Source organism: Cinclus cinclus, chromosome Z, assembly GCF_963662255.1.
Source record: "Cinclus cinclus chromosome Z, bCinCin1.1, whole genome shotgun sequence".
NCBI lineage: Eukaryota > Metazoa > Chordata > Aves > Passeriformes > Cinclidae > Cinclus > Cinclus cinclus.
This window is the reverse complement of record NC_085084.1, coordinates 29515093-29652287: the sequence shown is the minus strand read 5'-3', so window position 1 is coordinate 29652287 and position 137195 is coordinate 29515093. Positions and strand designations below refer to the sequence as shown.

At 38.4% G+C, this 137195-nt stretch overlaps 2 protein-coding genes across 2 annotated transcripts; one reads left to right on the top strand and one right to left on the bottom strand.

Moving 5' to 3' along the window:
* The first annotated feature begins 33824 nt into the window (after positions 1-33824).
* On the top strand, positions 33825-41854 carry PPIC (peptidylprolyl isomerase C). The gene is made up of 5 exons (XM_062512891.1): positions 33825-33923; positions 37737-37850; positions 38231-38324; positions 39941-40125; positions 41370-41854. The coding sequence occupies exons 1-5, from the start codon at positions 33825-33827 to the stop codon at positions 41496-41498; spliced, it is 621 nt and encodes a 206-aa protein (XP_062368875.1). The 3' UTR covers positions 41499-41854.
* A 2303-nt stretch (positions 41855-44157) lies between these two features.
* On the bottom strand, positions 44158-131794 carry SNX24 (sorting nexin 24). The gene is made up of 7 exons (XM_062513603.1): positions 131735-131794; positions 87001-87084; positions 80187-80291; positions 51035-51129; positions 49855-49887; positions 48913-48977; positions 44158-44311 (listed from the first exon to the last, which is right to left on the bottom strand). Exons 1-7 carry the CDS (start codon positions 131792-131794, stop codon positions 44241-44243), a joined length of 513 nt encoding a protein of 170 aa, XP_062369587.1. The 3' UTR covers positions 44158-44240.
* Positions 131795-137195: the final 5401 nt, after the last annotated feature.

Here is a 137195-nt window from a genome sequence, read left to right as displayed (position 1 = left end):
CTCACGTATGAGTGAGTATTTAACAGGTTTGGGGCTTTTTTTTCCAGTTTCTTTCCTACACCATATGAAAAACCAGACGAGAACTATAATCTCTTAGGTATATAGCGCGTACATAGTATATCTTGCATTTAAGGACAAAATGTACAAATTATGAATCTTACCAAAACATCTCTGGCGTCAGAAGAGCCTTAGTAGACAGGTGTTACGCTGACACTGAATGCACAATTGCTTACAAACATAACATGTGAGCGTGTAAAATGTTTTCACCATTCTCCCCATCCGGTTTCGAGATTGTTTCTTTCCCACCCTTCATTCTCGCAGAGTCTGGGAAAGCTGCTGCTGTTTAGACTTTGTCTGTGTCTAAAGCAGGACATTTTAACACAAATTTGAACAGGACTGGGGCAAATAATGTTTTGACTGGAGTCATTTTGACAAGGTCATCCGTCATCTGGTGTATAGATTGATAACACCTAAATTAAAGGCAAACACGAGTAGGAACACCCCCACCACCCATTTTTAGGGGTTATAAAGTAAGATATAAACACCTTCATTAAGTCTTTGATCAATTCCATTATGCAATATGTAATATTTTTCATTCCTTTCGCCCTATTAATCCTCTTTCAGAAGTTCTACAGCGCTACAGCTCAGCTGGGGGACAGAAGTACGGGCTGGAAGTCTGTTCGCACTGTAGCTGGCATGATGAGCCCACTGACAGTGGGCGCACTTGGTTTTGTTTTCACTGCATTAATACAACGTCTCGTCCCTACCCAGCTCCTTCCTGGTCACAATTTCATTCCGCCCCACCCGAGTCTTTCAAATTTTTTTTTAATTTTTAAAATTTTTATTAACAAGCACATCTGTGCAAAGGTTGTTTTCCTTATTGGACTTCTTTCGAAAATACTGATTTGCTTTTTGTGGTAGCAATCTCAAAAATTCGTTTTGCACTAGAAAAAAATGTGATGAAGTAGAGGAAAGATCCTAACTAATGGACTTAAGTACATCGTCAATACCTTCATCTGCTCCGAGTTGTTAACAGAAGTATTCCATGAGGGTTCAGATTCAGGAGTACTTCAATCTGTTGCTTTTGGCATTTTTTAAACAGACAGAAAAGCAGGGCTTTGAGAGATCAAGGTGGCAGAATAAAATTTATAGACTCCCTTGACACTCCGGGACCCTGCCGAACCGGAGGAGAGGAAGAAGGAAGGCTCGCGGTCTTTGCCGGTCCTCAGGCTGTGCGGACGGCAGGGAGGGAGCCGGTCCCCTCCGCAGCCGGGCCCGCTCCCCCGGCTCTGCCCGCTGGTCCGGTCGGTCGCTCGGGCGGGGCGGCGGGGGCCGGAGGGCACACTGCGCTGGTCGTTTGTCTTTTGCCCTTAGAGACGAGAAGCCCCGCTGCGCCGGGTTCACTGTCCCCAGGGTGGGAATGGAGGAGAGCACCAGGGGGAAGGAAAGTCGGTGAGCTGCGGGCCAGCGCCGGTGCCGAGCGGCGGGCGGGGAGAGCGGCGCTCCCTGCGCCGGGCCGGAGGGAAGGGCAGCGGCGTGCCTCGCCAGGGCAGAGCACGGCTCCCCGACCAGCCTCCCCAAAACATCGCCGCTCCCGGCCCCTTCCCTCCCTTGGGAAGAGCAGAGCAGGCACATCCGATAGCAGGGCTCCCAGCCCTGAACCTGCACCTCCCCGAGGTGGTTTTAGCTAACCCTGACCTCTGGTCTCGCTTCTCCAAGCAGAGCGGTTTTGTGCGCGTCCCTTCTCTCCCGAGTTGGTCTATTTGTTATTGTTTCTTGGGTTTGCATTTCCTGTGAGGTTAATTTTTAAAAAGATTTTTTTAAAAATTTCTTTGCTCCTGGATGTACAGATGAGAGGGGAAAAAAGAAAGGAGGCTTAAACTACTGCCATCTCCTTCCTCTTCTCAGGCTTTTTCATTATTTAGAGGACGAGTGCTGAAACAAATCACATTGACCGTTTAGAAGGCGATCAAACCTTTATAAAAATCCATCGCCTACGAATCGATTGGTGAATATTTGCTAGGAATTTGTTCAAAAGAAATAAATAAGGAGGGTAAGTGTATTAAATGCAAAGGGGGAACACGGTGGTGTTTTTCTTCATTGATTAATGACCTCTAAAATAAAACAAGCGGGAAGAGGAGCCAAGATCGATAAATTAACTACCCAAATTCATCATTTTCCCTGCGATTCTTTTCCTTTTAGGGTGTTTGGTTGAGTTTTGTGGGGTTTTCTGACTTCTTCTTTTTTATTATTCTATTTTTTTTTTGTTGTTGGTTGGTTGGGTTTTGTATTGTAAACAACACTTGCGAAGGATGCATTTCTCTTTGGAAATTCGAAGCTTTTATTTTAGGCTTGGGTAAGAAAAGGGAGCTAAACCCCTCTTAGCAAGGGATTGAAACGGGGACACCCTATCTGATTTCGTTTGACACACAATTAAAAAGTTTGCCTTTCATATTAATTAATTCTTCTGATCTGGGAAAGACAAATGGTCGGTTACCTCTGACAGGAGTCCGATAAAGGATTCAGCAGCTTTCCTTCTTGCCCTAGGCGTCTCCTCATTCCAGTTTTAAGGTCACGAGCGCCCGAGTTAATAATTCATTAATATAGACATTTATTCAGATGGGATTCACGGGGAATCGCGCTCTCCTGCATCTCACCACTTCGGATTCCAGTTCCCCTCGAAGAGAAGAGGGGGAGGAAAAGGGATAGAGGAAGGCTCTGCACAATGGCATTACACGGACCTATCTCTACACCCGTGTTTAAAACATGGTGATCCCAACGCGAGCCCAGCCGGGGCAGCCGACCCCCCTCCGGTGGGAGCCGCTCCCCAGGCCCAAGCGGCGGCCGAGGGCAGGGCGGCCTGGCGGCACCTCCCGAGCCCTCGCCGAGCCGGAGCCGGGCACTGCCCTCCCCCTTCTGCTTCCCCGGAATCAGCCAACAGCCGAAGCCGGCAGGAGTCGGTGAAATTGCCGGAAAAAGCCGCTGGCAGCAAGCCCCGGGGCTGGGCACGGCGTGGGGGCAGAGGGGGCTGCGCCGAGCCGGGGGTGGATGCGGGGGTCTCTGCGAAGGGGTCAGCGGGGTCTCAGCCGGGGGTGGATGCCGGGTTCGCTGCCGGGGGTTGTGCCCTGAGGGTCCGCGGGCGGTGCAGAGGCCGGGAGGAGCCCCCGGGGGCTCGCCTGGGCCCGGCGGGGCGGGGCGGGGCAGGGCAGGGCAGGGTGGGGCGGGCGGAGATCGCTGCCACCGCTGGGGGCCCCCGCGGGCCCGGGGGAGTCCATCGGAACGGGTCGGGACGGGCGGCGGCGCCGCCGTGTGACACTGGATGTGTGACACGGGATGTGTGACATGGGATGTGTGACATGGGATGTGTGACATGGGCTGTGTGACACGGGATGTGTGACACGGGATGTGTGACATGGGATGTGTGACATGGGCTGTGTGACACGGGATGTGTGACACGGGATGTGTGACATGGGATGTGTGACATGGGCTGTGTGACACGGGATGTGTGACACGGGATGTGTGACATGGGCTGTGTGACACGGGATGTGTGACACGGGATGTGTGACATGGGATGTGTGACATGGGCTGTGTGACACGGGATGTGTGACACGGGATGTGTGACATGGGCTGTGTGACATGGGCTGTGTGACACGGGATGTGTGACACGGGATGTGTGACATGGGCTGTGTGACATGGGCTGTGTGACACGGGATGTGTGACATGGGCTGTGTGACATGGGCTGTGTGACACGAGATGTGTGACACGGGATGTGTGACATGGGCTGTGTGACACGGGATGTGTGACACGGGATGTGTGACACGGGATGTGTGACATGGGCTGTGTGACATGGGCTGTGTGACACGGGATGTGTGACACGGGATGTGTGACATGGGCTGTGTGACATGGGCTGTGTGACACGGGATGTGTGACACGGGATGTGTGACATGGGCCATGTGACACGGGATGTGTGACATGGGATGTGTGACACGGGATATGTGACACAGGCTGTGTGACATGGCCTGTGTGACACGGGATGTGTGACACGGGATGTGTGACACCAGATATATGACATGGGCTTTGTGACACGGGATGTGTGGCACGGGTTATGTGACATGGGATATGTGACATGAGATGTGTGACATGGGCTGTGTGACATGGGCTGTGTGACATGGGCTTTCTGACATGGGCCGTGTGACACGGGATGTGTGACACGGGATGTGTGACATGGGATGTGTGACATGGGATGTGTGATACGGGCTTTGTCACACGGGATGTGTGACACGGGATATGTGACATGGGATATGTGACACGGGTCGTGAGACACGGGCTGTGTGACATGGGATGTGTGACACAGGCCGTGAGACATGGGATGTGTGACACCAGATATGTCCCATGGGATGTGTGACATGGGATGTGTGATAAGGGCTTTGTCACACGGGATGTGTGACAGAGGCCGTGTGACAACAGATATGTGACATGGGCTGTGTAAGATGGGATGTGTGACATGGGATGCGTGACATGGGGTGTGTGTGATACAGGCTTTGTGACACGGGATGTGTGACACAGGCCATGTGACATGGGATGTGTGATATGGGATGTGTGACATGGGATGTGAGACATGGGATGTGAGACATGGGCTGTGTGACATGGGATGTGTGACACGGGCTGTGTGACACCACCCTGCTGCCCTCCCCGTGGCAAGTGGAGCTGCCATCCCTGGGGGCTGAAGGGGGTCCTCAACAAAGGGAACTACTTCCCTTCCTTGGGAGCAGACAGCAAGAGGCTGTCCAAGGGTGTGTGCTGCAGGGAAGAAAGGAAAACACCTGGCCACGTGGAACTGGACAGCAATTGTTAAATGATTTGGCAGTGGCCACGAGGCAGATGCCAGCCAGATCCATAATGACTTTCTGCCACTACTGACCTGATATGGATGTGAACTAGTGACCCTTGTGGCAAAATGTGCTGTTGTCTATTACCAATTCTCCCAGTCACCAAATCCTCCTCACAGACAGATTCAAATATTTATGCCCGTCAACAAAAACAAACTCTCCTCCAAGGAAGGCACACTGCAGATAGGATGAGAAAAGGAATTCTCAGTTGTAAAGACCAACTAAAAATAAATCAATGGCATGAAGAAAGTTGCCATGACAAATTTGGGTTAATTTCATTTCACACAGAACCCATCTGAAAGTACTCTTAATTATTAGAGAATTATAGTTGTGGTGGGGGTTTTTTGTTTGTTTTGTTTTGTTTTGTTGGGTTTTGCTTTTTGTTGTTTTTGTGGGGTTTTGTTGCTGTTGTTGTTTGTTTTGTTGTTTTTTTTCCTTTTTAAACCCAAAGACAGTGTTTGGTCTACATTGCAGTACTTCAAGATGTCTTTCCAGATAGAATTCTTGAACTTAATATCCATTCTCTGGGTAATAACAAGATTAATAGGTAGAATACTTTAATCACCTGTGACACTTTTAAGGTCAGCTTCTGTGGTTTTTTTGATGTTTGCAGTCTGAATGCACACTCTTACATGTACTTCATTTAACAATTTAAAAAAAGAAGCGTAAGGGAGCAGTCTGAAAGGCAGACCTCCTTTAAAATCCCTGATGCCAAGCCTTCCAAAACCAAGTGACTCAACATTTTGAATGCAACTCTGGGTGGCTACCTCAAGCAGAAAAACAGTCTAGAGAGTTTTCCTTTGCTTTATCTAAAAATAGCTCTCAGAAATACAGAATATATTAAATATGATTGTTTGCATATGAAGTAAGAATGATAAGGTCTGGACAAAACTGCCATAATATTTGCAGAAATAAATGGAGATTGTAGGGTTTCTTTTTGGTGCAGGATTGTAATCGTGACTCAATGTTTTGGACAGAAAAAACTCACATTCTCTGTTTTCCATTTAAGTACTTTTTTAAAACTTTAATTTTTCTAACAGATTTTTCCAGGCCTGAAATCTAGTAGTTTGTTTTCTTCAGGGATTTATTAGGAGGGAGAGGGGTTGGGTTTTTGTTTGGTTTGGTTTTTCTTGTTTTATTTTTCATGTTTCTTTCCTTTATAAATCACCTTTATGAATCTATTGATGGGCAAAAGAAAAGACTGACAATCCCAGGGAACAAGAGTTCAAAGCAGGGATTGTATCTTTCTTTGCTTTGTGTATCATATGGCAAAGGGCTGCAAGTACAATTCTGAAATATCTGCCCTGCCAATGTTCACTGTTTCTTACTGGTCTATGTCTGGTAGACGATCTTTTGCTTAAAATAAGACCATACGTCAAACTAACTGCAGCAAGTCAGAGTCTTGAATGTAATTGTTCATTCCGACACCATTATTCAGGAATAGCCATCTTAGTTTTTATGGTTTAAACCCAGCCAGCAGCCACTCGCTCCTCCTCTACCAGTGGGATCAAGGAGCAAATGGGAAGGGTTAAAGCCAGAAAACTCACATTTTGAAATAAAGGCAGATTAGTAGGGAAAGCAAAAGCTATGCACACAAACAAAGCAAAACAAGGAATTAATTCACCGATTCCCATGGGCAGCCAGCTCCAGGAGAGCAGGACACATAAAGCAGACTTGGGAAGACAAACACCATCACTGCAAGAATGCATCCTTTCTGCCTTCTTCCCTCCCCCACCTTTATGTACTGAGCACGGTGTCACACGGTCTGAAATATCCCTTTGGTGGGATGGAGTCACCTGTCCCAGCTGTGTCTCCTCCCAGCCTCTCATGCACCCCCAACTTCCTCACCAGTGCGGCAGCACAAACAGCAGCAAAGGCCTTGGTTCTGGGTGAGCCCTGCTCAGCAATCACAAAAACATCTCTGTATTACCAGCCCTGTGTTCAGCACAAATCCAAACCAGACCCCCTACCAGCCACTGTGAAGAAAATTACCCCAGCCAAAACCAGAACACAGGTAAAATTTTGTGTGTAGAGAAGGAACTGGGGAGAGGGTAATAGTCCTGGAAGAGCTGCTAATGAATACCATGATGTGTACCATAAATGCTGTGAAATATGATCACAGCTTTAGTGCCAAGTAGAAAATTTTAGCTGCTACAATATTATTGCTAGATAGCACCTCATGAACAATGGAGTTTTCTAGGTAGATGAATAAAACTGAACATTATATGAAGATGAATTCTCAAGGAATATCTAAATCAAGAACTGAAATACCTAAGTAAGTACAGTAGTGTACTTGCCTTTCCACTACATTTGCTTTGGAACCGTTTCCAGTGCTTTATCAGACAAATGTTTGTTTCAGTTCTTCATGAGGTTAAATATTTTCCATAAAGTTATCTAGAACTATAGAAGTCCAAAACTGAATCTAGAAACGCAGATATCAAAAAATAAATGACGTAGACAAAACACCTGGCTTTTCAATAGAGAGCAAGCCTACTGAAGCTGGCAATTTTCTGCAGCAAGGTTTATGTGCTGACATTCTCTAGTGTGAATTGTTAAAGGCAGGGAGCCCAAACCAAAACAGCTGATGTATGAAAATATATAGAATGACTACACACTTCAGGTGCTGCCTAAGTACCTAACTGTAAAATCCTGCACTCTTCCCTTCTGACTAAGGACAATCCATTTTTCTAGATTCCTGTTTGGCTTCCGACAACCAGACAGGCCTTGTTATTTCATCTTGTGCACCTGAGCTAAATCTATACAGGGAGCTAACCCCTTGATTGAGAAAAACAAGCAGGCTTTCTGTAGCCTGTCACAGGTGTTTAGCCTCCATCCTGCTGAACTGATATTAAAAAAATAGACAATCCTAAAAGGCAAAGCTCTAGACACACATGATTTTGTGAACTATTCCATATTTTGGCTGGAACAGGTTAGGTATTCTGTTACACTGGCAGTGCAAGTATGTATTTTGGGTTTAGAAAAGAAGAGAAAGCACAGACTGAGAAGAAACACTTTGGCTGCTGAGTTCAGTACATTGACATTGCAGTGAACTGTGGAATAGCTGTTAAGTCAAAAAAAGTTTAAAAATAAATAATTTTTTCTCCTGTATGCTGTAAGAGGTCTAACCTCTCCTTTTCCCCCTGAAAATACCCAATAACAATCTCAGGGCTTTCAGTAGAAAAGACAGGGGGAAAAAAAACAGCATAAAACTTCAGAATACAATGCACCATAGATAAAGAAATGGAAAGACAATTGATGTTATGGACCTCTGCACTGAGACAAGAGTTGGTTAGGTGGAAATGCTCAAAGGGCCTTAGAAAGTGAATACCCCACAGAGAACAGAACCATAAACTCTCCAAGAGATTAAGCATATCAGTGCACTTTTATCAATTCCTGATATTTGAAAGAAAGACAAACACAAATAATTTATCAGAACATGATTTTGTATCAAGAAAAGATAGAAAATGCAAAGCACCCCATAGTGGTATATAGAGAACAAATGAAACAAAAAAAAAGGAGGTGAGAGTCAGCCTGTAGCAGCTGGGATCAGGCAACACCTGTCCTGGCATTTTGGGGTAACCACTGAGGAAAAAGAAGGGCTAAGAGTCCAACAACAAGCAATAGAACTCCATCTAACTTCTGGACAGCAAATGATGCAAGAAAGCATCACAGACTCAGACAGCAGTTATCAGCACCCCTGATAGGCACACGGTCTACAGAACAGCTAGAGGCCAGAAGGGCAGGAGGAACTTGATCAGAATGTTCAGAGGACTCAGGTGGTATGCTGCTGTATGTGGAGCCTGGGTGAAGCAGCATGGACGAAAGTTTCAGCTTGCCTGACAACCACTGTAGGCAAATCTCAGTTATTAGAGCCACTGGCTAAACTCTGTTCCTTTGCAAGAACATTACACATCTTTCACAGCCACTGCTGTGGTCACAAGATCTCAGTTCCACCCCAAAGCCAAGTGCTGTTCCTCCCACACTCTATTTCTGGCACGCAAATTGTTCCTCTAGGAACATGTATGGGATATCTCCTTCCACTTAATCCCAGAAAGATCACCACTGCTTTTTTTTGTTCCAGTGAAAGAAACTCATTGCAGATACATTGTCCTGATCTTCACGACAGCAGAGCCTGGAGGTTCTTGGAGTTCACAAACTATGAAGTTTGTTTTCCTGGCACTCTTCTTGTTGATTATTTAATTTAAAGTATGAGAAAGTGCAATTTAAGGCAGTGTCCTGGTTTGAAAGACAGGTGTTTGCTAAGGAAAGCAGAAGCTTCCCTTTGGACTGAAAAATGTGATCTTTCCTTCCTACAGATTATTATGATTTTGAAATTAAGGGAGCTCTCAGGCAAAGATATGGGGATAGGAATAACAATTCTTTACTAGTATATCTAATAAGACAAACAAGAACAACAACAACTATGAAATTACCCACAAACAGAACAGTAACTCAGTCCCAGTCCCTTTCTGGCTGCAGGCACCTTTTCCCTGAGCTGCAGTTCCCAGTGCTGGGGGCGGGCAGGTCCCGCAGAGCTGCAGGAGGGCTGGGGGTGATGGCAGCGCTGTCCCAGGGAGAGAGAGAGAGAGATGGAGAGAGAGCTCTCCGCTCACGGTGTGGGTCCCAGTGCTCAGCAGAGTGCTGGATGGTGGCAGGTTACAGTGAGAAGGCAGCAGGGCAGGGTCTGACAGCAGTGAGGATGGCTCCCAGCGCTGGGATGGCAGGAATGGGGCTGAGGCGGCGATCGTCCTTCTCGTCCGAACTCCGCGGGGGGAAAAGCGGGCGAGCCAGAGCCTTCCATCTGCTCTTCTGGATGTTTGGATATCAAGGGGTTTTCCTCTTTTCTCCTCTCCTCCTTGCCCCCAGGCCCCAGTCAACAGGTATCTTAGCATGACAATGGGGAAAATTCCACAGAAGGAAAAGGGAAAGAACCAACCCCCAACAGGCAGGTTCAACAGTTATTGCAGGAAACTTACAGGACAACACCTGAGTAGTAAGGTACAGCTGTTTCATATGGTGGTAACTTAACCAAAATATTATACTTTCACTTTGAAATTTATTCTTAGACCAAAAGAGGCTATTGCCCTGAAAAAACTTTATCAAATTTCTTCTGGAGCTTGAAATCTGCAGACAGCATTATGAAAAGGAATCACATTCTTATTCAGTCCATGCCAGCCAGACTAATGCAAAATACCCTCACAGGCAGGTTAATGTAAGTCTTGCTCTGAATGAAAGGGACCTCCCACATTGTTTGTTCTGCTGGTTGAACATGTTGTAATTTTTAGCTCTCAGGTGAAAAAAATAAACTATAAAAAGTTGGTAAATTCTTCTCAGCTGTGTGGAAAAGAAAGTCTCTGTGTATGGTCTTTATATGACACTGAAGGCCATGAGAATTTGCAAAATTACCTCTACTGCTGTGCAGAAAGGCATTTGGGATCCATTTAAGATTTTCTTGTCTACCAAATGCTCTACTAAAGAGAATGTGCTTAGTGCTAAATTTGAAAATTTGTTTACTGTTACCATCTCTTAAGTTAGTCATATTAACTTTTTATTGTCAAGTTCCTATTAGGACTATTGTTTCTACTAGAGCCTTTACAAATTTCAAATTTCCCTAAAGTTAATAATTTCAACCTGTTAAATTTATATTTCCTGGGAATGTAAGATAATTGAAGTCATGCTGTTGATTTAATCTATGATAAGGAACTTCAGGGACAAACAGCACATGCAGCTCAGTGGAATTCTCACACAAGTCATTACTTGTGTTGCCTTTTTTTAGACATACAAACTCAAATCACACTTCTTATATATAAGCGGATTACTGAGCTATATATGTGAAATAGATTTATAAAATTCTGGAATGTTCTCCTTCTTTTCATATGAAACAACCCATTTCTCTTGTGAAACAGACTTATATTGTATGCCAGGCAAATTAATTGACTTAGTGTCCTCCAACATTCAAAAACTTCTATATTTCAGAATAATTTCCTGTCTGTTCTGCACATGCCTGGATTATTGCAACATGCCACACAAATCAATACAATGGCACTACCTAGGATAAAATGCCCTAAAACCCAAAGATAACATAAAAATATTAAGCTTTAGCTAATAGTATTTGTACTATATTATATTTACACTAATACATACAGGTGATCTTCATTATAGAGAAGAAACAAATGCAGTCACCACACAAATCTAAACCATTAAATGTCCTAGACATCTAAACTAAACCTGCAGTACTTTAAAAGCTCAGAGTCTAGCAAGAAAGTAATTTTACATTTTCTGTTGACAGATTGCTGTCCTTCCTGTTCCTGAACAGCAGATTCTAGTTACAACTCCAGGTGAGTACACTCCTGATCTTACTCTTCTGCTCTGTTAAACTTCACATTCCTTGAGCAACCCTGGTATGTACTTTTTCAAACATATTCTTCCTGCCATTTTCATTGTTAATCTGGTTGTCCAACATGCAATCTTACTTTCCATGAAACTTCCAGAGTCCTTCAGATTTGCAAAACTTTTAGAGAAGAGCAGAGGCAGGAAAGTTGAGCAGCTAGCAGGAGTGCCAGAGACACTACTTTCAGAAATTAGCATCAGGAAATGTAGAGAAACAGAAGTAGTGGCCAGAAAAACAATTAGAAAAAAATACAGATGATGCTTTTCCTGAGTACCTCCTAGTTCTTTCAGGCCACAAAGCCTTATAAGAAAGGCATGACACATTTAATATAGGACTGCAATATTAGACTCCCTTTAGTGAATGCAGAACTATGTAAGAAGACCATAACAAAATATTATGTAAACTCATTCCTTTCCTGATTATATTTATAATTCCAAAACAAAAAATTACAGGGTGGAAGAGAGGAAAGCAAAGACAAAGCATACATTTTGAGAAGCTCTCTTATATACTAGATATGATTCTTTCTTTTCTATATAAATTTTTGGTAATCAAGAGTAAAGAGTAATAAGACTGGGCAAATTTTGATGACATCAGTGTATCCCAAGTCTCACTGATTTCAGCAGGACAAGTGCTATAATAAACACTACTAGGCACTCAGAGGTCAAAGCTTGCATTTTAAAATCAAGCACTCATTTTCCATCTTATTCCTAGAAAAGACTGAAGAATTGCAAGATGTGTCTTTGATCACATGTTTTAGACCAAAGAAATAAAAATAATTTTAATATAGATTTATGTCATAACTAAAGGCTGCAGTAATTCTCTTGAGTCAGTTGGAGGGAAAATGATTCCTCAGTTAAAACCACATGACCTGAAGAAATTACAGAATCATTATTACTTCTTTTGAAATTTGCCTAATCATGTACAAAGGGAGACAACATCCACAGACTAATTCAGAATAGCCTAAGAACCTCTTTCAAGTTCAGCATGAGAAGTGGGCCTTTCATTAAAGTTGATTTAGTCTTCGAGGAAGAAAACTTTAAAAGACAGATTTTTTAGAGTATATCTTCCATCTAAGGGGTATTTTCTGCAATAATTTTTATAAAATAGACTTTTCTAGAATAGTGAATGGTATGCCAATGTGTGTGCAGGCAATATAGTGCGCCCTGAGTACAATTTGAGCTTGAGTCCCAGCACATTTATCTCCATTCATTTCTGTTAAAATCTGCACATCCAGACAGATACAGAATTCTGGAAATTAATCTGACAGCTATGCATTATGTTACCTTTGTATACTAAGAAGCAGATTGCAAATCAATAGGGGTTCAGTCAGAAGGAATAGACACTGCATAAAACATAGTATGATACTGTATTTATTAGGTCTGGTTTAGTATTCAGTAGATTATTGGAACTCATTTTCACTTGCCAAATGACCAAAGTATATACTTATACCAAGATACATATATAGACACACACACACACACACACACACACACACACACAGTAAAAATGTATAAGGTATATTATGGATTACTAGTTTTTTTATACATATTCATCCCCTAGCTTGAGTAGACCTGTGGAAGTTCCCATTTGAAAGAAAATTATTACTGTTAAGTGTACTTAATTCAGCTTATTTGATGGGAACTTGACACTGTGCTGAAAGCTGTCCCTAAGCCTTTTACACTAAGACTGGTACAACTGTATCTGTTTAAAACCAAAAAACGTGACTGTGGTCAGGAAAGTGACTATCTTCCAACAGCCTTACTCCTGGTCCCCACTGAGTCATAGCTGCTTCTCCTTCTTCTGTTTTTCTGTGATTAAAATATATTTTCCCACCACTTTTAATTGTGTAGAATCACCAAGCAGGATTAAGTAGATAGTTTTCCATTTGTAGAAGATAAGCAGATTTATTAGTTAACCTCTGATTCTTTAATCTTTTTTATCTGTGATATGGTGTGATCAGAAAAAAAGAAAAGCAGCTTCCATTTCAGGTTTTATTTTCAGGAATAGATGCATTAATACAATTTTGAATTTCTCAAAGTAATAAATGCAGTGTAGAAAATCTAAGAGACAATGTAAAACATAATCTTCAATACTGTATAGTTACAGTCCCTTAAAAATCCATACTTTAAGCATTTTCCTATATAAAGTCTGTTATAAAAAACCACCAATATTGGAAACCTGGGGTGTTCTATTATTGGACTCATCTAAAATAGATTTTTTATTAAATATATCCATAATATTTCATACAGTCTTATAAATAATGGAAATAATGACCCAAGAAGGATAGAATTAAGTTTTCCTTTTTCTAAATTTTTAAGGCTCTTTTTTTTTTTTTTTGACTTGAAGAAAGTCAGATCACTGACTAAATGTCCCAGATACTTTCAAAACCATCTGGACAATAGATGGGAGGACTTGGTTATATAAAACATTTAAAATAATATAATCTCTAAAGAGAAATGGATCATATTTTGGTAGCCTTTTTGAGAAACATGATATGTTGAGTGTGTTGCACACAAGAAATACCAAGTCAAACTTAAATGGAAAGGGTTGAGAATAATATTAGTTATAACTAATAATTATTACTTTTCTATAAGATAAGAGCTGGTAAAATAGGGCATTTGATTTATAAAGCTGGAATACCTGAAGGATCAATACAGAATGCAATCGAGCCAACTATGTGCAAGTACTTTCTGGAGCCAAAAACTGGTGATTTTACTTCTCACGTCTTTGTTTTACATCTCCAGAAAAACTGAGAAAAAGACCAGTGCTAATCGACACTGTGTTGCAAAAAGAAGGGATCTAACACCTGAAGACCTAAGCAGACCTTCCAGACTGTATAGAATTAAATTATATCTGAGCAGATAGATGCCCAGTTGACAGTGCTGTACACATAAAATGGCATGGAAACTAACAAAATGACACACAAGATTTGCACTGGGAAACAGAAAATGAAAAAAAACAGGACCTAAACCTGTTTATATCCTGAATAGTGTGCACAAAACTGTGTCAAATAAATAGTTTCAGACAGGATGGCTGAAAAACCATGAGAGTTCTGTAATGATCCTCCTTTCTTCATGATCCCATATCCCTGTTTTCTGTACCCAGCTAACTACTTTCCCCAACAATGTAATAGGCAAACCTTCCTGTCTGCAACAATATCTCTACAGAGAAACTAGCTATTACTGACCTGCAAAAAGCTTTGATATCTTCTGGTGAAAAATGGTGTACGTGCTAGGTTATAATCTAGTAATAGAATGGCAGTGAATGAAGCCACACATTGGCCAGGAGAGCTGGTTATTAACCACCAAACCACCTTTTCTTGCCTTTTTTTGCTATGATATGTGTAAAATATCCAGAGTGTGTGTGCGCCTGTGAATACATGCCTGAGAGAGAGGGACAGGAAGAGAAAGGCAAAACCACTCTGTAAATAAGAGATCTCAATGAAAACTAGAACAAAATCAATCTGAGCTGCCAAGAGACCAAATATTCTATTATGATCAAAATAACGTCAAAGTAAATCGAGAGGTCAAGCAGCAGCAGCAAAAATTCATCACCAGTCAGGGTACAGAGACCAAAAATTAACTCTTCAGAATACTGCTTCTCAGTGCAGAGGACAGGGTCCAGCTTGAGATGAAACCAAGAAGTATTCTTTGAAAGATATTTCCACATTTCCAGTGTACTGCAATCACACGCAGAAAAAAACAGATTTAATATTAAATAGTGAATGTAAGATCTTCTACTGGTATATTTTCTTTCAAAAACTGGACTGATAATTGTTTTACTTTTTGTCATTATTAAGATGTTCCCCACCATCAAAGAAAGATTAACAATGTGAGAATCCAGAGGGATTAGAGAATGAAGAAAAACTGTAACTGCTTAGACCAAAGATTTTGCTAAACATAATAGTGCCCTGAGGTGTTGGAACATAAAATGCCAAAAGTATTTCTAGCTTGAAAATTTTGACAGGCTTAATATTTGGAATTAGAGAATTGTTAGTGTTGGCAGCTTTGTTAGGGGGCAAGTAACTCACAATGATTTTAATTTTGTTCTCAAAGTGGGATGTGAACAGTTCACAAAGTTCTGTTGATGGAGGAAGAGCCAGATTAGTCAGCTTCCCTGCAATAAAAAGTTACAAGAAAGTAGGGCAGTCTGCCCATTCAGCAATTAAGTTGGAATAATAAGCAGATCTGGCTTGTTTCAAAACATCTCTGTACACATTTATATAGCACAAACTTGTAATGTACATGCAGACAAGAAGTCCTCAAACAGCATTTAACTTACAGCCCAGAACCTTCACTTTTGGGTACATCTTCCAAGAAGAAATGTACAGAATTGGTATGCCCATTAGGACATTATGAGGATGGTTGAGCTATTATATATTTAAGAGAAAATCTGAAAAATCCTGAAGCAATCAGTAGTATAAAAGGAAGCTGCTTTGGTCTAGCAGACAACCACATTCAGTTAAAAATGACTGGACAGCTAGAATATCACAAACCTAATTTAGGTTTTACTCAGGTTTTACTTCATTAAGTGGTTGAGATGAGTGGGTGTTATTTATTTTGGCGTTGCTTTTTCTTGTGCATGGGTTTTGGTTTTTTGTGTGTGTGGGCTTTTTATTTGGCTAAGAATATATGGTAATAATTAGTATAAAAGAAATAGTGTCAATTAGCACCTCCATCAGAATTTTTATCTATAAAGCCTCTTATCAGTATCACTAACTGCAGATGGCTATCCTCCAGATGAAGACACCAAGTCAGTGAAAATAATAGGTCTTGATTCTACACGGATTAAGTCCATACTTAATCCATACTTTAGACTTCTCACACAAAAGATATATCCTTTGAAACCAATGGAATAAGTGTCATGTGAACAGCTAAACATTCAGAGGAAAGTGGTCCAGAAGTAAGCATATTTCCTTTGCCTCTGTGCTTAAATTTGATGAATACAGCCTTTGATAAAGCTACTGAAAGTACTATTCATAGCAGATAAATCACAGTTGATGGATCACAATGTTGCTCTTGGAACTAACAGGACATGTAAGATTTGGGGTTTCACTATATAATCCAAAATCTTTCCTAAACTGCCTTCACATTCATATAGGTTTTGTCTTGTTTCTCTTATGTTTTTTCCATATTAATTACTAACAGAGAATTCTTCAGTTATTTCTGCATAAAGAAGAAAAGGATAACATGGTGCCATTTGCTCTATTTTAGGACACTGAGACATTTGTTTCACACTTGATGCCTTCAGTGTTTATTTTGGTAAGATTAAAGACAGAGTGCATATGACAGTAATTCTGGTATTCCTTCTTGTGGATGAATCATAGAGAACATCAAACACATTCAGAAACCATGTTACCACGTAATTTATTATCAGAAAAGGTCGTAAGCAGTAAGTAACTGAAATTCAAACTCCCAGTAAAAGCAGGAGATTATATGGCATTGTGGAACATATATGATGGGGATCATCAGATGCAACCCCCTGCTCAAGCAGGGACACCTACAGCCAGTAGCCCAGGACTGTAGCCCATCAGGTTTTTCACATCTCCAAGAATGGCAACTCCCATCTGGGTTACCCTGTGCCTGTGTTCAGTCACCCTCACAGTAACAAAGTGTTTCTGGGTGTTTAGATGAAACCTCCTGTATTTCAGTATGTGCCCACTGCCCCCAGTTCTGGGCATCACTGAAAAGAACCTGTCTCTTTCTGCATGCTAAATGAAAGTACTACTGCAGCTTCTGAGGTTTTATAAGTAGTTGAGTCTGGGTCAGAGATGGATGTGATAGTGTGCAAAGCCTTTCTCCTGCTTCTTACATGGTTTATTATGATTTCTGCTGCTCCAGGACTGGCTGCTGCCAACAAACAGCTAAGGTCTGGTGCTCCTTAAAGCTTGTAGACATAATGTTAGCAATAAAACAGCAAATAATTCATGATCTGTAGCTATCCATGATCATTTCTCCTGAGAAGGCATATGTAACTATTTCCTGTAAGAGACATCTTCTTCCCTACCCAAGGCAATTTTGAAAAACACTTCCTTGGGAAACCCAGATTTCTATTAACAAACCAGGAGCAACACATACTCTTAGGGGGAATTGACAAATTAATGGTGTAACTTTAAGGGATGTGACAGAGAAGAGTTTTGTGGAAAAAAGCAAGAGCAGCAAGAAAGCTGTTGTAAAGGATTGTATGTGTGAACATAGCTGCATGCCTTAGCTCAACTACCTGAATGTTCTGATTAAACCAAACCAAAGAACGTCATTTACCATGTATATAACTTAAGCTTTTGTAAGAATCTTGGTGCTAACTTGTGTGAGAAAGCAGAATTAAAGGCAACTGCAGACAGTCCCATTCTGCAGGTCTAACAAGTGGCCAGAAGTGGTACAGAAACATACAAAAGGAAAATGGCAACAGCCAGTAGGCAAATCAACACCAGAATCAACAACAAATCCTGAGAGGAACTGTGTTGTGGAATTAGACAGTTGTTTTTGAAATACTTTGGAAGGAAAACTACAAAAGCATTTGTGTATCTGTTGAGTGGAAAGAAAATGGGTACAGAAAGGTCCAATAGACTATGAGATCCTAGAACTGAGTCTGTCTTGCTATATTTTGGGATACGCATATATGTTGTGTATAATCTTACATAATAAATCACTTTTCTGCTCTCTTCCTTTCACCAATGTAAAACGGATCTATTAATAATGAGGCTTTCAAGTGAGGTGTTCTGATTCACTGATCCATCAAATAACTGATCTACAAAGAAGAAAGGTATATTCTTGATCAGATCAGCAGGTTTACATGACCTGTTACATAGCCGTATTAATAGTATTTCATATGACATAAAGAAACAGATAGAGTATGTCACTTGTGAAGCAGAGGAAGAGAGAAGGAACGGGATCACTATTGGCAATAGCCCACAACTGAGTCAGATTAGGTACAACACAAAAGGACATCTTAAAAATAGATGTATAATCAATGTGGTTTCTGATTCCGACTTATCCTGTTGAACCCATAAGCATTCAGAATGTGGCTTTATTATACCACATCACAGACCCTGCATCCTCCAGGGAGACTTATCACTTACATCTCCATGTTATGGACTATGTGTTAGTTCCTGCACCACCTTGTATTTTTACACATGTATTAGTTCCCCTTTTCAACGACCCGGGAAAATGCCTTGGAGAAAAAACAGGTTAAGGAGAGAAGACTATGAAACTACTAAAAATAATGTGTGGCTGCAGTTGTATAGAAAAAGGATAATCTCACCAATGTTATCATTTGCCTATCCCTCAATAACATACAGCAACATGCAGAGACACAATGGGAGGCTAGTATTATCATTAATGAGTGAGTTACTCAGACTTGTTACCTTTTCCTCTCCAATCTAAACTAGAGAAAAATCATCTTTTGAAAAATTCTGAGGAATTAGGAGTAAATACAAAAAGTCTTGGTTTTGCAGTGCCCCTTTCCCTTCCTCTGAAACTCAGTAGGAAACACATCTTAGATGACCTTAGGATATAATGTTATAATGATAGCTTCATAGCCTTGCAGCTATGCTAAAGTTACCTGCTGGGCTGGTGAAGCCAGGAAAACTTTTAGGAACTCTCCTCTTGGTGAATAATCATGGTTCTTAGCCACTAGACCTTACACTAAAGACGGAAAAAAGGGGTCAGTAAAAGCAGCTGAAATCTATCTACAATGCTCATCTCTCAGGCTCTTGTTTTGCCACGTTGAAAGAAGAGGAAGATAGCTCTGTCATCTCCGGTTTTAGGCGTCTCTTGACTGGCAACTTTTGAGACATCTACTTCAGTCCTTCTGCAGAAAAACATCCTCTACTAACAAAAGTGTTCCACTCTAATCTAAGTGACTTCTCCATTATCTCCAGTAACTCTTCATTTTTCTCCAGTTACACTACTCCTGTTTCTCACCTGGTTGAACCAAAGTAGGAAAATGGAATAAATAAAACTTAACATAATGCAATTAAGCAATCTATAATAACATTCCCCAAAAAAGGTTATGCTTCCATCATTCATACCAGCAATTCTTGAGTATATTAATCTATGAAACAGTATGAACCTGCTTTTCCTAAAACAAAGGACCCCAGATGTATTCTATTAACTAGAATTTTACTAAAGTCTGCATTTTATATCATCCCTTTCATCCCTTCTAATCCTTACTCCTTTCAGAGTCAGTGGTAGTAGCCACTAGGGATATGCGTAGTCAATAGGAAACTTTAAAAACACTTTTTCATGCAAGTGAAAATGGAAATAGAAGACAGGGATGAAAATATGTATTCCTTTGTGAACTTTCGTCTTGTTCTTATTACTTCTGTCTGTCTTTCTTTTTGTACTGTTGGCATTTCTTATACAAAATAAACATGGACTACTTGTCTTTCCACTGAGTCTTCTCTTCACATTTATGCCTTATTTCCAGGATAAACAAGACTAAGTCTGTTGTCCAAGTCCTGCTGAATTTACTGTACTGGTCATGATATGGGGATAAAAGTGTTGTTAGGGATCTAAGCACCCAAGATTTGATCTATACTGGTTTAGTGGTGAAACTAGTCTGAACTAGGTCACAATGCAGTTATTGATACCAGACTTTTATTCCTGAGTTGAGGCCTTCTGGAACCAGCATCGTATGATGGCAGATTTGATGACACCTGAAGTGAAGCCAGGAATTCTGTTAGCTCACTCACTCTACTCCCATGGGCATCTCCTGGCCACATTTTTTATACAACTTCTTTCAGAATTTCTTGCAACATTTTCTAGGCTGATATATAAAATTTGGAGTCTGTTTTGAAAGGCAAATCCTCAAAATACAAAACTATTTTTTCAACTGCCATTTTTTTATTTTTAATGAAAGTAATAGAACTGCCACTGCAGCTTCTGAGGTTTTATAAGTAGTTGAGTCTGAGTCAGAGATGGATGTGACAGTGTGCAAAGCCTTTCTCCTGCTTCTCAGTTGAAGAGTCCTCTTACATGGATTATTATGATTTCTGCTGCTCCAGGACTGGCAGATGCCAACAAACAACTAAGGTCTGGTGCTCCTTAAAGTTTGTAGACATAATGTTAGTAATAAAACAGCAAATAATTCATGATCTGTAGCTATCTAATGATAATTTCTCTTGAGAAGAGATCTGCAGCTGATTCTGTAAGAGACATCTTCTTCCTTACCCAAGGCAATTTTGAAAAACACTTCCTTGGGGAACCCAGAGTTCTATTAACAAACTATTTTATTAATCTGAAGTACAATGCCTTCCCAACACATCTGCTCTTCAGAAAAAAACAAAAAAGCGCAGACAATTTACAACTGATCAGTGGACTACAATTTTAGAATCAAGGAAGTAATTTCACTGAATACAACTGTTTGCCCAGAATACTGAGCATGTGTTTAGTCTTATAACCATTCCCTGCATAATACTAGTGACAGCAAGTGGTATTACTCATAGCACCCAGGATTGCTCGTGCCAAAAAACTTGGTTTATTTTGTTGCTTCCCCCTGCTTTCTCTCACAAGGCATCACTTGAGCTTCTGCAACTCTGAATACCTGTGAAGACCCTTTGAAAAGATATTTTCTATGAAATTTACTTGTCTTGCTGACATTACTGCAAGGTAGACACATAAATGTAACATTAGCAGATGATAGAGGCAGGAATTTAGGGAAGGAGAACTGCTTTCTACCTCATTCCACTCAGATGATACATGAGTTTGAAGATGATTCTGCTGAAAAAGTAGATGGAAAACTGAATAGCAGCTCAGTGACTGATGGTTTCCTCAAAGCCTCAGGCAGTCAGCTTCAACTGAAGCAGCTGAGATTGTTCAAGATCTCAGCAAAATACATTGCTTGCTTTATCAGGTACCTTGTCCAACAGGGAGAGACACAGTTTCCAGGCAAGATAAATGTTAAATAAAGCAGTCATAGATACTGACATTATCTGATTATCCAATTTCAGACAGGATGCCAAGGTCCCACTGAGTGACACAGAGCTCTGTATACTATTGTAAACAGCATCTCAGGCGGGTAGTCAAAGCATCATCTCAGAGCACAGTTTTGCCCTTACTGTGATTCAGAATGAGCTAATTGCACAGCAACTTTCTTGCCAGCATCCTTATGTCCTAACAGAGGAGCCAATAGCATCCACTGGAAGATGGAGACACAGTTGTCATTGTGCTACTGGAAGCTGCTTCAGAGGGGACTCACCATTTTCTCTCCCAGCTTTTGAAAAATACAGATGGAGTCTGCAACTGAGCCAGTGATATGTATGTAGAATGAGGTAGACAGATGAGCTTTTTTGTAAATCTCTGAAAATGTCAGTGGGAAAAGAAGAGAAAGAAGGAAAGGGAATATGAAGTCCTAACTTTGTGTTTATCCTGTTTTTCCACAGTGTGAACTTGTGCCTGTCTTCTTAGCTGCTCTTCACAGATGGTCTGCTCCTGTTCCAGCATTCACAGAGGAATTCTTTTTAATTATTTGTTCTGAAATCCATGGTCATCTTATTTTCCTCCAGAAATCAGGTTTGGGACACCTTACAATTTTTCTTATTCAGTTCATGGCTAAAATACAGCTTGTGATAGTATCTGTAGTCACACAGTCCTATTCTAGGTCTGAAGGGAGAAGCATGAATCACACCTCTATCTTTGAACTGGTAAGACAGACACAACTATGGATAAGCTTCATTTAATCAGATCATAGCTGTGTAATGTCTTTTCTACCACTCATATCTTCTGGCAGAAAAGACCACATGTGGACACTCTTTGCCTCACTAGAAAAACATCTTTAGCCAAGCTGATCCTTAAAGGCTGCCAAATATATAAATCTTACACCAACAAATGTAAAAATCCTACTCAGACAGAAAATGCAATTAATGGGGAAGCATCACAGACAGAAGACAGAGGGAAGAGAAGGTCAGCCAACAAGGACGCTCCTGCTGGAATTCTTCACCAGCGCACTGTTCCTGTGCTCTGGAATATCCTGCTCTGACAGAGGCATACACAACTTTGTTAGAACTGAGTTTACACTGATGCTAAAGACTCAAGTTCTAATTTACATTTCACTCACTTTCCCATTGAACTTATTTTGCTTTCATAAATAGTTTGAATTTAATTTTTTAATGACATTTTAATTTATGAACCACGTCATTAAAAGACAACACTTTAGCTGAGGATGACATTGTTTATACTTTAGGGGAACATTTGCTGCATTAGCCATAATATACATAGCCAAAGTGTTTATGAAACGAGTACCAACTTAGTCTTCATGTTCAGGAAAGATTTACTGGTTCAAATTTACAGATTGGTGTCCTAAGTGTGAAAACAGTAGTTTGCACGTCCCATGATATATCCATCTGCTTTTACAGCAGTGTATCAGCACAACAGTTGTGAATATACTCTGGGTTTACAACACTACTGAGGCTTCTACAAAGAGATACATATAAAGCTGTCACTTCCCTGACTATGTTGTCTGAAGTTAGAGAATTTCGATGCAGAACATTGCTGAGTCTAATAAATCCTGGCTTTCCTGTCAATGGGGAGGGAGACAGAGCCCTGGACAGGAAAAAGCTTTCCTAGAAACAAATTTTAAGTATTCATTGTAATCCTGTGTCTTCAGCAGCATCTACAACTAGCCGACTTAGGGCTGACTTTTTTTGCGCTTGTCAGATTGATGGAAGGAAAGATGTGAAGGAAGAGATCTGTAAAAAAGTGAGTTTCCTAGAAGGCTGCAATGCCAATGAAATCATAAGAATGCTAATGTTTAAAGAAGCCTGAACATTTTGGAACAAAACAGTACATGGACTTTATCAATCTGATGTTTTAATGAGAACAAAAATGCCACTACTAGTTTGCCAAGCCAAAATGTCTCTATTTCTAAGAATACCATTGATATATCCTTAGATACAATCAGAGAAACATCTGCTTTGTTTCTACTCTGAGGCTGCTTCTGCTAGAAACCAGGACTGTATTTTAAGATATTTACAAACTGACATAAAAATAAGTCAGCTTCCAGGTAGTTTTTGTGGGATTACATTTAAATCCACCAAGGTCTATTTTGAACTGGAAACCAATAGTCAATGCTAGTCTTTGGGGTCTCTAATGAAGATTATCTAGAACTTAATGGACTAAACAAGGGGGACTCCCCAATCTGTTTCACCATCCAAATCATTAGTTTGTCAACAAAAACTGTGGGATATGGCATCCAAAGCATTATATTAGCATATGCTTCCAGAAACAGAGAAAATATGGCATCCAGCAAAGTATAAGGCATCTATAAACAGAAGGAAAAGTAATGCTTTCACTGGTGGTAGCAATTACACTAAGTATTTTGGTACATAAAATACAATGTGAAGCTACATTTCTGAGAGCATTTCCCAGTGGGGTGCTATAAATACATGTGATCTTTGAGCTCTTTAACTCAGGTTCCTTTGTTTGCAGTCACAAATTTGATCATTTTCATAGAAACACAGAATAGTTTGGGTTGAAAGAGGCCTTCAAAGGTCAACTAGACCAAATGCCTGCCATGAGCAGAAACAACTTAGACTAGACCAGGCTGCTCAGAGACCTGCTCTGTTTGCTCAGACCAATTAAAATTTCCCAGACTGTTCCTACTTTTTTCTTACAGTTCTTCATATCAATGGATGACAAAACCAAAAATAGGTAAAATGTTCAATGATACTAAGAAAAATTCCGACATTTAAGGCTTAGCAGTGTTGCTTCATAGGAAATACAAAGGACACAAATGGCAAGTGGTAAACTTGCCATCAGCATCAGTTTCTGACAAATTAAATATTGAGAAGTGATAGGTGTATGAGCAAATTTTCATTCCAGACAATTGCATTTCCATATATTATGCACATTCTATGTATTTTACAAGAAATTCTTGTTTTAAAATGCTTTGTGCAGTCTTTAGGGCTTGGAGAGGTGATGATACTTTTAAAAAATCATTAAAACACTAGTCTTTTTCACTAGCTTAACTGTAAAATCTAAAAGCAACACTGAAAAGTTCCACCATGGCTGAAAACTCCTTTCCAAAAAGCAAACAAGGTGTTTTAAATCCCCAACATTTTGTGTGAGACCTGAACAGCCCCAGCACAGCACCAGCACTGTCTCACCAACATTCTGCCTCCACCCTCACCAGCAATTTCGGAGAAGTGGCTGAATATCACCTACAGATGGGAAGTAGACAAAAAAATCTTTTGCTTTCCTTTGCTTCCATGCACAACCTTTGCTTTTGTTGGTATTAAACTTCCTTTTTCTCAACTCACTGCTGTTTTTTCCATCTTATTTTCTTCCACCTCATCCTGCTGAGGAGAGTGATAGGGCAACTTGGTGGGCATCTTGTATGCAGCCAAGGCCATCCCACCACAGAGAGGTCCTGCTGCCATCAGTGGAGCTCTCCAAAACTGAGTCAGAATTATTTCCAAATTAGCTACAATTCTTTTCTCAAAAATAACAGACTTACACTTCCATTTATTACAAGCACTAAATGCAAGGTTGACTGCTGGAATAAATTACTGGGCGGAAAACATAGCATTCACAAAGCACTTGACAGTAGGATTTTTATTGAAAAAATCACTCAGAAAAGAGACAGTGAATTTAGCATAAACAACGGTAAGAGAAAGAAGAATGGTTCCAATGTTATTTGAACATACACAACAAACACCACTAAAATGTCAATACATGCAGAGTTATTGTAGCGTACTCATCAGAGTATCACTTTTTATTTTAAGTGTGAGATATCATTACATTTTCCCAGATTCTGTGACATGGAAATTCTTAGCGAACATCTGTGTAGAAAATTTTACCTGTGACTCACTGTAACACTGTTCAAAACAGAGATACTTAGTATAAACACCAACTACATATATTTGATAACAGCTGACCATTTAATTCCCACCATGTATGCAGGACCATTGTCCTTTCCTTGGTCCTTACACAATCTTGGCAGAAATCCTCTAGCTGCTGCACAGGTTTAATATACAAAAAGATATACAAAATTATTTCACATAGACAAAGGATCATGGTAGGTATTTCTCAAAAATTTGATCTCTGATTGGCAAGATCTACAAGAAGAATATGACAGCTCTAATAAAATATTTTGTTTACTTCCTGAAACATGCAACAAATAGGATAGCTTTTAAGTCAAGTGTATAAAGTTACCTGTATATGCATAAGAATAAAATCTTTATAAAAGTCCAAGTAATATAGGGGTGAAGAACTAGACACAAATCTTTCTTAAGGCAGATTAAGATATCTTTTTTTTTACACAGTGTAATCTGTCAGATAGCAAATTAATATATCTTTTCAGAAACACTGCATTTTACTGAATAGAAATTAGAAAGAAACTAGACATATGAGGTCCTTGATCAGACACTACTTTTAGCACAGTAATAATAATGCAGAACTTCAGGGACAGGGAAATTACACGTATTTTTTTCCCTGTATCTTCTAACCCATATTTCCTGTACTAATGAGGCTAGCTTTGTACTTCTGTTAGCACAGCAGGCTCCAGAATAAGTTGGAGAGAGAAATATCATGCACCCTCACCTTCCACTCATCTTGAAACAAACCACCAACATATCTTCTTTCCACTTAAAACTATCTTAGCATCAGCTTCTTCCCTTGCTCTAGATGTTCGGGTCTTTTCTAAAATGATCTGTTTTCATACAAAATCTCTCTAAATATTAATTTCCCCTTTTAATTTCTGCAGCTTCAGGTTTCATTTTCCCTTTTAATTGCTACAACTTTATCTGGTATTTGGAAGGTGAGGGCCAAACCCACTCACATGCCTTAGCACTGCTGATTATGTTTGTTTTCTTCTGAGTGTTACTCCTGGGCTGTCATTTACCTCCTAGATAATTAATGAGCTTTCCCTGTTTCACTCTTCCTATGTCCTTCTTTCCCTACCTTTCCCTTGCTCCAATCCACCACCAGGAACAACTATTATAATAATTGAAAATATCACATGAAAAGAAACAAACCTGTACCTATTCTTCACCATAGACAAGTGATGGAATGCTACTTTTTTTAGTTTTCCATTTCCATATTTGAGGAAGGAATTCTCTTTTTTTTCTTAAGAGCCTAGAAACACAGGCTATATATTCTGATTTGCACCTCTGGGCATTATCAAGCTGGAAGTATCAATTACTGGAACTTAAATTTATTGACAAAGACACACTTTTCAAACACCTATGTACTTACCTTTAGGTGTAAATAGTTCCACAGAAAAGAGCCCACAGCCATAATTTAGGATATGCAACAGTGTTTGGAGAATTGGAATGAACAACTTACTATAATTGGAAGTAATATTTGGGGGGGGGGGGGGGGGGGGAAGCTCCTATGGAGTTTTACCTTTTTTGCCCCCATAAGTTTTAGTTTTTTACCTTGAAAACAAAGAAATTTCACTGTATATTTCCTCACAGTTATGCCTTACTGAAAAAAAAAATCAGTTTTGCCCTAAGGGATCTTATGCAACCACAGACACTATGGAAAACAGAATTTAAATGAATGACTATGTGCTAAATGAGATGTGCAATTACAGATAGCTCTGATATCCTGTAAACATATAGGCTCAAAATGGTTCTGCCTCCAGCTGCACTATTTTGAAAACACATTGCTGGTATCACCTAAATAAATGCTTTGACCATTAGAGTGGAAAGGGTGACACTTCAAATTGTGTTTGGATACAAAATTTAAAAAGCTTAAAAACTATTCACCAGAAGGAAGACACTTATCCGGAGCATAGGACACATTTATTTTGCATAAGTGCACCAGATGACAGGAACAGTCTAAGCCATTTTGCAAGTGGTTTAATAGAAGAGACAGCACATACGATACACTCCATCTTTCTGAAATCACATAAAGGAAAAGACAAAAAAACATAAACAAAACTTCCCATAAATCTCCTTCTTCATTATTCATGAGGACCATATACAATGACTTACAATTTGCAGACCTTAAGCTGTTTTTTTTTTTTAAACTGCTGCATCTCAGAATCGTATGTCAGGTCACAATGGCTCTGATCTTTTAACACTTTTAAGCATTTTATAATTCAGCTGGTATATAAAATGTAGTGGGACATTTCTTAGTCTTTATGGGATTGAAGCTTGTCTTTAAACCTATGATTTTATTATGCTAGTGATACATTAAATAAACAAGACAAGGAACACGATGGCAGTGTGAAACTTTATGGACAAAGATCAGTCCTGGAAGGGGTGACATACTTTCAGTGATTCAGCCTTGAGAATTAAAAACTAATTTCAAAGTGAGAAAATAAAAATAAAAGCTCAGTTACAGCAGTCTTACAGGACACAATGCCTACTCCAGGTTTTATCCTGGCAGTTATCAAGCAGTTAACATCAATGAAAGTGCCTACAGAACCATAAAGCATTATTATGTGTACCAGAATTCTTTTACCTGTATAACATGACATACTAGAGCAATTTGGATATGAAATATTTCTGTATCACTACAATAAATCATAGCTCATATCATGCCATAGTGCTGAAGGGAAGTGCAAGAATTACTGTCAGTGCTAGTACTACCAGAAATCAAAATCTGTCAGATTCTATACGCTTAATAGTTCTCACTTCTATACCCATTTTAAATTGTAGAGAGCCTATAAGAAACAATGAAACATCTCATTACAGACACTATTACTTAAATCAAAGACTCTCAAACAGCAGCAAGTTATTCTTTCAAAAGGTTGGTGACTTCAAGAGACAAACACCCAAATAACACATCAGCTAGATCTAAAATGCAACATGTCCCATGCACCATAATACAAACACAAGATAGCCTAAGCATATTCTTTGAAAGAACCTTTGCCACAACAGCTTTATGTCACTTGAACAACTTAAAAATAAAGGAAAAAAAAAACAAAAAAAACCCAAAAAACAAGGAATGACAAGACATGACAAAATGTGCTTATCTGTAGCTTTTTCTCTTGTGTAAGGTCATAGGTAATATTTCAACTAAAAGCTATACATCCAGATGACGCCTGCTATAATACTTGACCCATGTGGAAAGATAGAAGGAATTGGGGTTGTTTAGTCTACAGAAAAGAAAACTGAGGGAAGAAATTATAACATTATCTTCAAATCAGCTTCACTGAAGAGGTGAGCAAATTCTTCAGCGTTAGGAAAGATGGAACAGGAAAGAATGGTTTTCTGTTGTAGACTCTCTCTTGATTTTGCACCTTTTTTCTTTTATTTTATTATGGAGAAGTCGTCTCTGTGCAAAGCCAAAGTGCATTCAGCATAGCTCTCAGCACACTGTACCCAGTTGGCGTAAAGAGTTTGTGAAGACCTCCAAATTCTTCAAGAAAGCTATGAATAATTAAAGCAGAAAAATAAAGGCTTCATAACAAGTTTTTACACATTGTCTAGTTTCATTGCAAGGATTTCTTTATTTTCTCAGCTAGCACAAAGTTTACTGTTGTCTGTCTTTTGTGTACTTCCAATTTGATAGTCATGACATCAAACTCCTACAAAAAGAACATGTACTTCTTTTAGCATCAGGAAGAGATTTTCTGTGTAAAATTGACTTTTCACTGAACATAATAAGTTTCTGCCTCTTTTCAAGATTTCCTCTTTAAACATTGTTTTATCCTCTTCCAAAAATTATTTAGCAGCATCACCAGTATGCATAAACTTTCCAAGATAATATAAACCAGATCCCATCTCATCTTCTCATCTTGCCGTTTTTAAATATCTTCAGTCCTATCAAGCACTCCTTTCATTCTTCCTGCTTCATACTGCCATCCTGTACGTGGTTGAAATATATTTACACTTCAATAAACAGGGAAGTCATCCTTGTAAACACCAACATTTTTATTGAGGGAGAGTGGAAGGGAACTCTTGAGAGAACTGTGACTAGAAAATGTCATTCAGCATACCTACACCTGCACACGCTCTGTATTAAGGAGTATTACGTTAAGGAACCTCCCAGCCAGATCATCCTTTTGTGTCTTTCCAGCTCCTTGTTCATTCTTCTGCACCTCCTGGTTTGAATCAGTGTACTACTCTGACAGAATTGCTCTCAGACAATAAAGTCTCATCAGCCAGCCTTGGTCTTCTTTCAAATTCTAAACTTGGAATCAACCTTGGCTCCACCTTTTTCCTTATTTCTTTACACATTCACCTGGTGACCCACATGCATTTGAAGTACCAAAATGTTCTGTCCCACACATGCCAAATCCGAACATACTTCAGATTAAAAGACAAAAAGGTTTAGATTAGATATTAGGAAAAATTCTTTATAGTGGGGGTGGTGAGGCACTGGAGCAGGCTGCCCAGAGAAGCTGTGGCTGCGCTATTCCTGGAAGAGTTCACAGCCAAGTTGGATGGGCTCTGAGCAACCTGGTCTGGTGAAAGGTGTACCTTCTCATGGCAAGGTAGTTGGAACTAGATAATCTTTAAGGTTCCTTCCAACTCAAATCATTCTATGATTCTCTAAACAGAGATGGAAATGCTAAGTTTACATCTCCTGGACTTTAACTATTGAGACTTATGTGATTAGATACGTATGTTGACTGAGAACGTTTCTGTCACTATTAGACAGAATCTTTAACTATTGTCTAATGAATTTACACAGTGACAAAGATTTTTAAAAGTTTATATCCAACTACTGGAACAAAACAGTAAGCCTTTGGACTTTGTTATATTTCTGCAGTAACCTTAATTCCAGAGTTAGTTGAGCACCATTGCAATGTGTTTGCAGTGCAACGAAGGCAGCTGAATGATATTAAATTTTCAGTACTTTATCAAATTGGCAAGAATATAAACACAGATGCAGTTTAGTCTGAGTAAACTCTCATACTAACATACCTGCTGAAAGTGCACTGACATATCAACATATGTAGTGTTAGAGACATGTTTCCTTTTGGGCCTGCTTTTATATTTAAAGAATATGACTGTGGAATATTGTGCTTATTAGCAATGGGATCAGAGAAGTACCATAACCACCCATACACACATGAACCAGTTTTGGTTTACTGAAATGAACAGATCTAAATAGCTGCAGGATAAATGTCTTGAACCATGCCCTGAAGCCCCATATCCACTAGTGCTGATGGCAGTCCCCAGTGGCAGAGATTTGGTAAAATCCTCAGCTCTACGAAATGCCAGCACACAGGTCAGACATCAAAGTTACGTTCTAGATTAGTCCAAATGGCTCTTTGACTTAGGAACTAAAACTATGCTTTACATCTCTTGAGGAAAAATTATCTATTTGTGTCAGTCATCAGTTAAGCAAGATGGTAATTTGGTGTTTCTGCTCATGTGCTATTTAATGTGGAATCTGTAACCACCCCCTCTGCTGTGCCCACAAAATTAATTTTTACTGTAGTCACCTGAGGAGAAATCTTGTTACACTCAGATACACTAGTGCAGGCAGCATGTAGGCAGAATGGAAAAGACCAGAAAAGTTACACCTCCTATCAAAGATAGTCTGTGATCACCGCAGATAGTCAAAAGTGTGCATCAGGGTATGCTATGTTTTGGATTGGATGAGGAACGAATTTTGAAGTGGATCTTTCCAATGTAGTAGCTTACCGTGTTTGGTTCAGACAAGCCTTGCCATACATGAACCAAATGCCTGTCAAATGTCTACAAAAGAGAAAGTTTTCCACAAGCATGCCTGCACTTTTCAAGTGTGGTAGGCATTTTGTCAGCTGCACAAGCCACCTGAAAACCCATAGAGAAGACATTGTGTGTTCATGGACAAGTGCCCCCTTTGCTGTCCAAAAACAGTGGGACAGCCAGGCCCAGAGAGTGGAGGTGAATGGAGTTACATCCAATTCATAGCCAGTCACAAGGGCTGTTCCCCAGGGCTCAGTGTTGGGGACAGCACCGTTCAAAATCTTTATCCATGGTCTGGATGTGGGGATCAAGTGCACCCTCTGTCAGTTTGCAGGTGACACTGAGCTGGCTGGGTGGGAATGTTGATCTGCTGGAAGATAGGAGGGCTCTGCAGAGGGATCCTGGGCAGGCTGGATTGATAGGCTGAAGGCAAGATGATGAACAGAGGAAGTGCCAGGTCCTGCACTTTGGTCACAGCAACCCCACAGCTACAGGCTGGGGACAGAGTGGCTGGAAAGTGGCTCAGCAGAAAAAGACCTGGGGGTGCTGGTCAACAGAGGCTGAACATGAGCTAATTGTGCCCAGATGGTCAGAAAGACCAATGATATCCTAGCCTCTATCAAAAATTATGTGGCCAGCATAACCAAGAAAGAGATTGTCACCCTGTACTGGGTGCTGGTGAGGCCACCTCAAATTCTGGGTTCAGTTTTGGGCCCCTCACTACAAGAAAGACATTGAAGTGCTGAAGTGTGTCCAGAGAAGATCAACAAAGGTGGGGAACAGTCTGGTGCACAGGTCTGATGAGGAGCAGCTAAGGAACCTGGGGACATTCAGCCTGGAGAACATGATAACCAAAGGGACACCACAATCTGAAAGGAGGCTGTAGTGAGGTGGGGGTCAGCCTATTTCTTGCAAGTAACAAGCCTTAGGGCAAAAGGAAATATCCCTAAACTGTACCAGGGGAAGCTTAAGTTGGATATTGTGAAAAATTCCTTCGTGAAAAGGGTTGTTAAGCACTGGAACAGGCTGTGCATGAAAGTGGTAGAATCACCAACTCTGGAGGTATTTAAAAGACATGTGGATGTGGTGCTTAGGGACATGATTTAGTGCTGGGCTTGGCAGTGCTGGGTTAATGGTAGGACTGGATGATCCTAAATGTCTTCTCACCTAAACAATTCTATGACCCTGTGGCTACTGCCTCTATTATTTGCCCACTGAGGCACTGTCTCAAGCAGAGGGGTTTGGCAGACATGCAGTGCATGTGCGGTGGTGCAGAGCACATCTTCCCTTGGGCCCTGCACCTGAGCTCTGGGCTGGCTTCACAATTATTGTGCGCTATGCCATACACCCAGAACCAGAGCGCTGCTGGTTTGAGCCTGCGTGTGTTTGTATAACCCACTGGCAGCTTCCCACTTGCAGTGTATTGGCATCTAACATAACTTCATATGCTGGCAGCTGAGAGGCCACAATATTTCAGTGTGTGTTACAACTTACAAATTTTATAGGGACTGCAGCAGCAAGTTGAAACAGGTTCTGAATGCAAATTATTTTTAGCAAGTAATGGCTTGGGAGAAATATTTGTGTTTGATGAATTCCTTTAGTCTGCTGTTATTGTCCAAAGCCAGAAATGCAAGCTGACATGGGTGCCAAGCAGTGTACCACAACTGCTAACACAAATGAACCCCAAAGTACCACATGTGCCTCACAGGTTTCTGTTTCTACTCAGCAGATTAAATTCAGCAAAGATGAAAGACCAACTACCCATCCCCAGAATCACAGAATCAGAGAACTGGTCAGGTTCAGGAAGGGGCAACAGTGGGTCATGTGGGTTATCCTAGAGTATATGTCACAGGATTGTACCCAGATGATTCTTGAGTATTTCCAGTGACGAAGACTCTGCAATCTCTCTTGTCAATCTGTTCCAATGTGCAGTCACCCGCACAGAAAGTAGTTCTTGTTTGCAATCAGGTGATTGCAAGCAACTGATGGATCCTGTGCATCAATTTCTGCCTGTTATTGCACGCGACCAGAGCCTGGTCCATCCTTTTGACAATCTCCCTTCAGATACTCATAGACATTGGTGTGGTCCTATCTCAGTCATCTTTTCTCCAGGCTGAACAGGCCCAGATCTCTCAGACTTTCTTCAGAAGAGGGATGCTCCAGTCCCTTTCATGCCCTGTGCTAGGCCTGTTCTGGCATTTCTATGGTGAGGAGCCCAGAACTGGACAGAGCACTCCAGATGTGTCCTCACCAGAGCTAAGGAGCAGGACCACCTCCCTCGACCTGCTGGCAATGCTCCTTCGAATGCAGCCCAGGATACCATTGCCTTTTCCCACAAGGGCACTCCGCTGGCTCAATCCCTTCAGCGTTTGCTGTCTCACTACTTCACCCACATGTGGGACGTTACTGGGCACACAGCCCGGCCAAAGCTGAGAGCTGCGCAGTCGTGCTCCTCCTCAGGTACCGCAGCTCCCGGCGCCCATCAGGAACGCGCACCACCAACCCCCCAAATCCAGCCAGGGCACCGACCACCCCCACCCCAATCCCCCAATCCAGCCAGGACGCCGGGCCCGTCCTGGCAGCCCCCTGCACCCGGGCAGCGCCGGGACCAGAGCTCAGCCTCAGCGCCGGTCACCGCTCCTCCAGCATGGGCGACCGAGCGTGACCGCTCCCTGGGACGAAGGATCGCTCGGTGTCATGGGTGGCCACTCCCCGGGATGGACGACCGCTCCCCGGGACTGGAGGCCTTTCCCCCGGGATGGATGACCGCTCCCCGGAATTGGAGGCCTTTCCCCCGGGATGGATGATCGCTCCCCGGGACTGGAGGCCTTTCCCCCGGGATGGATGATCGCTCCCCGGGATTGGAGGCCTTACCCCCGGGATGGATGATCGCTCCCCGAGCGCCCCCGCCCCGGCGCGGGAGGAGCCGCCCTTCCCCGGCGCAGGCGCCTCAGGGCGGCGCTCGGCCGGCGCCATGGCCCGTGGGACGCTGCTCGGCGCCCTGGCCTGTCTGTGCTTCCTGGGCTCGGCGGCCGAGGCCTTCAGGAGGAGGGGACCCAGCGTGACAGCCAAGGTGACTCTCGCACGCGGCCGGGGCAGCGTCTCCGCCGCCGGGAAGGCTCGGGCCGGGTCGGGCGGGGCCCTTGGCAGGAATGTCCCGCGGCCGTGGCGGCGGTGCCGGGGGAGCCGGCCGGCCTCTGCCCGCCCCGCTCCCACAGCCGGCCGCGCGCCGCATCCCGGGCACTGAGGGCTTGGGGCGGGGCTGGACAAACGCCAGGACTTCACCGTTTGATTGGGTTTTTGGGTTGGTTGGTTGTTTTTTAACCCCTTTTGGCATGCCGCCGTTCTGTAGGCGCTGGCACATCGCCGAGTTCGGGCCAGCAAAGCCTTCCTCTGGCTTGAAGAAGTGGAAACTTTTAAATTCCTCACCCGTCCGGCGCTGCTGCGGCCTCTGCTGCGGCCTCTGCTGCTGCCAGGGCGGTTTGGGGCTGCTGGGGGGCTTCACTGTGCCGGTGCTCGTCTGTGCCGTCATCCTTTCCCCCGTACCCTCTCTGCTGAAACTCCTGGAGAGGATCCAACGGGGGAGCTGGGCCCGTTCAGCCTGGAGAAGGAACGACTGAGAAAGGACCTTATCAATGTCTATGAGTATATGAGGGGAGGGTTCCAAGAGGATGGACCAGGCTGTGCTCGGTGGTACCAAGCTGATATACAGGAAATTCCACCCGAACACAAGGAAGATCTCCTTCACCTGTGCACTGAACACTGGAGCAGATGGCTCAAAGAGGCTGTGGTGTCTCCCTCACTGCAGATATTCAGGAACAACCTGGACACAATCATGTGCCATGTGCTCTGGGATGGCCCTGCTTGAGAGGGGAGGTTGGGCCAGAAGACTCGCAGTGTGCTTTCCACTCTGTCCCATTCTGTTATTGTGTGAAGCAATTGGTATTGAGAGCAGTCCCGTTGTTGGCCCCGGAGGAGGTGTGCAAGGTGCCTTGCCGGGATCCCTGGATCCCATCTCTTTCCAAAAAAATGTTTGTTTGGTGCAGGAGGTGGGGTGTTCAGTCCAACTTTGGATAAAGTAGGAGTTCCATGGTTCAGCCCCCAAGTGTCTTTGCACCTGCTTTGCAACTGCAGTCAGGAGACAGTATGTCCATGCTGGGAAAGACACCTACACTCAGGAAAGTGTGACTGGGAAGGGCAGGGGCAGAACTGCTTCCTCTAGCTAGGCTTCAGCATCCTTAGCCATGAACTGGGCCTTTGTCTCTCTACTACATTGCCACTGTTGTCTGCAACTGCTTACAGTAGCATTGCAATGGGATTCTAGACCACAGATGTTTTGAGGGGTAGCGGGGAGGGTAAATTTGATCTCCAAATAATCTTCGGGCAATATAGTCCCATTTAATTGTGCATAAAGTACTTTCCTCCTTCATTGCTTCTGTCTGGGCTATCATTTTATGCCCTTTCCTGATTGTTCTGGCACGTAAAGAATTGCATTGACAATTTTCCATGTCTTAGGCAGTGGTAACTTTACAAAGCTCATCAGATCACATCAGTTTTCTCTCTTCCAGTTTAAGTAGTTTTCTGTAACCTTTCTTCATATAGAAGGTATTCCATGTTGAGCTGTTGAACATCTGCCCATTTTTCTAATTTTTTAAGGTTGGTTTTATTGTTCATCAACAGAGGCCAGAATTACGTGCAGCACTGAGGGTGTGAACTCACAGTACAGATGTAGCTAAGCCCATCTCTTTCCTGTATCCATTTAAATTATTTCTGATACTTGTTTTCCTTCTCTGACCCTCACAAGCCCAAAGCCAAACTTTTCACTAAACTGCTGAGGATGATTCCAGATGTATTTTGGCCCTGTTGTTGTGGCTCTACACCATAAACAGCGTTTTTGCATTTATGAGGTTACTACATTTCCAGGTCTCTTAGTATCATGCGATCTTCCTTTCAAAGTCAGCTTCAGTTTCCTTGAATAATTAAATGCTCTTGTCCATTTTTCAATTAGATGTGCACCATCTTGTGTAAATTATATATGAATATTTTTATGAGAGTCAGCCACTCTTACTGGTGTGTTTGTTTTTTATTTCAGTCTTGAAATACTTAACTTCAGATTGTAAATATGATTAAATATTTATAAAAATATTAATAAGATTGAAAATGTATAATACTTATTTTCTTTCAGAATATTTGGTGAAGAATTTGGCCAGATGGTTTTTGAGGTTTAAAAATGCTGTATCAACCAGCTCACAAGTGTCTGCATGCTTACTGAATTTCTAGAGAACCTTGGAGATACTCAGAGAACATAGCTTTTCTATGCAGAAGTAGTGTCTAGGGCTACCAAATATTTCTATACTTGATTTTGTGGCCAGAAATACGCAGAGACACTTCTATAAAAGTACTCAGTTTGCTGCTTAAGCAAGAAGCAGTGCCACGTATGAAGCCTTGTGGCTGTGCCAGGCTTACAGCGTATGATGAACTTGTCTCCTTGTGCTGTCAACAAAGCATATGATGTTCCTGCTCAGTGGGGTAATTGTTTGGTAGCCTTGGTCTTGTTGCTTAGATATGGCTGTGTATTTCAGGCAGTCCTACCAGAACAAAATTTCCATGCAAAATAGACAGGCAATGTGTTTAGAAAGTGTAGGAAGGCAATACCACTTACCTAGATAACCCTGGCTGCACAATTCAGAGAGGTTTGTTTATAAAACTGTTAAAAAGTTAGTGAAAGTGTGCTGTTAATACTTTGGGAGCTATGCATCTAAGAAGCATGTTGGCACTTGTGCCAAGTGCCAAGGAAATGAATGAGGTGTATCAAAAGGAATTTTATTTCCTTTACAGCGCTTTTATAGTGTTAGCCAAAAGTTCAACACTCAAAACCACAAGGAAGATCAAGAAATGGTAGAAATGTTTGGTAGGAGAACGTAAAAGAGGCATTCACACTGGAGAGACTGTGGTCATTTATTATCATTATTGGACTAATTTCTTAGCATTACTGACAAGTAATACTTGGTTGAGTGCCACAAGGAACAGCAAATACCACATCATAGGAATACACATTGCTGTTTCCTAGAAGTTGTAATAGCCGTTATGTAACTTTTTCAGAACTTCAAAATGCTTCATTTCCTGACAGCTGTTCCTATTTTCAGTAATTATTGGAACATTTTTGCACGTAATATGCACTCATAGATTCTGAACTATATTAAAATGTCTTATAACCCATTTGTCTTTCTGAAGTTGCTTTTCAGCGATGTATACATTGAAGCTTTTAGGCAATCTGATGAATAATCTGGTTTATTCTGGTTGAATAATCTGGTTATTTCTCTGGTGGGTTTGAATTCATGTTTAGGAAGGTGACTGCCTGCTGGAGCAGTAGGATTTTCTTCCCACTGTTTGTCAGTTTAGTGGAATTTAGACTTTTGTGTACTGATGCCTAGAACAGTGAAGAATTTGAGTGGATAGCAAACTGTCGTTTGTGAGGAGTGTCTGTACCATAGTTCCTTGTTATTTTCCCCCATATGGGAATAGTATTGTTGTTCTTCCTTACTTTCATATTTCATTTTTTTCCATTCAGCTTTAAAGACTTACCTGTGTGGGAAAAAATCTTCTTGAACGCCATTTTCAAACTTGAGATGCAGTAGTCCCACTGAGTCATTAAAAGCAGTACATAAAGTACAAAAACATACCGTCACCAGTTCTCAGTTTTCTGCAGAACCTGATTTTGGTGTTTCTGAAAGGATTTCTCTGAAACAGCACCCTTAGGAATTGCAGGATACTATTAATATAGACCAGCCAGAAGTAATTTCTTAGCACCTTACTCTTTGAAAAGCTTGTCTGTTTGTTGCACTCACATCTATATCACTTTTGTTCCCTTCACAAAAACATTCAGGTGTTCTTCGATGTGAAGATTGGAGACAAAGATGTTGGCAGAATTGTAATTGGATTATTTGGAAAAGTTGTCCCAAAGACTGTGGAGAACTTCATTGCGTTGGCAACTGGAGAAGTATGTTTGCAGTTTTCTTCCACTGTGTACTCAGATTTGTGTGTCCTCTTAGGTCCTTGGCTCACAAGGTCTAATTACGAGATTCTGGCTATGAGTACCTCAGTCTGTCCCTGCCTTGGAGATCTGGCACGTGGAGTTACTGTGGTCAGATACCAGTCGAATGAAGACAATTATCTTTGATCACCCGAATAATACCTTCTTTGTGGCAGTGCAGTCCAGCTGTGTTTGCCTGCACCTCAATTTAAAGTGTTTCTTAACAGTACTGCATCCCTTGGTGGTAGATTTAGTGAAATCTAGCCATTCACAGCTTGTGTATTTCCTTATGATTGTATATAGAAATGGGTGTTATATTAATTTAAATAATTATTTCATTTTCTTAGAGAGGATATGGGTACAAAGGAAGTAAATTTCATCGTGTGATCAAAGACTTCATGATTCAAGGAGGAGACTTTACAGCTGGTGATGGATCAGGAGGTAACATACTTAGTATCTTCCAGGTTCCTTTTTCTTTGTTCATATGTCTCTGAAAGTATGGGCAGACCAGCATATTCCTTCATGGTTTCTGCTCAGATAAATGAAAAAACACAAAACCAGCCCGCATTTGTTTTAGAGCATCTAATATTTTTCCAAGTATCTTGTAGCCTAAGCTGCAGCTATTTGGATTATCTGATTTATAAGTTTGTGTAGCTCTTCCTTTGTCCTCAATTTTTGCAGATAGCTCTTTTCTGTCTGTGACTTGTCCCCATTCAAGAAGCATGGCTTTGTGTGCTGGGCTGGAGCCACGTGACGAGCTGAGCTGCTCCTACAAGTTACCGTCTCCAAAAGATGGATGTCTCCACCCTTCCCCTGCTCTGGCTTTGTGACAGCGCTCCTTTCCTGAGGCACTCACTGATTGCATGTATAGGTGAACCTATTCAAGTCATCCAGCAGAAGTCTAATCCGTGATGACACAGTGAAAGCGCGTAGAGGGAAGGCAGGTAGGGAAGGAGGAGGCTGTCCTCTCTGCCCTCTGCTTAGCCCGTTCTGAGGAACCTCTGAAATGTGCTGTGAGAAGGAATTTCATAAGAGGGAGAGAGAGAGAGAAAGATTAGAAGATGAGGGTCATGCTCTCTCTCTCCATTTTTCTCTTCCTGAAGTTGCTGGTGCTGTGAGTCCTGGCTATGTGTACCACTTCTCCCTCCTGAGCCTCCAGAAGAACACTCCACTCCGGGGCAATGCTAGGGCAGCATCTCTTGCACTGCACTCACTCTTGCTGCAGATCTCTTCCTTTACATGCCCATTCTTCGCATGCTACAATTTGAACTGTCTGCATGAACTTAGTGATTTCCCTGCTGGGATAGAATGGAAAACACAAATTCTTTTCCTAGCAGTGAACAATTGGGAAGATCATAATACCAAATACATAGTTTTAGCATTAAAGGTAGGCAGCATTTATTTGCCTGCTGAGGTTGTTTATTTGGAACAGCGTCCCCATTGTGCTAGACACTGAACAAGTAAAGAGTGGGACAGACAGCCTTCTCTTTTCAGAGTGATGGTTTAACCATGACTTACGTGTTTGCTCTCTGAACTGTTTTAGAAGCATCCGAATCTTTATGTCGTGGTTGTACGCATCCACACCAAGTACTTTTGTCTAACTTTGTTTGGTCTTTATATGTTTCTTAATAAGCCTAAAGCAATTTCTTAGCACAAGGGAAAGGTTTAAATACTGAATTGTCACAAAACATGGCAGCCTTGTTGTTAGTGGCCATAAGTATGTGCTTTAATTTGCTCAGTAGGATGAAGTATACTATTGTTCAGTGGTGTCTGTAAACCAGACCTTTGAAGGTATTTAGCTTGCTTAAATACAAAGGATAAAACATCATCAGCTTTAACTATTCTCTCCTTATGTCTGGTTCTTTAGCTTACCTTTACACACAAAATTCTTTTAGTTATGGAGTTGCTGATGGTTGAACAGTCATGCTGCTGTGTTTACTCAAACAGTCTTCAAGTCCTGAATTCATTCTTTGTTTTTCCCATTTTTGAACAAAAAGGGGCTTTTGATTGATTTTTTTTATTTTTTTTAGTTTGCTTTCTTATTTTTTTTGTCATAGGAAGAAGCATCTATGGAGAAAGGTTTCCTGATGAGAACTTCAAGCTCAAACACTATGGAATTGGATGGGTTAGCATGGCTAATTCTGGCCCGGACACCAATGGATCCCAATTCTTCATCAGTGTGACAAAGCCTTCCTGGTTAGATGGAAAACATGTAGTATTTGGCAAAGTCCTTGATGGAATGGTAAGTTTAAAGAAGTGGTTGATCTGGACAAATTGTGCACCATTGTATCCCTGTTACCATGGTTCAGAAACAATTGAGTATTCATCTCATATGTACCTGGTAGAAAATGATTGTGAAGAGCTCCAGCTGGACAATTTAGAACTGAAATAGCAGAAATGGAAACCTGTACCATGCTTTTGGCTTTCACAGCCCTTATTTCACACTGCTAACCACTGAAATCCACACTGACCCCTTTGCAGATGACAAATGGAGGAAGTTGAGCTCCTCCTTTCAGTTATACTGTTACCCATGAAATAATTCTTTTTCTACAGGCTAAAATAAGATTTTGTAGCGCATGCTAGTTAGTTATGGGTAACACTTCACAGTTAAGGGTTTTTAGAAGCATGTGAATGTATAGCATGCAAACACATACTGATGAGAGATCCAGTAGAACCTGATGCAAAAAAAAATATATTTTGAAGTGATTATACTTTCATTAGTCTGGTTTTTCTTACAAATTATTCCTTTTTAAATCTGTGTTTTGAAATTATTGGGGAAAACGTGAGCTGCTGGATGGACTTCGAGGAGTTTGAAAACTTCATCAGAATACTTGCCCCTTACTGCCAAATTCATACTGAATTGCTTTTTCATGATCTACAGTAGCAGTTGTAAATTTTTGAGAAGATATTTAGACCTGAGTTTCAGTTTAGTGAGATTAATAGACAAATATCCAAAACCAATTTGTCAATATACCTACATTAATTTTGTCCTTTAAAAATATCAGTGGCATGATACCAAACTAAAAATCTGTATGTGTGTGTTATATGCAAAAGGTAAAAGCAGTAACCAGATTTCTGGAAGCACAGTTATGCTGTCCAATTAGAAAAATAATAATGCTTGCCTTTTGTGATCTCTGGATTCAATTTCTGCTCATGGACCGCAGATAGAATCCTGTGTGTGCCAGCTTAATCAGCTGAAAGTACATTTTCAGTTGCCCCTTCGAAATGTTTTTGTTGGCTGAAGGATTTTCTAGGATGGCAAACATCCTTCTCTGTGCTTGTCAACTGTGTGTGATTTACAGAGTGGCACAACTGCTAATGTCGAAAAAGATGTGGGAAGTTGACAGGGTAAACGTCTTTGTTCACATGCTGGTTAATAAGCAGTGATGTTAGGCATGCTTTGTTATTTCTGTGGCACCAGACTTCAGCCACTGGAGTTTCTTTGGCTAAATTGAACCTTTCTGTTTGTTCTTTTTTGTTTGACAGTCTGTGGTGCACTCGATAGAACTCCAGCAGACAGATGAACATGATCGGCCCCTTCAAGATTGTGTGATTGTGAACAGTGGCAAAATAGCTGTAAAGGAACCATTTGTAGTTGAAGTGGGTGATTGGTGAGACTAATAGTCAGAATGAAAAGTAAAAAATCACTTTTCTGTAGTTCTGGTTTTTGACTGAAGTCACCAATCCACTGAGTTTTCTCTTCAGAACACAGGAAGTTAAATTTAGGGAATACTTATAATTTGCCAAATACAGAAAAAATATTACTATTTCTATAACAACTTGTTGGAGCTGCCACTCCTTGAAAGTCAAGACATATCCCACTAAACCCTAGATCTTGCAGAAAAAGTCTTTAATGAAAAAATATAGCAGTAATTCTATTTTTTCAAGGTTTAAAATACAATAATTTTGTTCTGTTTGGAAATTTTAGCAATGTTTGTTTTTCTCTTTTCAACTGAAAATATTTACTGTAACACTACCAGCATTTTTAAAAGATTTAAAAAAGGTAAAATTTAGATGTGTTTTGAATAAATAAACTTTGATTTCACATAAATACTTGAGAGCATTTTTTAGTCGACCCCCCAAAGTCTTTTTTCTCACCTCAGTTGATTCTACAAAATATGAAGGGGTTTTTGCTTTTCAGGAGATAAGGTTGTAAGGTTAGAGCAGAGATGGTAAATTTTCCTAATCTTAACACGTTAGATAAAGTCCCTACTGTCTTTCAGAGAACCACATTATTCAGATACCATTCTATGATCAAGAACAAGCAGCTTTTCTGTCTATTTCTGAATAATATTCAGTTAGAAACTGATTAAAACAAGAATCCTTGTTTTACAGCATGGTGAATTTTGTAACACCTAATTAATGTTACTGTAAAGCTCAAATGCTTTAAGTTTTGCTGTAAGTTTGAGAACTTCAGGTACATTTTTTCGTGATGCTTCATAAATAACTCTTAAGCTGACAACTGGTGGCTTTGAGAGGTCTGTAGGGTAGCACTTAAGAGACACCTATGTTAAGTTTTGACAGAGCTCCACAGGGCAGATACATGGATTTTTTCCTTTTGAGTTGACCGTTCTAGGACTCAAGATAGAAGAGGCAGTGTCAGGATCTGATGAAGAACTCATCCACCTGTACAACAGGCAGCACACCACTCCTCTTTGTAGTGACTAGTTTCCTGAAGTGTGTCGTGTAGCCCATGTGAGATATCCAGAGCTGAAGTGATTCAGGGTGGAAGAAGCTGCTACAGTACAGAGCTTGTAGGTACCTACTGGCATTCCACTCACAAGGAAACAAGAAGTTGAGGGCAGGGTTTACCCCAGGTTCTGATATGTCATTTGCAGTTAGAGGATACTCCTTCCAGTTCTTCATCCACAGCTCTGGGGCCTCTCCTGATGGTAAATACTCTTTTCAGAGACCTGTGAAAGGACTACTGTCCTCTGCAAACAGAACTGGAGGATAACTTGGCAAGGGCATCTAAATTTGCCTAGTGCTAGGCAATCAGATTTCCATTTTATCTCTGATCACTTTTCTTTCTATTAGCTGTTTAAAGTAAAATTCCCTGAAAAGGAGCTTTGGGAGCAAGCAGGAGTGAGAATGCCTCAGACTGCTTTGCCCAACCAGCTTTCTGCCACTAGCTGAAAGCTTTCCTGGAGGCTGAGCCTACAGACCTCATAAAATTATGCTACCTGAACAAGTGCTGCAGTCACAGGCTGACCTTTTTTTCCAAGTCTGAGTTTTCCACTCTCCCCAGATGGCTTCCAAACACATTCAGTAGTTAGAGAAGGCAACCCATGTGTCTCCAGGGTCAGACTTATGTTTGTGCCCAGCTTTGCCATTGCTGCTTTTGTGTAACACTCCCTTCTGCTGATGAGCCCAGTGACTTACTCTGTGTTCCATTACCCTGACTTTTTCTTCATCAAGACATAGTTTTGTAAGGCTAACATGTTCAGCTAAGCAAAGAGCCTTAAATGAACAGACACAAAGGTATTTTCTCACATTTCATGTGGAGACATCTGTGCAACCATCTCCAATGACGGACATTCACAAAAATTTCAATAGAAAAGCACAAAAACCCGCACTGAAGTGGTACATTCATGTCCTTGTAATTTATTTTGTAATGTCCAGTAGCACACATACAAGTTTCCAGTTAAATCTGAACATACATATATATGTATCAGTGTTAGTTTGATCATGATCTTAATAATATTCTTACTTTAGTTTACCACAGAGCTGTATGTTCTGTGACTTATAAATTGTTAATATATGGAATACAGTCAGCAAATTGATGTGGAGAGTAAACCAACACACAGGTTAGATGTCATAACTGAATAGAGATGTGCAAAAGCCACATAAAAGCTCCTGGTAAGTAAAATAATTTCAACTGAAAATTTCTAGAAAATTTCCTCAGAGAGTACAGTATGTTTCCTTTTCTGCACACTCTCTCTTCAGCAATTTTAATCCATCCAGTGCCAGCAATGGATAACATGCAGGGAAAAAAAATCTGGTACAAAATGGTTTAGTGTTTGTTTTAGTAGAAATTATAGAAATAATTAGTAAAACTTTCCTCTTCAAAGGTTAGCATAATTCAGTGTATGACTTAAAACATTTAGTGTTAAATACAGCACAGCATGTTAATATATAGAAGGTATAAATAACTTCAATACTGTTGTTTCCATATCTTTTTTAAAAGCAGCAATTGTAATGACAGTGATTTTATTTAAAAAGACATAATGCTTGAACTCAATCTGAGGTCATTCCTCTTGCTTCTGAGCATAATTTTCACATCACAGAATTTTATTCCTGTTAATTCTATTAACCATGACTCAGAGACTTGCTTCAGCTTCTTGTCTTGTATTACTTCTACCTGGGCAGTAAATGAGGATAAAATATTCCACGTAGAATGCCGTCTATAACTACATTTGGAAAATCATCTGAAAAGGAAAAAAAAAAGAAACTTTCTTATACATGTTAGTACAATATAAGTGTTTTTTTAAACTTTACTAGGTAAGGCCTCATTTACTTTGGGTTACTGCATCACTCAATTGTTTATCCATGTTGGGGATGTGCTATTAGCAATGCTGTTTCAGCACTAAAGCCACTTTAGGGTAGCACTGGGCATTGCATGAATGCGCTGCCAGATTTGTAGCTTATTGATTTAAAGGGATGTTCTAATACTTAATGCTGCTAGGCTCCAGCTCTTTATCTGAATCTTTTCTCACAAGGAAGATGGATTACACTGGCAATTCAGTTTCTAACAAAATCTCAATATACTTGAAGAAATTTCAAGATTACTACTGGGAATACTTCAAAGCTGTTTTTTGTATTGTGGTTTACAGCAGTGTTTAGACTGAAAGGACTTGAGAATGTCTGTATGAAGATGATTATTTGAGGCAAGAAATTTTCAGGTTGTCCAATCAATGTGAAATGTCACATGTTACAAAATGTCATCCTACAGTACTTGAAGGAAAAAATTCCCACTACTTTGTTGTCATGGATGCAGAGGAAACTGCCAGTTAATTTTCATGTTCCATTTGGCATGAAAGAATTGCCTGATAGAACACCAGATCCATGCACATGGATGTACACTGTTGAATTGAAAAAAAAAAAATTGAAATGCACCAGGATCTGAGGTTTTAATGAAGGGCGTATATAAGTCACCAGGCATTAAAAATAAGAATTTCTGATCACATCTTACAACCTTAAAATTGTTAGTAATAGTAGAGATGGAATTCCTGCTAAGATCAGACTGTTTCTGATGTGGAACTTTCCACACTAATTAAACTTTCAACTATCAGCCTACAGGACATTCACAGAGGCAAGATGCAACTTGTATAAAAATAATTAGTACTTGATAAATTAGATCACTTAATGTCGGTGGGAATTAGGGTTTGCCCCTAATTCTTTCACAGAAATAATTTTGTAAGTAAAAACACTGAGCAAAACTAGACTTGGACCCTATAGATGCAATCCTTATTGTCATAAATGTGTTATTTCATTGTTACTAATAAAGTGATTTCAGAGTATTACAGATGTTATGAACAAAGATAATTTAGGATGTTTGTATGAATTGTAACCTCCACTGTAAACAACATACGCATAATTGTACCCAGCTTCTCATAGTATGTCATAATTATAAATGACTTGCTAATATTTTGAATTAAATAATATTTTCTCAAATCCTGTAAGCTCATCTGTCCCAAATTACCCTGGCAGGATAACCCTATGTAGTTGTTATAAATGTTACCAAAAATACACTTGTAAAGGTGATCTGATGCTTTCCTTCTGGATTAAATGATGAAAAATCAGTTTTTATTGGTTCTTCTATAACATACACTATATATAGGAAAATAAAGACTGATTTTCAAAATGATACAACCTCACAACATCAGATTTAATGTGAGCCTTTTCTGCTTAAAAAATAAAGCATATCATTTTAAGTTAAATGCAACTAAAGTATATGTATATAACTTAAGTATAAACACAAGAAAGGACACTCTTGTAGATCTTTGTGATATTTGCATGGCTTAAAGAATCAGAAGAATTTTCAAACAAGTGACAGTAAATCTGAGATCACATTTTTTTTAGCTTCCAAGGTATCATCTCCAATTTGGAGCATATTATGTTTTTCCTTTATTTTTCTTGAGAACATTTCCTGTCCCCCACACCCTTACACAAAAAGTAATGTGCACTTGGGCACTCAGACTGTTAAGAATATAATGAAAAAGGGAATCTGAAAATCAATGAGGTTTGTAACTGTGGATCTTATTTCTGGAAAAATTGTCTTGCAACTCACCGGTGCTTAAAGTCCAGTCACTGGAATAATGGCAAGATTATATTTTATAAAGGCAAGTAACAGTACAATGACAGGGTAAAAATGTTCCTTGAGTTTAAAGTTCACACTATTTCCTATTTATTGAAGTATGTTAACACAGGCATTCCTGTATCCAGGAAAGACTTCTGAATGAAATTCACCTTCTTCAAAGAAAACATACAACAAATACTTATTTGTTAATGGACACTTACTTTTAGGTCATAGGTTGAACAACCTTGGCTGTTTTTACAAAGGAATCAGAGTTTATCAAAGTAAGAACTGATCTGAGAGGGAAAATTTTAGAAAACTTATCTATATTTTCTCTGTGCTGCAAACTAAAAACAAAGAAGAAGAATTAAAGGCAATGGTAGTTGTGTAAAAACTTTGGGTTTTTTCTAGCTAGACTTGAGCCATCTAATAGAGCCTCTAGACTCAAGACCTGATTTTCTTCTTATTTTTTTAAACTGCAATTCACATTATAATTTGTGTTTTAATTAATTAAGTTCTAGAATTACTTGCAGTGAATTTGATGATTTAGGTTTTCAAATACAAAGAATATTCACCTGCCATATAAAATTCTAAATACTGTGGATCAAGGCCAGAAAATGTCTTGGCAAAAGTCTGAAATGTCCTTTGTCTCAGATGTCATTAATGAGGCCTACTCAATATTTAAACATGTTACACATTAGAAGAGGCCTTTGTTTTAATGCTTTTTTTGCATTACTTAAAAGAACAGTTACAAAATTCACTGGAAAGTTCCTAACAATTTCACAAAAAGGAAGCTTACTTAGCCTATTCAGAGTACACATTATGGAAGGGAGATAAAAACCGTCACAGAACTGCAGAACCTTGAAGTCTTACAGTAAAATCTTATACGTGGGCTGGAAATACTAAGCACCATCTCATTTTTTTGGGACAACTGTACATGAAATCCATTTTCTGTCTTCAGAATGGTATAGAGTTACATGAAGTTCATGATTTATACCAGGCTCTTGAGGAATCAAGTATACAATTAGGAGGAACATTAGACACTAAGATTAAGACGTGCAATGTGGCTCACTCTAAATATTAGTATAGGCAGCATCTGTACCAGATTTTAAACAGAGGTTACTCTGTGGGTGATTCTTCATTACTGTTGTCACTTGGGTCAGACATGACCCTGTGCAGTGACCCCCTCCCCTTACTGTGCTTTGGTTCATTGATTTTGTGATTTGCACTTCAGCTTCAAATGAACATTCAGTCCATGAGATCAGACTAGTGCTAAGTCAAAGTAAAAGCTAAACAACCTTGTAATGTGTCTTCTGATGTGGACCTGTATCACACTGGTCCTCTGCTGTTTGTGTTTCACTCTCGTTATGTGTTGGAGTTCAGTAAGACTTCCTAGGGTCAAGAGTGTTTGGCTCCACTACTAGGTAGTGGGGACATTGCCTTCAAGAGAGACTACTTATGCCTCCCAAAATACATGGGCTTGTCCCTATGGTTTTGGTAAACAGTTTTAAAAAACAACAGAACCATAGAGTAGTTGTAGCTGGGAGATGACTGGAGGTGATCTGGTCCAAACCCCTGTTCAAGCAGGAGCACCTGCAGGCAGTTGCCCAGGACATGGCCAGGCAGCTTCCAAGTGTCTGCAGGAGTGGAGACCCAACATCACTCTGGGCAACCTGCATCCAGGCTTGGGAAAATATTCCTCATCTTCTACTCCTATCACTGGGCAGCACTGAAAAGAGATTGGCTTTGTCTTCCTTATGCCCTCCCCTCAAGTTTTTAAAAACATATTGAGAAAATCTCAAGGAAGTACACTCTATTGTCTAGGAAAAGCAAAAAAGTGTTCTTTCTTAAATCTATTATCAAAAATTTAATTAATTGCAAGGCAGCGTGAGAATCTGATTTCTACACAGTATTTTGTAAAATGAAACACAATGCCACATTAAAAATTAATCTATGTGCAGCTCAGGAAGAAAATTCTTTTCTGAAAGAATTATTATTATTATTATTATTATAATATTACTATTTTAAATAAAATATGTAGTAGAAACAGTTTCAGACAAGTAAAATAACAAAGTCAAGAGGAACACTCTCTAAAAATGGTACTTTATTACCCTGCACACATTTAATTTTTGACAAAGTAAATTCTCTGAATTATTAATTCAAAGAACTTTTTATATTAAAGAAAGTTTATAACAATTTCAAACACTCTTTTGAACCACATAATTCTAATGTAAATGTCCTCAGAAATACATCACACTTAAAGTACACTTTTTTTTCCCCCATAAAGAGCTCCAGAGGTTATAAATGATAAGAAATAATAATAATCCAAATGGAAATACAAACATGCTTGCAGTAGATCGACTGCAAGTAGATCAGTGTTTAGGGAAAAAGCACTTAAAAAGGACTGGGCCTCCAAGTTCAAATCCTTCAGGCAAAGCAGCCAAAGGGTCAACAACAAGAAAAGAAAAGCAGTGTTCTTCATCTTTTGATTTGAATTCTCAGTAGGATTGCCTGAGAGAACAACCAGGGGAGAAAATTCCACCCTTTTAACAAATCACCCACCCCACTTAGTGTTTTAATGGTTTCTTATACAAGAACTATTGTTTTATTGGCAGGTTATTAGATTTTGGACCAGTGTCATTTGACTAGGACAGTATTAATACTAATAATGTGGTTTATGCAGTGCAGGGTCAGATCAGTAAAGTGCTGTTAACAGATGACAGGTTTGATTACCGTTGGCTTTAGGCAAGACATATGGATCCCTTAGGAACAGCAGCACAGGCTGGTGGGACAGTTTGCTGGAAAGGTCAAGAACAGGGATGTCAGTATCAAGGGACAGCAAACAGACTATTCTACAAACTAGCTTTGATAAAGTGAGGTGGTTGAGCTGCCAGGAGCCATGCAGTGAGGTTCCGCACACCTGCACTGCCCAGAAGGGCAGGCTCCATCTCCTGGAAGAAAGGCTTGCTGCTCCTCAGCCACACAGCCAAACCATCAATGTCAAGCTGGAGCGAAGGGGCTGAATCCAGGAGGAGTGGCTTGTAGCTGGCTCAGCTGACTCTGAGACTGCCTAATTCTGCTCTGCTCCCTGGCATGTGGCTACAAGACCATCTACAACCAAGGCTCCATGTCTATAGGCTCTCCAGGCCACCACCAAGCAGACTCAAAATGTCACACCATGTTCTTACAGCCCCCAAAGCAATTGCTGTACCCATCACCTGTGGAGATAAGTTCCTGGAAATCCCCCAGGCCTGACTCCTGCCCCTGGCCATGGCACAGACAGCCTGCTCCAGCTCTCTGCTCTCTACACGTACTTTCCAAGTAGTGCAACCAGATGCAGATGAAGCTCTATCAAATGCACAGGGAAGAACCCAGACCTCTAATTTCTTCTACTAAATTTTCTTCCTACAAAAAACACATTCCCAGATATATTTCAGAGCTGGCAATATCCTGTCAGTTTTGTAAGAAATTTCTCAACACTACCATAAAGATTTTCAAGCCACACTGAAAATGGATAGATACAGCACAGCTGATGGTAATATTTAACAAATACATCTAATTTTAATGCTAAACTACTTCTAATTTGTTAACTGCAAGGAACAAATAAAGTAAACGCCAATAATTTTAAGTAGCTTATTAATCAGGTGTCTTATAAAGGGTAGAAATCAAGCTCACCTTGATTCTTCAGATTCTGTTTCATCAAAAGAGCTGCAAGTAAAGTGAGAAGAAGCTTTGGTTACAAAAAAAAATAATTTTACCATTAAAACCCCCAATTCCTTTAAGAATCACCAAAGGGAGCAATCTTCTGGTCAGTGTCCACATAACACCACATAAGGAAATATACATGGGAGATTTTATCATTTTATAACCACCACTACTTGAAAATGACAGCATCCATTTTACTGTAACAGATTAATTTCCATCTATCTATCTATCTATCTATCTATCTATCTATCTATCTATCTATGAAGTGTTGGGGTACAGTTCCACTGAGGATACTGCTGATGTCATTGACTGCAAGTGAAAACCACAAGCCTGATAGCTTCTGAATCACTCTGGCCACTGTCCTGGGCCATAGAGACTTCCAAGTCTAAGAGAAGAGGGCCTCAAAATTATCTTCAGGTAAACTTGTCTTCTCACCACTGCAGATCCAAACAGCCTGCCCCAAAGAGGAAAAGGGCCATGTGGTTTTCTGCAGAGCACATTCTGGTAATGTTTCTGCACTATCAACAATCTTACACAGCAAAACTTCTCCCTACAAAGCTCACAGCTGCAGATGGTAACAGGGCTTCCAGTTACACTGGCTTGGGCATTTCTGTAGTTGGTACACTCATCATACTAAGATTTTCTTCTGCCACTGTGGTTAGGAACCCTTCATAGGGGATGGGCAATCAGGTCACTGGGGTAATGTCATCACAAAGGTGAAAGAACCTGATTTTTGAACACACAGAGCAAAATCATAAAATTATCCTGCAATGAGCTTCTATTTTGTGCAGATACTATGAACATAAAACACAGGCAAAGGCTTTCTATGCAATTTTACTGAGTGCTTACAAATACCTTACATTTCAGTAGATACTTCATGATCTACAAGAAAGTAATATTTTTCTCATCTAAGCTCTCCTTTGCTTTCCAAGAATATTACATTAAACTTCCCTTCTGTCTTTGAACATGCTGGATTTATTTTACAACCTTTTGGGGATATATAAACATACTTAACATGAACCTATTTGCCCATTTATTTTACAGTGTTAGAGTTGGCAGTAAGACCATTTTAAGTCAATGGAATTGCATCAGCACTGAGCGGACATGGACCTTTTGGCCTCCATATATTTTTCAGTAAAGGAGAGCTTACCCACAGCTTTCTGCTTTTGGCAAGGTAGGTACATGACGAACATTCAGAAAATCGAGAAATATCTTAGGGAGCTCTTCGTTTTCTAAAATGACTGTCTGTTAAAAAAAAAGGTATAATAGAAACCCATGTTTTAAAAGTATTTTAGATAGTGCACAGTTCCATTCAAGCTACTAAAACATTTCTCTCTTGCAACACTTTTCAATTCTCCATTTTTTTACACCTATTTTGGAACGCCTCACTCTGATATGAAAACCACAGTCCTTGATAACTCACTTAGAAATACATTCATCTTATGCTACTACATTCTTTTACACCTGACATCACTGGTGCCAACCTATATACCTTTCAAGCAGAGATGTCTGATTCTGGAACTAAGTTACTGGCATGCTCATCCGTGAATAAAATTCAGTTTATTTATAATAGAAAATAAAACAGCCTCAGCTCAGTGCTTTCATGTTCACCTCACCTGGCTTATAAGCAGAAGAAGTCTTCACTTTCTGCAGTTTTATTAATGCAGTCTTGGTAAACGACAACAAGGGAAGCTCCTTGCTAGGCTTGACAGGTGAGCTTACAACATACTTCCTGCATCTGCACTATGGCTCTGAATGACAAAGCTCTGACCATGCAGCTGCTGGCCAGACTTATCACATTCTTTCACAACTGTGGTAAAACAGCCACATAATGGCCAGACTACATACTCTCTGTGTTTTTGTTTGATGACATGTTTTACAAGATAAACAGTTCATAAATTCAACCAATGTCTCACCTGAAAGATTAAGCCCCTATTTCCTTACTGTTCATATTGACATACATTCTGAAAACATGTGTACTTCACAAGAAAAATGAATCTTTTAGCTTTCTTAAAGATATTTCCTTCATAAATACCTGATCTGAAGTGAATGTATGTATGAAAGAAACTTCACTGGATTTAAAATTAAATTGACTCCTATAAGCAATGCTTTCCATGGTCATCCTGTTCACTTGCCCACCCTATGATAGAAGAAGTAAATATAGAGAAGAAACAAGTCTGGTGATGGAAAGACACATTACTCTTATATTCAGGAGGTAACTTGCTCCTGCATGTGTATCCTTTTACATTACAAAATCACAAGGGAGACACAATGGTATATAAAGGATAGCAGCATCACAAAAAAAAAAAAAAAAAAATTGGGAGACATCTAGAAGTCATCTAGATTTTACTGCAGGTTTTATAGCAAATGGTTTGGTTATTTGTGTAAGGAAAACCTGCTTAATGTTGAAATTACATAAGATATGAATGGACTCAAAAGCATTTAAAAACAAAGATATTGGAGAAATGGATCTTTTTTATGTTACATCTGCAAGTCTGAATTCAGAGATGACACTTTCTGAACAGCTGAGGCCATCACTAAAATGTTTGAAAAAAAATAACAGGGAAAAATGCAACTTTTCAACTTTTCTGTTTTGGATTTTAAGGGATGCAACAAAGGAGGTCTAAAATGTTGGTAGGTGTTAAACCTTTCAGTTCTCTTCAATATGAAGAGGCTGCATTAAAAAATGCCATTTTGTTTGCATTCTGCAAAATCAGCACTCTGCTGCTGCAAAATTTATCCCACTCTGCATTCAGGTTATGCACATAAGAAAGGTATGGAGGTTGATGCATATTCAGAGGGTGTGTGAATTGCATAGAAATGTGTATGACTGGCTCAAATAAAAGCATCTTATAATATATATAATCTCTAATTATATATATTATAATATATATATATAATCTAATTCTATGCAATGAGGAACTGCAAAAGTTGTAGAAAGATGTTTATGGGCATCCAGTGCTTATATGCAACTTCATACTTAAAATTCTTGACAGCTTTTTCTAAAAGCTGAGCTGCCTTCTGAGGCTGCTGAATGGAGCAGGGAAGAACAGAAGGACACACCATTTTATGAAAGGAAAACTACTGACAGCTTTTACAAGCCTACTTGGTTCTACTTTCCCTCACTTGAGAATATTATCTCATGCTATTTTTTTCCCCCCACAACATGTTTGAAGTCAACCCAAGCCCTGCTAATCCTGGTCTGACCAAATACCCTTCACAAAAAGATGTAAGCAAATAGTATCCATTTTAGTGCGTTAAGCCATACAGTTTGTCAGGTGTCAATAACTCTGCTTTGGTGATCACTAAACTTGAAAATGTAGAACTTGCAGACAAGCAAAGGCAATTTTGTATTGCACTGTATTTGTACGCCACCTCTGCTAATTGGGAATTCTGTCATTTCCAGAATTTTATGAAGGAAGGAATGACTGCATTAACCAAAGGAGGATTTTTCAACTGATGTAATGTAATGCAACATGGATTTGCAAGCATTAAAAATAAAAATATGAAGTTTACAAGTTAATTATAGTAATTGGGGGCAAATTGTCTTTTGGCTGACTTCATTAGCTTTGATTCAACAAGGGGTGAGGACATAATCTTGCCATTTAAAATACATGGTGGAAACCAAAGCAGAGGAGAAAAAAAAAGTCTGATAACAATAACAACAACAAAACTAAACCAAAGAAAAACCAAAAAAAACCCACACAAACCCTCAACTAACCAACCAATAAAAACATTAATAAAAAAAACCCACAAGCACCAACCAGCCACAATGAATTAGGTGTGTCTGTCTAAAAACATTTCCTAACTCTCATGGTGACCCAAAGTGGATCTAGAAAGAAAATCTAAGCATTCTCAACTTCCTATTTAAGTTTAAAAAAAATTACTCTTAAATCAGAGATGTTATTATAATTTACCTGGAACAACCCATAACACAACAGATTATTTTACTTGTCTGAAAACTTGTAAAAAATCCATATTTTACAAACCTGATGATCTTTAAATGACAGGTGTGCAGAAAAGGAACCAGCAGGTAAAGTTTCTCAACTACTACCTATAATTTGTGATCTATTATGCTGAACTGCAGCATTTGTTCAAGTGAATATATGATACTGGCTTGTAAGCATGACTAGCTACTTTGTTTGCTCTGTCATCAGAAACTGAAAGATAAATATTTTCAAAGAAATAAAAACTTACACTTAGTTTCTTTGCAACATGAATTTTTGTTGCATCCAAATTCTATCAAGATCATAGCAAAGAATTTTAAATATGGGTCCCAGAGTGCCAAGTAGGCTAATTTAAGAAAAAAACCCCAGGATGTCTATTTCATTCCTAAAGTAAATAAAACCCTCTCTTCCCCCAACCAAACCAGATAATACAACCTCTAGCAAGTGATTTGGGAAGTGACTCCAGAAATACATTTTTCAACCCATTGATTTCAGCTGAACTAAAAGTGCCATATTTTCTTAGAAAATTGTAAAGGGTGTTTATCCATTACTGTCACACTTTAATGGACTACTCTGTGCTTCAGGAGAAAAACCCACAACACAACACAAGGGAAAGTCTGATGTTTGTATCAGCAGAAATGTCATTTTTATTGGAAGGATGCAATTATTATTATGTAAGACAAATCATAAAATCCCCAATTTTTCTACCTTATCAGTTTCATAAAATCATGTTCCCTAAGGATGTCATTGATTAGTTGCACATGTTCTTTCAGTGACATCTGAAATACTTAATTGTTGGTTATCTTTTCTCCTTCAGTAAGTAAAATATAGTCACAAAATTGTGAAGGGACTTGTTCTGCCTTAACCTTAGCTAGATGCCATCATGCAGTGGAAAACAGTGCTAAAATATCACAGGATAATGCTCTCCAACAAGGGAGACATATAAACAGCATAATGATTTCCCATGAGTTTCCTTTTTAGAAAATTGTCACTAAAGCCAGGCTAAATGGTGACATATCTTCACAGAGGACACTGTGAAATCGAACACTGGCATTCTAGTTAGGTCCAAACCTACTCATCAGCCAATTATAACAGTACCTGAACATCTTGCTGAAAACCTGAACAAGACCATTTTGCTAACCTTCAGACATCATGCCACAGAAATGCATTTCATTTTTTATATTATTATTATTATTATTATTACTGCTGTTTTTAATGAAGAAATATTTTAAAATCAATTTCTTACAGTTGTCTATCACACTTTCTTGAGGTAGCTGGAAGAGTGTTGGAAAGGGAGAGAGTGGAAGCTGAGTTACAGGGTTTTTACAGACTTTTCCATTCAATCAGGTTTAGTTTGAAAGGCTACACTGTTAGGGTGAAAAAGTTCATGACAGTTTTTCCTCTCTTCACAGGGAAAGATGCTTCACAATACCTAATTCAGTGGTGCAGCTAAAATGGGTGAAAAGAAAATCAATATACTCCAGCTACAGTAAGTAGGCTGGAGTGTCAGTCTCCACTGGGACCAAAATCCACATCTTTTGGAACATTTTAGAGTCTATATTCTTCTATTAACCTGCTTTTCCTGAACTCCTTACACAGTCCCATGAAATGATAAAAAGGTTATCAAAAGACACATTAGCTAAAAACAAAGTAGACAGAGAAACCAGACGTGTAAGATTAAGCTTCTCCTTTTTAAAGTAATAGCAGACTCAATCCATTGTGAAGATCTATGAAGAAACTTCATTACTCCCTTTTTCAGTGACACTTGTGAGAGGTTATTAACTGGGACTAATTCTAAAAGGAATTTCCACTTTTCATTACTACCAGAAATACTCACATATGTAAGAACAGAAGGAGGTTATCAAATGTGCTTAAAAACCTGTATAAAGTTTCAAGAAGTGTGCAAACACATGTACAACACCACAGAAATGATGCTCCATATGAAGCACCAGCTAGTTAATGCTCCCACACTATGTAACAAAGGGGTCAGCAGTAAGAGTGATATCCAAGCAGTGGAGCTTGAAAGGGAACAAATATTGACTATAGATATTACAAGACAAAATACATCCAATGAAGATTCAGAAGTTCCAGCTGAACTATCTGAAAGATAATGTAAAGTCACAACAGTTTAATAAAAAGGACAGAAGGGAATTGCATCTCTGAACCTTAAGACTGGAGGATACTTCCTGTGAGCTTAAAACTGCTCTGGAATATCATGAGTGACAAATCCATCTATCATAGTAAACTCAAGATATGCAAAGGATAAATTAGATGAAAGGGAAGCCCAATAGGTTAAATGACTATTGACTCATCAGTGAAAATGTGTATGCAGAAATTCATGACAGTGTCTATAACTTATACTGCAAGGCAGTTTACTCATTTTGGTTGAAAATACTACCATATAGGGTCTTAAGATGACAGCACTTTAGTTAGAAAGTTGGTTGAAAACACAGTTACAGTTCCAACTAATATTTAACTACTAAGTGCAGACTTGTGGCTAAGTCTACAAATATAACCCATTATATAGTGTATAAAAGTCTACTAATATAACCCATTTAATGTGAAAAATAAAATAGTGGGGTTTTTTTCCAGAAAACTGGGAACGTAATTTAGTGGGAGCAAAGAGTGAACTTCTCTTCAGTAAAAGAGGAGAATAGTCCTTGAAAGATTAGAAACAGAGTGCAAGAACAGTTCCTTTGAAAAATACAAATGCAAAGAAGCAGTCAATACAATTTCCTGAGATTTCCAATCAAAGGATTGGAGGTTAAAACAAAGCTGGATGAGAAATGAAGAAATCAACACAGCAAAAGGAAAAGAAACAGGCAAAAGGAAAAAGAAGGGCAGGCCAAGTTAATGGTATTATAAAAACTTAGCAGGAACAAGAAAGGTATTTAAAAAAAAATAACAGAAAAAAGTAATACAAAGAATTAATACATCCACTAAGGACAGACGCAAAATTAGACACCAAATTCAAAATGTGTAAATTGAAATATTTTTCAGAAGTAATTGCAATAATGTGAATAGTAGTGGTGATAGTAAACAAGGAATACCTTAGAAAACTATATACATAAAAACACATATATACATATATATACAGCTATATATATATATATAAATATATATATATATATATAAAACTATATATATATTTATCAGTATCAGTAAATACAGAAAACATACATTTTAGGAAGATACAGAATTTAGGCAGCTGAGGTTTGGAAAAGTTTTCTCGAGAGTGCAGGGGAAGAGGACTTGTAAAAAAGCAACCATATTTACAATTACAGTACACAGTAGAACTCGGGAACATTGAACATTCAGAGAAGCAAGGTGCCTCATTTACCCTGCCCTCTGCCACTCCCTCTCCGAAGGCAAGCTCCAAGGGGTAATGCCACAGAGCACCACGAAGCTCACTTGAGACAGGCAGCATCTGAGTCCTCTTACACAACTCCTCAGACCAACACAGTCACTGGTAAATGCCAGAATTTCCTCATAAAACACTCCAGGTACAAACCGGCCACAAGAACTGCACACAGCCCAGTGTCACCAGAAATGCATGTATTTTCCCTGTTCAGCAAGTTTCTGCTGTTCACTACCAGAGTTTTATGAGACACCAGTTATCTATAAACTACATTTTGAGAAACATCAAGGAAAGAGACCACCAAGAAAAATAGAAAAGAAAAAAAAAAAAGAAAGAGAAGTCTAAGAAATATAGTTGCAAACTGTAACACCTGGCAAATTTCAAAATTGATAGGTTTTTGTTTTCTGTCAGTTAGGTACTGCCCTTCTATGCTGATGTTTGTGCACCAAGGAGAAGTTGCACAGGGAAAAAAAGCAAACCCCAGCAACAGATCTGACCAGGTTATTAAATACTATCATAAATACCTAATCTATTCTATGGTGGAAATATCGGTTCTAGATTTTCCAAATTTGCAAGTCCTAACCTTCTTCCTCTAAATATCAGGGTTTAGCATACTTCCTGTCTACTTAGTGTGTCACAATCCTTTCTTAGAATGGTAGAATTATTTAGGTGAGAAAAGGTCTTTAAGATCAACCCTTAACCCAGCACTGCTGCATCCATCATGAAATCAAGTTCCTAAATGCCATGTCTACATATATTTTAAATACCTCCAGGGATGGTGACTAAACTGCTTCCCTGGACAGCTTGTTCCAATACTTGATAACCTGTTCCTTGAAGGAATTTTCCCTCATATCTGATCTAAACTTCCCTTGGCCCAGCTAGAGGCCATTTCCTCTTATCCTTCCACTTCTTATCTGAGAGAGGATACCAACCCCCATTCTTCCACAAACTCATTTCATATAGCTGTATAGAGTGATCAGGTCCCCCCGAGGACAATTTTCTCCAGGCTAAACACCCTCAGCTCCTCCCCACAGGATCTGTGCTCCACGTCCTTCCCCAGGTCCACTGCCCTTCTCTGAATATGCTCAAGTGCCTCAATGTCTTTCTTCAACTGAGGGGCCCAGATCTGCATCCAGGATTCAAGGTGGGGTGTTGCCAGTGCCCAGTGCAGAGGGACAATCCCTGCCCTGGTTCTGCACACTATTGTGGACACAGGCCAGGATGCCATTGGCCTTCTTGGCCACATGGGCACAGGTGGCTCATGTACAGCCTCTGTTAACCAGCACTCCTCTTTCTTGTAGTGAGGGGCCCAAAACTGAACCCAGAATTTGAGGTGGCCTCACTAGTCCCCAATAAAGGGTGACAATCTCTTTCTTGGTTATGCTGGCCACATAATTTTTGATAGAGGCTAGGATATCATTGGCCTTTCTGACCATCTGGGCACAATTAGCTCATGTTCAGCCTCTGTTGACCAGCACCCCCAGGTCCTTTTCTGCTGGGCCACTTTCCAGCCACTCTGTCCCCAGCCGGTAGCACTGCTTGGGGTTGCTGTGACCAAAGGACAGGACACATCTCTTTGCCTTATTGCAGTTGCCCTCAGCCCATCAATCCAGCCTGCCCAGGATCCCTCTGCAGAGCCCTCCTATCTTCCAGCAGATCAACATTCCCACCCAGCCAGCTCAGTGTCACCTGCAAACTGACAGAGGGTGCACTTGATCCCCACATCCAGACCATGGATAAAGACTTTGAACGATGCTGTCCCCAACACTGAGCCCTGGGGAACAGCCCTTGTGACTGGCCATGAACTGGATGTAACTCCATTCACCTCCACTCCCTGGGCCTGGTTGTCCAGCAAAGAGTGTCTGTTCAAGGCATGAATGGCCATTGTGAAGCCATCAGCATTCATCACTGTCAGTTTTAAACTCAGAATACTCATCATACATTTCCATTTTCCTTTTTTTTTTTTTGATCCTCATCAAAGCATTTCTGTAGTTGAGGTCATAAAACACATTTGCTTGTTACTGTAACAAGTCAGCATGAGCACAGTATTCCCTCAAAGAAAACTATTCATTTTCTGGATTAAGAATGGTGTATAACATATTGTTTATAGCTGCTTCAGAACCAGAGAACTAAAAAACTTACAGTGATAATGATGATGGTAACAACAATAATAGTAGTAATAATAATAATAGTAATGGCAATAGAGTACTATGAGAAAACTGGGTATTAATAAAGTGATATGCCTATACCAGGAAGTGAGTAACTACAATAAAGAGTAGAATTATTGGGAACAAAGATAAACACAACTGAATAGAAATATATCACAGAACTGCTGTGACTGAAACAAATACACTTTGGTTAGATGGTTACTGACTAGATATTACAATGGAAGAAAGAGACTCAGTTTCAAAACTTACTGCAATTCCTGAAAGGATAGAGCCTACTTTCATTTCCAAAAAGGTTTCAACAGCCCACACTCCCCCCCCTCAAAAAGCCTGAAGGCAAACTCAGCAAAGATAAGTAAGTTATTTCAAGATACTTGCAAAGATAAATAAGTTGTTATAAGACAGGTAAGGAGAACACAGCTCTGAGTGATGCACATCGGAAAAAATGTAACAAAACAGTGATGGACCTTAGAATGACCATTAGTGATTGGGGGAGTGAGTTGCTGATGGCTATAATAGCATTTTCACTTCTTTTTAGCTTCATAAGCAATCTCCCACATCTCTAACTCATTTTGCTGACTTTGCTGAGAACAAGGAAAGCGACCAATGTTTGATATGGTCTGAGGAACTAATCTATGAAAACAAGTCTTGCTTTCCACAAGAATGACAATTTCATGCAAATCTCATATCAAAAATTCAAAAGTCATCTGAGCATCATTTCCTCATCTGCATGGTTTCTACAAGAAAAATGCTATTCAACTCTACAATAATTTCTTATTTTGTCTCTCTGATATTTTCTTGTCAGGTGCTTTGGGTCAGAATAAACTCTTGAGAAATGATTCTACATTCCCTTTGAAACTAATTAGACTAAGCAGCAGGTAGCCATTCTGAAGTCCAAACAAGAGAATGCTGAAAGCCCAGGGAATTCACTGCACCTGGGGTTAATGAACTCAATTGTGTCATTTTTGCAGAGGTAAAGCAGGGGTAACATAGCTGATGAAATATGTTTAGATTTATATGGTGGTGGTTTTTGGGTTTTGTTTGTTAGTTTTGAGTGTTGGTAGCCCTTTCAGCACAAAATACAATGTTGAATAACTAGGCTATTTTGTAGTGCTAGAAGTATAGCTACAAGGCAATTGGCAAGCATTATTTGAAAAACTCTAAACTTATTTAAAATTTAATCAACTTAACAAGAAAATACATGTTTTGTGCAAGACATTTACTTACCTTTATCAGCAAAAGAAAGGTAAAAATCTGTGTGTGGGACTTTTTTTGGTTGGGGTTTCGTTAATATACTTAATATACTGAATAATTAATATACTAACAATTTACTTTGATATCTTAATTCTGTACTTGAGGAGGTGGATGCTAACACAATTACAAAGAAGTTCAAAGTATATTTTGACCACTGACAAACTCAGAAGTGAAGAAAATGAAAAAAACTTGAGTCAGTCCTAACAGTACAGATAGACACAACAGGTATAGAACAAGAATATGAATGTATATGTTTAAATTTGTGAAAGCAAATGGCTTTCTCCTAGCAAGAGAAAACTCTGCTTCAAAAGACACACTTATCCATGTTCTTCATATTAACTTGTTTTATAAACATTCTTAAGTTTCAAGCATTTTCTTAGCCCCACATAGAGCAAGACCAAATCAACTCAGAACAATGCAATAAATGCTATGCTGACAGCATTAGCCATTGATTAAAAAACATCAGTTTTCTGAAAAAAACACCAGGGTTTCCTTTGAAAAACACTCATAAGAAATGCCTACTATGTATTGGAACCAAAGGTTAAAGTCAAAGATTCAGACAATGTCTTCTTGCCTGTTTATGCTATAGAAGCATCATAACAAATGGTCAAGACACAGTGACACTTAACCATATGGATATCAAAAAAGCACAGACAGCATTTCATAAATTACACAAACGAAGTGAAATCAATGTCAGAGAAATTTGAATAGATGAAGATGAAAAATTTTAAACAGATACTGATATGCATGTTTAAATTAAATTCTTGATAAATAACTAGCTACTGACTATGCTGTAAAAATGTTTTGCCAGGGATCATAACTCAGTCATTATTTTCATTAAAAAGAAATACAATATAAAAGTAATGGAGGACAGTAGAACAGTCATAATGGAGTAAATTATTTAATTTTATTTTCCTAAATAACATAAGAACAGGAAGATGCTCAAGGCTGTCCAAAAGCAATAGTAAGCATTTCCTGCAGAACAGTCAGGTGGGCAAGAAAGGTTTTAAAATGTGTTGTCAAAGCATTTAACTGGTCCAGTTTTGTCATCAAGAGTCTGAATTTAACTCTCATACTACAACACTTGTGGATCTTGACAGATGGGTTATTTCTATGAGAAACGAAATTGAACAAGGACTGTAAGCTGCTCCTCAGTGCCACCCACTAAACTGCTTTTTCAGGAATAAGACTATAAATTAACTGAAATGTTTTGTCTTAGAACAAACATGCCTATACTATATTGCTGACACCCTCTTCTATCACATATCTGCATTTTGTTAAAATCTGCCAAAGAATTAGAGATCTTGTTCATGCCAAAATTCTGCATGAAATATCTTTCTACATAAATTTTCAGAGAAAGCTGACTTTGTCATGTCTGCATGTCCTCCCTTATAGGAGAGATCCAGCATATTAAACTCTGTATTCTTCAGTGAAATTAAGTGCTTGCAAAATCAACATATTACAGTATGATTTTTGTCTTTCTAATGAATCAACATTCTTTACACAAGTAGGACAAAGCATGTATAAATAAAAACAAACAGCAGTTAAAACTTGTGGTGTGGAGCTTGTGATGCTAAATTCTATCTACTTTTAAAATCCTCAGTACTTGCTTGCTCATGGATTCAATCTACATCAGGAATTAATGTCATCAGAAGTGCCAGAACTGGATAAAGTAATTCCCTTCCTCTGCAAACACAGAAATCCCTCTTTTTGTTTGCACAGGGCCTCAATGTTTTTCTTGTAAAAAAACCCAGAACCCCAAAGCAATCCTCAAAAACCCCCATCCTTCCTTTTTTCACTTCTGCCACCCTGGCAAAAACCTCACCCCTCTTTCAGAGAAATGAGCATGCCTTGTTACATGCTGCTCTGTAACTATAGGAGCAAATCAATAGCAGCTGAATGCCATCTGCTTCGGGCAGCAGAACAGCACCAAAAGTGTGAGCAATGCATCTTCCCTTATTGAAAGGTTATTTTATGCAAGTAAACAATTCATCGTCTTCTTGCACGCTTGATGCTCATTTACCACTTTTGATCAATAAAATATGCAAAACAACAAAAAAATTGAATCCTAAGAGTAGTTCTGATGCCAGTGTGATAGGTAATCAATACCAGGTCTCTGTTCAGTAAGGCAGCCAGTGGGGTAACTCCTTTATTGTATGAACCCAGGAGAAAGTGTGGAAATGTGTCTCGTTACCTATAAAATGCAATAAGAGAGTGAGAAACACAATTTCTATACTGGAAATTAAAAAATTAAAAAAGGAAATGAGAGCCCCTATTTTAATTGTGCTTTCCCCCTAACTATGCAAAGGTTAGTAATGTCAACTTTCTTGATCGTTTCTTGCAAATAATCAGCTGTTACGGTGCTGATAGAGCTTCACTATCATTAACACAGATATTTGGTTAAATTGTAGTCATTACAAGACATACTTCGGACAACAATCCCTCTTCCTTCTACTCTACCTTATTAAGCCTCAGTTTTCAATGTATTTATGGTTCAGGTGAACTCAGTTTTTCTGTTAAAAACAAACTGCTATGGGAATTTCTTCTGCACAGTGTTTCTTTTAGTCAGACCACAAACTGCCTTATTACATTAAGCCTCCTGACAATTGATTCAAGTAGAATACTTCTCTTCCAACAAAGAAAACAACATCATTTTTACAGATACTGCAGAACAAAACCTCCAATTCAGTTTCCTAAAATAACATAAAATACTTGAAATAACAGTTGCTACCCAAAAAAATCTCTTTAGTGTTTAGTGTACCAGATATCCCAATATTTAAAAAAAAAATAAAATTACTGCTCTCTCATTTGAACAGCAATTTTGCAGATTGTATCACAAAGCCACAAGTTAAGCTGCACAACCTATATTCTGATCTGCACCTAACACCAAATTGCCTTCAATTTTCTTTCCAGCATGTTACTAGAAACACAACTATTTGGGTATGTGACCTTTACATACATTTGGTTATTTAAACTGCAAAAAAGCTTGATATTCTTCTGTAGAAGAGTATGTTACACAGAGCTTCCATTTAAGAGTACTAATTAGGACAAGATTTTTAAAAAAAAATAAAATCCAAAAAGCCTTGATTTTTAAAATATTTGCAATGCGAAGACATTTTCCAATGCACAGGTCATAGGCTTTGCAAAAAGGTCTATTAAAGTGAAACCACGAAATACTGAATAAAACCCAACTTCACCATAAGATTGTGGCCAAACTAGTAGTCAAGCAGCAGCACTTCTACACAGGAAAGGCAAAAAAAAATTTGTAACAGTTTGTAACAGTTCAATTCTCATTATTATTGCAAAAAAGAGACAACTGGAATAACATATCTGTAAATCAATGTATACAGAATTTTAAAGGTAGTTACTGGTAGTTAAAAAAGATCATATTTGCACATGTGGAAAAAGTCCTTCCGAACAATCAAAGAAACTTTCTGAATGTAAGATAGATTTGGATTTAGGATTTATTTAAATCTGTGAATTAGAGAGGGGTTTGTAAGCAACAGTTCAAAATTTCCCTTTTTTAACTTTGTAAGACACCAAGCATTTGCAGTAGTATCAAGCAACTGTCCCTTCTGTATAATGTAGCTTGGATCATGTTCCTCCTGCATTCCTTCTTCAAAAATGCTTATGAGTTTATATGAACTTCAATATATGGCTTGCACACATTTATAGAAGCCAAAACAACTTTGATCAAATTAATAATACAGAACATAGCAGTGAAAGTGCAGTAGCTTGGAGTCAATGACCCAACTAGCAGCAAGGGTATAATTTAAAGTCAGAAATTTCCAGTGCATGCACCGTTAGCCACAGTGAACCTGTTACTGCTCTAAAGGGAATTGTTTGCCTCTTATTAGATTTTCTACAGCACAGCCATAAGTGATAAATGTACTGCTGTACTCACTGTCAAGTTAATCAATGCTGCCAAAGTTTTGTTGACCTAACAGTAATCCATAAAGTGAGCGGCATTTTCTCTATCCCTATGACATCTCGGTCCTCAGTGGGGATACAAATCTTACAACAGCTTCTCAAAAAAAAAAAAAAACAAAAAAACAAAAAACAAAACAAAGCAAAGCAAAGCAGTGGGAAAAAGATATTTTCAAAATTCTGTCTTTAAATTAGCAGACTGTGAGAATGCTTTGCTTCTCGGCCAAATTGCTTAAAAATGATGGCCATACAATGGAGTCAGTTTAAATGCTAAAATACTAGCAAATGGATGACTTCATGGAGGAAAGAGCTTTGCCTACTAAAAATAGGGCAAAAAACAGCTTCATGAGTCTTTCAAGGAAACAGCTGTGAACACGATTTACATGTAACTATAGATTAGTGCACTGGTTGGAACAGGACACATTGCGGCAATTCTGAAGACAGTAATGTGAAAACAATAATAAAAAATCACCAACAATAAAACTTGTCTATTGCTGTGTCTAGCTGTTATTCACAATCCATGAGAGACACCACCACTAGAAAGAAGAAAAAGCCAGGAAACAATCCCTGGTAGAACAAGCTGCTCTATAAACAAACTACTGCCATGCTCTCACAAGCAATTATAGACATATGAAATATGAATTGCCATTGATTTTTCTTCTAGAGGTCACTCTGCTCCATGTTTTACGCAGTCTAGGCATTTATTTGGGTGGCAAACTGACAAGTTTTTACAGAATTAACAGAGCAATGTAATCCTTGCTCAATCACAGGTACTTCATTATGGTTCTATTCCTTGACACTTGTCCCTCCCAAAACTCACCAGCAAGGGAGTCCTTAATAAAGGTAAGGAACAATGCAATTACTTGTGAAAAGAGACCATCCTAACTTGGTCAGTGAATGCTACTTAACTTTTCTGTGCTGATGGCACACAAGCAGCATCAGCTGGAAGGCTGCATTTGTCACACCATAGCAATTCTGTGGACAATGTTCTGATTTGGCAAAAAAACCTCTCCACATTCTTGTTATTGAAAGACAGATGATTTCTCCAAAACAGACAAAAAATATTGCAATTTAGCTTGCTAACAGAAGCAGAAGAGCTATCTGTATTTCTGTTAAAAATTATCATAACATTATAGATTGCTGCAAGAATGCCAAGATGTTCTCTATAAATCCCGTATTTTTGATGTTATATTCTCACTTAGCAATTACTTGATGTTCCTCACTCAGCAACCAGAGAACTACTTAATTATGAACAGTTAACTCCACAAATGAGGTTGAAATTGAGATCAGATTAATGAATCATATATTCTGCCATTTTAGACAGCAATCTTCCTTACTTCTATTACTCACTTTGGCACAAATATTTGGTCTCCATGTTTCCCAAACAAAGAAGAATTTGTAAAAAATGCTGTGTTGCACCTCTTCTTCCCAGTGCTTAATCTTTCTCTGAAGGCTCTTGTTTACCTTACAAGAAAGCTTCAGCATCTGAAGCTAGGTAAAATTGTTATTGAAGTCACATTTCTTGGTGTGTTTCTTCAATGAAAAGGCAGAACACTACTATATACAGTGGAATAGACAGATTAATCAGATTCTAGACTCCACGATGACCAAATAAAAGTGAGTATGCCACCAGATGTGGACGTAGTGTAATGGTTCAGAAAGGATTTATAGTAGAACTGAAATCTACAAAAAACCTAGCATTGTCTGTTGACTGGCCAGAGAGATGATGTTCAATACATGATCATCAGAAGATAATACTCTAACTGATACGTAAATTGAATAAGATTGAATAAAGTCAAAGGGTCAGAATTAAATTTCAGGGGGAAGAAACCAAAACATAAAAAGGTTGGAAGATGGAGAGCTAAAAGAATCTGAAGTTGAAAGAATCTGCTATAGATATAAATAAGATAATATGGTGGCTATAACTGGTAAATATGCTACAGGGAAAATAATTTACATGTCTCCATATACACAGTAACAAACCCATTAGTCTTGTCTAATGACAGACTTCTCTCTGACTTCCCTGGTGAACATCATTGCTTTGTAAAACTGGGCAAAAATAATTGGCAAACTAGAGAAATTTGGATTCTTTTTGGGATTTTTTTGCCACTTAAAATTTGGGTTGAGATGCCAAGCCTGGTGGCTGGACCTCTTCACTGAAATATTTTCTGTACTTTTACATTAATAATACAGTTCTTGAGTATCTACACTGAACAACAGTGTCAAGAGCCTTCTGCAGCATTGAGGTCAAACTGATTATAAAACCCACTAATCTTTATTCCCAATACTACAAAAAGTAGTACAAAACCCAGTATTTTGTGGTAACTTACTCTTGCAGTGTGTGTTCTTGTGATTCCAGCACTTAAAGATGGATAACTAATTCAGGTCACATAATTAAACTTGTCTGAATTTGATTAATTATAAAAAAATCACCCTGTAAAGCAGGTAAGCACTATTGCATAGCATTTAAATATAGTATCTTTAGAGAAATACAAATTGCTTCTTAATTGTGAAGTTATACAACTGCTGCTGTTCCAAACTATTAGTGCATATCACTGCTTGACCTTGACTGAGTTTAAATACACAGAGAAATGTCTGATGGGATAATTTGATAATGGCTGCTTAAATGCTGTTGGTTGCAAGACTATAGACTCTGAATTCTGTGCATGGTCTCTGCTCCTCCATACTCTCCTGCGGCTTTATGAGTGCTCTCTTTTAATTAGAGTTACATCAGGAACCTTTCCCACTGAACTATGTGTGAGAGCTGGATCCCACACTGAAAGCACACTTAAAGATCTGGATGCCTTGACATATGAAGAAACTAGGAGACATTTCAATTGTCTAACTTCCTCATGATTTTTTGGAGATAATCTGAGTATTTTCCAGAAGCCAACATTAAGGAGAAGGTGCTCAGAAGACCATGGCTACACAGAATACAACTGTGATCTTACTCCATTGTGACTTGCCAGTAGTGATACAAAGAAAAATACTGTAAATTACCTGTATTCAAAGTACTATGTCTGTTAAAAGCATGTCTGTTATCATCAGCTCATGAGCTGATATGACACCATACTATCATGTTTATGAATGATGAATTCCTCTAATGATGATGATATTCCAGAAATAAAAAAATATGAAGCTCAAAAAATGGAGGATGAACTCCCCCAGTCAGATACACATAACTGGAATGACATTTTCTCAGAAGGTTTTATTGGGAAAGTTATCACTGACCTTTTCATTTTCCTAGAATAGATGTACCCAGTGGGTTGCAACAGCATAAGAAATAAGATTTTTATCCAACCATTTTAAAACTGTAATTCTGCAAAAGCAGACTCCAGCCACATTGCTACTGTAAAGGCCAGAGATGCACCTCACAAACTGATGCTCTAAGAGAGCAGTTTTAAAAGTTGTGGCAGCTGGTATACTTGTGCTGTCAATTTACAGGAATGATGCCAACACACAGAGCAGCAATATAACTTATCTAGCCAAGGTTGTTCTTTAAAAACTGACAGAAATTAGTCTATTTCATGTGCCTTCTTCTTGATGGAGTACATTACTCCAAAGCAAAATATCCACAACAATTATCAACAAGCAACAAACTTGTAAAACCTTTTTTTACCATATTAATGCTCAGAGCCTATAAGTTTATTTCAATATCTAAGGTGACAGAGAGGCTTTCTTCTCATGATGATGTCTGCACTGCCAAAATGCTGACATGTAAGGAGAGCATCCAGGTGCTTTTTCTGTGTTTTATCATTAAGAGAACTATCTAGAGGACCCACATGCAGAATGATGTTTACACCATGTGGAGACCAATGCAATTTGGCAGACAGCTGGAAGAAAGGAACACCCATCCAAGACGTCTAGATATATAGGAACATAAACCTGTACTAAAGGATAATCAAAACACTGTGTAGGCTTAGTCTCTACCAAACACAGGGGTTACTGATTATTAATATAAGCAAAGCACACTTGGATATTACTGTGTCTACAAACACAAGTGTTGAAGTACATGCAGGGCTTTCTTATGCTTTAGATGCAATTGGAATAAATCTTGTGATGGTTCTGAATTGTATGATCTGCGATTTTGTTTTATTTCTGTATCACATATGTAATTTCCCCTTGTGCTTAGTGGTTACTCTCAACTATTTTGTTGCATCAGTGCTTCTTACTGCTTTACGTAAAATTTGCATTCATTGATAATGTTGGTTCAGTTTAACAGTTATACTGAGCTTTGAACTAATTGCTCTCAATTAATCTGTTCCACTCTTTGATAGCTTATTTATCAGATTGGGAAAGATAGATTTAATGGTGCTTGCTGGAAACAAGTTCTTTAATTGGAAATACCTGGTGCTTAGCTCGCTTCGTGCTCTAGCAATTAAGGACAATTTGGAAAAGCGTTTTTCCCCCTACTTGATTAGATATCCAAAGAAGCAGACAAAACAAATGACAACACCACCTAGCAATATTGGTTCAAATAAAAGCCCAGCAGCCAAATTACTTACTATGAGAAATGTGAACCATCCCCATCAATTCCAATGCTGTGTTACATTCATTTTGCCTCCCAAGTAGGTAAATTGCAAAATTTCTTTCAAAATGCATAGCTCTATGCCTGCCTCTATACAATTATCCCTTTCCACAAATAAGCCAAATCAACAGAAGAAATTATTTTTCTTGATTAAGCTCCCACATTTCTCTTGGGATGAAACAAAACAAACAATTAATCTTTTCTTATTTGTTCTCAGAAGAACCTGCATCCCTTAAATGTACAATAACCAGGGTACCTGTGGCAGGCAGTCGGCAGCAATTAGGTTTGTGCTGAAAACGAATGGACTAGAGTCAGAATGCCTAATCTGCTGAGAGTTTCTACAGGAGGGCAAGGTTAGACCAGGAAAATTCCCTTGCTGTGGAAACACTGTTAAAAATTACCACCTGACTTCAGCATAATTAACAAGGTTTGGGAATTTATATGAACTGAGTAATTGAAAAGAATTAGCAAGAGATATATACATTAATCTTCACCAGTTACAACATGCCTAATGAAATTAAAGGTTCTACTTCTGCTTCATGCTTTGTTTCTGCAAACTTCTTTCATCTACAGTAGAAAAAGTATATTAGATACAGACAATTATAATTATGAGAAATTAAAAAGAAGAAAATGTACCACAAGCCTACATCAATACTTCCTGAAAATTTTCTTATATATATAATTCACAGTATTTATCATAAGTAACTCTGGAAGTTTCCTATTTTAATGTCCATATTTTCAAAGCCTACAGGAAAAATCCATTTTAGAGTTATAAATTTAGGCATCATTCAACAATGTGTATTTGTTTGCAAATATACTTTCACAGAAATCCAAGTCTGTTTCAAGTAAAAAAATTATGCAATGAATGGTTTAGTGTAAAATGAACTTTATTACATGTAACTAAATCTATATTACATTCGGACAACAGAGATAATAAGCAGGCGGAAAAAAGAAAGACAATCAACAGTAATGTGGGTAGAGATAGACAATGTCAGAGAAGATAACAAGCATTTGTTATTCTCCTAAGCTACCCATGACCACAGGACCTTCTCCCCTTAGTTCATACTGAAATCCTTCAACATCTTTCAGGAGGGAGTCATGTAAGACTGCATAAATGCCAAGAAAAGGCAGCGCACACAGACATACAGGAATTATATCTAATGCAGGAGCATTCGATTTACTGCAGAACCAAAGGAGGAGGCTCACTGACCACCCTGCCACAACCTATCTGAGGAAGATTGTTCCTCTTCCTCTGCTCACGTCTCTTAGATACCCTCTTAGCCAGTCTTAGCTACAGCTCTCATGTTTTGTTTTACTTTGCAGTCCTTCTTGCAAAGAATTCTTCTGTTCTTATGGTCCTTCCTTTCAACATCTAAAGCAGGTCAAGAATTACTGCTTATTTATTTCAGCATTTTTCTGGTAACCCCCTGTGATTAGTTCTACAGCTTGTTAGGTTTTGTTTGGGTTTTTTTTTCCAGAATGGCCTATGTTTAATAATACAAATGATATTGGACAATGAAATTATTATAGCACACTAGAATCAAGCTTTAATTCAGCTTCTTTATGTATAAGGATTAATTAACATTGCTTACACAAGTAGCATGCTCCTACACTACTTTTTCCTCCAGAACGAGTTCTTCATCCAAAGAACATAATAAATGGCTCAGTTTCTCAGAATATATTCTGTATTTTGTTTTCTTCCTCTGGCTTCCAAACACAGCCTGTGCCTTATGTGAAGATTCAAATCTGTAAAAAAAGAATTATTCGCTTCTTCATGAACATTTTTCCTCTGCCCTCATGTGCAATTTATAAATGTGTAAAGAATATTAATGGTGGACCTTCACTCACACAAAAAGTGTATGAAGAAGAATGCTACCAGATTGCAAAAAGTCAATGCAATCTAGGTATAAACTACATTCTAATTTAGTGCTGTATACTACTGGACAACCTTAACAAAACATACTGTGTTATACTACACATACAATAATAAAATACTCCTTCAGAAGAAAATAAGTTTATCCCTTTATTAGCAATTCATTAAATTTACAGAATAATTTTGAAGCAGAAGCCCTTAAGATTTAACTTGCTTTGAAAGTTCAATTTAAAAAAAGCAGTAATCATTTTTATGTGTAAATATAAGAATTACCTTATGTAAAACAGCACAGAATAGGAACTGAAAATATGTTTAAAATGTTATGGATTGATTAAAAAGATGGGGGAAACCGTCTTTCTACCAAACTTCAGGTGGTGGTAATAAGACTGCAGGAATTACTGCAGCCCTTCTTCCTTCTTTACTATAATGGACAAGAATTTTTTTACTTCCCTCCACCTTCCCCAAAGAACTCAAGCAAATCTATTAAATATCTATTAAGGAAAAAGAAAATTTATTCCCTACATGACAAATGTGGAGCTGCATTCAGCACCACATTTTCTTTCAGCACGGCTAAATGAATTATCTCATACTTTGTATGGATTTAGAAGGAATCAGGGCTGTTAGAACAGTCATCAGCAGACTGCAGGTGTGTGCCAGCCTTTGAGTTTCAATACCCCTAGCTCTACTTTCATAGACTGTGATCTAGACAGTGAACTTAATTTTTTTCTTTCTCCTCTTAAATATTTTCCAGGTATTCTGAGCATATGCAGTCATGATAGAGACCATTTCTCACTGTATGGAAATGCATGATTAGTACACTTTGATGTTCATTTTAGCTTGGGCAAAAGTATGTAATACAGTATCATTATGCTAAACAGTATAATGAAAAGAGAACAAGCACTTTGACATGGTTTCTAAACCTGTCACAACTACTAATGTAAATTCTGTGCTTAACCTAGTAAATATATTTGATCACCTCTAACATGCAAGAGTAAAATGAGGGAGTTCATGCAGCACAATTCTATACTGCAAATATAAACAGATTATTGAAGATGAAGGGAAAGAAATATTTATCATAAATCAGAGCATAGCATAAGAAAAAGCTAAAATTTAACTCCTAAAACACAAACCAGGTAATTTTCTTAGCATGCGTGAAAAATGGTTCAAATAATTCTTCATAAATCTCTGCAGACATTTTTAATAAATGGGTCTCCTTTAAATTATCTACAGAATTATTTTGCTTCCCTGTTTTCTTTGTCTTTCTGCTTCCTTTTAACAAATATACAATCCTGCATGTGTCAGGCACACTTCTTTAAAATCCACAGCCATCTAAACCCAGCTATGTATCTTTACGACCAAAAAAACACGTATGCACAACAGAATCTTAAAAAAGCCAGTTGCAGCAATGATGGATTTAAGTTATTAACCGATCAAAAAAAGATGGATGGTGGTCTGCTTTTCTTAATCTACATCATCATCTAGATCTATTTAAGGATATGTGGTACACTAACAAACTTAGTTAAGGTTTCGATAAAATCAGTAGAATAATCTGCCCTGTTACATTGAGACTGTATCGATCAATAAAATCACTTGTACTAGGAAAGTACTGTTAAGTACTGACAATCCCAGCCATTAATATTATTTAACACTCTGCTCACAATCTTTAATGAGGACAAAGAACATTTTGTCTTTTTATACTTACGATACCATTGCTTTTAGAGCTCCTTACAGGAGCTGTTCAGCCTTGACTGCTGCACAATAAATGGAGTTAGAGATGGAAGACACTGAATAATTTTGGATAATGGAGAGAATTTTCAATGTGATTAATAGATGTGGGTGATTCAACAGACTTTGCAGCAAAACATCAGTTAAATCTTATTTCACTGAATCAATTTTTTTTTGCAACTTTCTAATGCTAGACCCTTCCTTCTCAGCATATTCACCAGCATTTAAAATACAACTGGTTTACAGAAACAGCAATCAGGAAGATAAACATCTTTCTGGACTTGATGGGAATTTTTTTTCTGCAAATAAGCCAATTTGATCTTAAATTAGTTAGAAATGGATCCTAACAGTGAATGTGTACATAGGAGAAAGGGAAGGACTGCCTCTGCAGAAACCTTTGTGGTGCCTAATGAATGATACAAGGAAGTCAAAGTGATTTCTATCCAGCTCCTGCTCCCAGACATGGGGAATGGTTAAACAGAAGCCTAGTGGGAAAAAAACCCCACAGGTCAGAATAAGGTGGAGAAGAAAAAGTATAAGCCCACATTTTGCACAAAACTTTTATAGCTTGAAATTTCAACCTCTGTATTCAGCTTTTAAGTATAGAACCAATTACCTCCCATGTGTAAAACATTTGGTCTGAAAAAGCATTAGCCTTTACAAGTGGCTTTGTACTGCCACATCACTTGCATACCTTTTCATCTATCTATCTATCTATCTATCTATCTATCTATCTATCTATCTATCCATCCATCCATCCATCCATCCATCCATCCATCCATCCATCCATCCCTATAGATATATCTCAAAGATTCAAATATGTCTTCTCAACCATACAATTAACTCTTTTTTTTTTTCTTTTTAATAGTGTTCATAATACATACAGGGCTCAGTTCTTGTTTAAATGTTTTAACATTAATGTTTAAACACATCTAATAACAAGCTGAAACACAAGCATGTCTCTATCTAAGGATTACAGAAGAAAGGTCATTGCTTCAGACCAAAGATTCATTTAGTTCGGTATCCTATATCCCAAACTTGCTATGAATGTATACCAGGCAAGAGTATAAATGTGCAAGACTACCACATAAGAAATTCTTCTTCAAAACAAAATCAGCTTCAAAAGTTATTTCCTTTTAGGGGATCTTCTATGCTTGATATAGGCTGCCCTTTCATATACCTTTCCAGTCTTCCAGCTGAACTAAATCAAAATTCTGTGTTCACAACACCCTTTGGTGAAGGTACACAGGCATAGGGGAACAATTAAATGCTTGATGCAGAATGGATTTTTGACAATATAAAGGAAGAAAAATTGTAATGAATAGACATAGAATGGACAAATGTGATGAATGTGAACTACACAAAAATAAAACTTAAATACTTGAATGATCATTGAATAGTTCTAAGATCATTTTGCCACTGTATTTCCATATTAAATAGTAAGCAACTTGATTAATTTTTATTTGGCAAAGGCTATAAAATGTCTCATAGAAGTGCACATATCACACACAGAGATCTCAACAAATCTAAACATCTCCAATAGCACCAGTTCACCTCTACAAACATTACATATGTAACGTCAAAAACTGTTCCACTTAGAAAGCACTTACAGATTACATCTGATCCTAGAGATCCATATCAGCTGAAGCCACAATCAACATCTTCCTGTTTTTATATGAAGTCCTAGTTTTTGTTCTGCTTAAGAGAGCTCAGATATCTTTTATGTACTACCATGGGACCATTTTTACTTCTACTTCACAAAGAAAAAAAGAAAACAATGAAAAACCATGTAATCACCAAGGATTTCTTCTTCCCAAATAAATTTATTTTCTTTTCTGATCCTACTCCAGGCAAGAGAGCTCTGAAGCAGTATTTCAGCTGTAGTTACAGAACAACTGTATTTGGCTACTGAAAGGCAGAGCTCTAGCAAACACACCATGAGGAGTACTTGCACACTGGCATCAGGAGCCTAGATGAGAGAGCAGAGATCTCTCCAGTCTTCTTGACAACGGACAAGGTTATAAATGGCTGAGTTTGCATTCCTTCTTGTTAGAATAGCAAGAGGTCAACAGAAATTGAATCAGTTAAGTAGTGAAGAACTAATGAAACTCCCCACAAGGTGATGGAACACTTTTTCCTCACAATTTGATAAAAAAGTCTGAGAAATCACATTAACACAGCCCACAGAATGACAGTAAAAAGGGGCAATGACTGAAGCTCAAGTTAAGCACAATTCTTATCCCCACCTGAATATGAAATGCTGTATTAGGTCTGAAATGGTCTGCAACAGAGTTTTCAAATCAAAAAAAAAATAACCTTTCACTATTTTTTAACTGAAACTAAAACTTTTATGAAGTAACATCACATTAGATCAACTTTAAAGAAAATAGTACAAAAAATTTGTTCATACCCACTGTCCAGTCAGAAAAGGTTATTTACTTATTTAAACTTTACCACAAGGAATTTCGTATCAATGCTTACTGAAGTAAATAAAGAAAATTGTAGTGGCCCATGAAGAAATGACACCTCAAGCCAAATTCCCTGTATTAACAGTTTGTCCGCTGTAGTCTAACTAACTACAGAAAAAGCTCATTTGTCCTCATTTTTTGCAGTTATGGTTGAACTGGTCTCCCCAAAAAGAGTAAAAAATGCAATATAATAATGTGTACTTTTCTTCTTTATATTTCTGATGAGCTTACTCATAAAGCAACTACACATTCTTCATTACATTATTACATCCACTGTTTTCCTAACTCCACCCTGCTGGAAACTAAGACAGCTAAGTATAGGATTGGATTTTAATTTCTTAAGAGTAAGATCATAACAGATACAGCTTTACTTATGTTTTTCAGGAAGGACTGGTAGTTACAATATTTTTAAAGAGAATTGCATTCTGAAGAATACTGAAATATAGGTCAAAGAGCTTCTCAGATCTCCAGATTACTTCCTTAAATGGAAAACACATCTCTAGTCCAGTTTCATAAGTGCCATAATTCATTTTTAAGATTTGGATTCCTGAAACTGCTGGAATGTTGAAGTTCATCAAGTCTTCATGTCTCACAGCCAAGGAGCACTTTAACCAATCTTATCTCCAGGAATCAGGACTGTTCTCTTTGTAAAAAGTTCAAGAATAAATAAAAGGCAAGTATGTTTTCTTGACCTCAGCCAAGAGAGAAATATTAGCTATACATATTAACTCTGGTTAGAGATGTATGTACATAGAGACCCTACATATATACAGAACACTTCAGAAGGTCTACAACTCTCTGTTTTATATTAGAGCCTTGCTAGTCACAAGAATTTCTTCAGGTCACCCAGACCACAAGAAATGACTTAGTACCCTGAAACTAATATAAAATATGGGCCTCCTTCAAAATCTCTCCCTATAAACAAATTATTTCAGTGAGGACTAGCAGCAGCTACAAAGTCTCATGCTGAGGTGTGGGTGCCATTTCACAGTGAATTCTGTTAACGATGCTTGTTGGACTGATGATATCAGCAAATGATGAGATTTCTTCAGCCCAAGGGGGTTAGAAATATCTATTCCATTGAACTTTAAAAGGCAAACCTGTCAAAGGGCAAGTCCCTGGGGCAGACAGTCTGGATGGCAATAACATCCAGTGTCAGCTTACTGGGACAAGGATATGACCTAACTCCAAATGAGCAGGTGGCTAGATCAAATTCTTCCCCATTACCAATTCACAGGAAATAAGCTGTGTAAAAGCTGCTCCACCAATAGTATCTCATATCAAATGTATTAGCAACAAATACTGATCTGAACCAAAGCTGTGACTGCTCTGATAGCCAGTTAGGTAAGAACATGCCAGTGCCACCATTCAACGTTGAAATTAAGACCCCAACTATCTGTTCACTTGTTCCGTCTACAAAATGACTTCCTGAATTCAGACACAGTAAAAACTGTGGAAGAGGGAGTTTTCAATTTAAATACACATACCAACCAAATTATATTTCTGCATTGCTTTGTGATAACAGTCAGTCCAAAATTGGATAGTGGATGAAGGAAAATCCAAACAAAACAAACACTATTCAGAAGCTACAATGCGGGTTTATCAGCCTGCTCCATCATCTTTCACACTTATATTCACCTTCTGGTACTTTCAAGCAAATACATTTAACTACACTTACTATTATGAGGAGCCACAGACTTTTAGGGCAGATCCTTTTGGTAGCCATTCTCAAATTATAGGTGCCTTACACAACCAGCTGCTTAAAATCCTTATCTTCTGCCTTTCTTCAACACCAAACTCCTCATGAAGCTCATCAAGAGAAGATATTGCTAACTGTAAATAAATGTTAAGTTCAAATTTTACTGCTGACTGAAATTACTATCAAGGGAGATTTCTGTCAGCAGTAGTGTAACCCAGTGATTTATTTTACAAATTTAAAATCAAAACCACCTGGATTCTCATCTCTGCTCCACTGCAAGCTACAAGCTCAGATATACAAGTGAGTAACTATAAAGTTACCTAGTTTATGGCCACCACAAGGTAATAAAAGCTGGTTTAGTGCTCTTCTACTGGCAGTAACAGGTGTTTGGAGAGCAAAAGGAGACAAAGGGTAGACCCCATTTTCAACATCCTCACAAGGGGAAGAGGAGGGGCAGGCACTGATCACTTCTCTGTGGTAAGCAATGACAGGACCTGAGGGAATGGCCTGAAGTTGTGTTAAGGGAGGTTTTGGTTGGATATCAGGAAAAGTTCTTCACCCAGAGGGTGTTTGGGCACTGAACAGGCTCCCCAGGGAAGTGGTCACAGCACCAGCCTGGAAGAGCTCAAGAGGTGTTTGTTCAATGCTCTAAGGTACACGGTGTGACTCTTGGGGTGTCCTGTGCAGGACCAGGAGTGGACTCAATGATACCTGTGGGTCCCTTCCAATTAAGTTCATTCTGTGATTTTCGTATTTAGCCAAGACTAAATCAGCTCATCTTAAGTCCTCTGTGCTGTAGTGTAAGATCACGCACAGAGACATTTACCATGATAAGCAGAGTAGCAATAGCTTATTTCTTCATACTAATTTGCTTGAATGTTTAGGGCCACAATCTGTCATCCTCTTATCTTTGCATCTGTTTCCTTATTAATAAATTAAACATAATCGTTCTTTCCTCTTGTCAGTCAGTTGATTGTTCTCAGTATTCACAAGGACTCTGTAAATATTGTTATACATGCAGTTGAATTACCAAGCATATTAGTACTTCTAGTCAATTGTTTCACAGTATGAAAAACAGAAGTTGCACGTTCCAGTCAAACTAACAAAATATGAAAGTCTTACTTAAAAATAGTGTAAAATAAATCAGTCTTTCAAAATTCCATTTAAATTGCTCTATTATAACAAGAAAAAGTCCCAACCCAACCTTTTGAAATCAGAAGAAAAATAAGGAGTCTTATGACAATAAGCTGGCAGTGGCTACTGATACATTAAAAAACAATTGCTCTTTGCAGCTCACCATTTAATAATGCTTCATTTATTTGTAATTTTTCTACCCTTCAGAAAGATATAATGAAGTGTTTCTGAGCTCCTGTCCATCCACTCCAAGAAACAAACAACCTGGGATGAAAGGATTTAAAAGGGAGATTTCTCAATGAAAAGGTCACAAAGATGTAACAAGGTCCTGCAACTGCAGCACCTTCTGTCTTAGACAAGGGAATGTCTTGCTTTCTTTACTACTTAGTAGAGAGTGATTCTATTACTCTCATTTCATGTCAATATTTTTATCTGCATTTAATTATGACAACTACTTAATTAAAAATATGTTAACAATACAACATGGTTAGACCATGTCAGATACAGGCCTGTATTCCATGGCCATCTGCATAGCATGCTAAAACAAATTCATTGAACATTACACCTATGTAATAGTTCAATGTTTGTGTATGATTCTGGCTTGTTTTATACAAAACAGTTAATGACTGGCATGTCTTCATAACAGTTTATCTGCTGCACAAATGTCTGGCTACAAGCACCACCACTGACGAGTGACAGTAGTAGCCAAACAGCTTCTACAGATTAACTATCAGCTGTAACACCTGAAAACATGTTTGCATTATTTTACATACATGGTGTTAAATAAAAAACTGATCATGTCTTCTTAAATTGTAGTATATTCTACACTGTGCTTTGGTAAATGCTTGGCACTATTAAAAAACATCTCATACCCGAAGTGCTTTACTGTGAACTTTTCATTGTCTAGAACCAGGCTCTAATTATCTTAACAGTTAAAATTTCACTGGTGATTAATTCTGCTTTTTATTAGAGGAAACAGAAATTAATTACTTTGACAAAAGTATTAATGACTTTTCTTCTTGTTTAATTCAGTATGCACATCAGTAAGAATATAACTTAGAGGCTTGTCAGGTTTTAAACAGATAATGCCCAGCAGTCTCTTCCAACCTAAACCATTGCACGTTCCTGTAACAGTCAACAGCTGTACAACAGAGGAAGAGTTAATTAAATGTGCAAAACTGCAAAAGAACAAGAGTTGACTAACTCTTCCAGTAGGGGGAGATGTTTTTTTACTGTTTATCAACAATTAAAAAGTGATAACCAAATTACCTCTCTTTCTAAAGGAAATCAACTACTTAAGACAAATTGGTGTATGTGCCATGGTAGTGATTATGTCCAAAAGAAAGTTGTATGGAAATCAGAAAAAACAAAAATTCACTGCAAATGGCTAATGGGAGTAAGAATATAAGACTGTTTTTCTCACCTTCCTCCCACAACAATTATGTTTTAACACATTATTTCTATGATCCCCTTCAGTAAAACGGCACTTGCATTAGCGCATCTGAAAGTGCAGTGAACTGGGAACATGTTTAGAGTAACACCTTCATCTGTCTTTGCCACCAGAGAAACAGCTATGAACCTACACCATGGGGCATTTTTTAAAGCAATCATAGTGACAATAGAAATTCCATCTACTAAAAATGAATGGGATTTACTTCTGATATATTTAGATTTCTATACAACTACATCATTCGTGAAGACTCCTTGTATTGGCTTTATCATAATCATGACTCATCAAGTAGAAACTAAGACTTAAAATGCAAATGTCCAAAGCAACTGAGATTAATATGAAATGACAGGTGCCTATTTCAGCTAGAGGAACAATTAATATACAGACATGTATAGCAGAGGGATATGAATTGGGTTAGCTGATGCTTCTCTATTCTGTCTAAAGAGAGGTGAGGTAAATAAAACCTCCTTACAGTTTTTCTGCAACACTTTTGACTGGTATAGTCAGAACAACTTTGGAAAGAATAACATTATTTTTCTCACTTTAGGCAGAGGAACATGAAGGTTCACCAAAGTCAATGATCAGCCTTCGGAAAAATCAGGAAAAAAAATGCAAAATAGTCTGGTTTCCTAGCTGGTAGTCCTGCTAACTGAACAGCTCCAGATCACTTCCCACCACGAAAATTGCCTATCAGTAAAACACCATACTTGATGCTTTCTAATGCTCTGGAAACAGATACTGCTTTTAATTTCAGTGGGCTGCAAGTGGACATACCTGCAAGTATAACTCCAAGCCTTGTCGTCGCTGCTCCAGGACCTTGGGGACCCAGTTTCTCACGTGCTTTGAAGGGATCTCTGGTGTTCTTATGAACTTCTTGAGCTGAAAGAAAAAAAAACATAAAGAAAAAAAAGAAACACAGACAGAAACAAAGTATAATAATGTCTCTTTAAAATAAACAAGTTTATGTTAGCGATGTAAAAAACCTATGCATAAAGGACAACAGAATGGAAATGAAGTTACTTAGAATCATCTCCCTGAAATAATAGCAGATGTCATACCTACAGAGTGTGGTTAAAAATCTTCATATCCAGCTGCCCTGGACAGTAAAGAGGAAGCCAAATAACAATAGCCTAGTGACTAATAGCCTGAACATAAATTGGCAACCACTACATTAAATCCTTGACATTAGAGTTTCCCATTGGTCGACCTGGGACAATGCCTCACAACACCACCATGACATAACCAGAAATTTCCTTGCTAAGTGCAATGAATAGACCGTGATGGCTTCTAACTCCAGATTTAGGCAATTATGAACAGGTGTGAAAAGTATGGGAGCAATGAGAACTAACTATTTCTCTAGAGAGCTGGCAATCAAGAGAGTAAAATATCCATGCTCTCAAAGTGTACCAAAAGATTGACAGTCTGTGTTTAATATCTTTCACAGAGAAACAGAAAGATTGTCACTGATTGTATTTCAAAGACAGCTCCATAACTATTCTAAAGATCCCCACAGGAAACCTTATACATGTATCTACATAGATCTAGATATAACATCTATCTATATAGATCTACACACACACACACACACACACACACACACACATGTGTTTGTATGTATAGTTACACATATGCATAGATTTGATTGTATATAGACTCAAACATGCAACACGAAAGCACTAAAAATTCTCTTGCTGGAGCAACATAATTTTTAAAATCAGAAAATTTTAATGTTTTGCTCAAAATTAGAGAACAAAATAATAAATGAAATAGACTCTATTGCATTTTAATAGAAGGTGGCATTCTTTCTGTTGGATATTGCCTCTGAGTAAATCTGAAGCAAAGAATGCAAGGAAAGAAACTCAAAATTGACTTTGACATGCATACCCATGGGAGACTGAGAATTTACATTTCATCTTCAAGGTTGCTGAGATATCACTATGGGAAAAAGCAGTGGCAACGTATCAATGTCTCTGCAATCAAGTATGGAAGATGCAGGTGGGAAACCTCAATTGCTATGGAAACATTTTGCAACTTCCTTATTTCTAAATAGTGCTAAATTACAAACAAATGTGAAGTGAGAAAAACAACAATCCAAAACAAAACTCCAAACTCAGCTACATTCACTGACTGATCTTAAAACCAGAACACAACGCCCTGTTTCTCCCTCTAAATTGATTGGGGATGTTGAAGAAACTACGGTCACCACAGTTGCAAACTGTGACAGCACCTGCAGGTGAGCAACAAATGAGGAGAATGCTCCAGATGAGTGCAGGCAAATCTGAAACTATAAAGGCGTCCACCAAGATGCAGTTGCTTACAAGATATATACTCTGTGGCTGGTAACCCAGTTGATGATTAACAATCCATTTGTGCTCTGTGGCTGAGTTACATATAAAACATCCAAAACCCGACTACTTAATGTGCTGGCATAGATACTGGTTGGAAATATAAAGCCAACATTATACAGATAAACAAAAGATATATAAAAAGTCCACTTTCTCATGCTTACAATAATCCAGTAATATATGTTGCTACAAATAATTATAACAATGTCAAAGAATATTAAGCAAAACCACATATGCATTAGCTGTATTGCTTCAGACTTGTCCCAACACAAAACAAAACATATTTATCTGAGAACCATTACTGCCCACAGGACCTTCCTGTCTGTAACACTGACCTAAAGCCTATTGACATACTGTAGTCTCTATTTTCTGAAAGATTTAAAGATGGCTCACTTTATCAAGTTATTTGTCCAATTGTGAAAAGACAATATGATCTAGAGTATACACTAGTTATTCTAAAATTATAGACAACTTCCAAAAAAAGGTGTTTTAAACTTCAGATTTTTGCAAATTTCACTGTAGTAGTTTTAACACTGTGACCTTCTAGCATTATTGCACTTAAAAAGAACTAACAATATTTAATAATGTATAAAGAAGAATAAAAAGTTATTTGGAAATAAATATGAAAAAATGATTCTATTTTCAACTATGTTATACACCTAGAAATAATTTAATTCTTGCTAAGAAAACTTTCCACATGTGTATAATAGCACTTTTGGTCAGACTTATACATAATACTGTAACATGAATGGTGCATGGTCTGATAGGCAAGGTTTGCTGTTCATAATCAGAGCAAAGCATAATGGCCTATGGAAACTGTTTTATAGAAGCTAGCTTCTGTGGGTTGTTTCTGTCAAAAGAATAATTTGTACTCCTGGTGTAACATGGAAGTCTTGAAAATATTTTAAACCTTTTCCACTACAGCCAGATTGCATGAGAAGTGGGGCTTCACTCTTTTACACAACTGCAATCTATGAAAGGCTGAACCCAAGACAGAAGGAAATCCAGACACGTTTTTGAAAACAGCTTTGTTTAAAATACATAATTAATCAAAACATTGGCATTCTGATGAATGAATAATGTCATATATGAGCAGCAAAGTCCTCCTTCCTGCACACAAAGCTAGTGAGGCGTGCTGTTCTCCAGTGAAAGACACAATCTCCTCATCAGCTTCTATGTCCATTTTCTACCACAGGAGTTCTCTACAGGAGCTTTGTTTCTTCGATGCACTACAGACATCTCCCAACACTAAGGGCACCTTGAATATGCAGCAAGTCTAAAGAGACCTTTCCAACTGCCATGTACTCACAGCAATTTAGAATTAAATGTACATTTTAAATTAAAGGGGAAGAGAGGAACAAAAGATAAATACTGTATTGGCATGCTGATAGCAAACTGATGCAAATGCTTTCTCTAGGATTTCTGTAACTGAAAACACTAAGCTTGACAGCATGAGCTGCTCAACAATACTAACCAACATTTTAAAACTTAAAAATTAAGACTTATTAAAAAAGCATATTGTTGCCAAAATATCCTCTATGTTTTGTATCTGTGCAGGGAGCAAATAAGAAGTCTCTATCTATTTTCAGAGTAATATAAAGAGACAGCAAGTGAATGAGAAAATGAAACAAATTGAAATGTGGTGCAAAGTACCTGGTTAGAATATTTGTTTTTCAGGTTTGTTTATTTTGCTGCTATTCCTGCAGAGGGAGAAAGGAAGCATCATTTATGGCTTTTTTGGCATTCTAAGAAATCTGCAAAAGGAGATATTGCAGTGAAAGTGGTGTACAACATGACAAATCTGAGATTGAGTCTGCAGTAATCCATGACTTTTACGTGGAGTAATTGTGTAGCTCCAGAAATTACAGTGAAGTTAGACCTGCTGTCTCATCTGTCTAGACAGCTGGGAGAAGGCCAGTTACGTCATGCAGACCCTCCTCCAGTTCTGCTACCTATCCATCCTGTGATGGGCTGAGAACAAGCCCAAGTACCCCCTCTGCAAGAGGAGGATACTGTCAGTCTTGGAATCGTTGCAGCTGGATGATGACTGCTTGGAGCATGTCACCACACCCTCCATGACATGAGTCATCCACCAGGTGGGAGTGGCTCTGGGATATATAGCTGCCCAGGACTTCCAAAGGTGGGCTTCAAGAAGGAATGCTCAACTGCTTTCAGAACCATACAATGCTCCTCCAGACACTGCAACTCTGGAGATGGAGATATATGGCAACAGCATTGGATGAGCCATGGTGGAAGACACCATCACAACCAAATCCAAAGACACCATCACAATCTCAACCAAACACAGGATGGATGCAGAGGTGCTGGGCTGGATGATGGGGGTGTCCTTCCAAAACTGCACAGTGACATTCATGCAGCAGTGTGCACATTGCTGTGCAATACAGCAGCAGAAAGGCCATCTCCTCCACTGCTGCCGGTGAGGGATCCCGGCAGCCTCTCCTCAGCTACCACTGCCATTCTACAGAGCAAGAAAAACCACAGGCTGAGTCAGGTAAGGCTGTACCCAGGGCTGGCACTTCCAGATGGTGCAGTAAATGCTCCCCTGAATGGTCACAGAAACTCCCAAAGAGAAGGGAAAGAGACCCCTAAGACCTCTCCAGCAAATAAGAGCCCAGCACCACATCAGTGATGTTGGAAGGTGCTATGGAACATGGTAGGACTGGGCCATCAACTGTGACACATGCCAGCCCTCAAAAGCTCCTAGCCCCAACTATCAAAATAAAACAAATGCACAAATCTACAGGAAAAGTCTCGGTGTTATTAGCAGTATAAATTCTATCCTCACCCTTTTTCGCTTTTTTGCTAGGTAGGATGGAGTGTTAATGCTGATGGGTTCAGCCTTGTGCCAGGTAGTTTCCTTGTTCCTCTAGAGGCAAGTACTGCCAAGCTCCACATCTGCATCTTTGCAGCTGGTCCTGGGACAGGTGTTTCCAGCTGGGGGTCTCCAGAGGCAGCCCCTGACCCACTGTCCATCACCTCAGGCCTGGCTTCTTCTCCTCTGTACCTTCTGCTCCATGTCCCTGGGCTCTGCTCTCCTACCAGCTTGCACTGCCTGGTGCAGACTTGATGTGGTGGTGCCCAAATCTCCCTTCTTGCCTGGAGTCACAACTCAGTGCTCCTCTCTACATCATACCAGAGTCATACCCCGTCCCTGTGAATGGATAGCCACACAGGGGGCAGCTGCCCAGATGGTGAGCAGCCTGGGAAAAGCTTCTGCCCACATCCATATGCTTTCTTCTCCCTCTTCCAGACCTAGCCTTGGTGTTGGCTTTTGTTCTCCTCTGATTGCAAAAGACCCACCTGCAGGTGCGCAGCAGATAGATACCCAGTGGCAGAAGACACTGAGTTTGCTTAGTTTGGAGAAAAGTATGATGAAGGGTGATCTCATTGCTTCCTGAGGAGGGGAAGTGGAGTGAGAGGCATTGAGCATTTCTGGGATTTCTCCCTGGGATCCAGTGACAGGACATGTGGGAATGGCTCAGGCAAGGTTCAGAGTGAATATCCGGAAACATTTCTTTACCAAGAGGGTGATCAAACACCAAAACAGGCTTCCTCAAGAGGTGGTGGATGTCCCAAACCTGTCAGTGACATTTAAACAATGCCCTTAATATAATGCTGTAATTTCTAGTAATCCCTGCATTGCTTAGGCAGTTGGAGTATATAATTGTTGTACATATTTTCCAACTGAAAATATTAAATTTTATTTCTAATTCTAATTCTGTACTACTTTGCATTACACAATATGCATTATACTGTACTATTCTAACAATAGGAGACTACCTACTTGGATAGGGTGCAATTAAAACATATAAATCCTGATTTTTCCTAGCCTATTTCATTGTATAAACTCTATTAATCTGCTTTATCTTCAACTGCAGAATTATTCTCATCTGGAAAACATAACTCATATATTGCAAGGCTTAGTGGTGGGTGAGTGAGTTATTTTACTGTTTCTGTTGCTTATTTAGTTTTATATTTAATATGAACACAAGGATGACAATATCTGAGACATACCTATACTAAAACAATAAACAAGGAAATGAGTATCAATAAGTGGCAGATGATGCCACTACTGAGGCAAGAAGCAAATAGGCAAGAAGACCTAGCACATCTTAATTATAGTATAGTAAAGCAAGTGGTTCTTGTCTTTGGACTTTATGGGTCAATAGCTGCCTTTTGCTCAAACAAGTTTGCTTAAACCTATACACCTTACAAGCCTGGCAAAATCATCCTCTGTAGCACCAGGTTAATGCTTCTTTCCTGAGCTAATTCAGGACCACTGGTAAACATCCTGGTGGAAAATAAACTCCTCCGACATTGCACTGACAGGAGCTGTAAATATCCATGCTGATAGCTGTTGTTTGCAGAAGTAGCTTTTCCATAATGAAGGCAAGCGGCATCAAAGTAGCTGATTCCACTGCCACTACCACATTCCACTGCCACTCAAACCTACAAACCAAGAGACGTTCAGTTGACCCAGATCCTACAACTGAAGCTCTTCATTATAGTCCCACTGCTGGTAGTGGGCTGCAATGCTCCTCCACAATTCTCCTTCACAATACCTGGCCTCCATAAAGCAGAAAAAGAAAGTAAAGCTTGCCTTTCAGCAGCACAACTGCACAGCAGCATTCAGTTCAGCTTGAAGAAAAAAAATCATACTTTTTCTCTAACACTGGTCAAAGCAATTTAAAGAAGTATTAGTGGATAACCAGCCTTGAAAGTACTGAGTTCCCTTCTATATGTTACTAAGATGATTCAGTAGACAAGCTTGGCAAATATTTTATATTACATTAATTGAGATGGTTTACTCAGTCATTTTCATGTTTGGTTTCCATACGTACAAAAGTTGTTTCCTCATCTTTACATATGGCAGGTTAGCAATAAAATTTATAGAACTAACAAATTATTTGCCTAACTGGGAAAAAAACCTACTCTATTTATTTGTGGTTGGAATGTGACTTTACAAAGAGACAAAAAAAATACAGACAGCATTTTAGTCGTACAGCAAATAAAAAATAATCAAAAAGGAGACTTAGTAACATGTGAGAAATCATCACTCTCTTCTACAAAACAGAGAAGAAATCAGATTAGTTAGGAATTAATTTCCAGAGGCATTAATCACAGGATATATTTAAGATAAACCATGTATAGTAATTACAAGAGAGAGGAAAACATCACTGAGGCAAAATAAAGCTACATATTATAAAGAAAAAGATCAGTACCTTTTTATGAAGTGCATGGAATTCACTATACCTCTTCTCCACAAAATGTTTCCTTCCATTCATCAGCACTTCTATTTTAAAGACCTGAAAATTATAAATAATAGAAAAGAGGGTAATGTTACTTGCACTAAACAGTTCAGTGACACAGCTGTGACTGCACATTTTACCACAGTCATTCTTCTAAGTAGTCCCAAAAAACCCAAAGTGCCTTACGAGTTGCAGAAGTATAACAGTGATTAATGGTAAATACAGGTGAATCTTCTGTTAACATGTTTGCTCAGCAAACATATAAAAAACCAGTTTAAGCACAGGCTAAAACTAAGCATTAAAATATCTCCTTTCAGAAAGATGCAACACACTTTGAACTTATCAAAAATCAAAAAAGAATAGTAGGAACAGAAAAAAAAAGCAGGGAGAAAAGAAAGAGTTTAATTCTTTCCCCCTTCTTAAGATCATACTAATACATTCATGCATGTTCAGTAAGAGCTAGATAATAGATGCATTAAGTTATGCACGGAAATAGAGAAATAAATGCAAGCACTATATCCTAGGCTAATTTCCTCCTAACCTATAAATTCATCTCTAGTCTCAACTGAACTTGTGCTATGTAGGCTCGAGGAAAAAACAAAACAAAACACATACATGGAAAATGCTTGTTTTCTTTGTATGATACATGTGACAGCTTTTGTTGCTGTCTCTGGAAGGTTGAAAGGCCAGCAGAAGCAGCTCTCTGGATCCACTAATTAGTAGTCACTCACATGACATTTTCTTGATTCTCAGGTCAGCAGGTCAGTTTTGAGGGCAAGTGATGAGAAATATTTTGAGGTACTCAAGAAAATGTGGTCTATTAAATGAAGACAAAATCATCAGAGAAGTAATACAGAAAAGGTGCCTGTTTTATCTAGGAGTTCTTTGTTTTCTGTTTTGACCAGAAAATGCTGGAAATAATTATTTTCAGGACAATGTTCAGCACAGATGATCACATCAAGACCCAAAACTTAGCCAAATAAAATGTTCTTTGAAATAAATTTGCAAACAGTGTTTATGCCTGAATGCAGAAAAAAGGGTTTTCTGTCACAACATGCCTAGCTAGCATTGATCAGAGCAAACACTGACATACCATACTGGATAAACACTTTCTATTGTCCACTAGAACCTGCCTTTCAAACAGGTCAAAATGCTAAGGTTTTCACTAGCTAGGTAAACAACATTAAAAATATACAGCATTTTATTTAATCCAGACTGAAATGCTTTTACCTTTGTTTTACCTGCATTTACCTTGAATGCAGTATGGATAGGACCCTAGTTATTTCACAAAAATATTTACATTACCAAAATTCACTGTAATAAACTGTGCTACATTCTACATCTTTGAATAAGACTATGTCTGTGTCCAAACAGTATGACCAGATGACCTTCTTTGGGTGCACTGATTTTTCTCCCCTTCCTATCTATTTGGAGTACTTTGGCAGAAGAGTCAGTCAGCCTATTAAACATTTTTCCTCTACACATAAAAGAACTACAAGGCACCCCTACAACTTATTTTATAAGTTCAGAGATATAAAAAGAATGATATGCAAAGGAAAATTAATGTAGACGTTTTTTCTTTAATTAACACTTGACATACTAATTAAACAAGACAAAATATTTACATTTCAGATTCTACACACTATGTGAAAGAAATAGTTCTGTAAGGCACAATTTGTTTTGGGTTGCACAGGAACAAAGGAGTTTTAGGGATAATTTATTAGAAAGAATGGATAATAAAATATGAAAATATTTAAGTTAAAAGTGATCATGGGAAGGTGTTGCAACAGTTTTGTATTTACTTGATATTAAATCTCCAGGAATTATGAGGAACTCATAACACCCACTTACACCTCAGTCAGTTTAGAGCCACTCACCACTTAAAATTTAGCACTTCTGTTGGCTACAGGGTTTGCCAAGCAATTTGGACAAGTCTGAGGGGCTCCTGCCTCAGCTATAAGCACTCCCTTGGCAGGTAACTTTCTTGTGAACCACAGGGCAGTTCTATTTTGATTTTATTCATATGTTTATCTTCAGTCCCTCTGAAATCTAAAAATCCATCTTTTCATGAAGGAGAATAGTTGGATTATGTGAAATTAAATATAAATCCCTATGTGGACCTTCTTTTCAAAGCACATATCTATTTTGTTCTATATGTCATCATGGGTTAAGTAACCACATAACTGGTTTCAGAACACCAAGAACTATGCTACATTTATTCTTCCTCCTGTTTTAATTACAGTTTCCTAATTTTTGCTAACCTTATGACATTGCACAGTGTATTCGACAGTTACTTTTACAGAATGTGAAAGAGAACAACAAAGCTTTGCATGCAAAGTAATGTCATTTTAAAATACAGACACTGCCACCCTTATACCCTCAACTCCTTGCACCAGTGCAGAGGCTTTAACTTGACCCCCACTATCTAAAGGCCGCAGATCCAGCTTTAGAACACAACTAAAATCTACAAAATCAACAACTCTTCTATGCTTGAAGTTGAGTATCACTGTTTGAAAACAAAACTGTGCAAATGGCTTTTTAATCTACTCATTGTGGCACCTATACTTCACAAATACAAAGCAATTTGTGATAAGTGGACAATCCAGAAATGTTTTTGCTTCATTTAAATCTAATTATTGAACTGATTTACAAAGTAACTTGTAAAGCAGAAGTAGAAGAAATAACACAATTGTGTTTATAAACTTGTATTATTCCATGACTGTTTAGACTGCATAAATTCCAGGTTTGCCTCCTCACTAGTTACCAGACCAGAATTCACAAGACCAAATAAAAAGCATATAAATTAATATCTGTGCCACTGTTTCATAAAATGACATGGCTTTGTGCAAAATACAAAAAGATACATTAAGTTGGGAGAGAGAGAGATAGGATCTTTTATGGATACAAAATAGCTATAAGCAAATCTCACACAAATTTAACTCTGCAATTGCAGGCCCTGGCAGAAAAACAATGCAAGGAAACTGGTGAACATAGATGAAAGTGCCAAAATAAAGATGGAAGAACTATGGGGGGAAAATGCAATAGTGCTAGGAAATTACTTTTCTAGTAAAAATGTTCATGTTTGTTGAATAGATAACTCTGAAAAGATATATGACTTTTTGTAAGTGAGAAAAGTTAAGATAGTTAAATGAAAAATGCAAGAATTAATCTCCGAATTAAACAAGCAAAGTACTTTTCCCACAGACACTGAAATACCAGAAATTACACTGCACTGAACAATTTGCAGTTCACCCTGACTAGGACAAAAGGGACCATAGATTTGAAGACCAATCAGAAAACTACAAGAGTACTTTGAAACTAGAAACATCTCACTGTTCTTGGCTGGTGCCACAACAGTTATATTTCTGCACATAATTAGAAGATTGTTATCCATTAAAAGCATTCTTCTAAAGACTTTAACCCACATAAATAATGTTTGGAGCAAAAATCTCTGAAAATTATATCAGTAAGAATAATGCCAATCTTTTAAACTAGCAGAATTGCAGATCTGCCACTGTAATTCATAACCACCAAACTTTTGATGAAAATTTCAAGAAAATAATTCCTAAGGTCTTTGTTAATAAAACAGTAAAATCTTTCAGGTCTGAGTGTAAAACAGATTCACACATAATTTTTTTCCCTCTTCACTTTATTACAATGATATGGATTATACTCAGATTCTGGAAACCATTTTCTTCTTTTCTTATTGTCAGCAACTATGTCTAATTTTGCCATTTTCCTGAAATTATCTGTTTCTGGTCATTACCAAACCTCTAAATGAATGGTCCTTTTCAATATTTTCAAGAACTACACATACATTTCTCTTCTCATTGCAGAAACTGGGCAGTACTACATAGCAATTAAACTGGATTATAAATGGGCAAAAAAAATTGGTACTTTATCACTGTGAATTTTGAAGACAAAAGCCACAAATGGAAGAAAACAGGAACTAATAAAACGTACAAGAAACTGCCCATGTTACCCAAGAGTGTATATCATGAATTGTGGGTAACACTGACTCTGCCCCCCTTCATTCTTACCTATGTCATATATGTACATTGGATACAAAAGAACATCTTTTATCCCATAATCTGATGCAAAAATATGCAGCTCCAGTAATAGTCTCAAAAAATCCTACAATGATCAATTCAACAAATGCAGACAAGAATGTCAAACATGACCATGAGTAGGGATGAAAACTAACAAGTATAGTAACATTTCAGCTTGTTTTTTTATTACATAAGGAATACACAGATGATTGTCACATCCACTCATGGAAATTATATTGGCTAGACTGTTTACTATTATAGTGAATTAATCCTAACTTATTGTGCATACTTATACATGGAAAAATGAATTGCAATAGTTTTGAAAAATTACAGTTGAAAAAGATATTTGGTACAGTGTCATTTGGAATAAGGAGATACAAAAAACCAAAGCAGAAAAAGAGAACTTTACAAAAACCAGATGCATTTGTCTAACATTCACCAGGAAAAAAAAACTCCACAAAATTCTAGTGTCATGTTTTTATCTCTCAAGACCAAGCTTACTGACCCTAATTCTATTTAATATATTACTTACAGAAAGAAATACATCCCTTCAGAACCTTTAGTACACATGACAGACTTTTGTCTGAGGAACAGCTAATGCATTCAAAGTGTCAAGAAAACTCAACCTTAAACCTTTGCCGTGACCATATGGAAGGAATTCCAGAGCAAATGAAATGACAGCTACGGTCCATGAAACACTAATAGGATTTCCACGTGTTTAGTGTTTCATTACTGCTCAGACAACGGCACATTTTTTACCACGGTTGTGCTATGGCTACGACTAGAAGAAGACTGGAGAAAATAGAAAAGATCAAAAGATAACTTTAAGCCTATTTCCATCCTACTTTTTCAGGGGAAAACAATATTCTACGCGATCAGTAAGTGCACCTGGGTGGTGGTGGTAACCAGAGCTGCATGTAGCTGCAACAGCAGCTCAGAATCTTAGGAGTGTCAGTGCCTCATGGCAATGCTCCACACTTCTGAATGCCCTCCACAGCAGAGGCAGAGACAAGGACAGTATTCAGAGCCAACACAAACTTCAGAGTTGCCTTGATAAAACTGAATCTCACTATTCCTCAAATGAAAACACATTAACTTATTCTGACTTCATCTTTTGGAAAGCAGGGCAGCAAAACTCAGTTCTGCCACGGTCACAGGGCAGCTCAAGGGCTTAGAGGCTGACATGGGTCACAGAGACATGAGACAAGGGAAATATCCCTTTTGCTCTCCAGCCATATTCCCCCCCAGTTCTAGTTCTCCTTTATCTAGCACCCATCTAGTGTTTACTTTGCTTATTGCCACCATTTCAAGTTGCTGAGACTTAAGATATTCTGTTCCTTGGATGGGTTTCTTATAGTAATATCTGTTGACTCCTCTCTTTAGAAATTGCTCTTCTACACAAGCAGTCTTTACATGAGCTCCTGCAGTCTGCCCATAAGGAAAGGGCCCCCTTTCTGCTGCAGGGGAAATGAGTTGGGGCACAGTAAAGAAGAAAGCAGTATAGCCCCAAAGAGACCAGTTTGCTCCGTGTGGTTTTGCTTTGGTCCTCAAACAAGAGATGAAAGAGTTTGCCAGAGGCAATAAAGGAAGCGAAGTGAATGCCTGAGGAATTGGGAGTGTTGGGAGAGAGTATGAACAGGCACAGAGCTAAGAGTCATCCACCCTTCCTGGTATCCCCACACATGCTGAACATTTTCCTGATGGCTATGAGAGCAGGCAGAAAGCCAGAGCTGCAGTGGGGCACCTCAGCTGGCACAGATGTTTGGGTCCTCACAGCTTCCTCCACCTCCCTCCTCGCCTAGGGCAGGTGCTTTTTGCGCCTGCACCTCACCCTCCCAGCAGTAAAGCTCTGCTCAACACATGCTTCACTTCTACTGAGGGGCCCCAAAGAGACTCAGATCCTCTGCACTATCAGTTACAAGATTATCATATCCCATCTAAAGTCAGCTCAAAAGATGGGTTAAATTCACAGAGTCCCTTCCCTCACCCCAAGCACTGTCATCTCTCTTATATGAAATCAGACTCTTTCACCTAGGCCCAAGTACAATGTACAAGATTAAGTTACAGCACAAGGAAAAGAAGTACACAGATTATTGGCTATGGAAATGAAAGCACAATATTATCCTATTATGACACTGCTTTGTCCAGAATTTGTGAGGGAGAAAAACCATGACAGAGAAGAGAAATGTTCACTGTAGGATTTCCAGGGAGTATTTCCAACAGCTCCAGCCTGTGTGAAGCAGTTACCTGATCCATTCTTGCCTGGGAAAACAGCCTTACTGTTTTTTACAAACAAAAATAGATTTTCTACTGTGACATAAGAGAACAAGTCTGTTCTTTCACTGACTCCTTCTGTTAAATGTCATGTTACTGCAATCTAACTTGGGCTTTTATTTTTTAAAAAGAAAAACTAAATAAAAAGATGTGTATGTAAGAACAATCATTTTTTCTTATAAATGTGACTCCTAAGTCAAATGCCTCCTAACTAATTTATACAATGTTCAGCCACTTGTTTACTTAAAAAGTTTTCTCTTCCTTAACATTTACCAGTTTTATTGATACCAGTATCTACCCAAATCAGATGATAGTCTCTTCAAGAAGCTTCCAGCATGCAGTTTGAAATTCCCACCAACAATACAAAATTGTTAAGGATTATTTCCTTACACATCTCCTACACATATTTGCTATATGAGGCTACTCCAATTCTTAAATGGCAGTATTAGTAGGACTAATGTACTAAAGACATGCACAGGATTCAGGGATATTCTTCCTGAAGTTGGCTTTTTAGAGGTCTGTCATATTTCTTAGGGTTTGGAGGAAGAGACAGTAAAACATTTTTTACTGCAACCCAGTCATGCAGTTTTGTAATTCTTATAACATGGGAAGCTCAAGGGAAGCTTCTACGGAGCTGTCACTATTGAATGAAAGAGTAGCTGACATGTAAGAGTAAGTAGTTTTCTGATTTTTTCAACTCTCTTTAAACCAATCTTTTCCAAACACATGGTTCATAAAGTCCCATAGGAAACTCTCTGTCATTTCCTGAAAAATAACTTACTTGGCTTTCAAAACTAAAAACCCTCTCCCTTGCCAATGATACACTGGCTATGGAAATCCAATTTGAAACCATACCAAGATGTTACAAGATCTGACTTGTTTTTGGTATTTTTCTTTATTGGCCCTGCAGAGGATAACTGTTACATAGATGACAGACACCCTTTCAAAATCTCATTGCCACTGTGGTTACCTATTTGGCTAACTTCCTTACAGTTGAACTTAAGGGAAAATGTGTTGATTGTTTACTAAAAAAGGAAAAAGTTTACAACCCATGCTAAAGCCTATAGTTATATAGATGAAAAATAAAATTAGCCTAATCTGCTCTATTTGCTCATCTGGATCATCTCAATGCCTCTTATCATAAATGTTCTACTAAGAGAAAAACTATGAGACTTTTTATGGAAAATATTAGCTTTCCAATAGAAACAGTAAATTGGGATAAAATACTTGAATACTGCAAAAAATAACTGATGCCAGATGTGTATTTACAAGAAACATATTAAATCTAAGTTGGATAAAATATAAAGAATCTTCTATTTTGTCACAAAATCCTTTGCTATTTTCTCTGGAGAGTCTGTAATGAATCCTCTCACTTCACAAGGCAGGATGCAATTCCTAACCACAATGAAAGTGCCCTCACATTGCAGCCAACTAGCAGCAAGAAGCTCCTTTTTGTGACAGGTTAGACACAACGTAATTTTTTTTTCCTAGAAACATTGAGTCTGTATTACTCTGTTTGCACTTGCATTTGCTATCTGGAGAACACCTGGGTGACCTAATGCCTCCAAAGCACAGGTATTTTGTTTACAAACAGAAATGCAAATGGTGCCAAAGAACACATTAAAAGATATATAAGCAACAGGGTAATAAGCATTTCAAGCTGACTTTCTATAGTCTCAGTTTCCACGGTATGTCTACTATAGTACATTAATTTAGTCTTTGCTGGTGACTAACAAAACACATATGAATATGAAACACAACAGGATTTAGTCAAGATACCATATATACAGGCTATTAAAATCAGCTTCACATTCATCATGGTGATTAAATAAGGGGGAAAAAGTAATGTATATCCATACTGCACCATTCTTATTAGGGTCTCTGCACTAATCCATCTGAGAAGTCTCTGCTACTCTTCACCACATAAGTAGTTCATTCAGACATTTTTAAGAGCAGTAGTCAAAGGACGTTATTTTTATAAACATCTGTGCTACTTAGCAAATATTCTTCATTACATATTACATTTAAATATAGTGATTACTGTATCTTCAGCCCAAAAATGGAGGATTCAAATGTTATTCTGTTAGCAAGAGGAGCAGTCAGGATCCATGTAACACCTTCAGGCACCTCCTTTCACTGAGTTAAATCATCCAAACTTCCGCTAAATTGGCATTGGTCTGTCTTCCAAAATGGAAACCTCATTACCTCTGCAATTGCCGGTCACCTGTGTTACCCTTACACACAACTATCAACACTGCTTCAAACACTAGCACTCATTCCTGGAAAGACAAGTCACTGCATCAATTTATCAAAGAATGCCATCCTGCTCACCAAAGCTTTCCCTTGCCAGGTCAGTCTCTTTGGAATGGTAATTCAAAGTAGGACAAAGAAATAAGCTTGAGTAGATATAAGACAGTTTTGTTACTGGACTAAGCCTGCTGTGACTGAGACAAGACCTGAAACTGGTTACCAGGATGTGGTTATCAATGTATCCAGCTGCAGAAAATCAAATGCTTCTTCATATGCAAGGAAGCTAAAGAGAATGGAAGTGACAAACTGCACAACTACTGAAGAAACTGCAACAGCATCTACCACAAACAGAGCTCGAAAATAATAAAATATTTCACCCAAATTGAGATTTAAGTTTTTAAGCTTCTGAATTTACATGCTGTGATTAACAGAGTATTTATATAGTTGGCTTGATGGACACAGTGAATGCAAATATTCCTGAGCCAGATTTAAACTGGCTCAGGGACTGGTGACAGCATTAACAGTAGCAGCAGCATGGGCAGCAGATGCTGCAGAACTCATCATAAAGTTTGGAAAAGGCTCAGTGACAAGAGGGCCAGCCTGGATCTGTCCCAGGTATGTCTATGGGAACTGCAGTCAGCAAGGTGCAGGCAAACCACAAAAGGGGGCAGGTGAGCATGAAGTTAAGACCAGGGTTTGGATTTTACTTGAACATAGAGAAACAACACAGGGAAGAGAAACAAATATTTTCTTACTTGCTTTCCCTACAACAGAAAACACAGCAAGTATGTAAATCAAAGACACTTCAAGCAGAGAACTATATTGACATTAGTGGAAGAGCTAAGGCAGCACAGATTTTAACTCATCCATGACTGAGAAAAGGCAACATCTAAACCATTTATGGGAACTACTCCCTGTACAATCATGTCAACAGATTTTATAGCTTCAAAGACAGCAGAAATACTAACATAAACCAATATCCAGTATAATATATATAATAAAAGTATCCTATTAGTAATTTTGTGATAGAAGGTTAAATAACCTATCCAAGAACATTGGTTGTATAGTCATGTATTTTTCATTTAAAAAACATGAAAACTGATTCAGTAAATATTATGTTATTTTGCAACTGGTCTCTCAATCACTTAGAAGATAGTGAAGCAAATATCAACTAATTACATGCCTATACAAGAATTCAGCCAGATAAGGTTTTATGTATCCAACACATTTCTGAGAGATTTTAAATAAGTTATAAATTGAGTCTGATGCAGGAAATGTGTAAATAAAACCAAGCATACTTCAAAGAAAGCAATAGGATGTGGATGAATGGAATTTTGCTGTTTTTAACTGCTCTTACTTGAACAGATAATACAATGTGGCAGTCTCCTCAAATGTTAATTCAAAGCATTAAACAGTACTATTTACAGGTTTAAAAATCCACAACTGTCTTTTCCTCAATGAAGACAAAAATATAAGAACACAGCCAAGCACAGACTACCAAAGAACTAACCTGACTTTAACAATTCAGTTACAAAAACTAGTATCTTCCTAGAAGCAGCATTATGAGAAAACAGAATCCATACACTCATTTAAGCTGAAATGAGTCACTGGGTTCTTGGCTGTGAAAGATATCTTCATTTATTTTACTAGAAAACTTGACCACCATCAGATCAAGGTCAACAGATCATCAAAACAACATCACCAGCAGATACCAACCAAGTTCCCTATTCAAATACAGACAGACTTAAAACCTTAAATTCAGTTGGACAAAAACACTATCAAGAAAAGATTACAGATACAGCTAAGTCTTATAGGTACAACACGATACTGTCACAGATATCCGTCCTTTTTTCATTCTGAGGCTTCAAATTTTCTTCTTGCTTTATTAGGTACTTAGCAAAAACTTCACTCAGCTATCCAAACCTCTTTGAATCTTGCCATTTTCCTGGCTTTCAATTTTGTACTGAAGAGAAAAACTTCAGCCATTTTTATTCACACAAAACGCTGCCATAAATAACTTTTTCTAATATATTTTCTTTTACAAAGGCTCTATTATTATGAAACTGCAGTGTGCCACTCCAGAAGATGTGCAAATGCCTAGTTTACTCTAAGTTCTTATTTGCAGTAAAAGTTGATTCTTCTATATATTTACAGAAAGTGTCACTTTTCTATTTACAGGGCAAAAAAAAAAAAATGCAACCCACCCTATCCTAAATGTGACTGAGAAGCCATCTCCAACTGCCTCAGCAAGAAACTACTCACCTAACTACAGCCTCTGTCCCAAATTACCTTGTCTTTCACCTGCATGTTTTTCATGGGAAGAATTCCAAAGGGGTAATGAAGGGGGATATTCATCCTGCATCAACTAACTCTTCACCCTCCTGTTTCATGCTGCAGCTCAGAAATACTGCTGCTATTTTTCTTTTTACAATCTCAATAACATTTGAAGAGGACCTGAGATGGAAGTAATTTAATAAAACACATTATAGAATTCAATGGCAGAGCCAGGAGCAATTAGAATAATCTAATATTTTCCATTACAAGACTGTTCTCGGTTACTTATAGTTTTGCCAATCTTTAATTTTTGGGCTTAGATTTTCTGTATCAGGTATGTAATTCAGACAGAAAATATTTTTAGAAAGTAACAGCTGAGACAGTCCAAACACATACTTAACAAAAAATACATTTTACATTATCCATGCTGAAAAACCAATCAAATCCCCAAAACCCCATCCAAAACAAAACCCAAACTGCTTCACTCATATTTCTCCAAGATATAGACAAGAAGACCAGGAAGACAACTGGGAGGCAAATTTGGCCAAGTCATAAACTTCTGGAAAACTGCCTAACTACTAACAAAACTTTGCACTCAGTATGCTCATAATGTAGTTTTTCCAATAGGATAGTTACTGCTGGTACTCTGTTGTTTTCATAGCATGTCTGATCTGATTGAAAGTTCATGGCTTCCCCACAAAGTTAGGATAAATTTCAGGCCTTCAGAACTTTTCTATTCAGGAGCAGCTATAATGTTAGGAAGCAGAAAAACAATTGGAGGATATCTTAAAATTTTGTATAAGACATGCTGGACAAGAATCTATGCAATGGCACAGGGAAACAACACCTGAGAAGAGTATACTTCGTTACTGTTAAAATAAAGCAGGCATGGAAGAGCAAGAGAAGGGGCTTGTAGTCTAGAAAACTCCCACTCATGTATTCTTAAAGAAAATGCACAATCCCACTGTGTATGAATCAGAAGAGTATGTCACTGCATCTTGCTCTGAAAACCAACTGGTAACACTTGGTATCCTTCTTTCTCCTTCCACTGCTGGTGGGGCAGCTGGATGACAAAATCCAAAGTGTCTCTTAGTCAAGAGGCCTGTCTTAGGGACCTCAAAGGTCCACATCAACCAGTCACATGTCTGGCAGTACCTATACAAATAATATATTCCCTTCCCTTAATTCTCAGTTACCTGCTCAGGGGTAAAAGAAGCAAAAGGGTAAACTAAGGTAACAAGGGTTGTGAATTTAAATGCTCACAGAGTCATTTAAGCTTCTCACACAATGCAACCCACACTGTTGCACACATCTACTTGCAGCACCAGTCACATGCTCCTTTTCCCCACTGAGTGTCCACTTAGCTCATCATGCATGACCAACTGTGGTGGGAACAAATGAGCAGAAGACAATGTCCCTTTGGGCTCCTTCAAAAAAAAAAAGAAAAGAAAAAAAAAAAAAAAACAACCAAAAAACCCAAAACAAACCAGGCAGAAAAACCACACACAGAGAAAAGTGTGACAAATAGTAACATCTTGGTTACTTTGGAAACTTTATATCTAAAATCCACCTGCTTCTGCAAGGCTAAACAACTTCTTTCATGTTTGTTCTTAGGGAAACCTACTTAGAACATCCAGACCGGTCACAATTCAGAGGCCCGAAGTTAAAAGTCCAAGCCCTAAACCTATATGTATCTATTATATTAGGATATTCAGTCATAATTCTATTCTAATTCTATTCCAAAGTCTTTCTTTTCACTGAAAACATTTTCTATCAAATCTTCTATCCATTCTTTTAAAAGAACCAATGAAAAATTACTGCATGCAAAGATAACTCAATTTTTCTGGAAAAATAAGACCAGATCTAGTGCCAAATCTGGCTTATTTAACAGTTTCACTGGAAAGTGTATATTAGATAAACACTGTAGCTGGGGCCCAGAGAAGTAGTGGAGAAAGCCAAAACATAATAGGACATGACCCTGCAGAATCTGATCTACATTAGCCCTGTGTGGAGCAGGGGTGGTGGTGGGGGGTGTGCCTGGACCTCCATGGGCCCCTGCCAACACAAATGACTGTATGATCCTATGAAAGCTCTTTCCAAGGCAGGAGGAAAAGAAAAAAAGATGAAAAAATTGCTTCTTTTTATATCCTCATTTTTTGGAAGACACTTAGGAGACCCAGTTATGCATTCACAACTAACACACATTCTACAGTTTTTTGGGGTTTTTTGTTATCAAGCAGCAATTTGCTCTTTGGATTTGCAAAGTTTCTCTGAAGATCCTGTTGCAATATTTTATAGAAGGTGAATGGGATGGAAGATGAGAGATATTCCCATTGGTTTCATGCTATTTCTCTTAAGATTCTTTCATCTTTCCCACTAGGTATGAAAAAACCCTTTAGGTCCAAAAGTTACTATTAAAACAGCAATCTATTTGCAACTGACAAATTCCTCCCAAATCACAAAGAATGCTGGTTTGTTCTTATGGAAATTCCAGTGACCCAGGAAGGACTCTCAAGCATGCCTCACCTCTCTGGTTCTTTCCATTTCCTCTGTGACTTCTGTCATGCTATTTTATACAATATTATTTCCATTCCAAACAAGGAAAATATTAGCTTTTATGGATTCTACAAACAGAAGTGAAACGTGTTAGATTGCTCGTGATTTAACAGTGGCTTCATTGCTGTTATCACTGCACAGCACAACACTCTGCCTTGTAACAGTAGCAATAACTGGAGCTTTCCCTATGTTGTAAAAGTTGCTGGATTAGTGAAGAAGTCTATCAGATTACCAACAGTTACTATTAATTAACTTAAAATTACACACTGATTAATATACATGTATAACGCAAAGAAAGTTACTATTTAATCCTGTGCTATGTGCCTTGGATTTAAGGTGAAGTTTCTAGCTGGAGAAGCCTTATCTATGTTCAGAAACCTGCAAACCATCAACCTATGCTCAATGAGACATACTAAAAATTGAAAGTCCAGCAATATTTCACAGTAAAATGAATTTAATATCCAAGAAACTGTATAAATTTACATAACCAAAACTCTTCCTCCATGTTTATCAAAACTGATTGACAGTGTAATAAAAATCACAAGAGCTATGCTCCACTAATCTACACCAATCCAAATCACACATTCAAAATGTGCCCAGTTCTGTGTATGCATTCTAAAACATAGCAGAAGAAAGCATTATGCTCTCAAAGCAAACTATTATTAAATGTGTAGCATGTAAGAGGAATTGTACTGTTAGTTAAAAATAAGGGTCTCCAAAAATGCTGAAAGTGTCAACCTTTTTTTAGGTCCAGTGTCTATTCAGCAGATAACTGAAGCGAAGACCAATCACAAAATGCTATAAAAGACCCAAAGATATCCAAATGATCTTTTTAAAGAATAAACAGCTCAGTTACTAAATGAAAAAGGAAATCATATAAGAGACAGAATAGTAAAAAAAATCCAGGAAAAAACCAAATCTTGTAAGCAAAAGCTTTTACATCCAACTAACAATACACAACCATGAAATGATCTATTTACACTGCCAGATTTATATACATTTTCAAGTTGCTTAGGTTTTGGGGTATTTTTTAAATTTGGAGGTAACACAAAACATCTAGTAATTAATGAACACATTGTGCTTCATACATCAGTCAATCAATCAATCAATCAATCAATCAATCAGGCTATCCCCTGTCTGCTTGATTACAAGAGGCATCAAAAATATTAGCATATCAGGAATAGAAGCCCAAAAAGTTTTCATGTTTACCCTTGTTCTTAAAATGGGAATTCAATTGCCTTAAATTTTTTGTGAAAAGTCCCACTACTGAATAATGACACAATACCTCCTCTCCTCTACCCCCTTCATACAACCTGATTCACAGTGCTTCTTATTCACCCTCAGCAAATATTCTTCCACAGATTTAAAACAAGAAATTAATCTTCTTTTCCCACCTTACCTTTAAGGTATTTTAATCAGTGAAAAGTTAGCACTTTCTAGACTTTTGTTAATGTGAAGAAAAAGGTTCTCTGACTTAAAAAACCTCAGGTGACTTGCTTCCAAACCAGATTTCTACTGTCCCCTCTCAAGACACCCATTTACATGAAATCTCTTATAGTTTCTCTGCCTGTATAAAATGCAGATGCCACTGCACATCAGGCCTGTGTTTGCCTCTTTGCACAGACAGTCCAAAACAGTTTTCCTGATCTGTTTCAACTTGAAATGTTGTCAATATATGGATTGTCTTGCTTTCTAATTCAGTGAAAAATCTAGTTTTCCATTAGTCTCTGCCTTTCTAATTTTCAATACAGCTTTACTAAATGTAATTATTAAAGGCAGATTCAAGAAAGCAATTACTGAGCTACTGGTTTGTATCTCTGAAGTCTTAATAAGGAACAAGAAGTTGAAGTGACAGAAACACTGCAAAATCTGTAAATTAAACAACAACAACAACGAAAAAATAAAACCAAACAAAAAACAAACAAACAAAAAACAAACAAACAAACAAAAAAACCCCACAACAGGTTATGTGCTTACTTTATTATGTACAATACAACAGAGAGAAAAGGATTAGTATGGAAAATTGCTATACGTTTGTGGCAACCACACAACCATCTGTTACCACAAATGAGTTTTAATATTTTTCATCACTGGCCATGCATTGTAATCACAAGTAGTTCAAAACTACAGCAGAAATAGCTCTAGAAAGAATCTTATAAATTCAGATCTAGAATGCAAACAGTGGAAAGTGGCTTGCATACCCTCTTTTTGGGAGGATTTTCAATGTGTTCTGGCAGTTACAGTACTTAGAGGTGTTGTACTGGGCTATTAGATATTTAATATCACTTGCCAGTGCAAGGAATTAAGCCAAAAAGAAAAAAAAAAAGAGAGACAATTGCCAATTACATTAGCAAGGTCAAAACCTATAGAGTATCCTAAAGCACAGGCAGGTGCTAAGTTGAAGCAGAGCCTTGGGGCCCTCTTGTTAGCTTCTAGAGAATTTGAATAATTTTCAAGATTTGAGTCCAGACATAAAAGACTGCATATAGAATATTTTCCTGCTGTGTAATGACCTCCTCCACTACATAAGTCAATCACCACACTTTCTACCCCCAGAAAAGTAGACAATATCCTGGTCACAATGAGTCTTGTTACCAAAGTCCGTCTTAACAGCTCCACTGTGACATCACTCTTTTTGTTACCATTATTGTACACACACTAATATTTGGCTGGTTTTGTATCAGAAAAAGTAACATTTTGCAAGACCATAATACTGGTTCTGAGTGACTACATGAGGTAAATTAGAAATAAACTCAAAATAATTTTAGTATTTAAAATAAACATCAGTATACACAGAGCTGTCCAGCAGCCTTTCACAACAATAGTTCATAATACACAGTAAATTAACTGAAATATGCTAGCAGAATAACAACTGATGAGTTAGCATCATATATTTTACATTTCATTGTGCTCCTTTCAAATTTCTAATGGCAGGTGAGCACCTGATCATTCCCTGTATACAACATAAAGCACTAAAAAATTGTCACTATAAAGAAAAATTAGAGGTATGAACTGATGTCTGCGAAATCAGGGAATGCATGTAGTTTAGAGTGGTTATGCTTGGGTATTCTTAAACAAGTTTCATGCCCATCTCAAGAAACCTGTTCTAAGTGCTCCAGATGAGGACAACTATTGTCTGAAAACCCTGCATAAAACCCCTTAAAGACAGAGGTGATGGAAACCTGATAGCCCAAACTGAGAACTCCAGAAGCCAATAGGAATCATGACACCTACTCTGAATCCAGGCTTCTCAGCTGAGACATCCTGGTATATATGAACAGTATGGCCAGTGACTGTTGAAGACCCAGTCTCCATTACATAAGCTCTGACCTCATGGTACATACCCAAAACCTTACACAGCAGAGGCACAGGCTTTCTTCATAAAAATTATACTTCAGTGCAGTGGATAAGAACACAAAAACATGACAACATTAAGACAGCAAAGATATTGAAGAATCACAAAAGGGTTTGGGTTGGAAAGCAGCATAAAGATCATGTGGCTCTAACTCCTCTGCCAGAGGCAGCGCCACTTTCCACCAGCTCAGGTTGCTCAGGGCCCCATTCAACCTGGCTTTGAACACTTCCATGGACAGGGCATTCATAGCTTCTCTCAACAACCTGTTCCAGTACCTTACCATAACCACAATAAAAAAAAAATCTTATGCCTAATTTAAATCCATTTTTTTTTTCAGTTTAATTCCATTGCTCCTTGTTTTATCACTAAACACCCCAGTTAAAAGTCCCTCTTCAGCTTTCTTGTAGACTCCCCTTAGGTACCAAAATGTCACCAGAAGGTCACTCCGGAATCTTTTCTTCTCTAGGATGAACAATCTCCGATTTTCTCAGTGTTTCCTCATAGAAGTGGTGCTCCATTCCTCTGATCATCTTTGTGTCATTTCCCTGGACTTACTCCAACATGCTGGCATCCCTCCAGTGCTGGGGACCCCAGAGCAGCAGTGCAGGTGGAGACTCACTGGAGTGGAGTGGAGGTGCAGACTGCAAACTCCACTACATTTCTGTATGCACATGCACACCACCACACAGAGATAATACTCCCACTTTCTCAGCAGTTTTGTCAGTGGCCAGGAGAGCAAGATAGAGTAAAAGCTGGTATCAGTGACATTGCTGTTACAAGTAGGCCAGAGTTCAGATCACTCTGTTAACACATCAGCAGGTACTATTTTAAGTTACAAAACCATAATTCTTTTAGAAACAGATTTTATTTTATTAACATATTCAGTTTCTCTTCAAAATCATGACTTCCATATTGTGCTTCTTCCATAGCATATGTAAGAAATACAGTAAATATAGTAAAGACATATGTCACACTTAGGAAGGATTAAAACAACTCTCAAGATGAAAGACCAAATACCATGCACAAGTTCAAAAAGCTTACATGTTTATCTATGCTCTATCATCTATTACAGAAACTTCCTCCAACACAGAAAACTGTTTCTGGAATTCATATCGTAAATTTCTTATGGCAAAATAGGAGCAAGTATGTTCCACAGTGTAAGACCCACAATACAGCAACTACAAACAAAACACTGAATAGTGCTAAACTCTTTCTTCATCTTAACTTCTGTCAGTTGATCTTCATTGGAATCATGAAGTGCATCAAAAAGATACCAAACTAGAAAAAACCCTGCACATTTCAGATAAAACTCTTCACTATGGAATATAACTGTTTTCATAGTTAGTCCTCTACTGCCATTTTTGAAATTATTTTTTAAGCTTCTTCACAACTGAAAAACAACACAAGCAACCAAAACACCCTCAGTTGTTCGATTCTGCAGTTAAATATTGAAGTGAGTTCTCTAATGCTTTGAAAGAGTGTCCTAGCATGAATAGGTATTTTATTTATTGTATGCTGCCTCAGAGAACATTTCTAATATTTATTTATTCTTCCTTCACTTTAGCATCAAGTAGAACCCAAGATTTAGTACCAAAAGGCAAGAATGAAAATAATGGTAATGTGCATGTGGGCCATTCTGTTCAGTGCTGTCCTGCAAGATAAAAATCCTTTTTACTCTCTGGTCTTTTTGAATGGTTTGACTTGTACAAGCCAGAATCATTTTGTTGCATGCTTATGGAAAATGAAAAATCTTGTCTGTAGCAATATCAAATCATTTATACACAGCAGACATCAGCTGTCATTTCTGTCTATCCCAGCAGTACACCCCCTCCCACACTTCTCTCTTTAGTCTAGGTGAGCTGTCAAGTTTCTAGTTTCTGATGTGTATTTACATCATTCAATGACATCTGACAGTAGTGAAAGGCCACAGAAAACTGCTTATTGATCAGAGCAAAACTAGTTGACGGAACAGATGAGGTTGTATCACAGAAATGCAGCCACACTCAGGTGATGACATTTTGCTCCCTTGTATACAAGTGCTTAATGGAATACAACTTCATTATATCATGCCACTAGTGTTTAAAGAATTGCACAGTTCTCATGAGTGTTTTGTCTATGCGGTGATGAGGACAATCTATTTGTACTGGTACCAATATATTACTAACCTGTTTTGCTCATGAACACTTGCAAACTACCAGCCAATGTGTCCTGATGAATATAATAAGAGACACTGAAGACTCAATCTTGCCAAAATCTAATTGAGCTGACCTTTTAAAAAAAGATGGAATTACCATTTAGGGAGCCAGATCTACTTGAGATTTAGTTCTGCGGAATACTGTGGTGCTTAGTAAAGACATTTTAAATGACCACTTTTATGCTTGGGACCGGTACAGTTTCCCAGTGGAAGTGATAACTCATCATTAGTATTTCAGAGGTTATTATATCAACTTGTATGAGAGTCTTTCAAACTGTATTGATTTAAATGCTGAGGCATTCATGAGCAGAGGTTCTCCATACAAAATCTCCTGCAGCTAAAATATTAATTTTCTTATTTTCATTACTTTCCTCTTTTGTTATCTTGAACAGAAAACTCATTTTCCACAGAGTAACCTGTCAGGGTATAATTACACTATACAACCATTTCTTACAGAATCTATGTTTGCATTAGCAGTCTAACTAGAAAACTCAGGACAATGTTAGCACTAAGTAAACTGCATTGATTCAAAAAAAGCCAGTAGTTTTACAAGTAGTACCTGAATGGCTTGAAATCATGAAACTTCTAAGGGTACAGCACAGACATCAGAAGAACTTGCTTTCCATTTCGTATCTTACAGAAGGCAGCAGCAGGTTTTTGTTTCCAAGAAAAATACAGAAGGAGAAAAGATGCTGGTGGTCCAAAAGTTGCTCTTTACAGTAGGTGCTCAACCTTTCTAAGTTAAGCCTTGCATTCAGGCTAACTGCTTATAAATGAATACATTCTTGTGATTCAAAATAAAATTATTCACCACCTCAAACACAGAAATTTCTTTCCATTTCAAGGGGAATAGATAAAAAGCTCAGTTCTCAGAGAAGGCATTCCCAATACCATTCCAATTTAAGCAAGCAGCATGAAACCAGAGGTTGACTAAATCCAAATCTCATACAACTAGAGAAATCCAAACTTTAAAAATAACAGAGAAATGCATGTTAATGATGTCTTAGAGAAGCAGAATGCACTTTCTTCTATTTCACAGTAGAAGCTATATGGACTAATCTGTACAAACTCACTGACAACAATGGAAAAAACGTGAAAGCAGTCTTGCTAATTTTCAGTCCAGCTGTTATCAAGAAAACTTCCTTCAGATAAAAACAATAATGATCAGATGTTTCTTGTTCTTTTCCTGGTGTTCTTGTAATGCACTTTCTGCAAAAAAACCGAGAAGAACCTTGCTTTCAGATTCAAAAAAACTAGCAGTAAACTGATATTTTCAGAGGTCATCTGGCTAAGACTGAACCATGTTACAGGTACAGAGCAATTATTTTTCCCACTGTAATAAAACTTCATAATTCCCACTCCAAAGAGGGGAGAAATAAGGCAACACAACAGTTACGTGATCAAATTTACTTTATTAATTCTGGTAAAATAATTTCCTCAGTTTTTTTGGATTTTTGTTTGTTTTTTTCTTCTCAGAAGCCGCTGAATTATCAAACTGAACTTAAGGAATTTCAATGTGTACTAATTATTTGTGATGGAAAATTTCAGCCCAGAAGCCAATATTTACAATTATTCGCAGAAATGAAACCAAGAACTTCTTCACAGCAAACAGCTTTCAAATATATCTTCAACATTTTTCACAGCTAGCTCAGTCTGCAACTAAAAGAAACTGTCATCTCAGATGCTATGGTTAGCTGTCAGCATTTATTTGCACATACACAAAACCATACATATTTAATATGTATAGATCTACGGGGAAAATGGAAGATAAAGAAACAGTCATTCATTCAATGCATATGATGCCAAATGTCTAAATATTAAACTGTCTTCTTAAAGTTAGTGGGAAGGAAAGAGGAAGTACCCCAGACAATGGAAAAGTATGGATAGTATGCTATTTTAGGTATATTTATGAAACTCATTTTAGCCCCGAGGTTTATTTTAAACAAAGAAAATGAAGTATTCTGTATTCTTCTGTAAAATCTTTTACTGCATAAGCTTTTACTCATAAGAGTATACTTATACTACTTATTGAGAAGAATAGAAGAGTGTCTTTAGACAAGAAGTGAAGACAAATTACATTTTGTTCCTTCCAAGTCGTACTTTGTGCTTATACAGAAAATAGGAAATTCTCTTCACCTCACTTGTCTGATATGCATAAATATCTGGGCTGAAAGCCTTGACACTGATACTGATGACAGCAGCAATTCATAACCAATTATGAAAAACAAAAAATCCCTAAGTGAACCTACTTTTAATTTAACCCTGGATCTAAAACTATTTTTTATTATTTGAAATGTAAAGTATCTGTCTAAAGCACAAAAAAATCTATCTTTGTTCAATGAAGTCACCCTGAAAATTAAGAAAACACTATTCAGTATTAATAATTCCCAAATAATACCTTGGAGTCAGTTTTCTCAGGAAAACTATGAAGCCATACATTTCCACCCTATTAGAACTGGAGCTAAGATAAATGGAAATAGAGACTGCTGACATAAAGACGTATAGAGGATGTGCAGAATTTGAAAATTAATTATGATAACCACACTTCAATCTTTCAGTATTTAAATATTGTAAAACAAATTCACATCTAATAATGCTATTACTTAACTTCTTTTTGGTTCAGCTTTTATTTTTCCATGGCAGATCCCAACTGCATCATGCAATAATACAAATGGCTTGTTCATATTTAGGGCACCATTTTAATATTCCTTTATTTTATTGCACAAAAACATATATCACAGGCATTTTTCTCTGTTCTAGATGGGACAGAAGACCTTTTCTTCCCTGTGAATAATTCACAGAAAGCCACATCATTTCAAAAGAACAGAAACTGACTCTTTATGACAGGGATATATGAACTAGGTAAGTGCCCAAGTGATTGCTCAGAGCATGCCTGTAGCAGTATCATCACTTCTTCCTGGACAGGCACACTTAGCTGAAGCAATGACTTTTCTGTTTTCTTAGTTAAACTCAGTGGAATTAAAGTCAAAGTCAAAAGAAAAAAACTAATACTTGGATTCATTATGCATTAGAGGCATCTTTCTTTGTTAAGTGAATAAGTATAGATTGTAGTGCCATAAACTGGTGTCTTATAAAAGGTTCACAACACACCAAGAACCCAACATTTCTAAAATAAATCCTGAAAGCCTAAGGAAAACAAATGTATATAGTCACAAACATTAAAATATTTACTATTTTTTAGTATTTACAGTTCCCTCTGTAATTTTGAACTCCAAAGCATAAAACACTACAAGCTGCATCAACCATATCATTACATCTTTCCATTGGAAAACATCACTTAGGAGGGCTCCTTTAAGCAGGGATTCATCTTTTCACTGAAGGCACTCAAAAGGAATCCACATTGAAAATCTATGACAGCTTCAGCAGTGTCATTTTTTGATGCCTTGGTCAGGATCAGTCTTCTTACGCTGCTCCTTCACAAAATTTTTGTTCTGTACAAAGTTCAGTGTACAAGAAGAACTTCCAAAGCCAGTATGACATTTATTAATGTATGATTGTAACACGTATTTTCACCATTTTTAGGTGACTTGATTGACCAATTCCCAGTCACATTACTACTTGGGCCTTTGAAATATTTTTCCTTTTAAAATTTTTGGTACTATTTTTTACTTTTTTTTTAAGTTTTAAGCTTTTTATGTTAAATACAAGTACACTTGAAAATGATATTGAGTTTAAAAAAGGTAAATTGATACATGTAATTTAAGAAAAGCATAAATAGAATCAAAATTTATAATGTACCTACAGAAAAGCAGTACATAGACAAAAAAAGGAAACACGTGTTTAAAATAAACAATAGAAATACTGTTTCAGTCAGTAAAGTAATAAAATACTTTTACCTTCTCAGATCTTATAACCTGTTCCCTTTATCGGTCTGAACATATGTATCTGGTGATTTTGTCAACAACCTTTAAAAACATTTTTAAAATATATTTTGAAGAGAGTCCATCTTTTCTCTATGGATGAAGAAACAAAGGAATGGTTTGGCTATTTTTTTCAGTTATTTCATTCACCAGATTACTGTGTGAAAATATAGTTCAATACGTTGATATTTGTCATATTCCTAATTCACATTAAGCCCCTAAACTCTCTTTATTTCATTAGACTTATTTCATTCCGACTCCAAATAGTTACCTTTTTTCAAGAAAAATGTGCAAAAATTAAAACAAGTAATCAGTGATACAACCAACTGCTGTAACCAAATACTTCCTTAAAAAACAAAAACAAAAAAAACCCAAAACAAAAACAAACAAACAAACAAAAACCTTTAATATCCCAATTACCACTACTCATTTATCATTAACCATTAGAATAAATAATCTATGGGTCATGTTAAGTAATGTGCTGTAGTAAGTATTAGCATTACCTAACTGAAGCTAATAATCTCTGTGCTATCATGTTAGCAACAATGTTGTAAAGCTACTGTAGAATTTTCCTACATGCATCAAAGAGGTGGAAACACTCCCATGTTCACTCTTTTAAAGTTATGATAAACATAATAAAACATAATAAAGTATTTGAAACTAATTCAAAATTAATTTTGGTGGGGATCTGGAGTTAGACAAGCAGCCATGTACACTGGGCCAAAAGGAATCGTGCTTGATCCCCACTACTACTTCTGAATATTCAGCAGAAGAGAGACATGAAATTCCTTGGGGTAGGGCCAACAGAAGGCTTCAAAGGTTTTTAGGGGACTGGACAATCTCTCTTATGAGAAGGTTGAGGGAGCTGGGACTGTTTGGCATTGATAAGAGCTAAGAAGGGACCTCACCAATGTCTATGAGTATCTGAAGGAAGGGTGCCAAGAGGATGGATCCAGGCTCTGCTCAGTGGTGCCAAGCAACAGAATGAGGTAATGGGCAGAAAATGATGCACTGGAAGTTCCACCTGAACATGTGGAAGAACTTCACCATGAGAGTGACTGAACCCTGGAAAAATTGCCCAGAGAGGTTTTGGAGTCTCTCTCACTGCAGGATATCCAAAAGCCATCTGGACACAATTCTGAATAATGTACTATATGGGACCCTCCTTGAACACGGATATTGGCCAAAGTGACCTCAATGATCCCTTCCTGTCTTAAGCTTTCTCTGATTCTGTGAAGAGGAGAGCAAACTTTTCTTTCAAAGATCAGTTTCAGAGAAATAAGGGCTACATATAAAGGCGTTAAAATATGTTAGGCTTAGATGACCAGTATACCTGGGGGCAGAGAGAATAAAGAAAAGCTATGATTTATTTAAGCCATAATGACTTCACTGGAAATACAGAGAAAAAATATTGAAAGAAGGAAAAACAAGTAATTTCACTAATATAAGAACATTAAAGTTGAATAAATTTTATGAATTCAAGTTATGTTTCCTGCAAAGATGCTAATAGTTTTTATGTTACAGGATTACAAGATTTGGTATTCCATTCCAATTAAAAATGCAGCACAGTAATTTGAAGATATTTCTCTGCTTATAAGATACCAATTTTTGGACTACTAAAAGAAAATAAGTTAATGAAAAGAAGAAACTATACTCTTAACTATAACAAAATATGACCAACATAAACAGAATTTCAACCACAGAAAAAATAGAGACACAAACACTTGAGCTGATATTTTTTTTTGTCAAAGTGCAATGTATGCCAAAGTGATCAGCGCAAGTTTTTACATATCCTTATCAATCAAATTAAGCAAATCTCATCAGGCACAGAAAAACAAGCAAATGCTGCTCCTTACTACCTTGCTATTACTTTCTCTGCTCCCATCTGCTTTTGTGCCAGTATTATTGAAATTAATCCCTTTATCCTTACAGGCAGCCTCTGAAAAAAAGATCATATTACAATATATTCTTACTCCTTATTTCTATTTCACCTCACTCTGTATGATTATCCATGCTTTTCTGAAGCAAACTACCTGACCACTGTGATTTGCCTGAGTCAGAAACTGAACTCTCAGGTCCTGGATTTCAGCTAAGACACCAGATTGGAGTGATTTTTGCTGGGTTTTTCCCAAGACCACTCACACTGAAGATTCTCCATGGCTTCCAACACTTTTGAAAGAGTACTTGACCTCCTGCACACAACTGTAGCACAGGAAAACACAAGTACAAAAACTACAGCATTAAGTGTGGAAGGGGAGGTCATGGAAAGGATAGGAATATAAATTGCATAAGCGAGTTCCATCAAAATGTGCAATGCATCCCTCACTAAGAAATCTTAGTAAAGAAAGTATTACAAAGTGCAAATCTCAGTCTTTAATTTAAAACTAGATAAATGCCTCATTTAAGAAAGGATTATGTCCTTTCACAAACATTAAGATGCTTTCAGCTTTCCTCAATCTTATATAGAAAACATTTTAAATCCTAGGATATAGATTTTAGAAGAAAGCAGGAGGGAAAGATATATTTCACAACACTGCCACTACAGAAAAACTGGAAACAGATGGATCTCACATATTGGTTTGAAGTGACCACATTGATCATCAACTAGCACAATTAACTGCCTGACTTAGAAGACCAGGATATCTTCATCCATCTACTTCACTTAACAGACACACACATGCTTCTGCTAGAGTTTAAACAATGTCCTTAAAGTCTGACTTTGAGAGAAATGGAAGAATACATTATTGAAGCATTTATGTGGCACATGGACCTACCTTGCCAGGCATGGAAATATAGTACAACCAGAATTCTTTTCTCTTTAGCACACTCTCTTTCAACAAACTGTGAAGACTCTCTCAAAGAGAGTCTCAAAGACTCTTCTAAAACTGTATCATTAGATACCCAGTCTGTGATATAGCCATGCTTCAAGGTTGGCTTATAAAACATTAACTGTCATACATGCTTTGAACTCACAACTCAAAGAAAAAACAGTAACTTAATAAACAATGAGTAGAATTCTTCTCTAGGATTTCTTCAGGTGTGCCAGCATGTGCAATTAAAACCAGTAATTAAACCACCAAAATGTTCCCTAAATCCAGTGCACAGAGTGACCCCTACTGGTCTTTTAGGCACCCCAGCAAAGATACAAACCGACAAGAGCCATCACTTCAAGGACTGAACATGAGCTACCTTACATGGACAACCCTCAGGCTGAGCACACATACCTCATCCAAGCTACAGAATGACTAATACTAGTAACTTAGTAGAGGTAAAAATCCTCCAGTGCTTGCTATAGCCTTTTAAACCTTAATACCTCTTGTTATTATAAACACTGAAAATTACCAAGTAAATGGTTTGTAAAGAAAACTAAGTACCAATAGCTGAAAACCATATTATTATGAAGAATCTTAAATAAAGGGGGGAAAAAGCAACTTAAAAACCACACAGTAGAAATAAACTTTAGTGTAGTAGATGTTTCTACATGAGAAAAATGTATATTTCCTGTATATTCACAATTGAGCATGAATGGGAATTACAAACCCCCATGATTCATATTTTGCTTGTTACTCTTTTCATTTTATACATAAAAAGCAAGTCAAAAGAGCATTTAATTATTTGTCTCAATACTGTCTGGTTTAATGCCCAACTAATAAGTGAGGCAATCAGTAGTGCTCCATAACACAATTTATCACTTAATATATTATTTTATTATTTCAATGCTGTAGGACAATCTATTCAAAATTTAGCACTAATATGAGTACATTAACAGAAAAGTAAAAGAAGGGCATGGCTGTTCATCTGAAGTGCTGAATGTTCTCTTATATTTATAAATATATATATTAAACACACATACACATACTTGGACCAGAACCCAGCTAGAATCAAGAACTAGGAAACAGCAAAATTAAGCTAAATGTCTTAATCTAGGAGTAATCCCAACAATCTACTAACACAAAAGTGTGCTGATTCCCTCTTCTGAGGAAAACCTTTGTTTAGAAACCTTAAGCAATTGCTCTGCTTCAAAATTTCTGCTAATTAAAAAGGAATATTCTGTAGTGACTGCAACTCTCCATTGCATCTAAACTAAGTCAGTTCAATGTTACTCAATATGTGCTCATACTGGGAGCTTACAAAAAATGCTGCTCAGGAGTAGCTGAGTTAGCCTCCAGGTCCAGAGGCAAAAACTGGACCTCCAGCTGTTTCAGTGGCCACCAGCAGGCTGACTCTGCACCCTGGCTCTTACTTCTGATCACTAGTCAAGCTATTGAAGCAAATAATTATAGCCACAAGTTATTTTTAAAATGCATTCAACCAGTTCTAAGTTAGAACACCAAATCCCTAGAGCCTTCAACAGGAGCTCAGCATTTAACAGAGATTTTATTTTTGGGAGCCATATTTAAATATTTACAATGTTACACAAAAGAGAATAAAAAGAATAAAAAAGGAACCAACAGTGACATGCTATAAAACATTTAAGAAGCCTGTAACTCAGCTATTTTTTCCCCAAACTATACAGTGAACTTTTCTATTGTTTTCACTGAAATAGTGAGTACTACAACATCCACTGTAAAGTATAAATTTAGACATGATTCCATCAAAAGAAATACAACAAAACCATTGAGGTTAAAAGACAAGAACTCCAAAGTAACAGAATTCAAAAAATAATCCTGTCCATTTAATCAGTCTCATTGGGCTTACCTCAAGTGGTAATTAAAAACTTATTCCTCAAGATCTTTGCATTATTCATCAAGCAAGCATTCTACCATTGTTGTGGTTGGTCTTGCTCATGTTTGATCCCAGGCCTTGAAAGTACCCTCTAAACACAAAACTGAGCTAAGCTGAGTGGTGCAGTTCATTTGCTGAAGAGAAGGGATGTTATCCAGAGAGGGACTTTGATAGGTTTGACAAGTGAGCACACACAAACATCATGAAATTCAACATGGCCAAGAGCAAATATGAGTTTGGTTAACCCTCAGTATCAACACAGGCTGGAGAATGAATGGGTTGAGAGCAGCCCAGCAGAAAAGGCTCTGGGCTACTGGTGAAAGAAAAGTTGGGCAAGACCCAGCAATGTGCACTCACAGCCCAGAAAGCCAATTGCATTGACATCAAAAGCAGCATGGTCAGCAGGGAGGAGGAGGACATTCTCACTCTGCTCTGGTGAGATTCCACCAGAAGTGCTTGGATCCTCAGTGACATGAAAGACATGGATCTGTTGGAGCAAGTCCAGAGAAGGGGCACAATGGACCAGAGAGCTGAAACATCACTGTTGTGAAGAGTTGTAAAGGAAAAGAGTTGTGGTTGTTCAGCCCAAGATGAAAAGGCTCCAGGGAGATTGTTTTGTGGCCTTTCAATATATAATGGGGGCTCACAGGGAAGATGGAGACAGGCTAATTTTTACTGAGGTTTGTAGTGACAGGACAAGTGGCAACATTAAGTCTTAATACAAGAGTGTAGATTTAGATTGGAAACAAGGAAGGACTTTTTTTTTTATGATGAGAGTGGTGAGACATTGGAACAGGTTGCCCAGAGAAGCTGTGATCTAATGCAAGGTATCCCTGCACACGGTAAAGAGTTGGATCAGATGATTTTTAAATCCAATTTTTCCAATCCAAACCATTTCATGTTTCTGTGCAAGAACACATTTTACATTTCCAAGCTGTCTATACCAGAAAAGGACCATAAGTCTATTGGGAACCTCAACTCCCTCTCTGTGGTAGCAGAGAGCAGTGCAATGCCAAAGTTATTGCCAGCTTCAGTACCAAACATACTACTATGAGAGAAGGCTATCTGATTGAACTACAGCTTTTACTTGTTGTAGTTTCAAAACTCTGATTCCCATACAGAAGTGCAAAACCATGGTTTGACTGTATGGGTACAGAACCAAATTTGGCTGACCTGGGGATTTCCCTCCTCAGCTTCTTTTCTGAATATGCTGTCATGGCACCTTGTCTCATCTGCTCTCCACTAGCAGCTGAGCAGTCCATGCATGCACAGAGCTCTCAGGTTAAAAACACCCAGAAGGAGGTTAGTCAGTAACCAGATTAAATCTTGTGTCTCTAGTGCTTGCAGGATCCAGCACTGGGGCCTCTGAAAGGCTGACAGTCAATACACATCAGCCATAAGACAGCTGGTGTGGCTACAAACTGGCATTCTCTGGGGAATGATAAATTAGTTCTCAATGCTCTTCTGCAAGTCTGCTCAAATTTGTAAATTGAATCATGTTTTACTGTGTACAAACAAGAAATTAAAAATTTTTGTAATGTTGGAGGTAAAAATGGGTTTACAACTGGGGACTGAGTAAATGTCAACTCCTGTTGCCTACTTATCATGCTGCCCAGCATAACCTCAACCTGTTATCTTGAAAAGTATAGAAATAGCCTATTTGAGTTACGAGGAGTAAAAAAAAAAAAAAAAAATCACTGTAATCATATTCCCTGTCAGCGACCATTACTCTTGTGTACTAGGATAATTAAATCACTTAGCATCAAACTTCCGACTAATGACAAAGACAACAGTGAAATATGAGAGGTTTCTATTTAGTGTTCAGGACTGTGGAACACCACCATACTGCTGTGCATCCAATATTTTCCACCAAGCCTTCTGTTTTAAAGTACTATTCTTGTTGAAACTGCAGAATATTTTTTGATGATTTCCATGGCGTGAAGGGTAAAAAGCTACATCTAAACATGGGCAATAAATGGATTACATACATCAAGAATTAAGTGAAGCTGAACTATCTGCATAGCTAAAAGTAGCACGACAGAACTAGAATGGCAAGTGGCAGAACACTATTCTTTGGCATTGCTCTGTTTTTGACTTCTGGCAAGGCACATGATCACATCATGGAATGGACCATAGCAGTGCCTAACAGAAAGCACATGTGAACAAGCAAACAAGAACTTACTACTGAGAGTCATCACATCATGCCTCCTGCAGAGACACCTGCCCCTCCTTCAGGGCAGAGACACAAGGTCTGTATTACCAGTGAACGTGCAAGAAACATCAGGAAATGGAGATAATGCTGATGCTTGAGCAAACACTGACAAAGCAGCAATTCTTCCCACAAAACTAAAAATATGTACATAATTCATTAATCAAATGCAAGACTAGGTGACACCTACAGTAAATTCTGCAGATAAGGTACATAATTTGGAAAAAAATTGTTCCTTACAAATCCCTCTGAAATAATCTTTTAAAAATACAATTTTTCATCAGCTTGGGAGTAAATGGCACAAATTGCCTGCTCTTCTGTTATTTCTGCCATTTAGTACATCTGAACAGCTTTCTAACTTGTACATCTATGTTGTAGTCTATCTTCATGCCCTTCAGATCAGACAGGATTAAGGTGAAACATACCTGTGAGCAGGTATGGACTGGGATTAGAGACTCAGACCTCCGATGGGAGTCCCAACCCTCCTGTCCCTGCACTGCTTTCTGCTTCACAGCTAAGCCACCAGTCTAGCCACCTCTTAAAATGCCATACACCTAGAAATTTAAACAGTTAAAAATACTTTCATTTTGTGGCAAATACTATGCAAAGGAAGCAGCATACTGACCGAAGTAAGAGTAGTACTGAATTTTTGCAGTTTCTTGATTAGCTTATAGAGGGACATGTCAGCCCTGATGTTCTGCACCTCCCTTCATTGCTGTGTATATCTACAGTTATGGAACAAGATACATGCAGTCCAATTCTAAAGCACTAAACAGGATACATACCAAACACAAATGCTTTACTGAATAATAGTAGCTAAAAATGGGAGGAAAAACCTAGAATTTTTACCTCTCAGGAACACCTTTAAAAAGGCTTAACTGGGCAAACTAACATATAAAGCTTTTCCTCCTGCATGAAGAAACAGAGTTGGAGAAGCTCATGATTGTTTCAGCAACTGTTCCGTTATGAGATGCCTCTACATTTCCCAGAAGAGAAAGAACTACTCTGTGTGGACTCTTAAATATGAGTTTTTGAAAGGCACAGAATTTGTACGAGATAAAATATTAGAGGACAGATATAAACAAAACTTTTTAAATAATGCAAAGGATGACAGCTAAGTGTCAAGGGGGGGGGGGGGGGGGGGGGCTCAAAGGAGGAGCTCTATGTTTCTTGGAGTTACCTGGCTCCTCCTGCTGTCTCCAGGCAGGATCAACTGTACTTCTTACTCTTGACAGAAACTTCTAAGCTTCATACAGACAAAGCTTCTGAAGAGTGTTCTGGTGCTGTAGCATCTTTAGGATTCAGCACCATTTCATAATTATCCCATACTTCTGGTGGATAGGACAAATAACTGCACAGCATAAGACCACAGCACTGCCAATACACAGACCAGCTGTCTCTGATATTCAACAGCTTTTTGTTGAACAATCATGCAGCTCTGACTGTTTTCAATCTAAAGAGCTCCTTCACATTGACCAGAGATCCAGAAAGCAACGTAACTTGTTGTATGTGCTCCTACATTGCTTTCGCCTACACTTTTTCTCATACACTCGCATGTTTCTTAGCATGCAATAGCTAAAACTGGACACAGTACTCCACACTTAAAATTCACTCCACACCATTGGCCTTTTTGTTACACTCATCTTTTGAAACCCCAATAGGAATTTGCCTTGTGGTATGGCCATCTTGTGATGCATGATAACCCTCAGATCCTTTCAGGAATATCTGTTGCCTGATCTTTCAGATGTTACTCCATGTAACCAATTATTTTTTGATAAACACAACACTTGGCACCAGTTCCTATTGAGGTAGCACCCCATTTCCCCCTCTTAAATAAATTTTCCAACTTATCAAAATTATTTTATTTAAAATTTTATTTAAAAGTTTTATTTAAACTCTATTCCTGCTCTCCATTATGTTGACAGTCACTTCCATCTTGGTGTCAATGGCAAATTCAAATAAGAACATTCTCATTCCATCATCCACATTACTAAAACATTATGTCATATTGGAACTCAGACCCTTCAGCAACACAACCCAATAAATCCTTCCAATATTGATATATGCATGTGCTTCTGTGTATCTGCACCCATAAACATTGTTGTATGTATGCATGCCCATCTAAGCTCTGCCCCATCTAAATATAAGGATATTACAATGACCACAGTACTTTGTTGGTTTTGAAATTGGTGTAGAGGCAACTGATCTAGGTTGCCTCCTGTACAAACAAAGCCTGTGATAACAGCATGCTCACTGGATTTAACTTGTATTCTACACAACTACTCCTAGGAAATCAGGAGATGTTTTACTGATGCACAAGTAGCAAAGCCTAGCACACTGTAAAAATCGACATTGTTTTAAGAAGTCATCCTACAAAAAAAAACATTAAAAAATAAAAGCAAAACATGCTTCCAAAAGTTAGCATCAAGCTTACAAAGAAACTTTACTTCTTTCTTCTTATGTGCAATATTGAACAGTGAGTTCTGGTCATAACACAGAATTACTTGGAGAAATTGTATAAAACAGCATTATTTTTCTGAACATATTTAGGGAAGTATGTTCAGAAAAGGAAAATATGCAGGCTCATTATAAAAATTTGCTTAGCTATGCAAAGCTGCTAAGCAAATATGAAAGCTACTGCAGGAAAGAAAGTGGCAGACTTGCACAGACTTGCTAGCGGGGTGCTCAGAGTTACACTGCTGTCAAAAATTCCCCAGGTAAACATAAAAAGAAATAGTTTGTGCTGAAGCATTTTTATAAATTCCTCAGAGATACATTAAATATTAATAAGAACATATTTTAAAACAGTTTTTTTAAATATTAAGGCACGTGCATGTATACTGTGTTAATGTAAGATTGAATAAAATCCGTTCTTTCCACAGGACTCACTTCAAGGTGTGTTTTTGTTTTTTCTTTAGATTTTTTTGGTGGTTTTTTTGTTTGTTTGGGTTTTTTGGTTGGACACTTTTTTTGGTCTTTTTTTTTGTTTGTTTGTTTGGGGTTTTTTTGTTGGGGTTTTTTTGGTGTTTTTTGTTAGTTTGTTTGGGGTTTTTGATTGGAGTTTTTTGTAGTTTTTGTCTTGTTGCCTTTTTGTTGTTGCTGCTGTTGTTGTCTCTCCAGAGAAATACTTGTTAACTCAAAGTAACATGTTGAAAATAACAAAATCCAATGATCTGGCAGTTTTTAAGAACCGATTACTGACATGGTTTTGAATGTTTCTTAGATGAAATCACTAACTAACACCTTCACATTAATCGATTGGTGTCAGCAGAATTCTGGAGAGCTATGCTGCAGGCTCCAACACCAAAGTAGTAATCAATTAAGGAAGTCAGCTGAAAAAAATGATTCAAAGATCAGAGTTGTCAATGGTGAAATAATCTCATCTCAGTGGTGTCAAAGGAAGAGTAAAAAAATGCCACATACTTACTTCATAGTGTAAGAAAACAATTCCAAAGAAAGATTTAGCAATCAAATCATTGTCATAAATACATAAATTAAAATCTATTAAGAAATTCTTCAGGAATCTGTTTTTTAGGCTATATTAATGTAATTTTATAAAAGCTACATGTGAATAAATTGCACATGCCTTTTTTTTTTACGGTATTATATAACATACTTGCTAAAAAACCCAGGGATTTTTATTAGAAAGTATTAATACTTCTAACAAATGATAAAAAGGTAAACACCAAGACAATATATATCCACTTTACTTCTTGGAAACTAATTAAAATTTTTACACATTTTACACCCTTTTTTAATAGGGACAAAAAAGCCACTGTGCTTTCTGCTGTATCTCTCATCCATAAATAACTCTGAAGCACAAGTAACACTGCTTTGGTGAGCTGCTAAGTTCTTGGACCTGCTGAGCTAGCAAGGATGTCCACAGCAGGGTGTTGAGAAGGGCAGTGTTAAATACAATTCAAAATGGGGTTTTCATTTCTCCATACTCTTTGTTTGGCTATCACCATCATGAGGGCCTCCACCAAACTACATGCCATAGAAAGCTACCTGACACAATCTGTAGTGCATTCTTTACCTTCCACAAGCAAACCATCAGAATCTATTAAAATTACTTTACGCCGATAGCACTAGAGACATGACAAATCACAGGCCAAGAGTCAGATACCAAAGAATGTGTCTCAGGGCGTTGGGGCCAGGCCCATTTGCAAGCAAATGATATTGTGCGAAGCTGGCATGCTCAGTGCATGACAAACTGATGCAATTTCAGTACTGTCGGAGAAGCCGGGTGAGATTTCTCTGATCCTGGCTATGGTTAGCGTACAGAATTGTGCAGAGTTCCCAGATTTGAATCACTTGGGGCCTGAAAGGGCTTCACTTGACAAGCCACAAATAATTACCCTACACTCTTTCTATTGTACTCTATTACTTTGCCTCTTATCTCTAGGCTCTGAGCACTCATGAACAAGCAAGGTCGCTTCTATTTTGACCATGATGCAACAAAACATTGTTCTTTTGTGATATGATAAATAAAACACAGCCCTGCAGACTAAACATTTTTATCAGGTCCATTTTCCACTTTTATAAGCAACAACAACTTTGGGAACTTGTTAGAAGAGTGGAGGTTGGAAATAATCATGCAGGGAAGTTCATGAGCTTTTCACTTAGGAGTGTGATATAGCTATCTCGTTATTGTAAAAACTTATTTGAGCAACAGGGCATTAAGTTCTTAGCCTGTAACAGATAACAGTTGTATCTGTGATTACTTTAAGCAGGTTTTTACCCCCTTTCAAATCAGCAATTTTTGACAATTTAGTAGCAAAAAATAGCATTGAATGTGCAGCATGTTGCCATTGCTTTCCTAGACAGCAAATACACTTTAAAACCAACACTTTCTTTATCAGTTCACAAAATATATTATTTATATACTTAGTCAATTTGGAAAGTTTTGTGTTAGTGGTACTATCCTGGCCACTACATTCAAGGAGAGTAATGCTAACATTCACAATTTATTAAAAAAAAAAAAAAAAAAGAAGCAAACAGCAGACTTTCACGGTTTAAATAACAAACTTTAGTCATCTTTTCTTAGCTTAAAGAACAATTTATTTCAGAACAAATTTCCTTCTTTCTCCCACTGGCTAGACAAAAAGATCACTATTTTAATTTAGAGTTCTATACTGTTAACCAGATGGTACCAGGTTTTTTCACCCTTGAAACTATGTTTAGAGGTTTTGTAAAGCTGCAATTAGATACAAACCAGAAAAGCAAAAAATTCAAATATGAAAACTAAATGCACATAGAGAAAAAAATAACAAGAACCTTCAAACTCTTTCTGATCCCCATTATCACATTCTCCTCATTTTTCAGATAAATATAAAGTAGCAAGCAGGTAACAAAAGATAAAATGTTAAAAGTCTTCTTTCCCTCAAGTGCTGAACTTTTTACAAAGTATATTTAACCTCTAATTCAGGCCAAGGTAAGGACTGGGTTGTTTGAGAGAAGAAAACTACTGTCTGAATTACTACTCTCATCAAGCTCTTGCTGAATTGTTTTAAAATACACAAAAATATTTGCTCCCTCTTCCCAAATGGCAATTAGGAATTCATTACAAACCTTGGATGTCCAATACTGAAACATTTCTGACAAGGGGAAGGCAAAACCACAATTAGGAACACATTTTGATAGAGAGGACAAATATGAAAATGAAATTTTAAATAAAAAAGACCCTAACAATACCAACAAAAAGAAAGAAAGAAAAAACACACACAAAAAAACAAACAACAAAAAAATCCACCCCTAACTCAGCCATACTTCAGAATCTACTTGAGCCTTCTAGTCACATGTCGGAGGCAATGGTGCAAAGTCACTCTACCAACCACACAGTCACATCCACATTCTGAGCACTCAGCAAAAGGAAAGGTCTTTGATGTTTTCCATTCAGCACCAAAGCCAGATATTTTCAGTAATTACTTTTTGTGCTCCCTCACTAGAAGATAAAACCCAGAAGGGAGATCTTTGGCTTTCAATGAGAGAATGAATCTGTAATTGGAAACAAGTTTTCTAATGCTCTCAATCTTGTAAGAATGAAACATTTTGAAGTTTTACAAGAAGTATGTCATCACAAGAGAGAAAGCTTCTTAGAATTTGGACCAAATCAGAAAAATAATAGGCTAATATGTTTTCTGATTCTCTAATGGCATAACTTTCAAATCCAATGTTGATGTGCATTTTTTCCCGAATTTCCATTTCTTCACATATTTAAAGCAAAGTTAATATTTTTGTTACATCCCCTGACATTGCCATAAATTTACTAGTATATTAATTTATTATTAAAATGAAGACATATGACTTTTTGTTTCCTCCATATCCTAAAAGAACAAGAAATTCAGATTGCAATTACCATCACAGCTCAACTGCAATGAAGACACATGATCAGGGAGTGCTATTCCTGGTAATAGCTTGATTACCCAATAAAGAGTGGAGAAGAGAATCTAAGCACAAAGAAAGACTTCTCTGCAAAACCAGAAGTAGAGGCAGTTAGCTGTATTTCTCAACACATATGGTCCTTTTTAATAAAAGCATTGTATTGTAATCAATACAGACTTGCTGCTGAACAATTGATTATTTTCATTACCTAATCAAGACTATATTTATCCTTTTGTTAAAGATTGTAAGGAAAGCTTTAGAGTCCATTATTTTCTAATGTGAAGATACATAGCACTTGAATGTCTCCTGCTGTGGTATAAAAAAGGAGTTCTGTTTATTAAAATTAATCAATTGCAGGAGTGACAAAAATATAAAAATAAAATAATGATCAGCAATTCCTATCTTACCATTTTCAAAGTAGTGGGACAGAAGAATTTATGCTGTTTTCACTCTGATAAAGAATTAAGTACTCAAACAGTAAGAATACCAATTTGGATATGCAATGCCTTTCACAGCATCTCATCAGAAAAAATCTATTACCAAGTGTTAGGCAGCCCCTTTCTAGAGTGACTTTTGACACTGTGTAGCATGTACATTTTTCCGTAAGTCTCTCACAGAGGCCTTGGACTTAACTAGGACCCACAAACACTGTGACATCTAAACAAATAATATACTGGATGGAGGTTGCAGTGGCGGTTTGGCTGTCACTTCTAATAAATTGCTTACCATAGTCAGTACCCTGCACTGAGGGCAAATTCAACATCCAAAATCATCTTCTCAGATTTTCTATTTAAACACTCCTTGAACAGAAGGTTTTTATGAACGAGAGGTGGAGCTCTCACTGCACCAACAGAGGAGAATGGAGAAGAAGCATTCTTTGTTTCAAACCTGGCATGGACTTTGTGCTCCTTACTCATAGTATGCTCCTTCTGTCTCACCTTATTTCTGAAAGTATACAAGCTTGAATGTTGTGTCCCAAATAATTTATTTTGAAAAAAACCAAACAACCAGATCTTACAACATTTATTGGTTTATGAAATGTGAAATTTATAACACAAATATAGGTTAAAATATTAATTAAAAAATGACTGTTCACAGGAAGAAGGTGTTCATGCTCTAGCTGCAAGACTTATCACCATGATATCTCAGACTAAGTTTCCTAACAGGCTACATACACTTCTCCTTTCATTTTCTATTAAAAATACAATGCCACTTTCAAAGGGAATGGCAACACTTTTATTTTGTCTTTAAAATCCCCTCACAGAATGCTCTCCAAATGTTATTTTAGTCTTCCCCAAACCACAAAAATTTCAGGCTTATAGGAAACTGAAAATGAAAAGTTGATACAAGTTCTCATACAATTTCTGTAAAAAAGATAAGGCCTACTGACAGCAAAAGTATTCAGAATACAATGGCCTGAAAGCCTCCATTAGCACACTTCCATGTTGCATACCTACACCAAGTATTTCCACTGTAACCAAATGCAGCACTCAAGTTATCCCACCAAGCACTCTACACAGAAGCACCTCTTAGGTATCATATAGTGAAATTCCAAGATAACAATAAATGCCATAACAATGTGACTAATTATCAATTAAACCTGGAATTAACTACATCAGGTGCTAAAAAATTAAAATAACAATTAGAATTGCATTGCAGTAAGAAAAAGGGAGAAATCTATTCCATCTTCCCTAATTTTGCAGTTTAAAGCCTGATGTGCTCTCACTGCTGGCTAGTGAAGAATGTGCATATGTTTAACATTATCTTTGTGGACAAGATTTTACAATTATCATGACTTGATGCTATCTGGAAACATCACCAGGAGCAGTTAAGCATGAATCCTCTGATGAAATAATTCCACTTATAGTATTACATTACTAACAAAATTTTGTCACCAATACCTCTCAGAGATACAATTGAATTCAAATACATCTTTATTGTGATCCATGTCTGAATGTCCTGCTACTCCAATCTTTCTGAAAATGTAAATTCCTCATTAAAACTGCAAACCAGTACATAACGGGACACAAATGGATAATGGATGCTTTGCAGTTGTAGTGTACTGATAGAAGGCATCAACTTTTGCTCTTTCAGATGGAAAATTGATAGAGGGAATCATGCAGCTGCTTCTCTACTCAGGTGTTGACCCTCCCATCACAAATAAAGGAAAAGGTATTTCCTGCTCAGAGAAATCTTACATGGCCTTTTCCAATAAGATTCCAGGACTGTGAATCACGGGATTTACAGCAATTGGAGATGACTGGAGCTGTATGTCTCCATCTGGTCTGTCCACAGCCCTAACTGTTCTCTGTGTACAGATTCAGCCAGTTTTCACATTGGTTTTATCTCTTCCTAGAGTCTGCCTCAGCTGCCATTGCACGCACTGCAAAATTCTTTGTGTCTTCAAGCTCCCAATGCATACCAAGTGGTCATTTTCATATCACTGACAAAGTCTGTCAAACAGGAAAACTGACTAGAGGAAATAAATTTAATCATCACTGCTCTTCCTCCCCTAACACATGCACCTTCATTGGAGCACCAAACCTACCAAAACCAATGATCAAAATAGCATTTTTCTGACATTACAGAATCACTGACATCTGTCAAATTATCTTTTACTGTCTTCACCATCCCTGCAGGAAAGAAATTAATCTCTACGACCTACTCTGACACCCTTGTAGAGAAACCAGGACACTTGAAAACCCTCTATGAAGACATTAAGACTGTAAAAGACTCTAATTAGATCTAATAGATCAAATACTTCTGGCTAGAACTGTAATACTTTGAAATCTTTTTACACAAACTTACAACTACTCCCTCCATACTTTGTAATTAAAAAACTTATAAATATTACCCCTTTATAACCTGCTGTCGTGGCTTATTCTAGATCTTCAGGGAAGAACAACTAAAAACTTCCCTTTTTGACCCTATGTACATTTATTTTAACAGTAAAGAATGCTAAAATGCAAAAACTATACCAAACCTCAGATCCTTGTGGTTTTATATTTCCATAAAGAGAAGTACAGCCTTGTAATTAAACTGCTGCTTCTATAGAGGTAAAGCCAATGGATTTTCAAAAACCCACACTAGTTTATGATCTTACATGTCAGATCTTGCTTCTACATCTGCAGCTGCAGGAGCAATTTGGAAAGTAGTATTGGAAGTGTTAATTAAAAATGCAGTAAGCACTTGTGTCAGTCAAGTATGCCCTCTGCTCTACAACACATTTAAATATATGTCACCTTGACCTGCAATATACCACTGTAAAATTTTTTTGGTCAATATAAATCAAATGTACACTAATTTATTCAGTAAGTTTCCTGGGATCTGAATCAACATTAGAAATCTAACTAGTATTTATTATTCTGTTATTGACAAAGGGAGCATATTTAAATGACAACAAGAACACGTGGGTGTCATTTTGAAGTTGAATTGTTCTCTAGGGACATCCTTAGTAAGCGCCTACATTTAAAGGTCATTCACTGCCAAATTATGAACAACTGTTGCATTTATTAGCACAAGCTCAATAGTTTAGACGCTAGTGTCATCAATTTAAACTGACAATGAAATTTAATTGTCCACCAAGAAAACTGACATTTCCCATATTCTGTGTTTCATCATTTTATGTACACTCCAAACAGATCTAGAACAAGTGCCAAGTTCACTCTGGGGTTTTGTTTGGGTTTTTTAATGTGGGGAAGAAGGAAAAAGACTTTCAGGATTTTGTATCAGATGAATAGTGCTTTAGAAAAGCTGAGCTCCTGAAAAAAACACTTTTGAAAGAACGGTGTTCCCCATTTACTTCACTGACCAGAACCCAATCTCAAGCATTGCATAAGATTTTTCCCTAATTTTTCCTTCTAACTTTTTATGTCCCTAATATTTTATCTGTCTGGTCAAAACCCCTCTTTCTATTTCTTAATTGCACTGTGGTTTTCCCTCTGAAAACTACTTTATGTGGCAAGCCACTTCCACACTCTTTGAAGAACTGATGGATCTCTGACCATTCTACTTTCCAAGTGCTGCCTAGCCACACCAGGGGGAAAAAAAAAGAAAATAATCTGAAACAACAGGCATAAGCCGAAAACAAATCAGTAAGTTGGTAATGAATTCCCATAAAGAACAGGATAAACATCCCTTGTGTGTCTTTTCTTTCTAGGAAGTAAAAACACACAGTAGCAGACTGCATCCAGGGAAACTGGATTCTGTTCCACTAAAGATAAGGAACCAGAAATGCAGGGATGTCAGAAAGCATGTTATGCTTGCAAGGCAGAGCCATGACAGAAAGAAACAGCTCTCCCTTCAGACTCTCATTTCATGCAGGAGGTCACCATCACCCCTGTTTCTAGCAAAGGTGCTAGGACAACCATAACCACTCTTGTCAAAAAACCATCCTTGACTTCTGCTTGTCTGCAACGACCCCGGCAGACTCAGTGCAGAAGTCACCCTCTGTAACCCGCTGGCATGTGACTGGGCAGGCGGGCAGTCAGCATGTCAGATATCTTCTATCTGCTTCCCTCATCCCTTTCTGCTATTAGTTGCATAATCTCTGATAGTTCCTTATTCCAGCTACTCCAGTCCAACAAAACACTTTAATTTTGAACAAGTTAGCACATATGGGAAAGACAACAGTAAAATGATCAACTGTGTAAAGTGGTACTTCTGTGATAACAGAATTGCATAATAGTTTGGGTTAGAAGGGACTTTTAAAGGTCATCTAATCCACTCCTCCTGCAATGAGCAGGGACCTCTTCATCTAGGTTAGGCTGCTGAGAGCCCCAACCAAACTGGCCTTGAATGTTTCCAGGGATGGGCCATTTGAAACCTCTCTGGGCAACCTGTGCTGGGCTTCACTATCCTCACTGTAAAAACTGTGCTCCTTACGTCTACTCTGAATCTACCTTCTTTTATTTTAAAAACATCTCCTTGTTCTACTGAGAAAGACCTAATAAAAAACCTGTCCCCATCTTTATTAAAAGCCCTGTTTATTGCAAAAACAGAGCACTGGAATCCTCTCTTCTCAAGACTGGACACACAAACACTCTTAGCCTTTCCTCACTGAAAGAGGAAAGAAGAGGTGCTCCATGCCTCTGATCCATTTTTTTGTGGCCCTTTTCTGGACTGACTCCAACATTCCTCTGTCTTGTGTTAGGGACCCCAGAGCTGGGTGTGGCAGACCCCTTTCAGGTGGGCTCTCACCAGAGCAGAGCAGAGGGGCAGAGTCCCCTCCCTTCCCTGCTGCCCACGCTGCTTTGGATGCAGCCCAGGACACCTTTGGCTTTCTGGGCTGTGGGCACTCATGGCTGGGTCATGTCCAGCCTCTCACCCCCCAGCACCAACTCCTTCCAGCAGGGCTGCTCCCAATGCCTCCATCCTCCAGCCTGGAATGATAACAGGGGCTGTCCCAACACAGGGGCAGCACCTTGCACTTGGCCTCGTTGAATCTCATTAAGGCCCCCCACACATACTTCTGGAGATTATCCAGGTCACTCTGGGTGGCATCCTGCCTCAGGAGTGTCATCACACTACTCAGCTTGCTGTGATCTGCAATCTGCTGAGGGTGCACTCTATCCCTTTGTCTACGTCATTAATGAAGATATTAAATAACACTGCTCCCATTGCAGACCCCTGAGGGCACCACTTGCCACTGATGTCCACTGGGACTCTGATCCACTGACCACTACCCTCTGGATGTGACTATCCAACAAATCCTTTTGCATCTGACAGTTGATCTGCAGAATCCAGATGTCTCCAATTTAAAGAGAAGGATGTTGTGGGGGACCATGTCAAAGGCCTTATGAAGTCCAGATAAATGAGATCTGTAGCCCTTCCCTTATGCACTGATGTAAATACTCCATCACAGGAGGAGGACACGGGCTGGTCAGGCAGGAATCACCCTTTGTGAGCCATGTTGGCTGCCTCAAATCTCCTCCCTGTCCTCCATGTGCAGAGGGCAGCTTCTAGGAGGATCTGATCTTTCCAGGCATGGAGGTGAGACTGACAGGTTGGTAGTCTGAAAGGTCCTCCTTTCTATGCTGTTTAAAGAAGGGTACTTTCCAGTCACCTGGGATTTTACATGACTTTTTAAATATTAAGGAGCATGGCTTGGCTGGCAACTACATCAGTCATTTCCCTGAGGACTCTGGCACACAACTTGTCAGCATCCATAGACTTAAGTATGTTCAGGTTCTTCATGACCCTTATAATTTCTTACAACTTTACTTCCCCATTCCATGCCTTGCAGTCCATCCATTCAAAAACTCTGGGAAAAAGAAATTGCAAGTGAAGACTGAAGCAAGAAAAGTTAAGTAGCTCAGCCTTTTCCTGTCCTTTGCTACCAGTTTGCCAGTCATGTTCATTGGGACACATTCTTTGACCTTTAAACCAAACTGTTTTGAATACTAATATTGTAAAACTGATGATGAAAACCAACTTAAAGTGAATTGCCTGTATAATTTCATAGGTAGTACAGAGAAATTATAAGATTTAATTAACCTCAGTTTTGCTGGAAGGAGGACCCCTTTGAATTTCTGTACTTATACAATACTCTGCAAATTATTTACATAGTCACAGATTGGAAATTAGATTGGCATAAGCTTTTCTTATTAACAGTACATAAGCCCTTTAAAACACAAGGAACAGACACAACATTATCAGAGCAGTTTTCCATGTCCACTCTTACAAGCACGCCTAACCCAGACAAACTTTAGTTACAATTTCTCATGCAGTTTCATGGTTAGCATAAAGTATAATCATGTTTCATATGGGATGTAGAATAGAATCCCCTCACCTGATAAAACAGCAGAACAATCATGCAGGAAAAACTACCAAAATCTGCTGAACTACAGCAACTTTCAGATCCATGAGACTGACTCACCACCAGTAAATTATCTGAGAGGAAAAATGCTGTAAGAATCCACAGTATTGTAATAGAACATGTTTGCACTCAGGATCATTTTATTGGAAGACTCCAAGATTCATTTAGTTTAATTTCTGATTTCTTTGAAGCTTACACAGCTTAAAAATTACAAAATTTAAAAAACCCAAATCCTCTAGACAGCAGTAGTTGCAGAGAGTGTCACATTTAAAGAAACAGAAATTCACTAAAAACAAATACTAAAATAAAAATGAAAAATCCTATTTGTGTAATATGCACATTTTAGAAATCACTGTCATTTCAACTATCCTGCTCAGTTAGGATGCGGTGGGACCAGTCTGTGCTATTGTAATTACACTCAATCATATTAAATTGAAATGTTTTAAAGCCAAGTCCTCAAAATGACATAGGTGTCTTGTAGGGAGTCACATTTAAGTTCACCCAAGAGGCAAAAATACTAATGCTGCTACAGTCCCACATGAATACAAAGAAAGTGGTTTACCTTTTGCAAGGCCTGCAAACACTAGTAGTGAGGACCAAATAATATACAGCATAACTTGCTTCATGGAACTATACCTACATGGATTAATCTTCCAGAAGTTCTTCTAGGACGCATTTTTTTTCCTAAGCTACTAAATCAATATATTTAATAATAGAAGCAAGCTCTGAATAACCACTTTCAGACAAATATCTTGGGTTTTGGTCCACCTGTCCCCACCCAGGACCATGTGACTGTGATACTGTCCAACAGTTTTGTGGGATGACAAAACTACTGGGAATAAAAAGGACCTCCAAAAATTGTGCAGACTAACCTGCCTGTTCAAGGAGGGCCAAATATACAGCTGGCTATCCAGCACAGATTCCAGGCAGGTTTCGAGAACTTGCAAGGATGGAGACTTCACAGTCCTCTGGGCAACCTATGCCACTGCTTGACCACCCACATGATAACACACCAGTCTTGTCTTATATTTAAAGGGTGCTGCCTGTGTTCTGATGCTTGTCCACTGCCACCTCTCCTATCACTGGGGACCGACACAAAAGAATCTGGCCTCCCCATTTTGTCCATTCATATCATCTGTACACACATTGAAGAGATACCCCTGTCCCTTTTGTTCTCCAGGATGAGCAGTCCCAGCTCTCTCAGGCTTTCCACACGCAAGACATACTCCAGTCCCTTCACCGTGTTTCGCCCGGCACGGGACCTGGACCCCGCAGGCCCGATGGCGAGGGAGCTCCTCCCTTGCAGGTCACCAGCCACTGCCCCGCAGAACAGAGCTCGTGTGAAGCAGCAAGCCTCTGGCGGGCTGAGACCATCCTTCCCGCGCCGAGAGGGGCAGAGCAGGGATGGGCTGCGCTGGGCAGGGCGCGGAAAGCCGGTGTGGACAACGAGGCTGTACGCCAGGTCTCGGGTGTACAGAGCAGGACTGGGATGGCTCTGCAGGGCAGGGTTAGTCAGGGCAATGCTGGAGAGGGAAGGGCGGGAGATGGGGAGAGTAGGGCAAGGATGGGCAGAGCTGGACAGGGCAAGGCTGGTCAGGGCAGGTCGGGGCTGGCCTGGGCACGAAGGGCAGGACGGCGCCGGCACGCCGATGCCTGCCCGGCGCCCAGCGCGACCCCCGCTGGCAGCCGGCACATGGCCACCCCGAGGCGCGGGCGTGCTCCGCCCCGGCACACCTCACCGTGTATCCCCGCTCCAGCTCGCTCTCCTCATATCGGAAGGACGGGATGAACACCTCCATGCCGGGTCCCCTCAGCGCAGCAGCGGCGCCGCCGCCATCTGCCCGCCAGTCACGTGACCCACCACGTGACAGGGCGGCGCGGGAGCGGTGCTCGGCCCCGCCCCCCGCGTCCCCTCGCGCTGCCGGCGCGAGGCGGGAGAAGCTTCCCCGGGAATAATCGCGTTTAAACACACGGAGCTCGGCAGCGTCGGCTTCTGGTTCAGCCGGAGCCGCGGCACTACTGCGGACTACACAAAAAACGGACGGGGAAAATATTAATTTCCAGAGGAACTAATTCATCCACTTCTAAAGTCACACCCCAGCTCATCAATGAATCACAGAATCATTAGGGTTGGAAGGGACCTCTGGAGATCATCCAGACCAACCCCATGCCAGAGCAGGGTCACCTAGAGCAGGTGACATAAGAATGCATCCAGGCGGGTTTGGAGACAGGGCGAGAGGCAGACTCCACGCGCCCCTGAGCAGCCTGTTCCAGTGCTCTGCCACTCTCAGGGTGAATTTCTTCCTCAGACTGAGCTGGAATTTCTTGTGTTGGAGTTTATGACCATTACTCCTCACACTGTTGCTGGGCACTACTGAAAAGAAATTGGCACAATCCTCTTGGCACCCACGTTTGAGATATTTGTATGCATTGATGAGATCCTCTCAGCCTTCTCCAGACTAAACAGGCTGAGCTCCCACCTTCTCTCCTCATAAGAGAGGTATTCCAGATCCCTCATCATCTTTTTGGCCTCCACCAGACCCTCCTCAGTAGTACCTTGTCTCTCTTGTAGACTAGAATTGAACACAAAACTCCAGTTGTGGTGTCACTTGCACTCCCTCCACCTGCTGGCCACACTCTTCCCAATCCACCCCAGGACACCACTGGCCCTCCTGGCCACAAGGGCCCAGCCAGTTTATGGCCAACTTGTGATCCAAGAAGACTCCCTGGCCCTTCTCCACAGAGCTGATCTCCAGCAGGTCAGTCCCCAACCTGTGCCAGCACTTGGGGTTACTCCACCCCAGGTGCAGGACCCTGCATTTGCCCTTACTGCACCCCATACAGTTTCTTACCACGCAACTCTGCAGCCTACCAAGCCCACTTCTGCTGTGACTGCTAGATCATACAAACAATTGCAGCACCTTTAGTAATGTCTGCTGTGAACAAACATGAAATTAAGAGGTGGGGGGGGGGGGAAGTGGCACTCAGGAAAGTTGCCTGTGCGTGCTTCCAAGAAGCCATCTCTTAACTTTGTTATATTGCAGAGGAAAACATACCATTTTAGAGAAGCACAGATGATTTCTCGCCACTGGAGAAATTAAACAGGACTCCAAAATAAGCAGCTGTTTTGAGGGCTCAAAGAGTAATGGAGGCAGAAACAGCAGATGTAATACCAGGTGCATTCAGGAGGCCAGGCTGCTGGTACAGGCAAATGCTTTGACTTCACACAAATTTGCTAACTCCAAGCTTCAAACTATTTGGAAGCACCACAAAACGTCAGCAAACTGCCACTGTATTACATAGTCATATCTTTAAATTCACCTTGTGAGTCTGGAGAGTCTCAGGCACTAACTAAGACAACCTCACACTCTCACTGGTCTTTTAGAGTAGCTAAAATGATCATGATAAATCCATGACCATAGAAGGTTTGATCTTCCTAAGCAGATTCAAGTATGAAAACATACTTTCTACCCCCAAAAATGGGAACAAAACAAATGTATCTGTCTGTGGTTTATGCTATCAGCTTTTTGAAACTTTTGAAAACTAACTTGTTTCCTTCTAGATTAATAGCACTGGGGAGGAAGAGAGGAACATTATGAGCTACTTTTCCCTACTTTTCTCTTTATCTTACTGAAAGGTAAATTTAATTATATATTGCTCTAAGCAAAGAACTGTGACCTTGAAGAATGCAATACAAAGTAGACATCATTTGACTTCAACCAAGAAGACTAAAGCAAACATGATTTTATTTCGCTAAACTAAAGCAAAGTAACAAACCAAAATTTTTAAAAAATTACCTGACATCAAAGCCAGATATTCCTCAATCATGTTTCTGCACAATACTGCTCTCAGGCCAGTGTCCCCAACTGCTGATAACCAACAGGACAGTCCCAGCTCTGCTCTGGGGTAGTAGTGACAAGAGCAGTGTTTCTGGCCCCCATGTGCTCCTCACTATGCCCTTTGACTGAAAGGTGTGTATGAAATCCCACTCCCCCACAAAGCACGCTCTGATAAAGGTATTACAATAATCCCAAGAAAAGACTAGCCATATCATAATAGTCTTAGCACTCTAGTAAATGTAGGCATACTAGGGAATATCATGCTATCATTACTGTTACCTTCTGGTTAGGAATCCAGTCTTTAGGTGTAGTTTCTGTTCTCCCCACAATAAAAAACAGAGGGGTAACTCTTAGGACACTACTTGTGCCACAATGCATTTGTGCTGAGAAGTCAGCAGAAGAATTTCATAGGAGCACTGTTTGTGGCTGTTTGCAACCTAATAAGCAGTAATTTTGAAAAGCTACTTTTCTCTTTAATATCATATAACTTATTAAAAAATAAAAGTTTTAGACATTAATCTGGTTTCAAATTCAATAGAATATAATGGGACTTTTTACTGTGCATCAGCCAAGAGCAACAAGGAAGATTACATGGTGAGCTGAATTCAAATACATCAATATGTTTTGGAATGTTAAATACTTAATTTACACAATATATCATCATTAGTTGGCTAATCTTTAAAGTTAAATCTGAAGAAAAGGATTTCTCCCCACAGCTGGCTGGCCAAGGATTATCTTTCTGTCTAATACACTGAGGATCAAAATTTTAAGAAACATTAGTTCATAGAAAGCTATCAAAGTGTGTTCAAAATCATCCCCATCTTAGAAAGCTAACTGCACAGATGTTACAATGCTTCCCACAAAAAACAAAGCAAGGTGAATAAACTTCAAATGCAGCTTGACTAGAACTGGCATTATGTGTATTAAAATTATGTTAGTAATCCTAAAAGCAAAACTGTGAAATGGTTGAACTCAACTGGTAACAGAGACATAGACTGTCTTCAAATTAATCTGTTGAGCAGACTCTCAAAAGTACTCCAGGAAGTGTTGGTTTTCAGTCCTGGGTGTTGTTGCAGGTATCGATTTATATTCTTAAATTACCTTGATCCAGAATGTGAAATAAATTAATATACTCCCTCCAACTGTAACTGTTCCCTGTCATGACATTCTCCCTAACCTTTGATAATTACAGAAACTAGGAATTATCAATCTGTCCCTTTGCTGGCTATGTCTGCATTTCTACGTCTATGCAATTCCTCAGAGAGGAAATACAGAGAGGGAATTTAGCATTCATCATATTTGAATGATTCACAGAAAAGAAAAAGGAATAATTACAGGGAAATATGAAAGATCACTTTATATTAGTTCTCATGATTCAAGATTTTCTGAATGGCTGGTTTACAGAGTAGAAGTAGGCAAAGAAACCCATACAAAAATTTTAATCTAAGTGATCAGTAAAATACACATCAAAACAAGAGGCCAGATCAAAAAAAGACAGTCCTTAATTAGATCACAACTTAAGTTTGTCAATTTTTCAATTGCTGCAAAACTGATTTTGAACCACAGAATTCAACTATAGATACGTGGTTTATCTCTAGTCTTTTCTTGTCCTTCCATTTCCATTGTATATTTCTTTAACTTTAGTTTGCATATGAATATCCTGTTAGGACAGGTCTGCCTACACTGCTTTGTGTACTCTTCTTACTTAATGACAGAAAAAAAATATTTGGATTATTTTATACCCTTTCTCTTTGTTAATAATTTCCTCACTGATCTGGGGTGGGGGTGGGGAAAGGGAAGGAATTACTTCACCAGTGAAATAAAAGGATTACTAGCAAGTAAATACTATTACAGCTACTACCATTGGTTCAATTATGGAAGACAAGTATTTTTTAAAAAAGGAAGCATCATCCTAGCAGGTAATGAGCAACATTTTGAACCTGAAAATTCAGCTCAATAACCTGTGTAAATATCGCCCTTTTTTCCTCACACATTTGTGATGGACTTGTATTTTTGCACAAATTAAGATTATTACATAGCCTGTTCTACTCTAGAGCTGAAGAAGAGAAAAAAAGTAACCCTAAAACATTTTTTCTATTTTTATTTTCCTATTGTTTTTCCTTAAGACAATCACTTTGCTGTAGACATAATTTTAGTGGATGTTGGCTGTTCACTTAAATGTACAGATCTACCAGCCAGCAGCTCATCTCCACAATTCAAAAGAAACTGACATATTTGGGGCATGAACTTCTCAGATGCTGAAACAAACTCCCATATGTGGTTTTCACAGGGAAATAACACAGGAGAGGTAGAAGAAAGAATAATTGATAGGGAAGGAGAATATTCTGTTTTAAAAGGGACAGTGATAAAAGAATTACAAACTTACTGTACACTGAACATCAGTTTAAGAAAGAAATAACAATGTTTTCAATTTGATCCACTTCATGTCATATATATTTAATTTAAAAAGGACCATAGACCTGACACATAAAAGTAATTGTTGAAATATCTGCATTCTCTTTTAACCTAAAAGATAAAAAATAATTCAGTAGCGCCTTGTCTTTTGTACAGTATTCCAAATGCATTTCACCATTTTGCAAGCTTTTATTTTTTGCTTATGCCAGTGATTCTTCAGTGGTACACTGGCTTGTAGTGAATTAATGAAATACATACTTAAATTTTGTACAATAGCTAGTAATGAGGTCCAGAGGAAAGAGTTCAATAATACCTCAATTTACTTGGGTTGAGAAACATCTGCTAATATGGATGTTAATCACATAAAGACAGTCACCAAACCTCTAATCTTCACAATGCAGGGGAATGTAAACAAAATAAATTTCCAGATCACAGGATATTCTGAGTTGAAAGGGACACATAAATATCATCAAGTCCAACACTCAAATGAATCACCTATCTGGGACTTGAACCCTCAGCTTTGGCATTATCAGCCAACTGAGCCAATCTCAGGATCATTAACAGCTTCTTAAAACAATAGTTTTATGCTACCAAATGGGACAGCTGGTCTGGATATTCTAATTCTAATTCTAATTCTAATTCTAATTCTAATTCTAATTCTAATTCTAATTCTAATTCTAATTCTAATTCTATTCAAGGTAACCTTGTGATGCAAAAAAACCCCTAGAATCTTTCCTATTAGCAGCCAATCCTGTGTGACAGTGATTTCCAGAAATGCCATTATTCTTTTGTTCCCCAAAAGGCTTCTGGTTTTAAGAAAAAACTTGCATAACTCATTCTTGTTTTCAGTTGACTGGTATAGATGGCCACACTAATCCTTGCTAGCAGACTTTCTCATTCTCTTGTCACAAAGAGAAGAAAACTGATCCATCATTCAAATGAATTG

What these genes read in the sequence shown, in the direction of transcription:
- PPIC (XM_062512891.1), top strand. Translation starts at nt 33,825, where the DNA reads ATGGCCCGTGGGACGCTGCTCGGCGCCCTGGCCTGTCTGTGCTTCCTG. An exon ending in GACCCAGCGTGACAGCCAAG is followed by an intron (nt 33,924 to 37,736) that starts GTGACTCTCGCA and finishes AAAAACATTCAG; the next exon opens with GTGTTCTTCGATGTGAAGAT. An exon ending in AGCTGGTGATGGATCAGGAG is followed by an intron (nt 38,325 to 39,940) that starts GTAACATACTTA and finishes TTTTTGTCATAG; the next exon opens with GAAGAAGCATCTATGGAGAA.
- SNX24 (XM_062513603.1), bottom strand. Translation starts at nt 131,794, where the DNA reads ATGGAGGTGTTCATCCCGTCCTTCCGATATGAGGAGAGCGAGCTGGAG. An exon ending in AGCTGGAGCGGGGATACACG is followed by an intron (nt 87,085 to 131,734) that starts GTGAGGTGTGCC and finishes TATAATTTTCAG; the next exon opens with GTCTTTAAAATAGAAGTGCT. An exon ending in GCTTGGAGTTATACTTGCAG is followed by an intron (nt 51,130 to 80,186) that starts GTATGTCCACTT and finishes TTTTTTTAACAG; the next exon opens with ACAGTCATTTTAGAAAACGA.